A 122,476-nucleotide genomic window follows, 5' to 3' on the forward strand; every position below is an offset into this window, starting at 1 on the left:
GACGTGGCATACACCCGTATGGGAGGTAACTCCCGGTGTACTGGCCCATTACCAAAGCTACTTTCACTTTCGTTTTGGTGATGGGGTTGCTTCCCTTTAAATTCTTTAGCCGGGTAAGCGTTTTTCAGTGATAAGCATCTCAGGTGACTCAATGCTAATGTGATTCGGGTAAGTATATTAATTAAATGATAATTTATTTAGGAAATTTTCCAATAAAGAAAGACAGAAGTTCTTACACTAATTTCATAATTAACCATAAGTTATAACAATACTGTTATGTTTGCAGACCTCCCGAAAAAATTGGCATTACATGCATCACGCAGCTCCCATAATTTGAAAGCGTCTGCCTAAACACGGATATGCTGGAGACGGCATATTACCAGTACCGGGAGGAGCATGGGTTTTTACAGGCTCCTCTTAAGGAGTAAGTGACACACCTATCTTTCTTTACCAAGCATGTGCTTGTCACATCATCGTGATGTGTTGGCAGATACTTCTAGGTCTGTTCCACATGACAAATGTACCCCGTACACCCATCCATTCACACACCTGAAGAAGAAGGTGACAGACGATTTTTTTTAATTTGCAGGTTTAAAGCAATCCTTGTTTTTCATGTCTTAAAAACTTTTTCTTCTCACAAAGTTGAAAGTTGGTCCATTAAAAAAAACCATTAAATTAAAAGATAAGACATACAAGTGCACACATAGTATTTCCTCTTCTTGTCGATCACGCGTCTATATTGTGATGTGTTTGACATGGTATGATGCATATAATATATTATATACAAACCAGTAAATATTATTTTGTTATCCTCGGATCTCTCCACACTGAAGTCCAGAAGTGAATAATAGATTCATAGTTTATACACTTTGTGTGAAACAAGATTAACATAATGCTGGAAAGAAACACATTTTGGTAAGTACATTTTAAACATAAATAACTAGGTAAAATGAAAGATTTACATGGATCTTGTCATACTGTCACACACACGCACACACACGCACACACACACACACACACACACACAGCCAGCCAGCCATGAAACAAGCCATTCTATCAATTCACGAAAAATAAGTGTTCTTCCCCCCACTTTCCACACCTTTTGTAGGAACACCCTGCCGGACTATGCAACACACACTTATGTCACAGATTTTGTGATTATTTTTCAGGAAGTACCGCTACATAGGATTCTGACAGCTTGTGAGGTGGTGCCATGGTGTGCTAGGGAGGAAAATCAGGATACCTTTACCTTCATGTGGAGTACGGGCCATCAGATATGCATTTCCGTCTGATGTACTACAGAGGTTTTGAGTGGTCTGAGCTTGAATGAAAATGGTAACATGAAAATGTATTTATAATCTAATGCATCACTTATGAAATAAAAGAGTAAAATCTGTAATTCCTTGCAAGTGCATTTTGTTCAGTATTGTCGTTGGTGTCGACATCAGCGGGGAAAAGTGGGATCAGTTTGGTTATCTTGTACTGTATGGTGCTGCAGCTTCTTATCGGTATGGGGGGGGGGGGGGGGGGGGGGGTGATATGCAGCGGCCCAAAAGTCAGGTTTGTCACAAAATTCCTCTGGGAAGGAAGCTTCAAAGGCACCTGGATCCTTTGTCAGCTTCTCAAACAGACGTTGAAGCAATCTTGACACGTGACCTGTAAATGTAACAGTGGATAGCTCAGGATGAGATAGTCGTGAAAAGGCATTATTAGCACGGAACCAAGTACAGCTTTTATGCTTGCAAAAATGCATTTTAGGAAGAATGCTGCAGTTCTAGCGAATACCGAACTGAACAAAATTAAATGTAATATTTCTCTCTCTGTCTTTTCCCTCTTCAGTTGTGTGTGTGAGTGTGTGTTTGGGTAAATTGCCAGAATTCTGGAGTATAAGAAAAGAAGAGGATTTTCATTTGTGTGTGTGTCTGCTAAAAACCAGCAGTCAGTAATTACCCTGCATGTAACTTACCATAAGCTCGTGGCCCTTTGCACTTCCTCACACTGTACTCTCCTTTCTTTCCTTTTGGGAATGTGATGGACAACGTCGGATTTCCTTCTTCATCAAGCGCATCACCCCTGTCCCCATTTTCATTGTAATGCAGAGTGGCAAGGAACAGCCTGAAAACAGGATACAAATTTAAATGCACTGAATTAATGACTCTCACTCTCAGTCATAATTCCACGCTTTACTAAATATTAGACAGATACCTCATTCAAAATCACTCTGCACACCCCCCCCCCCCCTCCATGTGTATTTATTGTATAATTCTCATTAATAGATCTTATCCCAAAAAAAGCATAACTGAATGTGTAAATTGTACTATTGTTTGTTCATCTATTAGTTGCCTCCCTTCAAATTTATTTTTGAACAATTCCGAGAATACAATTTTAACTATAACTCAATGTCATACATAAAACAAGGAAGATAAATTGTGTAGAGATCTCAATTCCTTATTTTCAATTTTTTTTTTTAAAGGATATCACTATGCAATGTCATTAACAATTGCATCAAAATTATCTCCCTTGATCTCTCTTGCACAAGACATTTGTTTCAACTACATGTACATTTATTTGTTTGTTAGATTTGGGAGATTTTACAGGAATGAATCTAACAATCAATGGCCTAGATATTTCTACATTGTAAAAACAAATCTGCTGGAGGTATGATGTGTGTTTATGTGTGTTTTGAGTGTGATTGTGTGTGTGTGTATATGTGAATGTGACTGCGTGTGAATGTGTGTGTGTGTGTGTGTCCGTCCGTCTATGTGTCAATCTGGATCAAAGTGTATGTGCATGTCTATGCGTATGTGTGGTGTATGTGTCTGTCCGTCTGTCTCTGTGGTTCTGGATCAAAGAAAGTGTATATGCATGTCTATGGGTGTGGTTGTGTGTGTCTGTGTCTGTTTGTGTGTTTGTGTGTGTCTTTCTGTGTGTATCTCTTCGTTATTATTCTATTGGCAAGACAGAGAGAGAAATCAGAAATCAGAATTTTTGAGAGTCTCAGTCTCCCTCCTACACATATTCACACGGACACACATACCTTACATAAACGATGGAGATGCAACGCACTACGTCTGCCGTTAAATTTAATCATGCACCGCCAACAGAAACATAACGATCACTTGCCTTTATCACTTTTCTTTTCCGTCGACTTTGAGTCTTTCTCCGGTTCGACACTTCTTCGTCAGCCGTCTCAACTGTCTTTTATGCAGCATTCAAATTCTTCTTCACATTGATAAACGTTAGAGGAATCCCTGACGGGACAGAATCCTCCAACTGACAATCTCCGACTCGGACGATAACCGAGTTCGGATTCGAACAAGGGAGCTGTGAACTGTTCTGCAAATGCATCATCTGCAAAATGGTGTCCACTCGTTGGTTGTGAATAAACCGTTTCCACAAAGTCAATCCAAGCTTTCCTTCTGTGAAAGACTTGAGGGAACCCGTGAGTAAGCTTACTTATTCCCGGCATGTTTGCATGGATAGTATTGCAACCGTAAACGACGCAGAAACGATCTACTCATGCTGACTCGTGTTTGCAGAAAGTTAGATCTAGATCCATGGAGAGGGCGCTGCTTCCGCTCCCACTCCCATTCCCATCTCTACGTCATCTGCCGACGTTTCTATTTTTAGCATCATCGTCTTGTTTCAGCTGAAGGCTGGCAGGTGCGAGCTTTTACGGACTTTTCCCACTCGCTGCGTCTGCTCCTCGCATCTTCGGGCCTTTGAAGGGGTGGGAATGGAATGCATCTGGGTGTATGTTTGCGTTGGTAATAAGGGTTTTGGGTTGAAAAATGGGGTTTAGATACACTTTAACATAGCTGAATGTAAACGACAAACAAGTCGCGTAAGGCGAAATTACTACATTTAGTCAAGCTGTGGAACTCACAGAATGAAACTGAACGTAGTCCGCCGCTAGTGGCAGTGAAAGTGACGAGCCTGTTTGGCGCGGTAGCGGTTGCGCTGTGCTTCATAGCACGCTTTACTGTACCTCTCTTCGTTTTAACTTTCTGAGCGTGTTTTTAATCCAAACATATCATATCTATATGTTTTTGGAATCAGGAACCGACAAGGAATAAGATGAAATAGTTTTTAAAACGATTTCGGACATTTAATTTTAATCATAATTTTTATATTTCTAATTTTCAGAGCTTGTTTTTAATACGAATATAACATATTTATATGTTTTTGGAATCAGAACATGATGAAGAATAAAATAAAAGTAATTTTGGATCATTTTATAAAAACATAATTTTAATTACAATTTTCAGATTTTTAAGCCTCCATGGTGAAATGCAATACCGAAGTCCGGCCTTCGTCGAAGATTGCTTGGCCAAAATTTCAATCAATTTGATTGAAAATTGAGGGTGTGACAGTGCCGCCTCAACTTTTACAAAAAGCCGGATATGACGTCATGAAATACATTTATCGAAAAAATAAAAAAAAACGTCTGGGGATATCATACCCAGAAACTCATGTAAAATTTCATAAAGATCGGTGATGGTCCAGTAGTTAACTCTGAATCGCTCTACACACACACGCACAGACACTCCCACACACACACACACATACACCACGACCCTCGTCTGGATTCCCCCTCTATGTTAAAGGTGGTCGTCTACATTTTTGCTTTTTTTCAATAATCTTATGGTTAGATTTCGATACAATATTATGTCAAATGATGAATGAACCGTGGGAAAAAAAGTTATAGAAAAAAAAATATGTAAAAAAATATTTTATTTTTGGGTAGCGTGACTCACGCTTCCAATATTTTGTTTTCTGTTTGCTGAGAACATGTGCTTTGCCTAAAAATACTGACCAATCAAATTCATGTCACTATGCTTATAGCCACGCCCAAACAAGTGCAGCAACAGTTTGACACTGGAGCGCTGACGCACGAAATGCACGGGATTTGAGAGGAGTTTTGCGCTTGGCATTTTCCAAATAAGGATATCCTACTATGAGTACTACTCTGGAATACTACATACAATGAATTTTCAAACGGCTACACTAGCGGGCTTCGTCTTTCCTGGTCAAATGGTGATTTCGGTAAAAAAAATGTAGACAAGGACCTTTAAAACATTTAGTCAAGTTTTAGACATTTAGACTAACAAACAAATGGAAAAAAAGATAGGATGGGGCCCAGGAGTAGCGTTTGACGAGGCAGGGTGTCTGGGATAGCTCAGCGAAAACAAGAACATACACGGGACGTAACTCTGAAGGCTCGCGACTAAAGATGGCGTCATCAGCTGAGCGGCATAGCAGACGACACGCACATGATGGAAGATTGTGAGCGATGTCACCTGAGACAAAGAAGAAATTGACGTATGCCATATTGGGAATCGTCTACTTTGCTGGCGGCATTGAATATGGTACGATTACTTGTTTGATCATCGTGTCCGCCAAGCGGTCATGTTAAATAGTTGTGCGCCGTCATTTTCTATTTCGAAATTTAAAGTTGTTGATGTGTGACTGTGAACTAGCGTGAAGATGGAATTCACGTTCACTTTGTAATTGAAAATGTTTTTCATACACTTGAACTGATTTACGCACGCAATGTTAAGACGACTTAGAGTATCAATTCTCTTTGTCAATGTCGATCGCTATTTTTGTCTTAAAGATCAGTTTTTCTTTTTCGGAATCAGGCGGGACAGGGGTAGGTGTGGAGGATTGTGCCCTTTGTGGGAACGAAATGAAAGAGAGAAGGGAGGCGGATGAGGAAGAGGCAAGATGGTCAGATGCAGTGTTCTGTAACGACCCCTCTGTTTTAGAACTTGAAATAATCTGAGGAAGTAAGTTTGAAAAGATCCATGAAATGGGTATGAATTGATAGGTCTGGCAAAGAAAAAATATGAATAAATTGTACTTGTATCTTAAATGATAGCGAGTTTGCAATCTGACACACAGAGATTTCAGCATATGAAGCCGAACACAGGTTAGTTTTAACTGAGTGCATGTGTAAACCGCCAGAAGTTACACTTGCAGTTGCACACTTTAGCGAAGGCTGTTCCATGGTTTCACGTGATCAACATAGCTAAGTGGCCTCAGGCTATAGACATCCTCAAATTATTAATACAACAAGCAACTTAGTTAATGCATGTGATGTTACACTACAGGAAGGAAATTAAGTTATTTTTAGCTGTGCATCATTTTGTGAAATAAAAACAAGAACACTTCATTGTGTGACTCGACTTTGCCCTCATCATCTCACATGGATCACATGCAGTTATGTTTCTTCAAGTGTTTATACAATAACCTGCTTGCATGCATAGAAAGAAAAAGAATCCCAGAAACTGGTATGTGGTTAGCATTATACCAGGTCTCTGTTAATGTTTTTATGTACAGTGGAACCCCCCTTTTAAGACCTCCACAAATCTGAGAAAATATCAGGTCTTAAAAAGGAGGGAGTCTTAAAATGGGGGTAGATTTACAGAGGTTGTGAACAGAAAGTCTGAGAAAACAGGGTCTTAAAAGGGAGGGAGTCTTACATTGCGGGTCTTAAAAGGGAGGTTCCACTGTATGTGCTCAGCATTATACCATGGGTTAATGTTAATGTTTTCATGTACAACTTTTCTTGGATTTTTTTTATATTTGTAATGACATTGTTTTTGTTTGTTCGTTCATGGGCTGAAACTCCCATGGCTTTTACGTGTATGACCGTTTTTACCCCGCCATTTAGGCAGCCATATGCCGCTTTCGGAGGAAGCATGCTGGGTATTTTCGTGTTTCTATAACCCACCGAACTCTGACATGGATTACAGGATCTTTTTCGTGCGCACTTGGTCTTGTGCTTGCGTGTACACACGGGGGGTGTTCGGACACCGAGGAGAGTCTGCACACAAAGTTGACTGAGAAATAAATCTCTCGCCGAACGTGGGGACAAACTCACGCTGACAGCGGCCAACTGGATACAAATCCAGCGCGCTACCGACTGAGCTACATCCCCGCCCTTGTAATGACATATATATATAATGTATATACATGTACAGGAATTTAAAAAAAAAAAGATAATGAACAGCAATTCACCAATCATGCCTTCAGACAGTAATTGTTTCCTTGGTTTCTTATGGGCACATGAAACATTTATCTCCCCCTTCTTACCCTTTTAGATAATTAAAACCACAGACACTGAGATCTCCCGCAGTGGGGCACTGCGGTTATGAAATTAAAGGCCCCTCCTGTTTTTGGAACCGCAGGAGCTTTCTAGTTTGCTGTTAGGTAGATTTTTGGTTCCTCTTTCCTGTCATGCTCTCTTTTTCTTCATGAATTCTTTTCTTTTTTCTGCCTTCTTGCTCATTCACCTGTATTTTTTCCAAAAATCTCTTCTCTTGCCGCTTGTCTCGCGATTCATGTATAGTTTAATCTGTTAGTGTTCTGATGTAAGTCCAGCAGTAGATAGGTTAAGCCTATTTTAACATACTGGAAACTGGTAATCTTCCAGTAGGTATTAATTTAGTTTTACTAAAGCCTGCTGGGACACAAGTAATGGGTTAGTGCATTTGTAAACAGGAATCGCTTGACAAGTGGCCCCCTTCATCCCCCCCTTCCTCGTCCTGATATGGCTCTGCGTAGTCGGCTGGACGTTAAGCAACAAATAAACAAACAAACAAACACTGAGATCCCATGGTTTGGCATTGGGGTGGGGGTAAGGGTCTCCTGAGCCTTATTACTGTGTATAAGATGTGATAAGGATTAGAAGATCCCATCCCGACTCCTAACAAGTGTTCTTTGTCTGAAATTGAAACTTACCAAGTCATAAGATGAACCTTCAGATTTAACACATAAAGTTGCTTTATATTCACGGATATTCTTTTCAGGGGTGAGTGTACCGAGAGGCTGGTTGCACTGGCGAAAGCGAGATCAAACGCCAGATCATGTGGTGGGATTGGTTGTTGCTGCTTACAGCCTTGCCACTTTTTTTGTGGCACCTTTCATGGGCAGGTGAGTTAAATGTATGGGGTGATGCGCATGCATGCGCGCACACAGGTAGAACAAGAAATCCATGCTTATGCATGCAGAAATGCAAGTGTATGTTTTCTCCTTCTCAGAATTCTACTCAATCGATATCTGTCTGTCTGTCTGTCTGTCTGTCTGTCCACCTCTTTGTGTGTATGCATCTCCGTCTCTTATAATATCTACACAGAATGTGTGAATGAGTCTTCCCATGCCAAAAGCTGCAGGGAGCCGGAGGTTCAGACAAATACATTCACACATGCGTGGAAAAAAAAAAAAGAGTACATTTTAAGGGGCTTATTGTCCGTCAGGTCTTAATTGCCTATATTGGACATGAATTGGTTTATACGATTCGAGTTTTTACGCCCTCACGGCTTTTGATGTATGCGTGTTTAGGTGGTATCAGCCATCTGCACTTATGGTAGAATGACCAAGATCTTTAACGTGCCATTGTGGTGACACGGGGGTGGGAGATGGATACCGTCTCTGGGTCTGCGCATAAAGTTGACCCGTGTCCGTCCCGGCCCGGATTCGAACCAGCGACCTTTCGATCACAAGTCCAGTGCTCTACCACCTGAGCTACCCGGATGCACACACAGATGTATGCATGCGCACACACACTCTGCCTCCTTCCTGGTTACACTACACACAAGATTTAAGGCGCCTGGCGGCCCTTAATAGAGCTTCGGGATTGCAAAGTCTTTTTACTGAAAACTCACTGCTAAAGCTTTGTGCAGCCATCTTCGCGAAGTATACTTCGCGTAGTCAACTTCGCCCAGTTAAGCACAGACTTTAGGACCTTATTTTCCTCTTTTTCCCCATACAACTAGACAACAACAACCAGCTTACCTAAAATATATCTCCCTCTGCTTTGTTTACAACTTACATTTTGTTTGTGGGTTTTTTTGTGGTCATTATATTTTGTATATATAAGTTAGATTAAAATGGCAGGGACATCTGATGGCAGCTTGTCTTGCACCTCATGTTACAGATGGGTTGACCGTCCAGGCAGAAGCAAGTCAGTGCTGGTCATTGGAACCTTGCTGCACATAGTGGGGGCTGTTCTGGAATTCTTCCTCACTCAGCAGTGGACAAACATTGTGGCCAGGTTCCTGTCAGGTGGGTTTGTGTCCAAATGTTGGTTTGTGTCCAAATGTTACATTAATTGTCCTTTTTTTTCTTTGATAACTTTGAGTTGATCATTGCATTTGAAAAAAACTTGATGTCAACCTTGATACTAACGGTTTTCCTTGTTGTAAATGTAGTTTGTTTGTTATGAAAATAATAGAAAATTAAAATCAGGACTTTCTGTAGTTATCGCTGTGTCCCCACTTCCAGTTACCCATTTCAGATGTCAGCTAGCTGTCAAAAAAATGTGTTTCCACCGTATAGAATTAATGATGAGTTTGTTTTAAAAACAAATTGCAGGTCTTGGGGGCGGTATTGATGCAGTTGTTCTGTCAGAAACATCTCGCTACACATCACGTTCTAGGAGAACTTCAGCCATGGCATTACTTGTTGGCGTCAGGTTTTTCGGCCATTTGATAGGTGAGTCTACAGAAAATGTTTAAACAGATGTGTAATAATGTAAGCAGTTTTTTTTTTCACTAACAAATTGAAAACAGAGGGTATGTGTGCAGTACATATACAGTGGAAGTCCCATTTCAAGACCTTGAACAATCTGAAAAAATAAGGTCTTAAATAGGAGGTAAATTTACAGAGGTTGTAAACAGAAAATCTGAACATGTAAGGTGTGACAAGTGGTAAAGTCTTTAAACAGGTGGTTGGGAGTCTTAAGGCCAAAACAAAAAAATATAGGTGTGGTTAAGGTAACATAGCCACAAAAAAAGTAGGGTAGGAAGGTAGGCAATCACTTTTATTTTTTTTACTTTTTTTTCTAATGTGTACAAATTAAACCTACTTGACAGACAGGGAAATAAGTGTGCGACTCGAGCGCTGTCGCTTTCATTGCGTTTTCTGCACTCGTTTTTTGTGTGTTTTTTTGTTTTTTTTTTTTTGACAAATGTAATAAAAAGTTATAAGGTCGGCCCCTAAAAATAGGGTAGGTCGGGTTACCGTAACCACACCCTTTTTTTTTTTTAGGCCTGGCTTGTTTCTCTCTTTTAGTTAACCCTGTGGTTACTCGTTACTCAGCGTTGGCTGAACATTTTTCCAGAGATCCAGCCTTCTGGTTTAATGTCGTTAGATTGGCCAAAGCATTCTTTTATAGACCCAAGTAGCCCAATATGATTGCACATACTGTAAGTATGCTTTTTAAAATTAGATTGAAAAAAAAAACATCTTAAAAATTAAGAGAAACATGTCCAAATTATGAATTGAGAAGGCATACATCTGAGTATTTAGATTTGTGTGTGTTTATGCTTTCCAAAAATAGTTGCATAATTAAGATTATGTGAAAAATAGATTGAAGTGTTTGATATATATTTCTATTGTTCATTTTCAGTGCCAGGTTTAGATGCCTTGCTATGGAAGGAGGTGCTGGAATATATACCGCTACCACAAAGAAGAACAGCTGCTTCAGGGGTGAGAGCCAACCCGTATCATTGTATCGTACAAATGTATGGCACGACGCTGGCACATACACGTTTTTCTAGCATATTTGACACATTCTTGCTGACATCACACACATGTTTAAAAGACTGCCATGTATGACATACACAAAAGAGCAGGGTTTGGCGCCATGTCAATAATGGACCATAGATGCACATAGGACTTTGGTCGCTGTGTTGAATCAGACAAGAAAGGTTTCTTGTGCAATGTTCTGAATTTATACTGTACATGTATATGGAAAACAGCCATAAGTAGTTTTCTTCTCCTCCCTAGTTTGAGTTTGATTACCCCTTTCTCCTCCCACCATCACCACCACCTCCTGCACCCACTTGAGGTCAGAATCCTCCTTGGTTTTGTGTATGTTAAATTCTTTTTGTTTGTTTCTTGCAGATGTTCCTGTTGATTCTGTGGGCGCTAGTGCTGCTCCTGATAATTCTATTTTACACAGAGCTGTGTCGTCTGCAGCCTATCGCCTCTAGTCCTACCTCTCCCAACATTGTATACAGCCAGAAGTACTCAGACCCTCAGCGGCCAAACGCCTATGTCACCGGAACGGTTAGTTCCGCCCTGGGTGAGAGCTATGATATCGTCAGCGACGGGGTTAGCTACTCGTCCAGTCAACCTGTGTCCATTCCAGCATCCTTGACCAGCTCACAGTGCTCGGAACACGAGCAGATGCTCGCAAGGTCTTCAGAAATGATTGAAGAAGCGGAGAAGTACATTCAGAAAGCCGCTGCCGAGCAGGCTTCTCCTGTGAGCGCGACCAAGCCTTTTGTGATAGAACCGACACGGGAGAGTTATCAGCATCAGCTTTCATGGGAGCAGAGTGAAATTACGAGTGATCAAATGTCCACGTCATTTAATGTTGACGATGATGGGAGGAAACGTTCCGAGTTGAAAAGAGGGGCTGGTGTGGAAGAAGGGGATGTTTCAATAACGCTTTCGTCTGGGACGTTTGATCAGAACAGTTATGTTCAGCGGTATGGTACATTGCCTCGGAGGCTTCATGTACATCTGGAATCCATCTTCTACTCCATGTTTGAAGGTTGGTGTCACCTTGTTTTTTTCTGTCTGTGAGAGGAAGAGGGGGAGGGAGGGATTGTGTGTGTGTGTCTGTATGTGTTCGTGTGTGTGTGTGTACGTGTGTCTGTGTGTGTGGTTAGTAGCCTGAAAGAAATTTCACTAAGACTCAAACAATTTTAAAGCCATGTTTGTCTTCTTTCCATTTCAGGGTAAACTTAAGATTCAGTCAGCACACAGACATTGAGAAACGTTGAAAATGAGTACATCTACATTGCGAATACTTATGGTAGCATGAAACTGAAGGTTTACATTTCAAATAAGTTTTCTGTGGCCATTCTCCAAGTACACATTGATGCATTTTATTACCTGAAGATGGTTCATCTTCTTTCTTTCAGACGTGAAGACATTTGGACAGCTTGTAGCATTGGTTTGGCTCATATTTGTGCAAGTCTGTTGGCATGGAGAATTAAACTGAGTCTTGGAGGGGAGATAATTATGTGTTCCACTTTAGGCCAAACAAAAAAATAGGTGTGGTTACGGTAACATAGCCAAAAAAAATAGGGTAGGAAGGTAGGCAATCATTTTTTTTTTTTTTAAACTTTTTTTTCTAATGTGTACACCTACTTGACAGGGAAATAAGTGTGCGACTCGGACGCTTTCGCTTTCATTGCGTTTTCTGCACTCGTTTTCTTGTTTTTTTCTTTCTTTTTTTTTACAAATGTAATAAAAAGTTATAGGGTCGGCCCCTAAAAATAGGGTAGGTCGGGTTACCGTAACCACACCTATTTTTTTTTTAGGCCTTATCATAAGGAATTTTCAATGGATTTTTTGTGTTCACAAACTGTCTAATGTGTCACTTTTCTTTTCAACCAGAATTCATCCGTGATGATATTGTGGCACTGCTTGCTATTTTGATGTCCGGCACTTTCTCACACCTGTGTTTTCAGGTAAGTCAACAGTGCGAGAATGCAGGTTTTTCAGAATCATGCTTTGACTATTTTTTTTTCTCCTGGGACAGGAATGTTGTCTTGTAACATGAAGGGTGAAAAAGGAATTGGATTGCTTCACTATTTTTTGTGGCTATTTTGTTTTAAGAAAAAATTTGCAGTTTAGGCTGCTTTGATAGAATAAAAACCTGGTGCATGTAATTGGAAACGTAATTGAACAGCATTTGATATTAATAGACAATTTTTTTAAATAACTCTGTCGGGTTTGGAGGGGCAAATCACTAGCGAGGGTTGTGAAGGACAACACATGCATGTTTCCATGTACCCCCCGCGGGTTAGGGGGAAGAATTTACCGGATGCTCCCCAGCATGTCGTAAGAGGCGACTAACGGATTCTGTTTTTCTTTTTACCCTTGTTAAGTGTTTCTTGTATAGAATATAGTCAATGTTTGTAAAGATTTTAGTCAAGCAGTATGTAAGAAATGTTAAGTCCTTTTGTACTGGAAACTTGCATTCTCCCAGTAGGGTCATATATATATTGTACTACGTTGCAAGCCCCTGGAGCAATTTTTTGATTAGTCCTTTTGGGAACAAGAAACAATTAACAAGTGGCTCTATCCCATCCCCCCCCTTTCCCCGTCGCGATATAACCTTGAACGGTTGAAAACGACGTTAAACACCAAATAAAGAAAGAAAGATGTTTCCATGTGTTTCCGACAGACCCCTCGCTAGTGATTGGCCCCTTTATTGTTTGTACAAAGTTTTGCAAGAAAAGGTCACTCTCCACAACCCATACAAACCCGACACAGGTGTTTTTGGAATTTGTCTATTGGTAGAGATATCAAGTAACACTATACATTTGGTGACCCTCCACCACGAAATGAGTCACATGTCACCTCGCGGGGTTCTGCGCTAGGCTTAATAAAAGTCCGGGGAGTGTCTGGTAACAGTGTGAGGGTCACCTTAGTCACAGGCTTATAACTCAAACAGTTTTCGCTCTTTTCTAAAACGGGTTTCACCACTGGATAGAGCATAAAAAAACTCTTTAGAAAAATGTAAAAATATGAAAATCATGCAAAGGTGACATGTGACTCATTCCGTGGTGGAGGGTCACATTTTGTGTTTGGTGTTGCAGATGTTGATAACGCCAGTGACAGAGCAGTTCCTTGATGGCATGGATCTGTATGTGGTCATCATCTTTTGTGTTGCTGTCATCCTGGTGAGCAAACATTTTTAGGGGAAAAAAATGTGCGGGTGCCTTAAGATACATTTGTAAGTTTTGAACTTTTGTGTAGCATTGATGGTCACAGCTCCTTCTTCGTGTGCTTTTGAAAGGTTATTTGTGACAGCGGCATACGTTTAGATCTTGATTGCCTTATACTGTCTTTCTTCGTGCCTTAACCAGAACCTTCATATCTTGTTTCTTCTATATATTTGTGACTGAAACGGAAGTATTAATGCCTGGGAGCTGTTTTGTGAAAACTTAAAATATAACATGTCAATAACTGATTTAGTTGTAGTTTTTCCTTGTGTATACAGTGGAACTCCCTTTTGAAAGTCCCCCCTAAGCTAAGATTTCTCACCCCACCCACCCTTTTAAAGTCCCCCCTAAGCTAAGATTTCTCACCCCACCCACCCTTTTAAAGTCCCCCCTAAGCTAAGACTTCTCACCCCACCCACCTTTTTAAAGTCCCCCCTAAGCTAAGACTTCTCACGCCACCCACCCTTTTAAAGTCCCCCCTAAGCTAAGACTTCTCACCCCACCCACCCTTTTAAAGTTCCCCCTAAGCTAAGACTTCTCACCCCACCCACCCTTTTAAAGTTCCCCCTAAGCTAAGACTTCTCACCCCACCCACCCTTTTAAAATCCCCCCTAAGCTAAGACTTCTCACGCCACCCACCCTTTTAAAGTCCCCCCTAAGCTAAGACTTCTCACCCCACCCACCCTTTTAAAGTCCATCCTAAGCTAAGACTTCTCACCCCACCCACCCTTTTAAAGTTCCCCCTAAGCTAAGACTTCTCACGCCACCCACCCTTTTAAAGTTCCCCCTAAGCTAAGACTTCTCACCCCACCCACCCTTTTAAAGTCCATCCTAAGCTAAGACTTCTCACCCCACCCACCCTTTTAAAGTCCATCCTAAGCTAAGACTTCTCACCCCACCCACCCTTTTAAAGTTCCCCCTAAGCTAAGACTTCTCACCCCACCCACCCTTTTAAGATCGTAAATTTACCTCCATTCCCAGACTCCCTCCTTGTTAAGTCTTAAACCCCGCTGTTTTTGCAGAAATCTTTCAAGCAAAATGATCTTTTTGTGTTAAATGCTTTTTTTTTTTTTTTAGCTTGTGACGGTGTGTCTACTGGTGTGGGGGTTCAACCCACAAAGGCAAAGTCTTCGTATTTTGATGGTCGGAGCCTGCGTTCTCATCGGTGCCAACATTGTCTTCATGACTCTCTTGTCTCATATGGATTCAAGCGACGGTGAGAAATTCGCTTTTGCTTTTCGTTTCCCTTTGTGTTTATTTGTTTGTTAGTCCTGAAGAAGCTTCTGTGAGCGAAATTTTGATTTAGTATTGTATTGTGCTGTCCTTGTATTGGTGAGAACAGAATTCTTTTGTTTTTTAACTTCAGTCTGTCAAAGTTGAAATGGAATTGTTAGTTGGGTGTTGTTTTGTCAGTTCTTTGTAATAATAATAATAATAATAATGGACATTTGCTATAGCGCATAATCATATATATGCTCAATGCGCTTTACAATAACTAGAATTAACATAACTAATAATAAAACCATACACAATGAACAAGATCCACAATCTACATAACATAGCATACTCAGCATACTCCATGCAAGCAAACACAAAAGCTTAACACACTCCAAGCACGCAAGACCAAGCAAACAGGGTAAAGACAAAACAAAGTCATACAAGCAAAGCCATACAAGCAAAATTAATACCGAACTCCATGCAAACAATACTCAAAACTCAAAAAAACATGACAAAGCAACGGAATGAGAAAAAGCCATATATATGTTACAGTAAATTCATCAAACCAGTAAATTTGTAAATTTACTGAAATTTTCAGTAAATTTGTAAATTTCCTGGGTGTCAAACTCAGTAAATTTGTAAATTTCCTGAATTTTTCAGTAAATTGGTAAATTTACGGAGTGAATTTACAAATTGACTGGTTTGATGAATTTACTGTAACATACATACAAATTCAACAACATGGATACACGTGAAAACAGCGTTCAAGCAGCAGCTTATGTCAGTCCTTCTCCTGGTCTGTCTGCCTGTTTGTGTGTCTGACTTCTCTTCTTTATTTTCTTGTCTTCCCCCATCTATGACTATCTGTATAGCTTTCTTTTCGGTCATTTTATTTTTTATTTACTTTTTTGTTGGGGTTCCTGTGTATTTTTTTTAAAGTTTTTGTTCGGGCTTCATTGTTATGATCTTGTCGCTTTGCCAGTTTACATGGATAAACAGTCATGAAATGAAAAACATAGCTGTGAATTGTATAAGTGAGGTTTATATTTTCAATATTATGTTTGCAACATCTGCATGGTTTTTCTTTTACTTTTAACCAGAGAATGCGCAGAAGAATTGTATCCAGATTGGTGTGAGTGTTGCCTTGTACGTGATGGGACTACCGCTTCTCACTATTTGTGCCACCTCTCTCTACACCCAGTTGTCAAGACAGCAAAACCATGGTGTGTACTGCAGAGTATTTACACATTTCTTAACATACAGTGGAATCCCCCTTTTAAGACCTGAAACAGGGCGGGGATGTAGCTCAGTCGGTAGCGCGCTGGATTTGTATCCAGTTGGCCGCTGTCAGCGTGAGTTCGTCCCCACGTTCGGCGAGAGATTTATTTCTCAGAGTCAACTTTGTGTGCAGACTCTCCTCGGTGTCCGAACACCCCCGTGTGTACACGCAAGCACAAGACCAAGTGCGCACGAAAAAGATCCTGTAATCCATGTCAGAGTTCGGTGGGTTATAGAAACACGAAAATACCCAGCATGCTTCCTCCGAAAACGGCGTATGGCTGCCTAAATGGCGGGGTAAAAAACGGTCATACACGTAAAATTCCACTCATGCAAAAAACCCACGAGTGTACGTGGGAGTTTCAGCCCACGAACGCAGAAGAAGAAGAAGAAGAAGACCTGAAACCATCTGAGACAAGAGGCGAAGCCTTCAAGGCTCACGTAAGAAATCAACAAACAGTAACGCAAACTCAATCACTCCGTCACACATACACACACACACAGTAAGCATAGGTGACACGGTGCAAGAGTGCGAGACACTAGATCTAGATCTGTCTGTCTAAGTGTAGCCTACTTACGGGGACACGACTGCCAGATGGCCAGATCGACACTGCGCTTTCGACAGCGCTTCCTCGCGCAGACACTGGAAACACGCTGTGCAGATTAACCTGTAGGAAATCTCCTTTGGTATCTTCTTTATCTATTTTTCTGGAGCTACGAAACCGAAAAATGTGAAATCGTCTTCTCCGAATCGGCGAACAGCAGCTCGGTGATAACTGTATCTAAACCACAATCCTTCACGCGATCTGACCTAACCTTGACCCCTGACCTGGTCTACATACCACACACGACACAAACCAGTCAGTCAAAACCCCCCCACCCACCCGTTGTCTTTGGATACACACTTTAACTACATACGTGCCGACGAAATGTTGATCATTGCTTCAATACTTTGAAGCTGTTGCTTGAATAATAACCAGGTAAAATTAGTTTTTCGGTGTTCAGTCAAATGTAAAAAGTTTCTACCACAGACATACATACATACGCACGCACGCACGCACAGACAAAAGTTAGCATCGCATAGGCTACACTTACGTGAGCCAAAAAGCAGGTCAATTTACAGAGGTTATGAGCAGAAATATTGTAAGCAAGGTCCTAAAGGGGCTCCTCTGTGCATAGTTTACATCTCAGCACTGGAACACAATCACCAGTAAATGCAGTTGCACAAACCGACTGTCAGACAGAGACAGTCTCTGAGACAGAAATGACTAGACAGACAGATACTGAGATAGACAGGAAAGCAGGCAGAATGCAAATGCACATATGAACGTAGGAAGATATTAAAACATCAGGGGGGGGGGGGGGGGGGGGGTGGGGGGGTGGTGTCATGCTTTCAGGCTTTTTTGACTATTTCCTGATGTCATTCCTGACCACAGAAAGGCACAGAATGATCAGCTTTTGTAGATTTAAAACGACCTCTCCCCTTTCCCTCAGAGCTTTTTGCAGAACGTCTAGTGTTTTTTTGAGTCACTTGAGAAAAAGTGACTCTATGTAATCGGTCAGTGTTAGTCTGTCCAGCCGGCCGGCCGTCCGTAGACACCACCTTAACGTTGGACTTTTCTCGGAAACTATCAAAGCGATCGGGCTCATATTTTGTTTAGTCGTGACCTCCAATGACCTCTACACTTTAACGATGGTTTCGTTGACCTTTGACCTTTTTCAAGGTCACAGGTCAGCGTCAAAGGAAAAATTAGACATTTTATATCTTTGACAAAGTTCATCGGATGTGATTGAAACTTTGTAGGATTATTCTTTACATCAAAGTATTTACATCTGTAGCCTTTTACGAACGTTATCAGAAAAACAAGGGAGATAACTAGCCTTTTCTGTTCGGCAACACACAACTTAACGTTGGGCTTTTCTCGGAAACTATAAAAGTGACCGGGCTCAAATTTTATGTGAACGTGACTCATTGTGTTGTGAATAGCAATTTCTTCCTGTCCATCTGATGCCTCATATAATATTCAGAACTGCGAAAGTGACTCGATCGAGCGTTTGCTCTTCTTGTGTTGTTGTTGCTGTTGTTGAACGATCATTCCCCTTTTTGTGCAGGTCTACGCCAGGGGGTGTACCACAGCATTCTCTCCTTATCAGCAATCCTGGCTCCACTGTGGATTGAGGGAACTCTGATGCGGCCGTATCTGCACCATAGTGTCATCATTGGATTACTTCTCTTTTCCCTGGTGTGTGGGTCATTTCTTGTGTATTGAGAACCAAATTATAAAAACATAAATAAATAATGTAAATATAGTGTAAAAACAAAATACAGAATGTGTGAATGAGTTGTCCCATGCCAAAAGCTACATGGAGGTTCACACAGATACATTCATTTGCCACAAATGCACACACAGATATGCATGCGCACACACACTCTACCTCCTTCCTGGTTACACTGCATGCAAGATCTAAGGCGGCCCTTAATTAAGCCCGGGAAGTCTTTTTACCCAAAACTCAGTGCTTATAAATGGGTTGTTCATAACCTCTCTTAGTATTGTACCCACCGGACAGGCGCAGTGGCGTAGTGGATAAGACATCGGCCTCCTAATGGGAAGGTCATGAGTTCAAATCCCGGCAGCGCCCGCCTGGTGTGATAGGGATGGAGATTTTTTTTTATCTCCCAGGTCAATTAACTTATGTGCAGACCTGCTAGTGCCTAATGCCCCTTCGTGTGTACACACAAGCACAAGACTAAGTGCGCACGGAAAAGATCCTGTAATCCATGTCGGAGTTTGGTGGGTTATAGAAACACGAAAATACCCAGCATGCTTCCCTTGATATCGGCGTATGCTGCCTGAATGGCGGGGTGAAAACGGTCATACTTGTATAAATCCACTTGTGCAAAAAAACATGAGTGAATGTGGGAGTTTCAGCTCATGAACGAAGAAGAAGATGAAGAAGTACCCACTGTTTTAAGACATGATTCACTGTGCCATTTTATTATTTTCTTTTGCATTTCAGACTTTGGTTTTCTGCTCTCGCAAGAGGATAGCCCTGCTTTGTGTCTCGTCAAGAAAGAACACGACAGGCCGACAGAACTCCGTGCGAAACAGAACTTCTAACACGGAACAGAACCCAGAACAACAGCCATTACTCTCGTGATATTTCTGTGTTATTTAATTTTGTCTTTTTTCTCGTCTTTTCTTCCTTATTTTTTTTAAACTGACGGTAAGTATTATGTTTTCAAGACTTATTATCAGTGTTTTGACTGTATTTGGATTTTGTATGTAGCTGGTAATCATTGATGCCAGAAATTGTTATACACTGTACACAGAAAAGAACAAACAGGAAAGAGAACAATCTATACATGAGAGCAATGTTTGAGGGCCCAACTAGGCCACAGGAACAACTGTTTTTGAGAACCAAGAGTAATTCTTTTTGTGTGATTTGGATTTTTCCTTATGTGTTTTGGACTCTCATATCAGGACATTTAAATATTGTCATACTAGAGATTGTGGATTCAGTCTATCAAAAAGGGGAAGTCACGCCTAACTTCACCTTAGTCTGTTTGAAGTGTAGGTTGGTCAACTTCAGCTCCAGGGATCAATTTTACCTTTCAAGTACAGTGGAACCCCCTTTACAGACCTCCAAAAATCCCACAAAATCAGGTCTTTAACACTCTCTACCCCACCTATGTTGACCAAGTTCTTTTTAGCCGTGACCAGCTGTGCTGCAGCAGGTCACTGAGAATTGTAGTAACTGTGTATCAACACGCTGGAATGCAGGCGTTAGATCGACGTTACAGGAAGCGACTGAAGTGACTGTGTGTGTGTGTACGGATATATCCGTACTAAGTCAGATAGAGCCATATGAGTGGGTACGGATATATCCGTACCTGGGAGACAATGAGTTAAAGGTGGTTGTCTACATTTTTGCTTTTTTTCAATAATCTTATGGTTAGATTTCGCTGAAAAGTTATGTCAGATGATGAATGAACCATGGGGAAAAAGTTATAGAAAAAAAAAATATGTAAAAAAGATTTTATTTTTGGGTAGCATGACTCACGCTTCCAATATTTTGTTTTCTGTTTGCTGAGAACATGTGCTTTGCCTAAAAATACTGACCAATCAAATTCATGTCACTATGCTTATAGCCACGCCCAAACAAGTGCAGCAACAGTTTGACACTGGAGCGCTGTCCACGCTTTTTTTTTAAACGCACGAAATGCACGGGATTTGAGAGGAGTTTTGCGCTTGGCATTTTACTACAATGAATTTTCAAACAGCTACACTGGCTTTGTCTTTCCTGATCGAAAGGGGGTGTATTGATAATTGTAGATAATAGACTCTGCATTTTAATGGTCAAATGGCGATTTCGGTATAAAAATGTAGACAAGGACCTTTAAAAGGTGGGAGTCTTAAAATGGGGGTAAAATTGACAGAGGTCATGAGCCAAAAGTCTGAGAAAAACAGGGTCTTAAAAGGGAGGAAGTGTTATATTGGGGTTCCACTGTTATGTTATATGAAGTCTTATATCGCGCGCGTATCTCCAGACTCGGACTCAAGGCACAGGGATCTATTTATGCCGTGTGAGATGGAATTTTTTTTACACAATACATCACGCATTCACATCAACCAGCAGATCGCAGCCATTTCGGCGCATATCCTACTTTTCACGGCCTATTATTCCAAGTCACACGGGTATTTTGGTGGACATTTTTTACCTATGCCTATACAATTTTTGCCAGGAAAGACCCTTTTGTCAATCGTGGGATCTTTAACGTGCACACCCCAATGTAGTGTACACGAAGGGACCTCGGTTTTTCGTCTCATCCGAAAGATTAGCACTTGAACCCATCACCTAGGTTAGGAAAGGGGGGAGAAAATTGCTAACGCCCTGACCCAGGGTCGAACTCGCAACCTCTCGCTTCCGAGCGCAAGTGCGTTACCACTCGGCCACCCAGTCGCACTGTGTATGTACATTCATCATGCTGCCACAATATATAGAAATCAGGGATTTTTCTGCGTGGAATCGGATTCTTGACATTTGCAGTATTTTTGTCTTGTGTTGGGCTGTTGTATTTTGATTCCTGTTTGTGTTCATATTTGTTAAGTAGCTCAGTTGGTAGAGCACTGGACTTGTGATTGGAAGGTCGCAGGTTCGAATTCGGGCCGGGGCGGACACGGGTCAACTTTATGTGCAGACCCAGAATCCACGTCCCACCCCCGTGTCACCACAATGGCACGTTAAAGACCTTGGTCATTCTGCCATAAGTGCAGGTGGCTGAATACACCTAAACACGCAGACACCTGGATAGCGCGACTCCGTTGCTGCTAGCTTTCCACTGTGAGGAAGCGACCCAAATTTCCCAGCGATGGGACAATAAAGTAATGAAAATGAGAAAAAATGAAAAAATTAACATCTGATTTTTCTTTGGTGATTGTGTCTTTGGCTGTTTCCAGTTCTCTAACTTGTTGACTGGTATTCCATCTAGTCTTGTTGTTATTGATGATATTGTTTCATACAACTTTACACATGAAGTGATGACAGGTATGGTTGAGGTTGCACATTCATGTTGTTGTTGATGTTGTTGTCCTCATATCATCATTATTGTTGTTTTGCTGGCTATGACTTTGACAATCATTTTTTTTATTTTTAGAAATTTATATTTATGAATTTACATAAATTAATTTATGTTCTAAATATTTTTTGGAGAAAGACCAGAGCACAGCTAATTAAACAGCCCTAGCCACTCGCATTAACACAAATCATATGCACAACTTGCACGCATCATGCACACACCTTGTTCTCATCACCTGTTCAATACACATTCATGGGTGTTACTCTTCCGGCTTTTGCCGGATTTCCGGTTTTTGAAAAAATCTGAAGCCGGAAATTCTGGTTTTCCGGGTTTTCAAAAAAAAAAAAAAGAAAAAGCTTCGTTTCGCTAAGTTGAAATAACGAGCAGCGGTTCCGATCCGACTTTTGACACCGGTTTGCGTGCTTTCTCGGTTCGCTCCCTTGGATTTGCCGCCATCTTGCTTATTATGATTTGGTTTCGTCGGTGTCCAGAAACTTTCTTTCAAACTTGAGCATTTTGGACCCCTGCCTTTCAGGTTTTTTGATTTTTCCCAGTAACACCCATGCACATTCATAACACTTCAACATTGATGTTTTTGTCGCTGAAATTTATTTTCAGCGACTACTGATTTTGATAAAGCAAAAGCTCTACCACAGTAAAATCATGCAGAGATGACAGATGTTCAGGTTGCACATTTCCATTGTCACTGATATTGTTGTCCTTGTTTTTGGGGATGTTGCTGTTGTTTTTGTCATTGTTGTTTTTGTTGTAACTGGCCACGACTGACCAAGATTTTTTGGACAGTGTTACATATGCAGAGATAAGAGATGTTGTAGAGGTTAAAGATTTCCCTTCTTGTTATTATTGCTGATGTTGCTATCAGAGTCATTGTTGTTTAACTGGCAAATATGAATGGGATTTTTGGGTACACATTTACTCAGGCAGAAATGACAAACACTGCACATTTTCTTTCTCTCGTCTTTTTATTTTAAATATTTTTTCTTTTGTTTTGTTCTTTTTTTTAAAGGTACAGTCCTTCTTGTGTAAACAATTTGGCTCATAATCTCACACCTGTTCAGGTTTTCACTACAGATAAGAACATTCTTCCACTGAGACACATAGTAAAATTGAACTGCCTGACTGTTTCCAGTAAAGAACGGTAATTTTCTTAGGAATTACTTTTGCGAATTGACACCAGTGTCACTTACAAAATGAATTCATCACAAAAGTTTTCACCCGGCACAGAAAGCAGCTGCACAGTTGAGTTTTGTTATATGCCCTAGTAACGGGACCGGGATGGTCTTATCCCAAGTCAAAGCCTAAACAGATCTAAGATTGTGACCGTACCCAAATCGTTTTAACATGAAGGACTAGACTGAGCCTGTAATTTTTAAACTTGGTCCAAATGACTAGCCAAGCCACTTCAGCAGCATGACAAATTTTGACCGGCCATGACATCTTCTGTGACATTGTCTCTGAAGCTGAGAAATACTCATGGAGATTTGCTCATAAAGGTATTCTTTGACTTGGTTTGCATCTAAAAAACAACATAGTTTGCATATATCTAAGAAACACCTTAGTTTGCATAGATCTAAGAAACACCTTAGTTTGCATCTAAGAAACACCTTAGTTTGCCATCTAAGAAACAACTTAGTTTGCATATATGATCTAAGAAACTACTTAGTTATCATCTAAGGAACATTTTAGTTTGGGTTTGGATCTAATAAACAACTTAGTTTGCATAGATCTAAGAAACAGCTTAGTTTGCATCTAAGAAACAGCTTAGTTTGCCATTTAAGAAACAACTTAGTTTGCATCTAAGAGATATCTTGTTGGATCTTAGAAACAACTTAGTTTGCATCTAAGAGATATCTTGTTGGATCTTAGAAACAACTTAGTTTGCATAGATCTAAGAAAGACCTTAGTTTGCATCAAAGAAACAAAGGGACATAAGCGCTCCTAACATAGAGGACAAGGCTGTAGAACTAAAGTAAGTGAGGGTGCAGAACAATCTCGGCATTATTGAAATGAACAAGCGACTTTCATCCTCATCTTAAAAAAAATAAGTATTTTAGTTTGCATCTATTTTGTTAAGCAGCGACTTAAGTGTATGTATGTGTGTGTCTTAAGTAAACTACTGGAATAATTTTTTTTTAAAGACAATCATAAAACCAGTCATGCATTGTTGGTGTTGTTACTTACAGAATACAGAATCTTTAATTGCCCAAGGTTGGGAATTTGTGATGACATTGCGGTTAAGAAACATTTCAAGCTTACTTAAGCTTGCATACATATTGATATGATTTTTGTTTAAGAAAATGTTTTAATGCTGCAGTATTCTGTGCATGAAGCATCCATGTCACTTTTCTAGTCATGATAAGAAAATGATCAAAATTCTGAATGATTTTACAAGCAGCAGGTTTCTTTCATGGATATGTTTTTGCTGGTTTAATATTACTTTTTTTCCAACCCAGTACAAGACAGAAACTCTGTGTTCTTGCACACCTGAAGTGATATTGATTTGCCAAACGTTTGACTACTATGTTAGATTGTTTGTGAACATTTTGTTTTCATTGTAAAAGTATTGTTGCAAGTGCCTTGATTTTTTTTCAATTTCACCTCTTCGCTACTTTTTTCTCATGTTGTGTGTAAATAAATAATATATGGTGCCATCTAAAATCAAATGCTTCTGCAGTACATGTATCTGATTTAACCCTTAGGCTGGTTGTCGCGACATATGTTGCGCTACTTTACGTATACTGTCACCTGGTTGTCATGTCACCTGGTTGTCACAACATATGTCGCGCTACTGGCTCAGTCTGTTTGGTCGGTTCCGATTACCTCCCATGGCTGCGAAAACCTATATGACCGTTTTTTGTTATTTTTCTCTATGTTATTGTTAATTCACCAGTGGCTATGTAACATGTGTTACAGAATTGCACCAGTGTAAGGGTTAATCAAGTTTTTGTGTATACAGTTTTGTGGAGGGTAATCAGTTTGGCCCTAGTCTTTTGACCCATGCTTCTCAAGATTCTAGTTTTAGACAGTTATGGTCATACATTTTTACTACAATTACAAACCGCAACACGGTGGCCCAGTGGTAAGGCATCCGCCCAGTGAGCGGGAGGTCGTGGGTTCGAACCCCGGCCGGGTCATACCTAAGACTTTAAAATTGGCAATCTAGTGGCTGCTCCGCCTGGCCTCTGGCATTATGGGGTTAGTGCTAGGACTGGTTGGTCCGGTGTCAGAATAATGTGACTGGGTGAGACATGAAGCCTGTGCTGCGACTTCTGTCTTGTGTGTGGCGCACGTTAAATGTCAAAGCAGCACCGCCCTGATATGACCCTTCGTGGTCAGCTGGGCGTTAAGCAAATAAAATTAAAAAAAATAAAAAAAACTACAATGACATCAACAGCCCAGATTCTATGAGGCTGTATTATTGTTTTCAGTTTGATATTATAAATTACAGTATTTGTCATTTTTTTGCTGACCTGTCCCCTGTTTCTTTAACGCAAGAACAAGCGAGTGAAGCGAGGAAGCGGCGTTTCTTGGGCAAATCTCGCCGCGAGGAAAGCTAGAATTTGGCAAGAGGAAGCGAGAATGCCTTGGAAATGGCCGCCGCACTGCTGCATTTCCGATTGGCTGTTCATGGCCGTTTACCGACCAGTGCAGACGACCTTTTCGATGTCAACCAATGGTGTTTCATTCTTGTGTAGCTAGCCATTAAACTGTTTCATATTCACTCTGGCTGTCTTGCTTAGCGAGAGGCTAGCTGCAAGCCATTCTCGCGGCAAAGAAACGGATGACTGTTTCATCTTAAACAGGGCACATTAATAGTCATGTACAGGATTACCTAAGTGCCTGAGTGTATGTATGTGTGCACTGCATGTTTATAGCTGCATGTTGGTGTGTGTGTGTATATGAGAGATTGCAAGTGTGTGTGTGTATTTATATGGAAGAAACATGATTTTATGGAACAACACACTATATTCAGCTTAATATTGCATTCCAGCTTAAGAAACCATGTCTTGTTCTGGAATGTGGAAGGGTGAACCTTGGGGCAATGGAGGTACCCATGCCATATTACCACCATTGTATTCCAACAACAAAATCCATGCTGAAATTCACCGGCACAGTTGGCCTAGTGGTAAGGCGTCCGCCCCGTGATCGGGAGGTCGTGGGTTCGAACCCCGGCCGGGTCATACCTAAGACTTTAAAATTGGCAATCTAGTGGCTGCTCCGCCTGGCGTCTGGCATTATGGGGTTAGTGCTAGGACTGGCTGGTCCGGTGTCAGAATAATGTGACTGGGTGAGACATGAAGCCTGTGCTGTGACTTCTGTCTTGTGTGTGGCGCACGTTATATGTCAAAGCAGCACCGCCCTGATATGGCCCTTCGTGGTCGGCTGGGCGTTAAGCAAAAACAAACAATGCTGAAATTCACAAGTGTGTTGTTTGTCATATTAGCACAGCATTTGTTGTCTGCTGTTTATTGTCTCGAACCTGTGATTCCAAATCTTTCTATCAGGATCTTTTACAATATTGTGTATATACAGAGTGCTTGAATAAACTTTGATTCCAAGTAAAAAGTGTTTCTGTTACACGACACTTGAGATTGCCACAAGTTCTCAAACGTCGTATAGTTGTGTTCTTTTATTCTACGTCGCCCGTCTTCGCAGCAACAGAAAACAACTCGTCAAATTGAGTTTGAGGATTTATTCAGCATTCAATACATACAACTGCACAACGTAGCAGAACTCAAATAGAAGCTTTTTTTACATACAAATCGCGCTGGCATATATAGTAAATACTCAATCTCGAGAATATTCCAGACCGAACATGATACAACTACATTATACGAGCCGTGCATGGACTAAACTAGCGACATTCTCTATGACGTACATCAAAAGCGCCGACGCACTTAATCCGAACGAACGCCACGAACTCACGACTCACGTGGTAAACAACTTGTTTTGACAGGACTAGAAAGTTCACCTGCATTCTCGTCCAAGCATAAATATTGTGTTTACAAAATATAATTATATCGGTACTTTCCCACAAAGTACAAATAAGTCAACTACATGTATGCAACACACAAAACTGAACCAAAGCTCAGCAACGGTAGCGTTTCATAACAGTTTCCCTTGCACTTTTTTTTCTGATGCCGTCTGCTTCAACCCATTTGTGTTGATACTAACTTTATTTTGTGAATACATGTACCTCATTTCATCCTGAAACTGTCCTTTCTCAGTCTTTCCTCATGTTCTGAGTTTTTGTTTGCGTCCCACCTCTCCCCTCCTTTAATCAAAATTCAAATTATTCTATCTTTGCACTTGTGTTCTTTTAATGTTGTTTGTTTGAATGCGTTTTCATTGTGAATTATTCGGTCAAAGATACTGAAGAAAAGCATCACAATTATATGTGAACAGCTCAGATCATGGGTAATTTTAACACCTTCACATTTAAATGCTTATTTTATAGCCATCCATTGAATTGAGAAGAAAACAAAGCATACTAAACTGCTAAGCATGAATCAAACAATAAGAAAATAAAAAGAACCAACAGCATCGTTTTGTATGTGTGGGTAGTAAACACGTTTTATTTACAAAACACGGCGGAAAATGGCGACAAATTTGTTGCACAGCGACAGGTCACTTTCTTCAACCAAGGCCAGTACTTTCATACATGACAAAGAAAAGCAAATATGGCCTGAATAATAAAGTTATAGTGTTCCTTTGCGTGTCTTTTAACACCTTCACATTTAAATGCTTATTTTATAGCCATCCATTGAATTGAGAAGACTGAAACCAGAGACATACATATGTCTCTGCTGAAACAAAGCATACTAAACTGCTAAGCATGAATCAAACAATAAGAAAATAGAAATAACCAGGTCACTTTCTTCAACCAAGGCCAGTACTTTCATACATGACAAAGGAAAGCAAATATGGCCTGAATAATAAAGTTATAGTGTTCCTTTGCGTGTCTGAGTGATAAACTGTTTTAACCAACTATCTTCTGAAACGTAATTGCACTCAGCAGATTTGTCTTCCGCTCATAACTTTCGTGTCACACGGTCTTTGCGACAAACAGATAGATCGCATTCTCGCAGAAAATCATTGACAACACAGACCAGTCATTTTTAGCATTGCATTTGGGAAGGGCTACTATCATAGTGTGTTTTAAGAAAGAAAAACATTACAGTATCGGCAGAACACGACCAAATGAGTTTTCGTGTCACAGCGTTATGGGCGTGAGATTGTTTAGACTTTTTGTTCTCACACTGTAGCAAAATCATTGACAACACAGACAAGTCAGTTTTAGCATAGACATTGGGAAAGGCTACTATTATAGTGTGTTTTAGGAAAGAAAAACATTATAGTATCGGCAGAACACGACCAAATCATGACAAATGAGTTTGCGTTTTGGGCGTTATGGGCGTTTTTTCACACTGCAGATCATATCTCAAAAACTACGGAGTGGATCTTTATGAAATTTGATATGGATATTTTTCACTGGATTTTCTCATAGAAGGTTTTTCCGTTTATTGATAGGACAGTTTGATGACGTCATATTTTACCGTTTGCCAAAAGGTCGAGGCAGCACTTTCACAGTTACAGTTTTTCATCAATTTGATCGAATTTCTTATCACACAATCTCAGATCTAGGCCGGATTATGGGATTGCATTTCAGTTTGGTCACTTAAAGTTTTGTTATTGAAATGTTTGTTCGAAATATGTCATTTTTTCAAATTTTTAAAAACTATTATTTGAAAAAAAAAATTTATATTGGTGTATTTCCTATTGCGTCCTGTATCTAAAACTATATAGTTTTGTTGTTTTGTATTGATAATTATGCTTAAAAATGAAGAAAACCGATAAATAACCACTATCTTTATTTATGAAAAAAGACACTTAAAAACAACTTCCATCTATTCCTTACCATTTTCTGATTCCAAATATATATAGTTTCATGGTGTTTGACGTTGAAAATAGGCTAAAACTTAACAAACTCGGATCGTTGAATGGAATATACTTCCAAGCTCCGTGCAGCTGACAACATGATAAAAACACGTCATTTCAAGTGTGGAACACGCTCATGACGTCATACTGAAAGGTGATGAATTATGGCTTCACCTTGCGATGTTTCATTTCAAACATGGTAACATTTTTAAAGGGGTTTCTTTCTCAGATTTCTGTTTGCCCTCTGTCTGTCTCTCTATGTCTCCGTCTGTCTGACTGATTCAATTAAATGTGTAATTACTTAGTTTTGCAAAAGTCAAACTAAGTAGGATATACCTAATTGATTCAGGTCTCTAAATTCTTATTGTAAAATTGTGAGTTTTATTCAAAACAAATTTAATTTAACTCAATAATGGGGCATGCTGTGATGAGTAGAAGAATCATGGTGTGCTTACGAGCAGAAAAACCCCATCAAAGTCAAGAATCGTGTTTTTCTTTTTCTATTTTCACCTTGTAGCTTCATACAGACACCGACTAAGCAACAGTGTAGTTCCACTTCCAGTGCAATATCTTGTACTTTAATTTTGACCATCTGTGTAACACTTTATTGACCCATGATCTGAGCTGTTCACATATGTTATAGATCGATGTAATAAGAAACAAGAGAGTGAGAACGAGAGTCACATACAAACGCACACAGAAAGTCACATACGTACAAACACAAACGCACGCGCGCATGCACACACCACTCACACATACGAGCGTACACACATACACATGCCTACACACCGCGCACACACCGCGCACACACACACACACACACACACACACACACACACACACACACACACAGAGAAAGTAACTTTTACAGATCAGGCGATTACAAGCTCTTTGATCTTACAGAACCTAGTTAATCAACACCTACCAATCGATTAGAAAGCTAACCTTTCACAACAACTTCTTCTGTTTTATAACGTGTGCTGCTGCGCTGGTCTTTGTTTCTTCCTTGTAAGAATGAAGACGCTGTCAGCAGCCTCCTTTTCTAAGAGATTCCTTGTAAGAATGAAGACGCTGTCAGCAGCCTCCTTTTCTAAGATATTCTCCAGTTTCTGAGCCATCGCCTCGGAGTCCAAAAGTGTCTCTCTGTCCTCGGCGTAGAACGGCTGAATATCATTGCGCTAACGTCTTGCTTCTCCTTTTCATTGCCTTGAAGTTTTCTCGCCATTTGCTAGGTTTCCTTGCAACTTGCCCGCTTGGGGCAACCTCGGTGCACAAATCGTCAGTTCCTCTGAGGTCTGTGGCCCCACATTTCACTGCAGCCTCTAGCAGGAACAGAAGCCCTAGCTGCAATATGGTTGCAGGAATCTGACATTCCAGCAGCACAGATGTGCCATCTCGATTTCACCACAGAGCTTTGATTCTTCTCCGAAATCATCACCAATAACCTGTAGGGTTGTTCCTGATACGTACTCACAGGTTGGCAGGTATGATTATGTACAACATACAAAATTGCAACCGAATTTTTCTTATCCCGAGGTTTTTTTTAAAGAAAAAGAATGCCTTAAGGGTGGAAAATGTTTGTTCTTATAAACGATGTTCCTTATATCCGACTTTCTTATAAGTCGGTTTACTGCATTTTTTAGTCTTCTCTCTTTCTGTATGCGCGATGCGTGGGTGCACTTGGGTACATGTATATAACTTTGTCTCACTTTGTAACACACACACACACACACGTGCGCATGTACATATGAGCACACAAACACAACGTTTGATACAAGAAATTTAATGAAGAGAAATCGACATGAAAAAACTGACGAGGAAGCTGAGCAGAGAGAGGGAGAGAGAGAGAGAGAGAGAGGGAGAGAGAGAGAGAGAGAGAGAGAGAGAGAGAGAGAGAGAGAGAGAGAGAGAGAGAGAGAGAGAGACGGCTTCTTGGCGAATACAAGATCAAGCTGACTGTTGACGGTGAAGCTTATCCGGATCATGCAGTGTTCGACGATGGGTGGCTGTCTGAAGAGACTGGCAGGTTTTCCTGGCCCAGCTTGTGCTTCAGCGACATTTCAGATTATTTGCTAGAGGAAGTAGATAGTTTGGTCCGGAAAATATGTAATGCAAATGGTGGCCGTTATTATTATTTTCTGACGTCTCTTGACGGGAAGACGTAGGCCTCCTCACCCATATAGACTGTTACTGCAGCACATAAGGGAACTTATGCGATGCAAATTTTCAAGCTGGGAGCATTTAGTTGCACAAATTATGTACCCACATGGATACAATTAATTACTACCTGCTTTCATGAGTTATTCTCAACATTTTCACCTCGTTATAATACTGAAATTGCGGCCTGGTATCAAAAGAAAGCTTGATAACTAGAAATGCAACGCCGGTATCAAAATCAAGAAAACTCAGTGGTCGAGGAACGAAGCCACACGAAGCATTTGAAAACGAATATGTAAAAATGGCTGGTTCCTGCATGTGTGAGAAAGGAAACAAAATGTAATCGGTCCCGAATAGCCAAATTGGTGGAAGGGAAATATCACATGAACAACATCAACCTTTTTCAGTGAAGAGGTGTCTGGTTGGTTATTATTTTTAATTTTTAATTCTTATGAGGATAGTGTGTTTCAGTGTATGTGAAGTCCAGCATCTTGAGACGTGATGCGCCAGGTACTGACAGACAGGTTGGCAGACCAAGTATGATCATTTATAACAGACTTTCTTGCAACCGAATTTTTCTTATCCGGAGATTTTTTAAGGAAAAAGATCGCCTTCAGCATGGACAATGTTCTTTCTTATGAACGATGTTCATTACATCCGACTTTCTTAGAAGTGTTTATTACCAATTCAGTGCCCCATATGGCTTTTTGACCAATCAGGACGGATTCTATGTGACCCTCTAAATGTTATAACGTTCGGGCAGGGACCCTTTTTGTTTATCACGCTAAAAATTAACAAGACAAAGTAAAAATGTAATTCAACAATATCAGCGTGATTTATTCTAAAGAATGACACTTCAAATGCTGTCAGGTAATACTCTCTTTATCTAAAAAAAATACCGAAAAGCGAGTTTTGTCGGTGGGTGCGTAACGGAACAGCAAGGCACCGCCCATCGTATGTGTGCAATGCCGACCGCTCACTTGAAATCTAAATGATCAAAGTTCGGAAAAATCAAGTGAAATTGCGCCACTCGCTTCACATCATAGTCAAATGTATCTTTACGTCATTTCCCATCCGTCTGGAGTCGGTTCTAAATCTGTCGCTCTCTGTTCAACGAGAAAAAGCGAAGCAACCGAAACGCATGTTCAACATGGTTTATCTTGTGAGATTGTTGTGTGTCAAAGGCATTTGACCTGTGAATATTCATCACGTCAGGTGTGTTACTCTGATTGGCTGACTCAGGCCACGAGAATTCTTTGACTGACAGGCATAATCAGGTAGAAGCGCTCAAGTTCCCATTGCGGCTGTTCTGTCTAATTCGTGGGGTTGCTTCGAAATTTCTTTTGGTCGAATTAAACGGTAATAAAACCGTTATTTCTAATATGCTGACTGTTAGCAAATGATAACAGACATGTCTCACAAACGATATCAGCATTCGCCTATTCTTCCTCCGAAAACGGCGTATGGCTGCCTAAATGGCGGGGTAAAAAACGGTCATACACGTAAAATTCCACTCGTGCAAAAAACACGAGTGTACGTGGGAGTTTCAGCCCACGAACGCAGAAGAAGCATTCGCATAAAAGGCTCATGCTTGATATCTTTTTTCTCGACATGTTTTGTTTTCCAGTCCATCAGTAGGCTACATGTAGTGTATTTGTTGTTTTAGTGATAATGTGATAATGTATATAAACATCTAGGGCTGTTTTCAGTATTGTTGATAACATATGTTCTGTTTGATTAAGGGTATTCAGCTGGTATTTCCTTGTTTTCACCACCTATTTTATTCATGTTTTTATTACTTAGTTAGTGGAAGAATCTTTTGTAATGTATGTTTGATGGTGTATGCTTTTAATTAAGCGTTGCTGACTATGAATGTAGATGTAAATGCTTGTATAACTGTGTTTTAATTTTAAATGTGTCAAGCGCAAAGAGCATAATTGTAAAGTTATGATGCTGCGCTATATAAATGCTCATTTATTATTATTTATTATGTCTTGTTATCATTTGCTAACAGTCAGCATGTTAGAAATAACTCATAATAACACTTTTCGTCTTCTCTCTTTCTGCATGCGCGGGTACACTTGCGTATATAGTAACTTTGTCTCAGTTTAGAACACGCACGCACACACACACACACGCGCGCATGTACATACGCTCACAAACACAAAGTTTGATACAAGAAGTTTAATGAACAGAAATCGATGTCATGAGAAAATAAAATCTTATGTTAACTCAAATGTTAGATAGATTTCAAGTTGAATCATGTCAGAACTAATATTCGTAGAAGAAAATAATGCTACGACAGACAGATTTTCTTTCGATAATTTGGTTAAAAAAAATAATAGCTTGACTTACTTGGAGAACCGGTGTCACGAACTGATACCTCTGCTGAACAATCCTTCTCATTGCGGTCAATGCGCATGCGCCAATCATTGGACTTAAAAAATGCGACCCTTTGACCGAACGGCGAACCATGGGTTAGGGTTAGGGTTAGGATTAGGGTAAGGGTTAGGGTAAAGGTTAGGGTTAGGTTGTTCACGACCTGATTAATCTCCCCATGTTAGCGCATGCGCATTGAGAAGGATTGTTCAGGCAGAGTTTTCAGTTCGTGACACCGGGGAAAGGAAAGTTACAACCCAGGGCCTGAATCTTATTGCATGCCCTAATTCCGAGAAAGTATCATAAATTTCTCAAAGCTTTTCGAAAAGAGTGTTATTTCAATATTTTCTTAAACTTTACCTTAATTTAGAAATTCTGTATCCGTTGATGTTATACATTTTAGTTTTTTAGGTCGCTGGTCAAATATTGTTGTAGCGAAACCAAAATTCACGTAAAATAATCATACTTTACTTCTTGTAATTCATTCAACTACAACTAAAAACAAAAACGAACAAAAAAATCCCCCAAACAAGAAGATGAAAAAAGAAACACAGGCCACCAAACCTATTGTTTGTATGTGGTTTGGGCACAATCTGCAAAGGACGCGTACTGCCGTTTGTCCAAGGGTGTATCTAAATACAATCCCAGTTTCTTTTAGTGCATTCTTTGTTTTAACCATCACTGAATACAACCAATCAACCTTTGTGTTATCTATCACTGAATCAATCCAATCAATCAATGAGGCTTATATCGCGCATATTCCGTGGGTACAGTTCTAGGCGCTCAGCAGTGATGCCGTGTGAGATAAAATTTTATACGGCCAGTAATTGCAGCCATTTCGGCGCATATTTACCTTTCACGGCCTATTATTCCAAGTCACACGGGTATAGGTAGACAATTATTAACTGTGCCAAAGCAATTTTGCCAGGAAAGACCCTTTTGTCAATCGTGGGATCTTTAACGTGCACACCCAATGTAGTGTACACGGGGGGGAGTTCGGACACCGAAGAGAGTCTGCACACAAAGTTGACTCTGAAATAAATTTCCGCCGAACCTGGGATCGAACTCACGCTGACAGCGGCCAACTGAATACAAATCCAGCGCGCTACCAACTGAGCTATATCCCCGCCCCATTGAATACAACCAATCAACCTTTGTGTTATCTATCAATGAATACACGCATCCCAAATCAAACAAAACTAATTCAGCAAGCGATATGAGTAATAAATGACTTTATATTTTAAAATAGCCACCACCAGAACTAACAAAGTAAACATGATGAAAATATATAAAAAGTAACACTTAGATGCACACTCCTTCCAAGGTAGACAGTTATACTCACCGTACCAGATTAGGCCAGGCTTGTACACGGAAAAAGAAAATTCGTCCATTTGGTCACATACCAAAAATGAAGTCTGGGTGCTCTCTGTTTTCTTTTCTTTATTTGGTGTTTAACGTCGTTTTCAACCGTTCAAGGTTATATCGCGACGGAGGGAAGGGGGGAGATGGGATAGAGCCACTTGTCAATTGTTTCTTGTTCACAAAAGCACTAATAAAAAATTTGCTCCAGGGGCTTCCAACGTAGTACAATGTATTACCTTACTGGGAGAATGCAAGTTTCCAGTACAAAGGACTTAACATTTCTTACATAATGCTTGACTAAAATCTTTACAAACATTGACTATATTCTATACAAGAGAAAATGTAAGTTTTACGCCCTCCCAGCAAAGCCATTAGGGGCATGTTACACGAGAAAACCCGGCTTTGTATGAAAATAAAAAATAAAAATGCGGGGGGGGGATGTAGACAGCTAGCTGCCGGCTGCTAGAGGAGACCTGAAGTGGGCTAGGGACCGGGTTGGGTCGTCTTTCTATACAAGAAACACTCAACAAGGGTAAAAAGAGAAACAGAATCCGTTAGTCGCCTCTTACGACATGCTGGGGAGCATGGGGTAAATTCTTCCCCCTAACCCGCGGGGGGTGGTGCTCTCTGTGTAGAGTGACATTTTGTTTTTGTTTTTTTTGATGAATGAAATTCGTAAAAGCACAGAAAGCAGTCAGGGTGTTTGTGATTGGTGTGTGTCCATGTGGAGGGCGGTCTTACTTCTCGCATAGACCTATATCATAGGTCCCTGCTCCTTGTAAATACTTGGCCACATTTCAGACAGTTCTTCTTCTTCTTTGTTCATGGGCTTAGACTCCCACGTACACTCGTGTTTTTGCACGAGTGGAATTTTACGTGTATGACCGTTTTTACCCCGCCATTTAGGCAGCCATACGCCGCTTTCGGAGGAATTTCAGACAGTGAGCCCAACTGTTTTCACGAAAAGGAGCGTGACTTTAACATATATACATGTGGCTTTTAGGTACGAAAATAGGACATGAACACTGGGAAACGGGGAAGGGGAGGAGGGCGTGTGACACTGGGTGTTCACGTGAGGGGGAAGGGGGCAGAAGCTCTACTCTCTTCCACTTATACTCCTGTAGTAGTATCAGGCCGGAGAGCACACCTACCCACAGGCCCCGCCCACCTCGTGTCAATCAAGTGCCAGTGGGGCGGAGGGACGAGGAGGGAGTGGTTGCAAGGGAATGTACTCCCATTGACGCTGATCACATGATATGCACATGACTTCTTGTCACATGTGGTACTGATCAGCGGTTACATCTACTCCATATTTCTCAAGACTGACGTCAGATAAACAGACTTCTTCGAAGATGGACTGCTATGAGCGACCGTTTTGAACTGTCAATGCACGCTCCTCAAGGCTCATTGGTCCAGGGACAGGCATACTGGCCTTGATCTATGCACACAGTTTCTTGCCACATGGTACAAGAATCGACCCAAGGATCTAAAGGTAAGTCAGTGAATGTTTCTCAAGACTCGGTATATACTGACCGTGACCACAGGATGTGCACAATCATGGCTTCTTGCCACGTGTGGTACATGGGTCAGCGGTCACATCCACTCAATATTTCTTGAGACAGAAGTCAGACAAACGGACCCATGCGTTTTTCGAAGATGGGGTACTATGAGCCACCATCTTCAGCATGAGATGTCAATGTATGACCCGCAAAGCTCACTGATCCAAAGCAATGCAAACGGACCGCGATCCGAATGATGTGCACACAGCTTCTCGCCGTAATGAGTGCTTGGACCAGAAGTTATACCTGTTCCTTGCTCGAAATAGATGAACCGTGTCTTGAACGACCCCAGCCTTTGTCAAAGAAGAGACCAGCACTGACGACGGTCTAGAGCCACAAACACATGTTCATCAAGACGCAGCTCGGTTATGCTGACCCAGATAACGTAGCGTGCGCAAGGGTTTTTCCCACATGTGGTATTAGGATCAGAGGTCAAATGTACTCTTTTTTCTCGAGACAGATGTCAAATAAATAGAACCGATCGTTTTCCGAAAACGGTTTAATATAGACGACAATCTTGAATCGAAAATACATTTAGCGCTAGGCCGGCTCACGGGTCCAAATAGATAAAAGGAATGCATATGAAAAGCTTCTTGCTACATGTGGAACGTGGGTCACCAGTCACTTCTACTCCACATTTCTTTTGTCCCATTACAGACGCAAGCGTTTTCGGAAGATGGATCTAATTCAGAGCGACCATCTTGAAATGTTATCGTGTGACCCTCAAAGAGGAATGCATAATGACTGGGATCTCATGAAGTGCTCAAGGCTCCCTGCCACATGTGGTACTTAGGCAAGAATCATATTCAATCTTTATTCCAGAGAGAATAACTTATTTAATGATGCATGATCTGTATGCATGAGCATATTGAGGCATAAATTCATATTCCTCAAGGCTCAGTATATATTTGACAGTGATCAGACGAGCTAGCCGCATCTGCTGTTGTTGTTTTTTACAACTTTTTTTTCCGAGACAGAGGTCGGGCGAACTATCCTGAAGCGTTAATGCAAGTTCTCACCTGATCCCGTTGCGCATATGCCTTACCGGCCCTGCAACGTAACCATCCAGATCCAGATGATGTGTACATGGCCTCATACCACATGTGGCCCTTGGTTTGGATCAGACTGAGAGTAACACCAACCAGCGCTCTCCAAATATGGACTTTGATCGAAATTGCATTTACTGGTCTTTGTCTTTTTTTTCTTGAGACAAATGTTAGATAAGCAAACTCAGAGCGACCCGTCCGGAGGCATCAATGCAAGTTTCCACATACTCATGTTGACACATTTTTTTTTTTTTTGCCTGCTGTCAATCTCATCTGAAATTCGCGGAGCATTCATTATTCTTCTTCCAAGATGAAAGAATACAGACTTGCGTCAGAAAGAAGCATAATTATGGCCAGAATGGTCTGTGATGCTACTGATTACAAGTATACCAAAAGGCCCTTGGATAATTGTTTCCTTCATCTTCTTTTCCAATTTTTCTTTTCGCAATCTTTAACAAAAAAATCTGTTTCCTCTTTTGCCTGTTAGATTCGGTGAGCTGACGCTCGCATCAGACCTTACAGTCTCTCACACGATCATCTTTCGGCTGCCATGTACTCCACTGACACTGCTCGGGGGAAACGGATCCACTGACCCTGGAAGATACATACCCGGCTAAGATCGGTTGCCTTATCTGCATAAGTAAGCTGGGACACCACACTAGGCAGTTCCAGGGGACAGGTAACCTTGCTCAGAACGAAAGAGCATTGGCAGCAGGGGAAAGATGATCTTGTTCGAGTTACCAACCAAGATATCTAGGACTGAAATCAAGGAAGGCAGACACAGAGAAAATAATTCAGGACACATTGAGCCAGCATTACGACTGTGTCGGCCATGTAAATTCGAAATAAATCACGCAAACAAACAACAAGATGGAAAAAGACAATGCAATAACCATTATCAAAATAATTACAATGAATTACAAGTTCTTGGACTCAAAATCCAACTCATCTTTTGACGAGTAGACACTCCAGTCACCATGGACTTCCTTGGCTGAATTTTATAGTGACCGAGAGAGAAAAAGATCCATGGGGATCCTGTCCACAAAAAACCGAAAAGGATCGCTGTCATTATCCACCAGACAGAGTCACGTGCGAACCGGGTTTTCCTTTTTCTTCGATTTTTGTTTTGTTGTTTGTTTTGAAATGTGTTTTTGAGGTGAGTTGATGAGCTGAAGGGAGGGAGGGAGTGTGTGTGTGTGTGTGTGTGTGTGTGTGTGTGTGTGTGTGTGTGTGTGTGTGTGTGTGTGTGTGTGTGTGCAAGCAATTGTTTCCATTTATTGTTTGTCAGAACTCCAGCGAAGGGCCAAAAACTTCCAGAGAATCAGAAGTCCAGCAGACAGCTAGAAACTGCCAGAGAATCAGAAGTCCAATTGACAGATATAAACTGCCAGATAATCCAAGTCCCGCTGACAGCCAGAAACTGCCAGAGAATCAGGGCACCAGCTGAGGGCCAGAAAGAGCTGAAGAATCAGTATTCCAGCTTACAGCAGGAGACAATCCCAGCACAACTCTATAAGTTAGCTTACTATGGAACATCCTTCGTTTCACTTGCTGAGGCAGTTCTGCCTTCATTCGAAGAACAAGAGTCTTTATAATGTGCATGGACTCATACCGTGAGAGACTTGCGCCGTCAAATTAAAAAAAAAATCAGCCAAATCAAATAAGTTATTCAGTCATTTGTGGTATCAACCACATATATATCATTCATGTACAAATACATTACGCTGATGAAGTTGATCCATCAGTGAATCGTTAACTGTATTGTAGTATCATCAATGTATTCGTGACTGCTTCTAAGATTTGTTAGCACAGTAAATATGTACAAATTAACCCAAAAATATCAAGCTCAACACCAGAACGACTTGAATGCCTCACAACAAAATCAAGAGCATTATTGTATAATGGGTAGCTCCTCCCTGAACATCTAAAAGACAACAACAAAATTACAGATCATGGTATCTCTTAAATTCCGAAGAAGCTTTAAAAATGATCCACAAACTGAAATCTTTAAACATCATTACACACTACACTGTGTACAGAATTCCTTCCCAATAGTTCAACCATCTGCACAGACAGTCGAACGCCTGACAAATGGCCAAGGCTAATACCAGACGAAGAGAAAACAATATACATGTGACTCGTCTGCTGATTGAGAGTTTTCAAGAAACTGAAAAAAAGACAGCCAACAAGACAGCTGACAGTTTCAAGAAAGAAAAGCCTCTCTAGGATATCAGACATTTGTCATTATCTGATTTCTTTGCGGAAGAAGACTTCGTCTTATCTGGAGAGGCCCTTGCCTGGCTTTTTGGCACAGCACCTGCAACACCTGTAGCACTATGGGCGTAAGGGTTTGAGTACTGCAACCCAGCATCTTGAGTTGTGTACTGCACCCCCCTAGGCAGGGGCCTTGCCGAAGGCCGAGGAGCAGGGACTGGCTTTTGGGCGGCAGACCCAGGGGTTATTCCAGACCGGGACGAGCCTAGCGGATCTTGTCCAGAGAAACCCGAACCTGATCCCAAAACGGCCGCGGGACCGACCCCTGGCGACTGCTGTTGCCCGAGAGGAGATTCTATCCTCGCATCCTCGAACTGAATGAGGTACTCGGGGTAGCTCTGAGCCAGATCGAAGATGACGAAGATAGTGGGCGCAGACTCATCGTCCACGCACGAATCGTACAATTTGAGCCCCTCCCTGACCGGAGGGGAGGTGTACGACTGTTCGCCTCGTGTGTACTTCCCCACGAGGACTTTAGCGAGGAACATGTAGCGGTCTGGACCGCGAGTGAAATTTTTGCTGTACATGGCATGGGTGGAGAAATAAGCCCCTCTGCCGTAGCGCGAGCCGGCATACTCTCCTGACCGACGGAAATCTATGTTGTTGGCGCAAATCCCGCGAGCTGCTTGCAGCGTTGGGGTGCCATGGTACAGCTTCTTTTCGGCCACATCTTGCACGTTTCCATCTCGTGGTGTCATCGACCTTCTTGTGCTGTGACAGAAAATAACAAGATCTGAGTGAAAGCAATCTTGAGTGTTATATCTCTTGTCGCTGGGTCAAAACAGAGCAGAAAGAAACGATGGATTAACACATTTTCATAGGGAGGCTTTGAGAACAAGGAATTCTACAAATACTTGTAGGTCGTTCTGGCACAGGTCATGAATGATTAATGTCCCAGCTGAAAGGTTATATTTCAATATGCACTACACCCTCACGCAGCTATTGTTTTGTATCAACACCAGCCTCTGCCTCTTCCCAAACATCCATTGCAATGTTTAAGGCGCAGCTCAACACATAAGTTAACTATTATCTCTCATAGATTAAAGGCATATGTACGCGCTCCCGTGTTTACAAAGTGTAGTTTGCCCACAATCGATGTCAAATGCATCATAAGGCCATATAATGACGATATGTCGCAATGCGCGGACCATATACATGCATTACAGCTTGTTCTAGCCTCTGAAAAAGTGAGGATGTCAACAAAGACGCGGAGTTATTTCCCTTGCGTCAACGTTCCCTCTGTTGGCAAATCTATAAATAGGACGATCTAGATCAAAATAAAAATTCAAATATCTCAACATTTAAGGGGTCCTAGACCACAATATTTTGCAGGGAACTTAATTTAGCATGTCTCCAGCTGTTGGTAAAGCAATTAGCGTGTATATTCATCGAGTTAATATGCCTTTAAGGATGCACACCATTGACAAACGGCAGTAAAATTTGAACAACCATCAAAGAGCTTACCAGACATTCTCAGAGGTATTTCACATTCAAATCACAAAAATCAAAGTCCACGAGGACGTCATACTAATCCAACATTTGGACCTACATAGATGAGCAATAGAAGACTCACCTGCAATATTTGTCCCACAGGCCCGGGTTTTGAACCCTGAACACACGCAGAATGGTGTCGGATTCACGGGTGACAGTTGTGTGGAAGGATCTGGCAACGTCCAGGTACTCTGTCCCCGAGCTGTCCAATTCCACCATCTCAAAGTCCTGGTAGTGGTCAATGCTGCTCCAGTGGGTCGGCAGGTTGGCATGGCGGCAGTGTGGCGGTTCGCTCAGCAGGAAAGTAGACCTGCAAACGATGATAAAGTGAACTGTATCAATGTGCTTTTTGTTGATGTTTTGTTTTTGTTTGTTGTTTGTTGTTCTAGGTTGTTTATTGTTGTTTCTTGTCTCAAGAACTCAGGGGGTCATGTGAAACAGATTCAGCATCAATCTTATTCTCCGTTTTGTTCTCGGCCTACTCTTTTAAAAACTATTCACATTTATGTGAACCACAGTAAAAGGTAGAAGGTTTTTTGAGTCACTTGAGAAAAAGTGACTCTATGTAATCGGTCAGTGTTAGTCTGTCCGGCCGGCCGTCCGGCCGGCCGTCCGTAGACACCACCTTAACGTTGGACTTTTCTCGGAAACTATCAAAGCGATCGGGCTCATATTTTGTTTAGTCGTGACCTCCAATGACCTCTACACTTTAACGATGGTTTCGTTGACCTTTGACCTTTTTCAAGGTCACAGGTCAGCGTCAAAGGAAAAATTAGACATTTTATATCTTTGACAAAGTTCATCGGATGTGATTGAAACTTTGTAGGATTATTCTTTACATCAAAGTATTTACATCTGTAGCCTTTTACGAACGTTATCAGAAAAACAAGGGAGATAACTAGCCTTTTCTGTTCGGCAACACACAACTTAACGTTGGGCTTTTCTCGGAAACTATAAAAGTGACCGGGCTCAAATTTTATGTGAACGTGACTCATTGTGTTGTGAATAGCAATTTCTTCCTGTCCATCTGATGCCTCATATAATATTCAGAACTGCGAAAGTGACTCGATCGAGCGTTTGCTCTTCTTGTTTAAAGTTCAGTTGTTGTTTTGTACAGTTGGAACGTTAAATCCTGTTAAACATCTTAATCTAGCTACTATAATTATTATCATTGATTTTAGGATGTTACTATAAGCAGCCTATATATATATGTTTTCGAATTTCAGTCAAGCCTGACTTACATATCAGGAAAAGATGAGACTGGACGACGCATGACGTTAGAACTGCTTCCCTGAGTCAGATTGATCAGGACCATCTCCTGCAGCAGAAGTAAGAAGCGCTCTTCCCCAGCCTCAAAGAAATACTTCTGTTGACCCCGGTTGGACTTCTCCTCCAGTGTGTACTGAAGCGTTCCCTGTGGCCAAAAGACACAAAAAGATAATACATAAAATGGCGGGAATTTTCTTTTTGTTTTTCTGCGTTCGCGGGCTGCAGCTCCCATGTGCACTCGTTTTGGTTTTTGTTGTTATTTTGTGTGTGTTCAGGAGAAGGCATTTACGTGACCGTACGTCCCTCCCCCTTGCTCTATTTACGCAGTCATACTTTGATTTTGGGGTGAAATAATAGGAATTGAAATGTGTAATTAGCCAATGAAAGTAATTTGAAAGCATTTGACAAAGCTATGCAAGCAAGGAAGCTAACAAGAGATAATACTCTTGTTCCTTCAGTGCAAAATTAATGACTATATTGGTGGATCCATATTTGTTATCTGTACTTCGGTGATGACTTTGACTTGTACTTGTTGTAACCCTTTAATTTATTTTTATTTGTATATGATTGTATCATAGATGCAGGAGTGTATGAACGATTGGTTCCACACCAGGATAAATACCAATGGCTTTTATGCTATATGGCGAATTAAATTCTTGTTCTTGTTTTTCTATCTTACCGGAATAAAAGGCTGCATCTTCCCCTGGTCGCCCATCTGGTACCAGCACCACTGAGTGTAGTAGTTTAGGGGCGTGTTACCCTCGGTTTCCACGTAGGAAGGCGTGGACCATCTCCGCAGTTTGAGCAGCAGGCCCGGAGACATGGCGGAGTCTGCCCCATAGTTGTTGAGCACCTTTGCCGTCATGGCGTTGAAATCCAGGGACAGCTTTACACCTCCAATGTTGTCCAGAACAGCCTGCAGAGATTACGAGCACGCATTGACCTAACTTTACTAGACTTCTCGTCTTCTCCATCCCCATTGGAACACAAGGCCATCGCTACAAGATTCCAACACACAAGACCATCGCTACAAGATTCCAACACAAGGCCATCGCTACAAGATTCCAACACAAGACCATCGCCACCAGATTCCAACACAAGACCATCGCTACCAGATTCCAACACAAGGCCATCGATACAAGATTCCAACACAAGGCCATCACTACAAGATTCCAACACAAGGCCATCGCTACAAGATTCCACTACAAGTTGCATACGAGAACGCATTGACTTGACTTCATGTCCTCTATCTCCAGTCCCTTTGGAACACAAGGCCCTCACTACTTGTTTCCGATACAAAAGTCACGATGAAATGAAAAATTAACTAGTTACCTCAAGAGACATACAATGACATACTCTCCATGTCTTTGGTTTGCACAAAAGACCCTCATGGGATTGGGAGGCCAAGAAGGCCAAAACATAATAAAGCGCTTTTCTGTGTCGAAAATGAAGTATTTACATCAAAAACTCGACAAGACAGCAACACACAGAAAAGCTTAGAACCACATGTCGAAAATGTATTAGCTACGTTAGAGCATTGAAATAACAGAGGGAAGCATTTCCTCTGATTAAGACCTAAGCAGTCTCCTGACACATAAGACAAGAAGAAGCATATTGAACGAGCATGCAGACTTCCATCCCGTGTAAAAGATTCGGCTCACCTTCACAGATATGCCCAGAATTTTACATGAGGTAAAGTCAACCCCCCACACAAACCAAACAAGAGGCGAAGCCTTCAAGGCTCACGTAAGAAATCGACAAACAGTAACACAAACTCAATCACTCCGTCACACATACACACACACACACACACACACACACACACACACACACACACACACACACACCACACACACACACACACAGTAAGCATAGGTGAAACTGTGCAAGAAAGCGAGACCCTGGATCTGCCAAGTAGTCTCGGCCCGCTCACAATAACAATGACCGAGACGTTCAGTAATTCCTTTGCGTGACGTCTAACCCTCTTACGTCATAATGTGACGTCTTCAAATAGTTTCTATCACACACGTCAAACACTTTTGACCGAGACTGACGTAATCCATAGACTCGGAAATGTTAAAGTTTCTATCACACACACACACACACACGCACGCACGCACGCACGCACGCACGCACGCACGCACAGACAGACAAAGTTTATCATCGCATAGGCTACACTTACGTGAGCCAAAAATCAATATATTGGCTGCTTCATGTGCAGAGGTGGACATTTTGGATTAACTAATTCCGCAGATAGACACTTTAGTGTTTGCTAAAACATCGATTCATCATAAAGTTCGAAGTCTGTACATAAAGCTGAGGGTGTTGATCTTTGGTATGTGTCCAAGTTGACGGATGGCCTTATGGGCGCTTAAAGGCCTGACCAGATAAAAGACGGTGAGCGAATTTTTGTTTGCACTGGAAAGACTGTGACAATATCTTACATTCGTATGTATACATCATTCCTCGGGCATAAGCCTCGCGACGGCTACAATATTAGACCTGTGTGCAAGACGCTTTTAACTGCGCTCATCGGCAAAAAGCGGTCGTTCAGGGAGAAGTCATTACTTGCCCACTGCTGTCCAGTTACTACCGTTGCCCAGTTAGCACCTGTACATACGTAAGTGAAATACTTACCTCAAAGACCTCGTGCGACGCCAGAGCACAGAAGTGCTGCTCGATGTCGAAGTTGTCAGTGGTGGAAAAGTCCTGCCACTCCATAGAGACGTGTACCTGCCAGACGTGAGGCGGCTTATCCCTATGGTGATACCTGGGACACAGGTAGTTTCTGCTGCACTTGCCAGTCCAAGAGAACTGCTCGCACAGATGAGTGTAGTGGCTGGCAGGCCACGGCCTCTGGTTGTCTCCACCTGAAAATGTTTTTTTGTTTACTGGCTGTTCGAAGGTTTCTTTGTTGGTTTGTTACAGTTAAATAGCTGGGTTTTTTTGTATCTAGAGAAACCAGGGCTGAGATGCACGAACCGAAAGTGGGTGCCACCCAAAGGGGAGAGAACATGTAACAAACCACGTGTTCGGATTCGTTGAAATCACAACACATCTCAGTTTCAACCAATCCAACTCTGTGGGTGGCTCCCGTTTGGGAGGTACCTTTGTCGTGCACCTCAGCCCTGGGGGTCATGCGAGACCGGTTCAGCAATGATTGCCTGTTCAAAGGTACTCTGCTTCCCGTGTAAACTGCTGTGTCAACCACCACAGATCTGTTTGTTTATTTGTTTGCTTAACGCCCAGCCGACCACGAAGGGCCATATCAGGGCGGTGCTGCTTTGACATATAACGTGCACCACACACAAGACAGAAGTCGCAGCACAGGCTTCATATGTCTCACCCAGTCACATTATTCTGACACCGGACCAACCAGTCCTAGCACTAACCCCATAATGCCAGACGCCAGGCGGAGCAGCCACTAGATTGCCAATTTTAAAGTCTTAGGTATGACCCGGCCGGGGTTCGAACCCACGACCTCCCGATCACGGGGCGGACGCCTCACCACTAGGCCAACCGCGTACCGTGCCGGTCAACCACCACAGATCTGTTTGGGCTTTTACATGTAATGAAAACATCCTTCCACACAAACACATGCCAAACGTGTACACACTGGCTGGTTTTCGTGCACAGTGGGACATTTGTTGATGGATTGCATGACATTGTGTAACTGATACCACTGTCAACCTGCAGAACTAATGCAGCAAACACAGGACGGAGCCTGTTTTTACATATATACATGTGCCCAAGTGGAGGGATGCTCTTAAACTATGTACCAACAAGAGAAAGATCTTCAATTCTTTGTCAAAAGGGAAAGTATATTCAATGTCAGAAAATGTTACGGAGGGGACTATTGACTCTATTTGTTCCATTAATGATACAAATCGCCAAGTATACACACCAAACATGCGCACCCATATATATTTAGGTCTTTGCGTAGCATGCGTTTGTGTTAAGCATGTCCATGTTAGATTCTACTCTGTGGCTGCTCACATGCTAAGTATGATTACAGCTAGTTAGCTAGCTTGAGACTTCCTTACTCACACGTTTTCAGCAGATCACGGAGTCATCTTAGAACACCAGTTTGTTGAATGTCTTAGCCACTTAGTTTGACTCTGCAGTGAGATTTGTCAGTGTATGTCTGTATCAATTGATCGACATTGCAGCAGATATACATAACACTACAACATTTCTTCTACTGTAAATAACCCGTTCATTACTTACCCTCCTTCGAAGCAGCCCTGTTCGGCGAGAGCGGCCTTGGGCGTTGCGATGGCTTTGGAGGTGACTGTTGAGGACTTAAAGATCGCACCATCTGCTCTTTGCCATGCCAGTTTTGCTCTTCATCACGCCCATTCTCGTCTTGATCACGCCCACTTTGTTGTTTGCCACGCCTACGAACGCGCTTTTCTTGTACTGGAAAAGTTGTGGGGAGCAACATCTCTAACTTTTGGAACAAAGCCTCCTGACTGCGCCCCTTCTGCAGATTTTGCCCTTTTGTGGCAGGCGTCTCTGAGTTGTCCAGAAGTCTGTCCTTGCTTTGCGCTTTTTTCATACCAGGTGCAGGCTTCTTGAACTTTTCGGCAGGGTCGGGTGGTACCTGCTTTGCTTGGGCATCGAGTGCAGAAAGGTCAGTATCAGGTGCGATGACCATCTTACGCAAGGTTTGCTCTGGGATTCCCTGCATGTGGTAGGTCGTCAGCACCCAGTTGTTGTGCTCAGGCCCCTTGACCAAGTGACCAAAGTTGCAGGCTTCGTCGTTGCATTCATCTCTCAGGAACTGGGGACAGATGTGAATATCTGGGCAGTCTAATTCTTGACAGGCACCCTTGCCGAACTTCATGCAAACCACTGGTGAGCTACGGAACGAAATAATTCGGATCTCTTCATCAGTAAAGGCCTGCAGCCCAGCTTCAACACACACCTTGGCGTTGCTCTTGGTGTGGAAGCTGTGGTTGAAGTGACAACTGGAGTCCCAAGGGCAGCAGCCGGCGATAAAGTCCCTGCAGATGTGGAACCAAGGGCAGGTTTCGTTCACGCATCTGTCTGTGTTGTGCTTCTTGTACTTGAAGCAGGAGCGGGCTTCTTTGTAGCTGACGGAGACGTACTTCACCACGCCGTTCTTCTCGAAAGTCAAGAAGCGGTTGGAGTGCTTTAGCCACTCTGCAGCGTCTTCATGGCTGAATCCCTTGAAGAGGTTTCCTTTCTGGGACAAGAGCGTTCCCAGTTTCGTCCGCCCCTGGAACTGCCTGAGTAGTAGGTTGAAGATCTTGATCCATTCGTCAGGACCGAGCTCTGGGATGTTGCTAGGCTTGGCAGCCTCGCCGTCCTCCTGTTTCTGTCCGGCCTTGCGAGCCTTGTCTTGATTCCCAGTGTTTTCCCTTTGCTCGGATTCGTTCCTCTTCGACTTTGGTCCTTTTTTCGTGTGTTGGTCTTGCTGCTTTTGTTTGCCCTCTCCTCCCTTTTCTGCAGCCGGTCTCTGGTTCAGATTCTGACGACTCCCTCTCTCTGATCCTGCAGATTGCCCTGGCTCCGAACGGCTCTGTTGTTGGTGCTTCTGATAACCTGTGTTATAATTCTGCTCGGGTTGGGGTTGTCGATAAGGGGTCTGACTGGGTGAAGTGTACAGAGGAGGCTGATTCAGAAGGGGTGGTCTAGAGCCTGGGAGTGGGCCCGCTTGGCTGAAGGTCGCGTGGGCGGGAAAGGGCTGCCCGTAGGTAGGAGGGTAGGCTGGCTGGTAGCCTGGTTGAGACGGGTATGAGGTTGGAGGTTGTTGGGGGTAGCTCGGGTAGCTGGGAGGAGGAGGAGGAGGGCCAGGGTAAGGCTGGTGGTAATTCCCAGAAGGAGGGGGGTACGTCCCACCTTGAGGGGGTGGAGGGGGTGTCTCGTTAGGCCCGTGAGAGTAGTAGTGGTGAATGTGGACTTCCTTCGGCTGTCCCTCTGTGTGATGCGTAGCTTCTTTACCTCCCCTCTGTTCGTACCCCTGGTTGCCTCCCCTTCCTCTTCCGCCATGATCTCTTCCGCCGTGGCCTCTTCCTCGATCTCCTCCTCTTCGGCCTCCTCGTCCTTGACCTTCGCTGGTCACGCTGCTTCCTCCGTCGCTGTCACCACCATCATCTTCATCGTATTCCCCTTCTTCGTCCTCTTTGTTCCCCTCGCCTGCAGCACGATTGCCTCCTCGTCCCCGTCCTCTGTATCCTCTTCCTGCTCGTCTTCGTCCCCCGCGACCTCTCCCCCTTCCTCTGGACTGGTCACGATCGCCTGGCTCCGTTTTGCCTGACTGGTCTTTGTGCTGTTCCGCCCTTTGCCCTCCTCTGTGCCGGCCTCCTCTTGACCCACCGCCTCTGTCTGGTGCGTTGGACTGGCTGCCGAAATTCACTTCGAACGACATGTTGCTGTGCTAGTTGCTGTGAAGAAACGCTTTGGTGCGTGGTTTTCCGTTGTGTCAGAGGACCAAACTATATCGTGCGGTTTGCTGCTGTTTCTCACTAAAGATCAAGAGACGGAGTAGTAATTGTGTTGGTGTTGGTGCTGTTTTTAAAAAAAAGGGAAAAAAGTAAGTATTTTTGATGTTCCTTGTGTCACAAGATCAAAATTCCTGAGTGGTACTGCTTTTTCAGTTTTTAATTTAAGTTAGTCAAAGGCCCATTTCCAGGCTGCTAGGCTCGCTGACGCTTTTATTTTCTTTCATCCATCCATGAGTTTTCCTTGCAGAAACTGTTCCCTGCAGAGACAAGAAAAGGGATACATGTACAAGAAATCTCCCCAAAGTTAGCGGAAGGGACCCAAACACGGACTGGCTCCTAATATGGACCCCCTCTTATGCTGGGGGCGCCTAAATCACAAGACCCTTAGGATTTGTTTACGTATAAGCATGAAACACAAAATGGTCCATATTCGAGGCAGCAGCAGAAAGCTTTTTGACTCACCTGAGTAATCAGGAGAGTCTTAGTAATGGGCAGTGTTTAGGCCGCCCCGAAGGCCGTGCGTGAATAAAAAACAAAAAAAAACCCATCAAACAACAACAACAAACAACGTAACGTTGAGGTTTTCTCGGATGTTTTTCAAGATAGAACCTTCACATTTCACACATTTGTAGAAGCAGATCAGTTTCTTACCTTGCTTTTGTTCTATTCATAAATAAACTGATATTGTCATAAAAAAGGGCAGATACAGGTAAGCGCACATCTTTGCGGTGATCAGAGAGTTTAATGTAAAACCAGTTATATCAGTGGAAAGGCCACCCATTTCCCCTGCCATGTTCAGCAAACAGATTGGTTTTGCATGAGGCAGTGTCTGCACAATGGAACCTACAATACAGACACCATCCAAAATGAAATTTACAAAATCAAGATTCCTTCTTTAAAATCGACAACAAATCAGAACTGCTAAAAGAGAAAAAGTTTTGCATGTCATTGGGAAAAAAAAAATCGAATTTGTATCCAAAAACAGTCAGTTTTGATCACTTATAATATCTTGTCTAACAATGACGTTATGGCATGTCGACCGGTGTAGGAATCATTTTACTTAGAAGCCATTCATCTCCTAGAACCGTCGCGATATAACCTTGAACGGTTGAAAAGGACGTTAAACACCAAATAAAGAAAGAAAGAAAGAAAGAATCTCCTAGAACGATGGCAGCAAGTAGTGATCATGCGACTACGAACTGGTCACTGTCGCCTCAACGCCCACATGTTCAGGAAGCTGAAGCTGACCCCATCACCAACCTGTCCCTGTGGTCTGGAAGACCAGACTCCAGAACATGCCTTAATGACATGCCCCCAACTCAAACCAATCAGAGACAAAGTGTGGCCAGCATCAGTCCCTCTCCGCACCAAACTATGGGAGCAGACAAGACCTGGAAGCCACGATCGACGTCATTCGTCTCGCAGACTAAACTGATGGTGTGACGGCGAACGCAAGAAGAAGAAGAAGCCATTAATGTGGGTTTTCAAGCCGGTCATGATGAAAAATCAACGTGTTTGCAGAATATGGTATGGTGATGAATGGCCTTTCCAGTCATATAACGGGTTCTAGGGGAAAGGCTCCTAATATGGACCACTTTTTATTTCATGCTAATAACTAGCTTGTTTTCTTGCGAAGAAGTTTCATTTTGTGTTTGGTAGTCCTTCTCTCTTAGGTTAACCCTTAGGCCTAATTAGAGTGAAATAGCTTTGATAGACATTCAGCAAAAATTAAATACAGAAAAAAATCACAAATGGTCCATATTAGGAGCCTGGGCGCCTAATATGGACCAGTGAAGCGGCCTTCACGAATCACTGTAAAAAGCCCCATATACTTCAAAATAGCATGATACAACATTGTGTACAAGTCAGACTAATTCAAATATGCTTTAGATTGATCTGTTTCGGGTTGATGAGAGCATTATTTGAAGCACACCAGGAAACTAAAGAAGCTTATCAAAAACAGAGTGAAAATAATAAAATTATCAACTTCCACGAAAAGAAGACTTTTTGTTATATTTTTTTTAAATCTCGAGAGCTAGTAATAGGTTATTTCCAGCAAGCTTCTTAATGAATAAATGAAAAAAGCCTTTAGCTTCTTTTTCTTCGATTTGTTGAAGGTGGTCCATATTAGGGGACTCGCACATACTTTGAGATTTTGCTATTATTTTTTGTTTGCAGTAGAAACTCGGGGTCAACACTGCTAAAATGTAACAAATGCGGTCTTAGCTGTCATATATAGCAATTTTTGTGTGATAAAAGCTTTGGCTGTGGACAGAAACGAGTCCGTTTTACGCGGCAAATTTAGAGTGAACGCTGCCAAAAGCGAAAAAAGAGAAAAAGCCAAACGGTTTTGAGATTTCTGTTTCTGCAACTGTTTTGACATGTGCAAGTTATCCAGAGAGGGTGAATACAGCGAATAAAACTTTTTTGAGCGCTCTAGCGCCGTTAGTTTGTCAAAACAGGAGGTGGTCCATATTAGGAGCCGGTCCATATTGGGAGCCCAGAATCCCCTACAACAAAAGGCCTCATCACAAAGATCTGCACTCATACGCATCTGCCTAGTTTTTTTTTTAATGACGGGTAGTATAATGAAGTAAGGAGGATCAACATTTTGTCAGAAGTAGAATACATTGTAATCGAAGGTTTCATTATTTTGGAGCTCGACAAATATGTTAGTATAAAAGTTCATAACTCAACTGTTAATTGAAATATAAAAAGAGAAGCATAGATAAAAACAACCTATGTGTATGTAAAGGTGTAGCATACCAATTTTTTGTTATTGAACTTTTTGAAATAAAGGAAATAGGATTACAAATAAAATACACACACAAAGGAAACGTCAAGTTTACTACAACAATGCACTTTTTTAAGACTGTGGAGTAGGAAATTTGGATCGACTGGCCCGGTCACGCAATTTGATACAAGCTCATGTGGTATCTATTCATGCTATTGGACACCAGGTTACCCAGCGGTGACCAACATTTTCGTATTGTCTTCGCAAATAAAACAACTGCATACACACACAGCAAACAGAAATTCAGTGTTCAGAATATGCTGCCTGCTGGTGAATATAAAAAACAAAGAAAGGCTTGCCAAGACTACATAATGATTAAACATTGCACGTGAGAGCTACATGGTGACATCTATATAAATTATGGTCCGGGGTAAGTTGTAACATAGACACTTGTGTTACAACCTTCCCAGCCTTTTTTTTCGGCTTTTTAATTTTACAGTATGACGCCGTAGCTCCGCATGTATTTTAGCTTTGGATATAAAGGAACCCAATCTGCTTAAAGGGGAGAGATGTATCATCATACCGATATAAGGAGAGTCTTGTCATATATATAAATTATATAGTAAAGTGAGAGCAAGAGAATGGTTAGAGTAAAAAGAGTTACAATTTACCCTGCTCTCCCCCAACATACGAGACATAGCCAGGGGCGGACCTAGGGGGGGGTTCCTGGGTGCCCGGAACCCCCCCCTCCCCCATCCGTTTTTTTTTTATTTTTATTTTTTTTTAGTAAAAAAAATAAAGCGCTTGTGCTTTCCTTCCTTCCAAATGCAACATGCTTGAAACTGACGAGAAACTCAAAGGCTAACCCCCCTCCGAATTATTTTTGAAATGATTAGTTATATTGAAATAGTAGTTTATATAAAATAGCACATTGCCTTCTCAAAGTCAAAGGCGCACATATTTGTACACGCATATTTACTGAATAGATACCTTGTTATCTTCCAGGAGAGGCCTCCGATTGACCTAAAAAAATAAAATTCCTTCAGCATTTGGGGGGCTTCACCCCCCAGACCCCCCACCAGGGCTTTGCCCCTGGACCCCACCGGGGCCTGAGCGGCCACTGGACCCCTGCTCCAATTTGGAACCCCCCCCTTATTCACAACTAGGTCCGCCCCTGATAGCACATGCATACAAGCCCCTAGTGAAATCACATAAATAACTATTAAAATATACGCAGGTTGGCATTCAGTTCCTAACTTGATACTTAAAAACAACTCGAAAGAGAAAACAAATGAATATTTTGACAAATTCCTCCATAAAAACAATTAATAAATTACAGATTTTGTTACTGAATAAAATTTAGTTTAACCCTAAAACGGTGAAAAAAGACATGACCGATACTTGTTAAAAAAAATAGATAAAACTAGTCTGACTTTAACTTCACCAAGGGGGGAAATTGTTTGTGTGTTGATGCGTGTACAGGGTTGAATGTTGGCATCATATCACTGATCAATGCTTTAAAATCAACTATATCCGATCATTTGGGCTGGAAGTTGATCAACTGACCCATTGAATTCTGACATGTCTGTCAAGAGTAGAAAATATTGGCCTATGAGACAGTAACATACGTCTGAAATTTGATCACGCAAAAAAATGTCTAGTCTAGAATTGGTGTGAAAGCTGACAATTTTTTTGTTTCAATATATTTTGCAAACACAAAACATACCATAAAGCTAAAACGTTAATCCTCACACAGCTGCCCAGCACTGGCTGAAGTTGCGTCGCATGAGGCACATTCTTCAAACACATGAAAACTGGAGGATTTTCCCTTCCACAGAAACCACACATTAAGTTACACTTCTTGTGATCTTCAACCCGATTTGACAAGCAATTTTAAACATTTGTGACCCTCCACCACGAAATAAGTCGCATGTCACCTCGCGCGGTTCTGAGCTAGGCTTAATATAAGTCCGGGGAGTGTCTGGTAACAGTGTGAGGGTCACCATAGTCACAGACTTATAACTCAAACAGTTTTCGCTCTTTTCTAAAACAGTTTTCACCACTGGATAGAGCATAAAAAAACTCTATAGGAAAATGTAAAAATATGAAAATCATGCAAAGGTGACATGCGACTCATTTCGTGGTGGAGGGTCACATTTGTGATACGGACATGAAAACGTCACCTTTTTGTCACTGGCACTCGACACGAGATAGGTGGGGCTTATGACTTGGATGTCAAACAATTGGTTAGGGTGATGGACGGTCATTTGTAATACAGTTTCTATAGTACCGTAACAGGGGCGGACGAGGGGGGGGGGGGGGGGGCACAGGGGGCACGTGCCCCACCTCCCCCCGAAAAAAACACAAAAAAACAAGCCGCGTTAGGCGAAAATACATTTAGTCAAGTAGCTGTCGAACTCACAGAATGAAACTGAACGCAATGCAACGCAGCAAGACCGTATACTCGTAGCATCGTCAGTCCACCGCTCACGGCATAGGCAGTGAAATTGACAAGAAGAGCGGGGTAGTAGTTGCGCTGGGAAGGATAGCACGCTTTTCTGTACCTCTCTTCGTTTTAACTTTCTGAGCGTATTTTTAATCCAAACATATCATATATATATATGTTTTTGGAATCAGGAACCGACAAGGAATAAAATGAAAATGTTTTTAAATTGATTTGGAAAATTTAATTTTGATAATAATTTTTATATATTTAATTTTCAGAGCTTGTTTTTAATCCGAATATAACATATTTATATGTTTTTGGAATCAGCAAATGATGGAAAATAAGATAAACGTAAATTTGGATCGTTTTATAAAAAACATATTTTTTTTACAATTTTCAGATTTTTAATGACCAAAGTCATTAATTAATTTTTAAGCCACCACGCTGAAATGCAATACCGAAGTCCGGGCTGCGAAATTTTTTTTCACACGTCAGTTGCGGGCTTTCAATCCCGAAGGCTGGTTCCGAGTACTACTACGAACGTAATCGGAAGTTCCGATGTTTACCAAGTCAAAGAGCCGAGTCGAACTATCCTTGCCGTCATCCAGGGAGATACTGTACAGATCTCTGCGTCATCTTTGACTTTGCAAGCAGCTTCGGAGATTTCAAAACAACGTTTTTGCCCCTAAAAAGATTGTGTGCTCTTTTTTTTTTCCTCCTCAAGTTATTTTGGACGTTGAGCGTGGTTTGTCAGACCTATAGCGTTTCGGTTTTTAGTCAAGTTACAAAATGGCAGTCCAAGGCAAGGAGCGAAGGTGATCAATTCGGAAAGAATCTCCAATGATGTTTGCTAATGCGAGAGAATTGGGACGGGCGAACCATTGCATATTAACCAGAGGTAAGTTTCCATGTTTCGTTTTATACTTGAGTGGGTCTTTGCGAGTATGTGTTGCAACATGTGTCACTCCGCTCACTGTCACTGACAGTCACTGAGTGTCAGTCTCTGACAACAACATTGGATGCATGTACATGTACGTGTATGTATGTATCCTTGCCTTACGTCAGGTACGAAGATAGTTGCCCTGTACAGGGATTTCCTCATTAATGTGGAGAAGAAGAAGAGTACCACTGCCATGTTTTTGCAACCTCTTTTTGACCCAATTCGAGATGCATGAGTCATAATATTTTAAAAATCCTTTTTTTTTAAGATTGAATCCAACTTCCAAGACAGTGAATAAAAAAATCAAAGCTAGTGCTGGTCAAATGTTTTAATGCTAGAATTAAAAATAGATAATCTTCTCGGAATATAATTGCAAGCAGGTTGGAGGCTAGTTCAAGAATCAAATTGCTGACTTACCCAGGCTGGCTGGTTACAGTGCGTTTCTTTGAAACTGAAAGGCAATCAATGGTTCTACTGCTCTGCTAGTACTCACCATTTTGAAAGTGATGTTCCCATGATTGGTACTTCATCTATTATTTTATTGCAGGTCTCCTCTCAGCTGAAAAAGCCAACCGATTGCTGCATGGCCAGCGACGAATCAGGTAAAAGGTTTTATTATGTACAACTGTCAGTGTCAGTGTTATGACATACAGTGTGTTTTTTCCTTCCCCTCTCTCTCATTCTCAAGTTCTGGTCAGAATAACTCATGTGGAGGTGTGCGTGTGTGACTGTGAGCAAGACTGAGAGAGTGGTGGTTTTTTTTTATAATTCAGGTTCAGGGATAATAATAAAATAATGAACACCTACTGACTTAGACTCCAAACCGCAAGCTCTTATCCTTATTTCACCAGTATGGTGATCACTTCCTCCCGTATTGGAACCATTACTAATATACTAGAAGCGCATGACTTTCAGTGTGTATGTTTGATTAAAAAAAAATGCATTGCAGTAAACACTGTCACTGTCAGGATATAATTATCTCAATGAAACTGTGTGTCAAGTTCTATTATTATTTTCCTTTTTTGAGTATGTATAACATGTATATTATGCATGTGTGTAGAGCACAGAGAGCGTAAAACTTTAAAAGGAAAATAATAATAGAACTTGACACACATGATTCCTATGATAATGTAGGACAGTGGCATTGATATCTTTCTAGAATAATATGTCGTTTTACATTCAGTGAAATTTTGACTGAATTAGTGAACTGAATGTATTCAAATATGGTGACAGACATGTATACAATGTAGACAAGTTAAAGTTGTATGTGTGTACATCACTACATGTTCTGTAGCTTACAAGTTACATTGAAAACAGCCTTGACTATAATGGAAATCCACTTAATCACTGTCTTTGGGGTTCCAACAAAAATCAGACGCAGTAGGGGGGGGGGGGGGGGGGGGGGAGTCGGGGGATTTTATTTGAACTTGTCTACCAGGGAAAAAGAATGTTTAAGCTCTTGGCATTTATGTGGGTTTAGTGTGTGTATGTGTGTCAGTTACAAACAGTACACAACTTATTCCTTTATACTCATACTTAGACTTGTTCTTGTCGTTGTGTTTAAGATCCGTTCCTTTTTCATTCATTTGTCAGTAGTGACTGAAGATGACGAAGACCTGGCAAGTGAATGTGGATGAAAAGCAGTGCTATCCAAGTCCAGCTATGATCGATGGGGAAACTACAGCAACAGCCGCAGAGGATCATCGGACAAAAAGAACTGTTTCCTAGTATTGTAAATGTCCACTCAGTATTGGTTGTATTGAGCATTACAACTTGTTGCTATTGTACATTTTTGTCAATGTTTTAAAGGCCCGCTACGCCTCACAGGGCCGGACTAGGCTAAGAGGAGGGGTGGGGGGGGGGTTGCCAGTGGTGGTCCAGGGGGATGTTCCCCTGGGCTGGGTCAAGGGGCAGAGCCCCTATATTGTGGGGGTCAGGGGGCGAAGCCCCCTGAAGCTGATGGGTAGGTCATATTCTGAGATAGGAAAATGGTCGCTCCTTGCATGAAACGGCATAAAATAAACAATCATAAAAAATGTTTTAAATAAGTGAGGTACATGTTTAGGCTAGGGGGGGGGGGGGGTTGCGCAACCCCCATAACCCCCCCCTGGTAGTCCGGCCCTGCCTCATTTAAAAAGTTGTCCTATCGTTTTGAACTGAGCGCTGTCATTGTCCCATAAGAACTCCATTCCTTTGGACGGTGCAATATTCTATATTTTTCTCTCAAGATACACATTTTCAAAAAGAGACCGAGCGCTGAACTGAAGTTGTGCAGTGCGGATCTTGCGTTTTTGGGAATTCCAAACCGTTTGTGATATGAGCTGTTTGGGTACACCTGTATGCAGCACATTCAAGTTAGGAGTACGGGAGACAACTCCAACTGACCATAAGTCTTGCGTCTGCTTTTGTTTTCAGTTCAAGACATTTTGACGAAGCGCATTGAATTATTATGCCACCGAAATAAAACTAAGGCCTGTCCACTTACAAAAACTGCTGGGTCAAAGTTCAGTAAATCTTACATTTTCTTAAAGGTACTATACTGAACTTGTCAAATCCAGGTGCACAGAGCCCCTGGGGCTTTTAGTCATACCTCAGGCAGCTATCCGTTAGAAGAACTACCAAGTTTCATTGACCTGCACCCAAAGAGTCAAGAACTGCGATTTTTTTACGAATTAATTTCGTACTCAGACCCGGCTGGTCTTGACCTATTTTTGGATCTAAATTTAGATCAGGTAGATCACCACATCATGCACAAAAAGACACGTCACTAGCAAACTATGTCAGACGTCATCATGAGTTTGTGTAAAACAAAATGGATGCCGGAATCACTCAGTTGAATCGAACTCCGACCAAACACCACGTAATAACTAGGTTAATTTATGCACTCGCGTGAACAAGAAACTGTCGAGCTTCACAGATGTCGTCGTTGGGTAGTTTTGGGTTTGTTTTACTACCATAGGAGGATTTTTGAACTGTAAATGCACTCAGCTGCAACAAAAACGCAAAACGAAGGCTGTGAGCTGCACTGTGCCTTTAAGGAAATGTGCGGCAGTAAAATTGAATTCGGAAAATACATGGAATAACCTGGTTTTCTGCATAAAAATAAATAAAACAATTGTGAATACTTCTTCTGCGTTCGTGTGCTGAAACTCCCATGTACACTCGTGTTTTTGCACGAGTGGATTTTTACGTGTATGATCCTTTTTACCCCGCCATTTAGGCAGCCATACGCCGCTTTCGGAGAATTGTGAATACTGATCGATGTAGAGTGCCGTTGGAAACAGTCGTTACATTGGATTTCTAGGAAACTGTTTAACAGCGACATCATACATCAGAAATTCCTAATATTTGGCACAAAGATACACATGTATCAATCTACAATCATATAGAACGATTTTTGACAACAGACTACAGTTGAATTTTGATATCTTTTGTCATGAGGATGAACAAATTTCTTACTGCATATTCATTACAATAATTTAAATTCAACTGTAGTTTTTAACAAAAAACACGTTCTTTATGATTGTAGATATAATACATGTGTATCCTTAAATATTATGAATTTTTGATGTATGATGTTGCTGTAAAACTGTTTTCTAGAAATCCCATATGGTGCTGTTAATGCTAGATTCCACAGCAACAGCAGTCTATATCCATCCACAATGTTTTCATTCATTTTAATAAGTCACTTCAAGAATTAACCAGAAAACCAAGTTATTCCTATTCTAGACTATTCTTCAAGTTTAAAGGCACAATGCAGCTCACAGCCTTAGTTTTGCGTTTTTGTTGCAGCTGAGTGCATTTACAGTTCAAAAATCCCCTTATGGTAGTAAAACAAACCCAAAACTACCCAACGACGACATCTGTGAAGCTCGACAGTTTCTTGTTCACGCGAGTGCATAAATTAACCTAGTTATTACGTGGTGTTTGGTCTGAGTTCGATTCAAATGAGTGATTCCGGCCTCCATTTTGTTTTACACAAACTCATGATGATGTCTCACATTGTTTGCAGTGACGTACGTGTCTTTTTGTGCATGATGTGGTGATCTACCTGATCTAAATTTAGATCCAAAAATAGGTCAAGACCAGCCGGGACAGAGTCCGAAATTAATTCGTAAAAAAATCGCAGTTCTTGACTCTTTGGGTGCAAGTCAATGAAACTTGGTAGTTCTTCTAACGGATAGCTGCCTGAGGTATGACTAAAAGCCCCAGGGGATCCGTGCACCTGGATTTGACAAGTTCAGTACCTTTAAGTTTGGTCATTTTACTGCCGCACATTGCCTTAAGTCATAAATAAAGGGTTCCAGTAACATACCATTCTTCTTTATTTTGATTATGAACTTTGGAAGGTTAGATTTTGGAATCAGTTTTTTTTTAAATATTTCCTTGATGTGTTGTAATAAGATCAACCGTCTGCTTGGACATATACTAAAGATCCACTACCTGGCTGCTGTCTGCGGAAAATCGATTAATTCATAGACAAATATGCCTTAGGCCTAAAAAAAAAAAAATAGGTGTGGTTACGGTAACCCGACCTACCCTATTTTTAGGGGCCGATCCTATAACTTTTTATTACATTTGTAAAAAAAAAAAAAAAAAACCGAGTACAAAAAACGCAATGAAAGCAAAAGCGCCCGTGTCGCACACTTATTTCCCTGTCAATTAGGTTTAATTTGTACACATTAGAAACTTGAAAAAAAAGTTTAAAAAAAAAAAAGTGATTGCCTACCTACCTACCCTATTTTTTTTGGCTATGTTACCGTAACCACACCTATTTTTTTTTGTTGGCCTTACAGGGAAGCAGCTAGCCAGTTGACTGTACGTGTGTTTGTGTAGAGGTGTTCTTATTGCATGTTCAAGCCAGGACAGATGGTGACCTGAAACATTTACACATTACACATGTATGCAGGACTGCTACTTTAAGCTTAGGTGCAAGTGTGATGATATAATTATTTGTTTGACTGATTATGGGCATTAAAATAAAACTGCAAAAAGAATACTTACACTTGAGATCTGATTTTGTGCGTGTCTGTGTGTATGTGCGCATGAGGGTGAGTGTGGGCCATTTGACATACTTGCAGAAGAAACCAACAGAGGTAACTGATAAACTGCATTTATTAACACAAAGAGGTAAACAAAGTGAGTTCACACATTTCACAAAAGTAAGAAAAGGCAGTCTCACATGTGTGATAGTCTAGGAATACCAATGCATTCACAATATTTAGTACTCACATGAATGGCCCAAGAAAACTATAGGCTGAGAATGCAAGTTCTAATTTGGCACATTTGTACATGTAGCTGCATCCACTAGACATATATCCATCTTACAATAAAAAAAACTAGTGGTTAGGATATGGGCCTGAAAATCTCAAGGTCCTAGGTTCGAATCTCTGCAGAGGCATTTACTTTTTCCCCTTAGTTAAAATAAAAATGCTCAATCGAGAGAGAGCAACCGTAAAGTTACCAGCGTAAAAGTAAAGTGTTGAATGCAGCTGTAAAGGTCATGCCAGCAGTGTGGGTCAGTTCTGGTAGCTCTGTCAGCACAGAATGGACTGAATCTGATCATCATCCTCAGCAAAGCCAGGCACCACTCTGCAAGCTGCCTGCACGTCATATCTCGGCACCCCACTTCCTGGAAAATAAAGAAAATGTATTACATACTGAGCACATTCAGACTTTGCTGTGCGCTGATGGGGATATGTTTTTGGTATTGAGAAGAGGGTGTGTGGTGGGGGTGCCGGAAGGTAGGTAGGAAGTAATACATGTACTTGTTCTTCACACAATCAGTGGGATGGAGAATGGTGTGGGTGATACTGACAGTGACAACTATTAACTAAACTGTAAACATTGTTCTGTAATATTACAGGTGCCATCATTCCTTCCTGTGAAAACCATTTATTTATATACTTTCATCATTAAAATTAAAAAGAATCTTTCATCATTAAAATTAAAAAGACTTCCTCACAAGAACCTTTCTAACGACATGATATCTTGTTATGCTGCTGATGTGAGCGGTTTTTCTGGAATGTGATGGAAATTTACTATTTTTTTAATTGACAGCATGAGCCCTCATCCCACACACATTCCCTATTTAGCGTTGACACCTTACAGTTTTGTTGAGAAATGTGATGTGAAGTCATTCAGAAAATTCTAACACTGCGCAGGGGCAGTCAGGGTGTTGATACGTTTTACTATATTATATAACTCTTATTCCATGTAAAAAATTTAAAAAAACTATAAAAAAAACTGGCCAGATCTGTGATTGTGAGCCAAGGAAAGGACTGACTGTATTTAAAATAATTTGAGTAATGAGTAAATCTTTCATTCTAGCTATTTCATGTTTTACTTTCTTGCATCACAATAGTTCAAATCAATGTTCATGAATACAAACAGCATAATGCACTTTATGAGTATAGGGTTGCAACAAACTTTAAGATGAGAAGGAGAGAGAAAATAAAGATATTTGTACCATTATGTATACAAAGTACATCATACCAATTAGTGAATTACCATGCACAGTATTACTATGCATCTTCAAATGTATGAATAATTTCATCTACAAAGTACTTGTAAATGTAATACAATTTACAAAGAACAAAAGACTGCTGAATGATCTACATCAGTACATGCATGTTTATAGCTACAGACTACCATCACCAATACCTTATAAATGTGTAACTTACTCTTCAGGGGTAGTCTGTAATGTAAAGCACCACGCCAAGTCATCCTGATACCTCTCCAGTACATGTATCCATGTTTAAAGGTAAACTGTTGGAACTGAAAGACAGGAGCTGTATGAATGATGCACATCACCTCTGGTTTCTCGGGAGGCCTGAAAAAAACCATAACAATATTAACATAACTATTAACATGTCTTGAAAATGAAATAAGTACTATTTCAACTTCACTATCAGAGCCAAATCACTCACTAATTACAACCATAGTTCATACACTGATACAGCAACATTTGATTCTGTGCATATAGATTAAAGATCAAGCATTTTCTAAACTTGAGTAAAAAAAATAAGAACACAACAAGCACACACTCTGTGACTCACAGTCACACCCAGTTACTCAGTAACACACACATGACATACACAACAGATGAATCTTGCTCAGTTCTACAAAGGCCACGTTTGCAATGGTCATGTCTTGGATTTTAAAAACAATAACTTACCTGCTGGTTGATCCAAACCGATGATTGACAATCAGTGAGAGGAAAATGTCCGAGGCTGAGGATACTGCCTGTGGTGGGAGGGCGTTCCATTCGCCAATGGTGCGAGGAAAGAAAGACTGACTGCTGTCTGTATGATGTTCTGCAGGCTGGGAGTTTATGAGCCTCAGCATGGATCTTCTTCTTCTTCTTAGGGATAGGTAGCCAACATCAGCGAGCGAGTGCTGAGTGCATTCTTTTCGCTCTATCCTATTAATTCACACATTGACCCTGCAGCAGTGACGATCATTTCTAGATTGCAATCGGCAAAGTTCGTAGCTCGGATTGCACTCATTCCAGCGCTACCGTGTACTGGGTCAGCGAGACACGAACGACAACTCAAATCGATAAGCATCCGAACACATCGGAACTTCCGTTTACGTTCGTAGCTACTCGGAAATCCTCGGAAATAGCCTTCGGGATTGAAAGCCCGCAACTGACGTGTGAAAAAAAATTTCGCGTCCGGGCTTCGTCGAACATTACCTGACCAAAATTTCAACCAATTTGGTTGAAAAATGAGGGCGTGGCAGTGCCGCCTCCACTTTCACGAAAAGCCGGATATGACGTCATCAAAGACATTTATCAAAACAATGAAGAAAATGTTCGGGGATTTCATACCCAGGAACTCTCATGTCAAATTTCATAAAGATCGGTCCAGTAGTTTAGTCTGAATCGCTCTACACACACACACACACACAGACAGGTCTACACACACACACACGCACATACACCACGACCCTCGTCTCGATTCCCCCCTCTACGTTAAAACATTTAGTCAAAACTTGACTAAATGTAAAAAGAAGAAGAAAAAAAAAGATTTTTCTATGCTGATTCTATGACCATTTCTGAGTTCAAATGGCACCAGATGGCACCATTTTCAGTTGCTTCTTTGGGCAAATTATTTTTCCGGGGGGGCATGCCCCCGGACCCCCCTAGCAAATTCGGGCGCTTCGCGCCCATCACATTCACTTTCGATTCAAAGTGCCCCCCCCTTACAAAGCAACTGATCCGCCCCTGCGTAAACTACCTTGTACACGCCCTCGAGACGAGTGCCTGTGCGTTTTGTCAATAGTGATTCGTGTCTCCCATGATCATGACACAGTGACTTCGTGTCGTGTCGTGTGCTAACTGGCCTAGTTAATCCTGCAGTGTGAAAAAGCAAGACCACATTGCAGTGATAACAGTGCGAGAATCACTGACTCGATGATTTGTGCTGAGTACTGTGTAATTCAGTGATGGCGCTAGTATTTGTTCAAGGCGGTACGCAAACTTTTAAGATGTAAACAGTCCGGCAGAAAAAACTATAGGCTGGTCATTGGAACCAGTTAGAGTCCAACTCAAGAGTACTGGTTGTATTGTTCTACCAGCAAAAAACAACAACCGGTAGTTCTAAAAAAACCACCGGTAGGTCAACCCGGCAGCCAATTTTGTTCCGGTAATTTCTCGTTTCAACCGGTAAAATACTGTTAATTACCGGTTAACGCCAATACTGTGTATGTATTGTCGATCAGAAAAAAATATGTGTCAGAGAAGGATTTTTGCTATCTACAGACACAATGTAAATTAATGATACAAACAGACACTCGAAAATGACTCCCTCATTGACATGCAGTATGACAGAAATTAACGCTATGTCATTGTGTTAATCTCCTATATAATTCAAGCTGAGACTCTAGCAAAATATTTTGTCAGGGACAAGTCAAAAATTACATGTATGCGACCTTTGGAATCAGGGCTAACAATGATAATCTTGAGTTTTAAACCTGGGCCCTACAGATTGTGAAAATCTGGAGTCAGTTTTAATGCACTACAAATTCCCACCAACCAAGAAAAAGTTGATAGAATAGGCCACGGTCAAAAGATCGTGTAGGTTACCTAGCTCAAAGTTAGGCTGGGATAGCAACTGATCAAAATATCAGACAAAGGCTCAACAGCCTCAGTACCAGTCTGTCAACATATCATATCATATCATCATAACATACCGAGTTCCCGGGTTGATAATTGTGAGTTTTACCAGATAGTGTAGCTAGTGTACTCTACAGTCTCTGGTTTTACAAAGCTCACTATTGGGGTTGATTTTAGTCAGTCACTGTGTTTACGCGTTTAGAGATTCTGAACATTCATACGGTAACCGGGCCCGGTTGGCCTGTCGATTTTTTGACATTGAGCTCAAAGAAATCCAATGACAGGCAAGTGCCGACACCAAAAGCAAGAGCGAATACACTGGTGAAAGCAGCATCTCACTCAAACATTGTGTAACGTGTAAGACACACACAAGATTCAACAGCAACAACGTACGCGTCGGTTTTGGCAAGTGGCAGAAAGTCAGTGCGGCTGATCGTTTACAAAGAACATGTCGGTGGCTGCACCGGTTATGCTAACAGTACACAACACGGCTGCTCTGGTGCCCTACTTTTTTGTTTGTTTGCCACCACACACCGCGATTTAAAAAGATCGTTCTTGGTAAATATATATATATAGGCTAAGGTTTAACTCACCATGATTGAGACAATATCATCGAAACTGCTGTTGTCTCAACCTCGAAACGAATGGTTTTCCTATAACCACAACTGGGACAACGTCCCACTCAGCGATATGTAGAAAACTTTACACTTCTCGCTGTGCAATCGTTCAACAAATGGCGAGACTCAGACTTGTTTCTTGGAAGAGAGCAAACCGAAAGCACATCCCGAGGCGCTGGTGGGAAGTAAGATAACATATTTAATACAATCGTGACGTTCAGCTGTTACGTCTTTTCCGGAATGACAAGCGTTTTCCGGTTCGTTTCGAACTGAAAGATGTCAGTGACTCTCAGTGCGTGCTTGAGAAAGAGAGAGAGAGAAAGACTCGGAGAGAGAAAGAGACTCAGAGAGAGCGAGAGAGACAATGACAATGACAATGACAATTCTTTATTTTACGAGGGTAACAGAATAAGCATTGGTATACTTTTTTGCATCTGGCCCTCGCCCTAAAGAGGGACTAAATCTACTATAAAAACTACTACTACTACTACTACAATACTTACATAATTAGTAAAACAGGATAAGTTTATGTACATACGTGCATTATATGAAACATTGTAGTTTATACATTTTACCTCCGAAATCTCTGTGGCGATTTTGAGCGGGTGGCCGTCCACAAACTTTTAGTCTAAATGAGGATGCCCTGAAAACTTCCCCACCAACTGATTTTTATCCAGATTCTATAGCTGTCAAGGAGTTGTTCTGTTTAATTTGTTTCTCCATTCAATCATTTTTTTAACCTGTTACAAATTCGTCACAAAGACCCATAAAAGCCCAGAAGGCATTTTTGTTACATTTATAACCAGTGACATTGGTCATGGATGTGAATCAGTTGTTATCTTGTTATGGTTTTTTTTATGTTGTATTTTATTTTGTTGTATTTTATTTTGTTGTTTTTATGTTCTTCTTGTGTTGTTGTTGTTGTTGATTTTATCCATTAAACTGATTTTATGTTTAACTCCATTAATAATCTGTTTTGTTTGTCTATTCAGTCATTTTAGCCTGTTATAAATTTGTCATAACTGAAGAGCCATAATAGCCCAGGAAGGCATTTTTTTGTACAATTAGAACCAGAGGCATTGGTCGTGGGTGTGACTCAGTTTTTTTTTATGTTGTTGTTGTTGTTGTTGTTGTTGTTGTTGTTGTTGTTTTAATCCATTAAACTGGTTTTAAGTTTAACTCACTTTTTTGTATTCAGTGCGCGCGCGTGTGTGTGTGTGTTATAAATGTGTGCGTTTTGGAGAGAGAGAGAGAGAGGGAGAGAGAGAGAGAACTCAGAAAATGTTATTTGCTACGCCAACCGGGTCATTACAAAGCTTCCACGACCAAAAACATTGTCAAAAGCGCAAAAGGGTTGTGGAGGGAACACACACAACTTGATACAGTTGAGCCACACACAAACACACACACACACACACGTGCGCGCGAGCGCACACACACACACACGCAGAGGGACGGGGGGGGGGGGGGGGGGGGGGGCGGACAGTGCACGGCCTTATCAGTGCAAAGCAGAACAGTTCCTTACACAAACAGTTGCTCTTTCTATCAGTTGTCCTGACTGTGTCCGTGTATGTAAGTACATGGGCTTTTCCACTTGTTATTCACAACCCTTTTCTTCTAACAAGGATATGTATCAAAACATTTAAACATAAAAAACAAATAAATACAAAAATGATATGAAAAAACCCCTACTTGTATCAAGTAACAGACGCGTGGCCGGATGTATGAAAGTCAATCCACAATATTTTCATACATCCGGTTAACCGGATTTAGTAAAGACCGGATGTATGAACCAAGCTGAAATGCAATACCGAAGTCCGGGCTTTGTCGAACATTACTTGACCAAAATTTCAACCAATTTGGTTAAAAAATGAGGGCGTGACAGTGCCGCCTCAACTTTCACGAAAAGCCGGATATGACGTCATCAAAGACATTTATCAAAAAAATGAAAAAAACGTATGAGGATATCATACCCAGGAACTCTCATGTCAAATTTCATAAAGATCGGTCCAGTAGTTTGGTCTGAATCGCTCTACACGCACGCACGCACGCACACACACACACACACACACACACACACACACACACACACACACATACACACACACACATACACCACGACCCTCGTCTCGATTCCCCCCTCTATGTTAAAACATTTAGTCATAACTTGACTAAATGTAACAAGTCGCGTAAGGCGAAAATACAATATTTAGTCAAGTAGCTGTCGAACTCACAGAATGAAACTGAACGCAATGCAATTTTTCAGCAAGACCGTATACTCATAGCATCGTCAGTCCACCGTTCAGGCAGTGAAATTGACAAGAAGAGCGGTTTAGTAGTTGCGCTGAGAAGGATAGCACGCTTTTCTATACCTCTCTTCGTTTTAACTTTCTGAGCGTGTTTTTAATCCAAACATATCATATCTATATGTTTTTGGAATCAGGAACCGACAAGGAATAAGATGAAAGTGTTTTTAAATTGATTTGGAAAATTCAATTTTGATAATAATTTTTATATTTTTAATTTTCAGAGCTTGTTTTTAATTCAAATATAACATATTTATATGTTTTTGGAATCAGAAAATAATGGAGAATAAGATAAACGTAAATTTGGATCGTTTTATAATTTTTTATTTTTTTTTACAATTTTCAGATTTTTAATGACCAAAGTCATTAATTAATTTTTAAGCCATCACGCTGAAATGCAATATCGAAGTCCGGGCTTCGTCGAACATTACTTGACCAAAATTTCAACCAATTTGGTTGAAAAATGAGAGCGTGACAGTGCCGCCTCAACTTTCACGAAAAGCCGGATATGACGTCATCAAAGACATTTATCGAAAAAAGGAGAAAAATGTTCGGGGATATCATACCCAGGAACTCTCATGTAAAATTTCATAAAGATCGGCCCAGTAGTTTGGTCTGAATCGCTCTACACGCACGCACGCACGCACGCACGCACGCACACACACACACACACACACACATACACCACGACCCTCGTTTCGATTCCCCCTCGATGTTAAAATATTTAGTCAAAACTTGACTAAATATAAAAAGAGAAAAAGCCTAACGGTTTTGAGGTTTGTGTTTCTGCAACTGTTTTGACATGTGCAAGTTATCCAGAGATGGTGAATACAGCGAATACAACTTTTTTGAGCGCTCCAAGTGCCGTTAGTTCAGTTGTCAGGGCAGGAGGTGGTCCATATCAGGAGCCAGGTCCATATCAGGAGCCCTTCCCCTACCTCCCAAACGCATTTTTTTTTTGGTGGGGGAGGGAGGTGGGGGGGGGGGGGATGCATCTGGATCATCATGAAATTCGAGTAGAAATCGCACCTCTCACCCCCTCATCTCTTCATTGCCAAAACAGCTTGCTGTCGAATTTACCTTTTTCGTTCAAGGAGTGGCTGCCTTTCCCTCCAGAAACATCAAACAAGTCGCGTAAGGCGAAATTACCACATTTAGTCAAGCTGTGGAACTCACAGAATGAAATTGAACGTAGTCCGTCGCTAGTGCAAAAGGCAGTGAAAGTGACGAGTCTGTGTGGCGCGGTAGCGGTTGCGCTGTGCTTCATAGCACGCTTTACTGTACCTCTCTTCGTTTTAACTTTCTGAGCGTGTTTTTAATCCAAACATATCATATCTATATGTTTTTTGAATCAGGAACCGACAAGGAATAAGATGAAAGTGTTTTTAAATTGATTTCGAAAATGTAATTTTGATCATAATTTTTAATTTTTTCAATTTTCAGAGCTTGTTTTTAATCCAAATATAACATATTTATATGTTTTTTGAATCAGAAAATGATGAAGAATAAGATGAGCGCAAATTTGGATCGTTTTATAAAAATTTTTTTTTTTTACAATTTTAAGATTTTTAATGACCAAAGTCATTAATCAATTTTTAAGCCACCAAGCTGAAATGCAATACCGAAGTCCGGCCTTCGTCGAAGATTGCTTGGCCAAAATGTCAATCAATTTGATTGAAAAATGAGGGTGTGACAGTGCCGCCTCAACTTTTACAAAAAGCCGGATATGACGTCATCAAAGACATTTATCGAAAAAATTCAAAAAAATTCCGGGGATATCATACCCAGGAACTCTCATGTCAAATTTCATAAAGATCGGTCCAGTAGTTTACTCTGAATCGCTCTACACACACACACGCACACACACACAAACACACACACAGACACCACGACCCTCGTCTCGATTCCCCCTCTATGTTAAAACCTTTAGTCAAAACTTGACTAAATGTAAAAACGCGAAGCCCCCTTGCAACCCCCACCAAGGGGGCTTTGCCCCCTGGACCCCCATCTGTAACCCCCCCCCCCCCCCCCCCCCCAGTACTTACCTAGTCCGGCCCTGATCAGTCTTGTATTCACATACTGGGAGTGTTAAAACGGAACAACTTGTGTGCCTGAAATTTTGTTTTATCTAAACAAACAAAACAAGTAGTCGCGTAAGTCGAAAATACATTTAGTCAAGCTCAGTCTAACTCACAGAATGAAACTGAACGCATTGCATTTTTTCCGCAACTGAGACCATACACTCGTAGCATCGTCTGTCCACCGCTCGTGGCAAAGGCAGTGAAATTAACAATCCAGAAAAGCGCGGTAGCGGTTGCGCTGAGGAGGATAGCACGCTTTTCTATATCTCTATTCTTTTTAACTTTCTGAACGTGTTTTTAATCCAAACATATCATATCTATATGTTTTTGGAATCAGGAACAGACAAGGAATAAGATGAAATTGTTTTTAAATCGATTTCGGAAATTTTATTTTAATCATAATTTTTATATTTTTAATTTTGAGAGGTTGTTTTTAATCCGAATAGAACATATTTATATGTTTTTGGAATCAGAAAATGATAAAGAATACGATAAACGTAAATTTGGATCGTTTTATAAACAAATAATTTTAATTACATTTTTCAGATATTTAATGACCAAAGTCATTAATTAATTTTTAAGCCTCCAAGCTGAAATGCAATACCAAAGTCCGGCCTTCGTCGAAGATTGCTTGGCCAAAATTTCAATCGTTGATTCGTTGATGACACAACCATTTGTCGAGGATAGCGTAGGCACCCGGTCTGCTCCCCGCCTAAAAAAGGCCAGTGCCGTTCCGTCTTCGAGGGACTGCGTGGGTTTCATTTCGGAGTTTTCCTTCTCCTAGACGAGTTTCCTTCCATGGATGATGAGCCTCCTCTACCCTCGTTTTGAATTCAGAGTGGTCTTCTCTTAGGATAGCTGCCTGCCAGGGTTGACGAGCCTATCCTGCCCGGCTATTTGACCCATAGCTGGAGGTTGGTTCGTGGGCACCTGGGCGTTTCCACACACCGGTGGGCCCGCATGCCGCACGTCTAGGGGCCAACCTCCTCCGAGTCCTTGTAGTCTAGCCTGGGGCCTTGCGGTACCCAGTTTACGCCTGTCGCCGCGATGGAGGCACTACATAGGGCTTGTTGTGGAGAGGTTATTGTACTGGCAGGAGAGACTGACGCATTCTGCTCTCTTTTCGCATTGTCCTAAAAAGGACAGACGGTGCTAGCCAGCGGTGAGGGCTGAAAGCGAGAAGTGACAAGCACAAGACACTTCGCCAACACACTAGACACGTCACACAACCGTTTGGCAGGCAAAAATTTCAATCAATTTTATTGAAAAATGAGGGTGTAACAGTGCCGCCTCAACTTTTACAAAATGCGGGATATGACGTCATCAAAGACATTTATCGAAAAAATGAAAAAATCCTCTGGGGATATCATACCCAGGAACTCTCATAAAAAATTTCATAAAAATCGGTCTAGTAGTTTACTCTGAATCGCTCTACACACACACACAGACATACACCACGACCCTCGTCTCGATTCACCCTCAATGTTAAACCATTTAGTCAAAACTTGACTAAATGTAACAAGTCGCGTAAGGCGAAAATACAACATTTAGTCAAGTAGCTGTCGAACTCACAGAATGAAACTGAACGCAATGGCATTTTTCAGCAAGACCGTATACTCGTAGCATCGTCAGTCCACCGCTCATGGCAAAGGCAGTGAAATTGACAAGAAGAGCGGGGTAGTAGTTGCGCTAAGAAGGATAGCACGCTTTTCTGTACCTCTCTTTGTTTTAACTTTCTGAGCGTGTTTTCAATCCAAACATATCATATCTATATGTTTTTGGAATCAGGAACCGACAAGGAATAAGATGAAAGTGTTTTTAAATTGATTTGGACAATTTAATTTTGATAATAATTTTTATATATTTAATTTTCAGAGCTTGTTTTTAATCCAAATATAACATATTTATATGTTTTTAGAATCAGAAAATGATGAAGAATATGATGAACGTAAATTTGGATCGTTTTATAAAAAAATAATTTTAATTACAATTTTCAGATTTTTAATGACCAAAGTCATTAATTATTTTTTAAGCCACCAAGCTGAAATGCAATACGGAAGTCCAGGCTTCGTCGAAGATTGCTTGACCAAAATTTCAATCAATTTGGTTGAAAAATGAGGGCGTGACAGTGCCGCCTCAACTTTCACGAAAAGCAGGATATAACGTCATCAAAGACATTTATCAAAAAAATGAAAAAATGTTCGGGGATTTCATACCCAGGAACTCTCATGTCAAATTTCATAAAGATCGGTCCAGTAGTTTAGTCTGAATCGCTCTACACACACACACACACACACAGACATACACCACGACCCTCGTCTCGATTCCCCCCTCAATGTTAAAACATTTAGTCAAAACTTGACTAAATGTAAAAAGAGGATGAAAGTCGCTTGTTCGTTTCAATGCTTGTTCTTCTCTCAGGTGCCAGGAGGTTGGTTCCGTATAGCTCTCGCTTGCTCCATTGCACATGCATGCATTTAGAGCGCTTACTTCCCTTTGGTTATTTGATTTTGTTTTATCCGTTTCAATCCATCCCCTGCTTTGTGTGCGGGATTGAGGCCTCAACATAAAAGCATTTGTCAGTCTGTCTCACTCTCCAACACACAAACACACACACATACTTCCGAACGATCAAATGATTTCATTTAAAGCCATATTTTATTTGTGTCCATCACTGCACAGTACATGTCATGAAATATGGCCTCGGTTCCCCTACCCTTGAGAGGTACATTCCTTCTTGTGTCAGTGATCATGTCCACTGCTACAGGTCGTTGAGACAATTACAGTGATGGCGCTAGTATTTTTTCAAACCGGTACACAAACTTTTATGATGCAAACAGTCCAGAAAAAAACCGGTAGGCTGGTCATTGGAACCAGTAAGAGTCCAACTCAGAGGACTGGTTTTGTTTGTTTTACCAGCGAAAAAAAAACCGGTAGTTCTAAAAATCAACCGGTCGGTCATACCGGCAGCCAATTTTGTTCCGGTATTTTCTTGTTTCTATCGGTAAAATACCGGTAATTACCGGTCAACGCCAATACTGAATTACCCTGGTTAAAGAGCGTCTTCAACTTATACACACGCCAACAATCAGCTGTCCGACTGCTTCGAGTGCAGAGTGGGAATGTTCTTCTTCTTCTTCAGCGGCGTTCCAGAATTTTCTGGTTACGTGTGAGCTCGTTTGCCCATTTGGGTTCCCCACACTATACTCCGAGAGCATAGTCAGCTCACTCCGCTTTCGTTGAGTAGGCATGCTGGGTATTTTTGTGTTTCCATAACTCACCGAACTCTGACATGAATTACAGGATCTTTTCCGTGCGCACTTGGTCTTGTGCTTGCGTGTACACACGAAGGGGGTTAAGTCACTAGCAGGTCTGCACATAAGTTGACCTGGGAGATCGGAAAAATCTCCACTCTTAACCCACCAGGCAGCAGCGACCGGGACGACATCTAAGGCAATCTGCTAAAATAATTTTTAAAAAAAACCCACACACACACACAGAAGAAAGAAAAATCCAACTCTGCACAGAATGCAGTCTAGCATTTGATTTATAGTATGTGTCCAAGTGTGTCCAGGTGAAAGGATGCTCCTATTCCACGTGAGAGCATGGACACATCTGGAGCAGAGAGCATGGACACATCTGGAGCAGAGAGCATGGACACATCTGGAGCAGAGAGCATGGACACATCTGGAGCAGAGAGCATGGCCACATCTGGAGCAGTGAACATGATCTTGCACGTAGGAAGGACCATACCTTAAATTGTGATACATTTGAGTTGTTCTCTTCAGCATCTTCTGCTCTTCCCCATGAATATTTACATCATTATTACATCAACAGCAATGAATGGAAAATCGATTCGGGTGCCAGACACAGACGCTCGGACTACAGGGAAATGTAGAGCTTCTTTCCCAAAACATGTTCGTATCAGTGCAAGCAGATTTTGTCATCAGTTCTTATGGTTGTTTCTTTTTCAGTTACATAACACACACACACACATGTACGCATGTGCACGCACACACACACAAAATGAACATAGAGAAAAGCTCTCACCTCAATGCTGTGGTCATAGCCTACGTCCTTCTACACCATTGATTTTTGTATGTGGCAGAGAATCAGAAAACAAAAATGAAGCAAAATGATGCAGCTTTCCCATCATTGTGACAAGTTTCCATCTCTCCGTTTATGAATTGAAGTTAACCAGTCCTAAATTCTCAATTCCGTCATTAATAGCGATTAAGCTGATGAAGCAAAACATTAATAAAATAGAGAGAGAGAGAGAAACACACAGAGACAGAGACAGAGACAGAGACAGAGAGACACAGACAGAGATCAGGGCCGAGGTGCACGAAGCGAAAATGGGTGCCACCCAAACTGGTAAGAACGAACGGCGGGGTCTGATTTGTTGAAATCACAACAAATCTCAATTTCAACCAATCTTCTTCTTCTGCTGCGTTCGTGGGCTGAAACTCCCACGTACACTCGTGTTTTTTGCACGAGTGGAATTTTACGTGTATGACCGTTTTTTACCCCGCCATTTAGGCAGCCATACGCCGTTTTTGGAGGAAGCATGCTGGGTATTTTCGTGTTTCTATAACCCACAAAACTCTGACATGGATTACAGGATCTTTTTCGTGCGCACTTGGTCTTGTGCTTGCGTGTACACACGGGGGGGGGGGGGGGGGGGGGGGGGTGTTCGGACACCGAGGAGAGTCTGCACACAAAGTTGACTCAAAGAAATAAATCTCTCGCCGAACGTGGGGACGAACTCACGCTGACAGCGGCCAACTGGATACAAATCCAGCGCGCTACCGACTGAGCTACATCCCCGCCCGATCAACCAATCCAACACTGTGGCTTTCTTTATTTGGTGTTTTACGTCGTTTTCAACCACGAAGGTTATATCACGACGGGGAAAGGGGGGAGAGGGGATAGAGCCACTTGTCAATTGTTTCTTGTTCACAAAAGCACTAATCAAAAATTTGCTCCAGGGGCTTGCAACGTCGTACAATGTATTACCTTACTGGGAGAATGCAAGTTTCCAGTACAAAGGACTTAACATTTCTTACATACTGCTTGACTAAAATCTTTACAAAAATTGACTATATTCTATACAAGAAACACTAACAAGGGTAAAAGGAGAAACAGAATCCGTTAGGGGGTTCCACTGTACCAGTAACAGTAACACATAACGTTATTCAAGTACACAAAATTTCAATTTGACGCATCACATTGGGGGGTCATTGCTAGTCACTAGCCTTTAAAGTTTAATCTTACACTGCAAGTCCTCTGCCAAAATGAGTTTAACACTGATAAATGACTTGACCATGGACCAAACAGTGAAATGCCAACTACATGTACTTCCATCTCCCAATACCACATTCTTGTGCACTTTCGTGGAGTCCCCCTTTCAAAAAAAAAAAAAGAAAGATCTTTGCAAGCGGGGTAGGTTCCACTATAACCGAATTGTAGCCTTTTGATATATATGCAGCCTTGCAAACAGAAATTCACTTGGTCGCATTTAACTGACCAGTTTTTAATCATATATAATGCAGATTCTTCACTAAAAAAAGATCCCCTCACTTTGCAGGAACTTGGACTTGAACAACAATGGCATAAAAAAAGCAAAATAGTATATACTGTACTTGAACTATGGAACATAAATAGCATGCTATTGCTAGGGCAATGCCCCCCCCCCCCCCCCTCCCAAAAGAAAAAGAATATAAGAAGCTAAATGATGAATACAAAACAACTTAATTTCTCTTATCAGATTCCTAATCTAAATTTACAAAAACATAACAAGGAACTGTGGATCTTGAACAACTAAAAACAATGTGGAAGTAATCAAACTTTTAACTAAATATCTTCCCTTTTGCATTAAACACACACACACACACACACACACACACACACACACACACACACACAAATAAAACTGCCCTCTTCCAGAAATGTTGTGGTTTTACTGGGCATTTAGGTACATGTACATGTAAAGTAATACACATAATTTAGTTACTAAAACTACTATCACATTCCACTTTCTGAAAAGACCCGCAATTGCAAATGAAGAAAAACAAGTCGCGTAAGGCGAAATTACTACATTTTGTCAAGCTGTGGAACTCACAGAATGAAACTGAACGCACTGCATTTTTTCAACAAGACCGCATACTCGTGGTTTCGTCAGTCCACCGCTCGTGGCAAAGGCAGTTTGTTTGTTTGTTTGTTTGTTTCTTTCTTTCTTTATTTGGTGTTTAACGTCGTTTTCAACCACGAAGGTTATATCGCGACGGGGAAAGGAGGGAGATGGGATAGAGCCACTTGTCAATTGTTTCTTGTTCACAAAAGCACTTATCAAAAATTTGCTCCAGGGGCTTGCAACGTAGTACAACTGGGAGAATGCAAGTTTCCAGTACAAAGGACTTAACATTTCTTACATACTGCTTGACTAAAATCTTTACAAAAATTGACTATATTCTATACAAAAAACACTTAACAAGGGTAAAAGGAGAAACAGAATCCGTTAGTCGCCTCTTACGACATGCTGGGGAGCATCGGGTAAATTCTTCCCCCTAACCCGCGGGGGGGGGGGGGGGGGGGGGGGGGGGTTTGTTTGTTTGCTTAACGCCCAGCCGACCACGAGGGGCCATATCAGGGCGGTGCTGCTTTGACATATAACGTGCGCCACACACAAGACAGACTGAGTCGCAGCACAGGCTTCATGTCTCACCCAGTTACATTATTCTGACACCGGACCAACCAGTTCTAGCACTAACCCCATAATGCCAGACGCCAGGCGGAGCAGCCACTAGATTGCCAATTTTAAAGTCTTAGGTATGACCCGGCCGGGGTTCGAACCCACGACCTCCCGATCACGGGGCGGACGCCTTACCACTAAGCCAAGGCAAAGGCAGTGAAATCGACAAGCCAGAATAGTGCGGTAATGGTCGCGCTGTGCTGCATAGCACGCTTTTCTGTACCTCTCTTTGTTTTAACTTTATGAGCGTGTTTTTATTCCAAACATATCATATCTATATGTTTTTGGAATCAGGAACCGACAAGGAATAAGATAAAATTGTTTTTAAATCGATTTCGGAAATTTTATTTTAATCATAATTTTTATATTTTTAATTTTCAGACCTTGTTTTTAATCCGCATAACATATTTATATGTTTTTGGAATCAGAAAATGATGAAGAATAAGAGGAACGTAATTTTGGATCGTTTTATAACAAAAACATTTTAATTACAATTTTCAGATTTTTAATGACCAAAGTCATTTTTTGTTTGTTTATTTGTTGCTTAACGTCCAGCCGACTACGCAGAGCCATATCAGGACGAGGAGGGGGGGGATGAAGGGGGCCACTTGTCAAGCGATTCCTGTTTACAAATGCACTAACCCATTACTTGTGTCCCAACAGGCTTTAGTAAAACTAAATTAATACCTACTGGAAGATTACCAGTTTCCAGTATGTTAAAATAGGCTTAACCTATCTACTGCTGGACTTACATCAGAACACTAACAGATTAAACTATATATGAATCGCAAGACAAGCGGCAAGAGAAGAGATTTTTGGAAAAAATACAGGTGAATGAGCAAGAAGGCAGAAAAAAGAAAAGAATTCATGAAGAAAAAGAGAGCATGACAGGAAAGAGGAACCAAAAATCTACCTAACAGCAAACTAGAAAGCTCCTGCGGTTCCAAAAACAGGAGGGGCCTTTAATTTCATAACCGCAGTGCCCCACTGCGGGAGCCAAAGTCATTAATTAATTTTTAAGCCTCCAAGCTGAAATGCAATACCAAAGTGTGGCCTTCGTCGAAGATTCCTTGGCCAAAATTTCAATCAATTTTATGGAAAAATGAGAGTGTGACAGTGCCGCCTCAACTTTCACAAAAAGCCGGATATGACGTCATCAAAGACATTTATCGAAAAACTGAAAAAACCGTCTGGGGATATCAAACCCAGGAACTCTCATGTCAAATTTCATAAAGATCGGTCCAGTAGTTTAGTCTGAATCGCTCTACACACACACACACATACACCACGACCCTCGTCTCGATTCCCCCTCTATGTTAAAACATTTAGTCAAAACTTGACTAAATGTAACAAGTCGCGTAAGGCAAAATTACTACATTTAGTCAAGCTGTCGAACTCACGGGATGAAACTGAACGCACTGTATTTATTCACAAAGACAGTACAGCTCCGTCAATCCCCGCGTGAAGGAAATCGCTCACCTTCCACGTGCAAAACGTAGTGATATTGACACGCCAGATTAGCGCTGTAGCGTATTGTGCTAAGCAGGAAAGCGCGCTTTTCTGAATTCTTGTTAACTTTCTGAGCTTGTTTTGAATACAACCTATCATATCTATATGTTTTTGGAATCAGGAAATGATCACGAATAAGATGACATCATTTTTGGATCGATTTCTTACATTTTAATCCTAAGACTAATTATTCTATTTTCGTTAATTGTGATCACATTTTAAGAGTAAACATGACATATGTATATATTTTTAGATTCAGAATGTGATGAAGAATACAATGCAATCAATTTTAAATCTGTTTGCGAAAAATCGATTTTAATGACAACTTTAATGAGCAAACTCATTAATTAAATTTTAAGCCTCCAAGCTGAAATGCAATACCAAAGTCCGGCCTTCGTCGAAGATTACTTGACCAAAATTTCAACCAATTTGGTTGAAAAATAAGAGCGTGACAGTGCCGCCTAAACTTTCACGAAAAGCCGGATATGACGTCATCAAAGACATTTATCAAAAAAATGAAAAAAACGTCTGGGGATATCATACCCAGGAACTCTCATGTAAAATTTCATAAAGATCGGTCCAGCAGTTTACTCTGAATCGCTCTACACACACACACACCACGACCCTCGTCTCGATTCCCCCCTCTACGTTAAAACATTTAGTCAAAACTTGACTAAATGTAAAAAGGGAACCTGATTTACAATACAGGTGTGCAGTGTAGGTATAACCATGGCGATTCCCAGAATGATTCAGAGTGACCAGATGCTGTTATTAGAGAGTAACATAAATGCAAGATTGATGGTACAATTTTCTTCAGCCCAGCCCATCCCATCCCCCCCCCCCCCATCCCCCCCCCCCATCCCATCCCCCCCCCCCCCCCCCAGGAAACTAAATAAGAGAGAGAGAGAGATAGAGAGAGAGAACAAAATAATGGATGATGGACGACTGGGAAGAAATTAAACTGCTCAATATTTTTGTGTGGAAAAACTCCAAACTTCCGCAAAGTTTCCACTTCTGGCTACACTTTTCTTTCTTTATTTGGTGTTTAACGTCGTTTTCAACCGTTCAAGGTTATATCGCGACGGGGAAAGGGGGGGGGGGGGGGGGGGGGTATGGGATAGAGCCACTTGTTAATTGTTTCTTGTTCACAAAAGCACTAATCAAAAAATTGCTCCAGGGGCTTGCAACGTAGTACAATATATTACCTTACTGGGAGAATGCAAGTTTCCAGTACAAAGGACTTAACATTTCTTACATACTGCTTGACTAAAATCTTTACAAACATTGACTATATTCTATACAAGAAACACTTAACAAGGGTAAAAGGAGAAACAGAATCCGTTAGTGGCCTCTTACGACATGCTGGGGAGCATCGGGTAAATTCTTCCCCCTAACCCGCGGGGGGCTTTCTTCTATACACTTTATCAAACAAAAACAAAAAACCTGAAATAAACAGAAAGAAACACCTAAACAATAGACAAAAGAAGAAGAAACTACATGTATATATTTATTTCTCATATCTTACAACAAATCATTTCTCATTCAACAGTTCTGGGAAGGAATATACAATAATGTACAATGACCTTGTCTAAATGAGTTTCTTTAAATATGAAAGACGATCACACTCATACACACCCTTGTGTACAACTCGAAGCAGTCCAGACAACAAGCATAAAAACTAAAACAAAGAAAAACATTTCAAGAACATATATAAACATACACACGCATTGACACACAAGCAAATATACACAACGATGTAGGTAAAAGGTCAGGGAAAGAAAAGCATTTTTCCTTCACATTCCACAGATTCATTCAACCCGACACCCAGTCAAAAAAAAAAAAAAGGCTGAAAAGAAGCTATTCTTGGAAAGACAACAGTTTTACAGTCCTCAATTCCACAAGCACATTCTTAACGCCAGTCTCTCTATCAATCGACGACATTCCTCAAAACATACTTCACTGTGAACGCGAACGCTGCAAAACCCAAGATCACAAAAATGTTTGTGAGTGCACTTCCCAAAAGGCCTTGGTTTCGTGGCAAAGCCGCAGGGCCTTGATCTGTCCTATTGGAGGAACTACTTTCTGACGACGCCGACTGGGTTACAGCTGAGCTCGCGGCCTGTTTCAATTCCAGTTCTCGTTGCTGAATCTCTTTACGAATATCCTGCAGTGAAAAAAAGAATGATAAAAGCAAACGTTGATGCAACTGAAAGCACAAACAGACTAATTTTGGTAAAAATCAACAAAATTTCACTATAAAAAAAATTCAACAACAAAAGCTAACTAGTAACCACACAGCCTCTCTCTCTTGGAGACGGGAAAATGCTGGCATGACCATTGACAGACAACATCAAGGCATTCAATTGAATTTTAGAGAATGTAAATACATGTACTGATGAAATATTATGCACAGGCATTCAAAACCAAACACTGGATAAGATACCTTACAAACAGTTACATTTAGCAAGGCCATGTATGTCTGTGAAACTTTTCATGATGTACACAGACTCTGACATTCCACTCCATTTTCAACCCATATCCCAAACTATCAACCTTATCAGCATGTTTTGCCTCATGAAGTGTCCCCTTCATATCACAATTAACTTACAAAGTGAGAGAGAATAAAACATTCCTGTCTCTCTCTCTTGAACAGAGGCACACAGAGGTTTAATGAAAAGAACACATACCTCAGCCACTTCAGCAAATAATTCTGTGAAGATTTTGTTGTTCAGGTTGAAAGCACCACTCTGTGCTGCAAGCTGGCGTTTCTGAAGACAGAAAGCAAATACAGTATAAGCAAAACAACCACAGAAATGTCCTCCTCCCTCTCCCCCAATTCCACTTTGCTCAATTCATACAGTTTTTCTTAACTTTGTGAAAAGTGGAAAGAATCCTTTGATGATTCTGGTAGTCCCATAACCATTTTAGGTCATACGGGAGCAAGATGTCATAGATCTCAACGTTTCTAGACAAACTTTATGAAGGCAGTGCCTATCTACAACTCCCTGTCTTCACTTTCTCTAGCACTGAATAGGGTCAGGATCCCATATCCAGCTGGGTCGACTGAAAAGTCCTCGGAAAAGTTGCTTATTTGTATATATATGTCTGTTGTGGGGGTCGAATCGGTCCACCAGCATGAGAGACAAACACTCTTAAGTTCTGTGACCCCAGGCAAATATAAACCTACATAATTTTCTTAGTCTTGCAAAACAAACTTGCCTTTCTGAGAGGCAAATCAAAGTTATCTGCCCTTTCTGCAGATAAAGAAGGCAAAGAAACAAACTTACAGTGTAGACTGATGTCTCAATGCTGCCTAGGGTGGGACTGGACTCTAACTGAAAAAAACGAAGAAAACAAAACATGTTTTAAACGTGGAATATGTAAATGCAGGACAATGGAACCTCCTACATTAAAAAAATCTGAGAAAATCAAGTCTTAAAAGCGAGGAAGTCTTTTTGGAGATTTACAGACATTATCAACAGCAACTCCGAACAAGAAGTCTTAAAAGCAAGGAAGTCTTTTTGGAGATTTACAGACGTTATCAACAGCAACTCCGAACAAGAAGTCTTAAAAGCGAGATAGTCTTGAAGGGGGGGTTCCACTGTATCTATACCATTATCAGCTAAATCTATGAGATAAGATCCATGCACAGAAATCTTGAAGATGGGGGCTGTGGTTTGTTTGTGTAAAAGATATCCCAAAGTGTTGTACTTAAATTTGAACAAAGTTGGATGTCTGTTTTCCAAATGTCATTACATCAACGGTGAATGCAGAAAGAAACAAAGGCGTCTGGCATTTTGTTTGTTTGTTTTATCTGTCAGTGTCCAGAAACTAACATTCAAGATATCTTCTGATGTTTATTTTCTTCTTCTTCTTCGTTCATGGGCTGAAACTCCTACGTTCACTCATGTTTTTGCACGAGTGGATTTTTATGTGTATGATCGTTTTTACCCAACCATTCAGCCAGCATACACCAATTTCAGGGGGAGCATGCTGGGTATTTTCGTGTTTCTATAACCCACCAAACACTGACATGGGTTACAGAATATTTTCCGTGCGCACTTGGTCTTGTGCTTTCGTGTACACACTAAGGGGGATAAGGCACTAGCAGGGCTGCACATAAGTTGACCTGGGAGATCGGAAAAATCTCAACCCTTAACCCACCAGGCGGCCGCGGCCGGGATTTGAACTCATGACCTTCCGATTAGAAGGCTTATGTCATATCCACTGTGCCCGTCCTTCTGATGCTATAATATTACAACTTATGAAGCAAGCATTACTGGACACTACAGACAGAGACCGATGGACAACAGCACATAGAGAGGCACACAGATGTAAACTGACCATAAAGCTGAGAAGTCCTGTGAGAATAGTGGACACTGACCAGGCTGGGTTCCAGGTGTCGGGGTGAAAGTCACTGATGGAAAGGCACAACCTGGAAGAGCCATCAAGTCAAACTTTGCATGACACAACGTTTTGCAAGGGGGATAATTTGTGCAGTTTTTTTTTTAAAGCAAAGCTGACATGGTTATATATGTCAATCATTCACAAAAAGCATTTCCTTACAGCTTTTACGTTATGTACAATTTTTTTTTTTCTGTTTTGTTTTTGAAGATAATGCTGCTCCAAAAGTATGTATTTAACATTTTATTAATTAAAAACCAACTGCAGGTTTATTAATCAATCAATTGTGTATGATGAACTGAGCTAATCATCTTTTTCCTGCTTCACTTTAGGTAATAAAGTCATATAAACACTTTGTGAATCAAATGTAACTGATAATCACCATCTGTCCGATGAAAACAAGTGTTTTTTTTAACCTGTCATCAACCACTACATGAAATTCCAATAATACATCTAACTGTCAGTCAACTGTGTGTCTTCTAAAAGAAATAGCAACAAGTAACGGTCAAGCTCACTCACCTGGTATTGCATTTAAACCTGCCATTTGGTGTGATCATGTATATACTGGGTGGTTTGAACGGGAACTCTCGTGGAAAAATCAGCTTGCCGTGATATATGCCCCCTGTACAAAAACACAACAAAGAAGTTGATTTGTTTGTGAAATCTTGACAATTCCTGCCTCAGATAATAAATGCAAAATGAAAAGAACAATTACCAAAACAACAGCAATGAAGAAAAAAAAAAGAGGAAAAATAAAGAACTTGCAAACTCCAAACCATAATTTCTTAATAAGTGACTGCAGAATTATTTTGCATTACAGTAATTAGTTTTGACAAACACCGTCTCATGCAAAATGGTGGAACAAAAATAAATATTTTGTTGCTTCACATCTACAGCCAGGTACAAAATCAAGGAAAATCTAAGATACTTCTTTCTTTCTTTCTTTATTTGGTGTTTAACGTCGTTTTCAACCGTTCAAGGTTATATCGCGACGGGGAAAGTGGGGAGATGGGATAGAGCCACTTGTTAATTGTTTCTTGTTCACAAAAGCACCAATAAAAAAATTGCTCCAGGGGCTTGCAACGTAGTACAATATATGACCTTACTGGGAGAATGCAAGTTTCCAGTACAAAGGACTTAACATTTCTTACATACTGCTTGACTAAAATCTTTACAAACATTGACTATATTCTATACAAGAAACACTTAACAAGGGTAAAAGGAGAAACAGAATCCGTTAGTGGCCTCTTACGACATGCTGGGGAGCATCGGGTAAATTCTTCCCCCTAACCCGCGGGGGGTATCTAAGATAGTAATGGGAAGCTCTGGTACAAAGGAAAGTTCACTACATGTATTGACATTTTGCTGCTTTAGATCCCCATGTGACATCACAGTTTTCTGTGTATTATGCAACCACTTTTGAGTACAGTGGACCCCCCTTTTAACTCATTGTCTCAAACAAGGTTTTGACAAACACCACCAAAAAAAGAAGAAAAAAAGAAACAAGTCGCGTAAGGCGAAATTACTACATTTAGCCAAGCTGTCGAACTCAGGGGATGAAACTGAACGCACTGTATTTATTCACCAAGACAGTACAGCTTCGTCAATCCCCGCGTGAAGGAAATCGCTCACCTCCCACGTGCAAAACATGTGATATTGACACGCCAGATTAGCGCGGTAGCGTATTGTGCTAAGCAGGAAAGCGCGCTTTTCTGTAACCTTGTTAACTTTCTGAGCTTGTTTTCTTCTTCTTCTGCGTTCGTGGGCTGAAACTCCCACGTGTTTTTGCACGAGTGGAATTTTACGTGTATGACCGTTTTTAACCCGCCATTTAGGCAGCCATACGCCGCTTTTGGAGAAAGCATGCTGGGTATTTTCGTGTTTCTATAACCCACCGAACTCTGACATGGATTACAGGATCTTTTACGTGCGCACTTGGTCTTGTGCTTGCGTGTACACACTAAGGGGGATAAGCCACTAGCAGGTCTGCACATAAGTTGACCTGGGAGATCTGAAAAATCTCCACACTTAACCCACCAGGCGGCCGCGGCGGGGGTTCGAACCCTCGACCTTCCGATTAAGAGGCAGACGTCTTACCACCCCGCCCGTCTGAGCTTGTTTTGAATACAACCATCATATCTATATGTTTTTGGAATCAGGAAATAATAAAGAATAAGATGAAATCATTTTTGAATCGATTTCTTAAATTTTAATCGTAAGACTAATTAATCTATTTTTGTTAATTATTGTGATCACATTTTGAGAGTAAACAGAACATATGTAATCTAAACAACGAAGTGACTGTGGTAAGATGACTGTGGTAAGATGAACAAAGTTAAAAAACAAATATGTATATATTTTTAGATTCAGAATGTGATGAAGAATACGATGCAATCAATTTTAAATCTGTTTGCGAAAAATCGATTTTAATGACAACTTTAATGAGCAAACTCATTAATTAATTTTTAAGCCTCCAAGCTGAAATGCAATACCAAAGTCCGGGCTTTGTCGAAGATTACTTGACCAAAATTTCAACCAATTTGGTTGAAAAATGAGAGCGTGACAGTGCCGCCTCAACTTTCATGAAAAGCCGGATATGACGCCATCAAAGACATTTATCAAAAAATTGAAAAAACCGTCTGGAGATACCATACTCAGGATCTCTCATGTCAAGTTTCATGAAGATCGGTCCAGAAGTTTTCTCTGAATCGCTCTACACACACACACATACCACGACCCTCGTCTCGATTCCCCCCTCTGCGTTAAAACATTTAGTCAAAACTTGACTAAATGTAAAAAAGGAGGGAGTCTTAAAGGCCAACATCCACAAGAATTTTTCTCCTGGAGCGACCTAAACTTGAACCCGAGGCAGTTCGCCAAAAAGAACCGCCGATCACGAGAAAAGCATGCGTATCGCATGCGAGACGATTTGCAAGCCAGCCAGCGCAGCAGCGGGTGGGGATTTGGTCTCGGCAAAGAAACAAACAATGCAGTGTTTGATCTCAGTGAGACTGAAAGAGAGACAGAGAGCACGAGAGAGAGCGACAGGGACACAGTGATTCAAGGCGCACAACTCTAGTAAAGTTGTCGTAGCACGTCCGCCTATGGCCAAAGTGATCCGGGTTCGATTCCCGGCATGTGTGGTCTATGTTTTTTTAATTTTTTTTTTAATTCTTGTTTACTATTGTTTATTATGAACGTTTTAATGTTTTATTTTACTCTAATAATTTTTTTAATTGTGTAAAATAAATAATTTTTTTTTTTAAATCCACGTGCACAAGACAAAAACTTTCATACTGGGGGAGCGAGCCAGTCTGAAGAGTACTCGGGTCCAGTGCCAGCGTTTTTACATTTAGTCAAGTTTTGACTAAATGTTTTAACGTAGAGGGGGGAATCGAGACGAGGGTCGTGGTGTATGTGTGTGTGTGTGTGTGTGTGTGTCTGTGCGTGTGTGTGTGTGTAGAGCGATTCAGACTAAACTACTGGACCGATCTTTATGAAATTTGACATGAGAGTTCCTGGGTATGATATTCCCATCCTTTTTTTCATTTTTTTGATAAATGTCTTTGGTGACGTCATATCCGGCTTTTCGTGAAAGTTGAGGCGGCACTGTCACGCTCTCATTTTTCAACCAAATTGGTTGAAATTTTGGCCAAGCAATCGTCGACGAAGGCCGGGGTTTGGTATTGCATTTCAGCTTGGTGGCTTAAAAATTAATTAAGGACTTTGGTCACTAAAAATCTGAAAATTGTTAAAAAAAATCATTTTTTTCTAAAACTATCCACATTTACGTTCATCTTATTCTCAATCATTTGCTGATTCCAAAAACATATAAATATGTTATATTTGGATTAAAAACAAGCTCTGAAAATTAAATATATAAAGATCATTATCAAAATTAAATTTTCGAAATTAATTTAAAAGCACTTTCATCTTATTCCTTGTCGGTTCCTGATTCCAAAAACATATAGATATGATATGTTTGGATTAAAAACACGCTCAGAAAGTTAAAACAAAGAGAGGTACAGAAAAGCGTGCTATCCTTCTGAGCGCAACTGCTACCCCGCTCTTCTTGTCAATTTCACTGTCTTTGCCGTGAGCGGGTGACTGACGATGCTACGAGTATACGGTCTTGCTGCGTTGCATTGCGTTCAGTTTCATTCTGTGAGTTCGACAGCTACTTGACTAAATGTTGTATTTTCGCCTTACGCGACTTGTTTATAATTTCGCTTCACGCGACTTGTTATTTATGTATCCAAAACATCATAGAACGTGGTACAATGCATGAAAACAACGCCGACAGTAAACAAGATGTTATCTGGGCAGTACATTGGGTTGAACTAAAAGAATTCTGCTGAGAATGTACAAAAGAACAAGTCGCGTAAGGCGAAAATAGCTTCATTCAGTTTCAGCGTGGTGGCTTAAAAATTAATTAATATTTTATAAAACGATTCAAATTTACGTTCATCTTATTCTCCATCATTTTCTGATTCCAAAAACATATAAATATGTTATATTTGGATTAAAAACAAGCTCTGAAAATTAAATATATAAAAATTATTATCAAAATTAAATTGTCGAAATCAATTTAAAAACAGTTTCATCTTATTCCTTGTCGGTTCCTGATTCGTGAAAGCGAAATTACAACATTTAGTCAATCTGTCGAACCCACAGAATAAAACTGCACGCACTGCAGTGTTTTCAGTCATGAGAATAAAACAGCTTCGTCAATCCACGCGGCAAGGAAGTCGCTCAATTTTTGCGTGCAACACGAAGTAAACAGACAAGCAAGAATAGCGACGGGTTCAAGTTTAGGTCGCTCCAGGAGAAAAATTCTTGTGGATGTTGGCCTTTAAAAGGGGAGTTCCACTGTTCAGCCACAAACCAGCATCTAGCAGTTGTAGTAATTTACATGGTTTTTTTTTTTCCCAGGTAAGTGTTGTTCTTGTGTGCTTACCTTCATATGGTGTATTTTCTGGACCCAGCACAATGTAATGCCTGAAAAATATAGCAAAAAAAGTGATTTTTGTTTATCACTAAAAATACAGGAGGGGGAACTCTGAATCTGATTGCATTCCTTCAACAACAGGAGATGAAAGAGATGGAGAGAGAAAAAGCTTTCTGACTGTATTAATTCATTGAAGAACATTCTGAACAAGAAGGGCAAAGCCCATACGACTCACATGCTTTACACATTTTTCCTACCAAAATACATGTGACCTTGACCCAAGGTCAAGGTCATCCAAGGTCATGCAACACAAAGCTGTTAATTCAAGACATAGGAAGTACAATGGTGCTTATTGGCTCTTTCTACCATGAGATATGGTCACTTTTAGTGGTTCACTACCTTATTTTGGTCGCATTTCATAAGGGTCAAAGTGACCTTGACCTTGATCATATGTGACCAAATGTGTCTCATGATGAAAGCATAACATGTGCCCCACATAATTTTTAAGTTTGAAACAGTTATCTTCCATAGTTCAGGGTCAAGGTCACTTCAAAATATGTATACAATCCAACTTTGAAGAGCTCCTGTGACCTTGACCTTGAAGCAAGGTAAACCAAACTGGTATCAAAAGATGGGGCTTACTTTGCCCTATATATCATATATAGGTGAGGTATTGAATCTCAAAAACTTTAGAGAAAATGGGAAAAATGTGAAAAATAGCTGTTTTTTAGGCAACATTTATGGCCCCTGCGACCTTGACCTTGAAGCAAGGTCAAGATGCTATGTATGTTTTTTGGGGCCTTGTCATCATACACCATCTTGCCAAATTTGGTACTGATAGACTGAATAGTGTCCAAGAAATATCCAACGTTAAAGTTTTCCGGACGGACGACTCGGGTGAGTACATAGACTCACTTTTGCTTCGCATGTGAGTCAAAAAAATGTGATAGCATTATATAAATGATTGGATTGGATAAGATTTACAGTCCAGTGAGGTTACCCTCATGGAAATTCGGGCTGCTTTCTCCCCGGGGAAAGCGAGCTGGCATACATACGGCGCTACCCATATTTTTTTTATTTTTTTTTCCTGCATGCGTGTATTCATGTTTCCTGAGACTTAATGCCGTGTGAGATGGAATTTTTTTACTTTATTCCAAGTCCCACGGGTATTTGATGGACATTTTTGGCTCACGTAAGTGTAGCCTATGCGATCGTAACTTTGTCTGTCTGTGCGTGCGTGCGTTTGTGCGTGTGTGTGTATGTCTGTGGTAGAAACTTTAACATTTCCGAGTCTATGTGTGAGTGGTTATCCAAGACTATGGATAAAGCTCGCATAAGATTACGTCACGGTCAAAAGTGTTTGACGTCAATTAATGCATCATGACGGCATGCCTCCCTGTAGTCTTTCTCTCTCGCGTGGTGTGTGTGGTCTCGGTCATTGTTATTTTGAGCGGGCCGAGACTATTTGGCAGTCGTGTCCCTGTAAGTAGGCTACATGCAGACACAGACAGATCTAGATCTAGTGTCTCTCTTTCTTGCACAGTCGTCACCTAAGCTTACTGTGTGTGTGGGTGTGTATGTGTGACGGAGTGATTGAGTTTGTGTTACTGTTTGTCTATTTCTTACGTGAGCCTTGAAGGCTTCGCCTCTTGTTATCTATGCCTATACAATTTTGCCAGGAAAGACCCTTTTGTCAATCGTGGGATCTTTAACGTGCACACCCCAATGTAGTGTACACGAAGGGACCTCAGTTTTTCGTCTCATCCGAAAGACTAGCACTTGAACCCACCATCTAGGTTAGGAAAGGGGGGAGAAAATTGCGGCCTGACCCAGGCCTGAACACGCAACCTCTCGCTTCCGAGCGCAAGTGCGTTACCACTCGGCCATATTAGAAAGACAAACACTTTAATTGGAAAGCCTAACTGTCATGAGAATGGTAGGACTGTTGTTGATGTTCACCGATTTGGTGCAAGCAGTCTAACATCCGTCTCAGAAAGACTGAACCTTTGCTTTCAACTTTTGTCAATTTATGCATCCTTTTCTAATTGTGTTAAACTCAACATAACAGACATGTTTTTGATTAGCAACACATCAAAGTTAGATGAGAGGTGCAGTTCATCTTTCTTTCTTTATTTGGTGTTTAACGTCGTTTTCAACCACGAAGGTTATATCGCGACGAGGTGCAGTTCATGCCAAACCTGTAAGTTAAACTGGCTTTCACTGCAACCTGCCAAAACAAAAGATTTTTTCCCTCAAAATGGCGGCGCTGTTTTCTCGCAGGATTAGATAGAATATCACTTTCATGTGCCCGCAAATATTTCCTTAGGAAACGGTCAAATGGAAGTCACTGCCGTTTTGTTCTTTTAATCGAGCAGAAGTCACTTGTGGTTTATTGCAGATTAGATCTGAAATGGTATGATTTGTGAGCAATTGCGAAACGTGGAAAGTATATGGGTAGTGGTCTAAAGGAGTTGTGTACCGGTAGTTTGTAAAACTGAGTGGAAGTTGCATTTCAAAGTTTTGAAGGAAATTTCGAGTTGGCAAGAGAAAAGATCGCAAGAAAAGTTGACGGCCTTGTGGACACATGGAAAGTCAATCTTATGGATGAAAAAGTTTGTTTGTTTGCTTAACGCCCAGCCGACCACGAAGGGCCATATCAGGGCAGTGCTGCTTTGACATATAATGTGCGCCACACACAAGACAGAAGTCGCAGCACAGGCTTCATGTCTCACCCAGTCACATTATTCTGACACCGGACCAACCAGTCCTAGCACTAACCCCATAATGCCAGACGCCAGGCGGAGCAGCCACTAGATTGCCAATTTTAAAGTCTTAGGTATGACCCGGCAGGGGTTCGAACCCACGACCTCCCGATCACGGGGCGGATGCCTTACCACTAGGCCAATCGTGCCGATCAGGATGAAAAAGTGCGTTATTGTCAAAAACTTGAGAGCAATCTTCATTCTATGGGTTACAGACAACTGTTGTAAGAGAAAGCGAAATTGTGTGTGATGTCTACAGAAAACCTCTAAAATCAGGCGTAGATCTAAATAAATCATTCTGGACTTTTGATAACCTGTGGAAGAATAGATAAAAGATAAAAATTTGATCAATTTGAGTTGGGGAGAGAAAATGACTTTCTAGACGAAGGCATCAGAAGCGCAGAGAGCAGTGGATATCGGCCGCGTTCCCCAGCCTACAGACTGAAAATCGTGGTCTGTGATTGTTTATCGTGTGATGGGTTGTGATCGCTAGCCGTTTTGGAAGAAAAAAAGAACTCTCTGAAGTATGCTGAAACATTTTAACAGCAGTTCCAACCTTCTGTTTGTTGATATTTGTGGTGGGCAACATTGGACACTACCAAAAGACAGAAAATCTGTTGTAATAAGTTCAAAAGTCTGTATGAGACACCACACAATTTGTATTTTACCGTGGCCCGCTCAGTCACCAGACCTTAGTCGCATTGAAAATCTGTGGTCAGTGCTCAAGAACACGGCGAAAAACGCATGTTTCGGACTAGCATAAAAAAGACCTAGAGGAACAGCTGCTGGTTGCATGTTTTGAACTGCCACTGTGTTACATAAAACAACTCTTTGATTTCATTCCACAGTGTGTGAGTGGATAATGTCGAGTCAGAAGAACCACCTGTCACGATATCAAAGATGCTGACAAGTGACAATGAATTAAAGGGTAAGTGTAAAACTAAAAGTACTAATACTTGATTTTATTTGAACATTGAACTGAGCACACCTCTCGATGCCATCTTGAAAAAAATGTCCTTTAGTCTGGCACGGGTTAGTAGCTGCCTTGAAACTTTCATCAAGGGACCACACTACAGCTGGATTAAGTTGATTAACAATCACTGACAGCTGTGAAGTGTAATCATTATTTTCATTCAAGAAACTGAGGTGTGTGAAAAACTAATATATATATACATATGCACTTATGAAACCTTTGCCCCATCTGCACACAAGCGCAAATGGCTGCATCAATGTTCTTTCTTTCTTTCTTTATTTGGTGTTTAACGTCGTTTTCAACCATTCAAGGTTATATCGTGACAGGGAAAGTGGGGAGATGGGATAGAGCCACTTGTTAATTGTTTCTTGTTCACAAAAGCACTAATCAAAAAATTGCTCCAGGGGCTTGCAACGTAGTACAATATATGACCTTACAGGGAGAATGCAAGTTTCCAGTACAAAGGACTTTAACATTTCTTACATACTGCTTGACTAAAATCTTTACAAACATTGACTATATTCTATACAAGAAACACTTAACAAGGGTAAAAGGAGAAACAGAATCCGTTAGTCGCCTCTTACGACATGCTGGGCAGCATCGGGTAAATTCTTCCGGGTTCCCCCTAACCCGCGGGGGGCCTGCATCAATGCATGCATGCACAAACACAGGATTATCAGCTGCGACAAAAATGACTTGATCCTACATACATGAGATATCACTCATGAGATAAAAATATCGTTCAAACCACAGTTCATGTGAATGAGGTCATGTCAAACCAGTCTGACATCCAGGGACCTGATTTTACACTGCTCATGATGCTGAGTCACCAAGACAATCATTCTGGGAATACTTTTACACTCGTTGTTTAGCCTGGATGAATTGTGAGAACGTACACTTCATGCTATACTTTCTAGAGTGACGTATCTTTGCTTGACGTCAAAGATGACATGAGTTCAATATTTAAAAAAGCAACTCGTGTAAATCTGGTACGACACAGCAAGCCATGTAGTATTCTCTATGTTCATAATTACAAAATATTTACACAAAAAGTAAATTACATCGTTAGGCAAAAAAAAACCACACACAAAAAGTTTCGGATTCCCAGATCAACCAAATTTTTTCCCTCCTGATCCTAGATCTGTTTTTTTTTTAGAATTTTACCCTTAAATTAGTTAAAAATAAAAACACACATCTGAAAACAAAATCGGTATTGGAGACTTTACAAGAAAATTCACTCTACATCCACATCCAGAGGACACAGCTCACATGAATTCTGGCAAATAGAAAGACACATGGACCTGTGCTATGTTTATAAAAAATAAATGTCAATAAAAATTTAATAAAAAAAGGAACTGACCCTAATATTCAGGGCGTTGTCATTGGAAACAACCTTTGTGTGTGAGTGTGTGCATTATACAATACCATTCAAGTATATTGGAAGGAAGCGGCACTGCCTGCACATATGGCACAGGATCCTTGATTATTCTCATGTAGTCTTGTTTTAGCCGTGCTGTCGCTGTGGTGTTGACTGATTTCTTCATTGCCATTGGTGCTTCTGTTCAAACCATACACAGACATGAAATACTGCACCAGTCACATAGGCAACACATTTATCAGCATTGTAACATAATAATCACTGAATAACAAGGTGAAGTTTACATCATGCCTTGTTGTTTTCATGAGCCTGTGAAGATAGACTGCGCAGATACTGCAACCCAGCATAATCTGAACAGCAAAAAAACAACTTTCGAACAAACGCCTATGGTTGCTAATGAATGTTCTTATTTATGAACACAAACGTATTTAAAGGAAAACACGAACCAAAAGCAAAATGACTGCGAAGTTGCACTTGCAGACAGCCACAGAAACAAGTGTCAAGTAGTTCGCTTGGAATATTATATCACGAAACAAGTCATATACAACCCAAAAGAAACAAAAATGTACGCACCTGACACTGATTTGAGAAGAATAAGTGAGTATTAAGTGATTATTTCTGTTGTGTGAAACTTCGGAAAAGGATGGCTACGACACTATTCTCTATTTTTGATGTGTAGATTCATGAGATAGTCATTGACTGTGCCAATTTGTACCGGAAGCATTTTTGTGTGTGTTGAAGAATTGCATTGTGGTAATGTTTTGGATGTTTGAGGGTGTCACTAAAAGTCGAAAAGACGCGAAAAGACGCAAAAAGACGCGAAAAGACACGAAAAGACACGAAAAGTCCTGGTACATGTAACTGGTTTTAGTCGAGATTGGTGATTTAATATAAACAATCATCAAAACATGCACACTCTCTCTCTCTCTCTCGCATGTGTGTGTGTGTGTGTGTGTGTGTGTGTGTAAGTGTGTATGAGCTTGTGTGTGCGTGTGTGTGTATACGAGGGTGTGTGTGTGGATGTGTGTGTGTGTGTGTGTGTGTGTGTGTGTGTGTGTGTGTGTGTGTGTGTGTGTGTGTATGTGCGCAGTCTTTGCTTTCGTTTACAATATTCTCTGTAGTATGTTCCAATGACAGGTTGGAAGATTAGGCTAAGCCTAAAACCTTTATCCTTATGTAATAAAGTTCTGAGTTCTGAGTTCTCTCTCTCTCTCTCTCTTCCTCTCTCTCTCTCTCTCTCTCTCTCTCTCTCTCTCTCTCTCTCTCTCTCTCTCGCATGTGTGTGTGTGTGTGTCACGTGTGTGTCAGTGTGTGTGTGTGTGTGTGTGTTGTGTGTGTGTGTGTGTGTGTAAGTGTGTATGAGTGTGTGTGTGCGTGTGTGTGTATACGAGGAAGTCCTTATCTGTTTGAAGTGGGCGGTCATTTGTGAAAGGCTCGCCGGCCAAAACTGACGGATCGCTTGGGTGGTCGTAATGAAATGTGCCGCCGCACTGAGCTTGACTGGGTATGTTGGGAGAATCGGCGTTTTGTCAAGTAGATGTTAATTCCTTTGTCGGATCGGATGGATAGAATACCAGCTCAGCTGGCGTGTGGTGAGTTGCGTAACTTTTATGAGTTACCCGGGGTAGCCGCTGATAACACGTTCGTGTGCATGGGAATGTTTGATGCGGCGCTCAGATCAAAGCCTCATTTAAGAGATAGCGAATTCCGTTGCAACCCCTGGAGCAAATTGTTGACTGGTGCTTTTGTGAACAAGAAACAATTGACAAGTGGCTCTATCCCATCTCCCCCCTTTCCCCGTCGCGATATAACCTTGAATGGTTGAAAACGACGTTAAACACCAAATAAAGAAAAGAAAAGTGAGGAGGTGATTGTTACAAGGTGTGAATGCACTGTGTGAGTGTCAATGGTGAAAGGGTTAAAGGTGTGTTTTCGTGTATTTGTGCGTCTTTTCGTATCTATTTGTTGTCTTTTCGTGTCTTTTCGCGTCTTTTCGACTTTTAGTGACACCGGACCAATAATGGCACACAGAAAAATATGAGGTGGGGTATTCCTTGACGTCATTTAACCAATCACACACGTGGAAATGAAAATAAAGGGACACAACTGGAGCATTTCCGTTGCAACGAAATCGAGGTCAATGATAAACATCAGACATGGCGGACAGAAAGAAAAACCGAAGAAGGTTTGATGAGGTAACATGATTAGAAATGATCCTTTACATTTAGAAAAATTTCCATGAATGAAAATTGTAACCTGCTTCAGCTGTGAGGGTATGTGCTATCATTCATCTCAAAGTTGCTCACATGTATTGCACAGTTTTGCAACTTCTGTCAGATTTTGACGTTTGTGAAATTTTCTTCCAGCTGCAGATTGCTAAATCGGTGTATGACTCTGAGATTGAGTCTGGCACTGCAGACACAGCAGTTCAAAAGGTTTTAACGTTTTGAAAATAATCTTTTGTTTGTGGACACTCAGGGTTTTTATGATCAAGTGTTCTGTTCGATGAAGGGGTTGCTTTTCCTTTCTGTCTGAAACGAACTCGTTGGCATCGTCATTCATTTCATGACGTGTACAAGTTCTACAACCACAACGAAAGTGTAATACTAGACAGCCTCGCTGACGTTCCCCCAACCTCAGTTCCACGCCCGTTTAAGAATTTTTTTTATTTATTTTTGTAAATTTTTTTTACATTGGTTAGTTTATGGAATGTTTAATTATAGACAGAATTAAACTAAAAGATTCACAAAGGACACATTCTTCAATACTGGTTACATAAAGGTTGAATGACGGCCGGAAATCAGAATTCACATTAGACTCAGAGCATGTTTTTATGCTTACTGAATCAGTGATTGAGTGAGTGATTCAAACAGAGCAAAATTAAAACAGGTTTACAAAACGCACTGGCTACACACACTCCGAGTGTATGCAAGATTCTGCCCACTGTGTACACTCCGACGTTATTTTCGAGTCGCGAAGCAAATTTGCCATTTGACGCCACTTTACGATAGGAACGCAGAGCAGTTGATTATCAGAGAGTGCAAAAAACAAAAACAATCTGATGCCGCACAGCCTTTACTGTAACGTAGATTACATTCTCAGAGTGTACATAAAAGATCAGAGAACCGCATCAACTCAGAGTGTCATTCGACGCCATTTTGCGAATGAACGCTTCACTTTCGATTCATAGTATCAAATTATGCTATAGGGACAAACAAACACACACACACACAAACTGATGCTACACAGCCTTTTATTGTCGGAGTTTGGAACACCTAGAAGTGGTTGAATACTATGTAAGTGCAGGGATGTCGTTAGGCGTCGGACATCGGACATCGGACATAGGCCGATTAAAAGGCTCAAATGTCCGATTCACTTAGCCGCATGGCGGTCAGATGTCCTATCGTTTTCAACTGAGTGCGGTCATTGTCCGATAAGAACTCCATTCCTTCGGACAGCGCGTTATTTGATAATTTTCCTTTCATGATAAAAATCTTCAAAAAGTGACCGAGCGCTGAAGTTGTGCAGTGCAGATCTTGCGTTTTCCGAACCGTTTGCGATATGAGCCGTTTGCGTACATCCGTCAACAGCACACTAAAGTTAGGGGTATGGGAGACAACTCTAACTGACCAAGGCTCGCGTCTGCTTTAATTTGCTTTCGGTTAGAGTTGAAGCGCACGGCACTGAATTATGCCACCGTAAAAAGCTAAAGCCTGCCAAACAACAACAAAAGCTGAACACGTTTGGCGTTTCAACGCCATCGTGTGCTACATTAGGGCCAATAACATGGAAAAACACGGCTAGCAATAGCATCATTCTGGAAAATGACAGCGCCAATGACAGTGTCGCCGCTGAAATCTCCACAATCACGGAAAGTAAAGTTTCGTGACTTGAAGATGGTGTCGGTACAACAGGAAATTCGCACAGACGGTCTTTTAATAAGGTTAACTATTCATGGCTGACCCTGTTTAGTACTAGTTGGTTAGAATTTGACAGCAAAGAGACCATCTAAACATAGGTAAACTGTTTTGTCGAATATGTCAAGAAAAAGCTCTGTCAGGAAATAATGCAGTTTATGTGCCAATCAAAGTAAGAGTGCTGGAGTTTTTGGTTGCTTTTTAGTTTGTTTGTTTCTTTTTTGTGTGTGTCCTGTTTGAAACAAAAGTAATAAAACAATGTACGCACACAATGTTGGTGCATATAGTGATATACTGATATGTGTGTGCACATGATTTTGTGTTTTGCACAAAATTATAATGTCCTATTAAAATGTCTGAAAGCAGTCAAATGTCCTATTGATGCCGAAGAGCTGAGGACATTTGTCCTATAGGTATGAATTTGTGGCAACATCCCTGTAAGTGTACTGTAAGTGTACATTATTGAACTCCGAAAAAGAGATGGCGGAAGCAGACCTGTTTACCCTTACTATTTCGGAGTAATTTATTACTATTTTTTTGGATTTTTGGGAAAAAATACTCCATTTGAGACTGGACTACGATTTTTGTGTTGCTAATGTTGGTGTTAGTAACCACTGGGTTACTATTTTTGAGTCACTTGAGAAAAAGTGACTCTATGTAATCGGTCAGTGTTAGTCTGTCCGGCCGGCCGTCTGGCCGGCCGGCCGTCCGTAGACACCACCTTAACGTTGGACTTTTCTCGGAAACTATCAAAGCGATCGGGCTCATATTTTGTTTAGTCGTGACCTCCAATGACCTCTACACTTTAACGATGGTTTCGTTGACCTTTGACCTTTTTCAAGGTCACAGGTCAGCGTCAAAGGAAAAATTAGACATTTTATATCTTTGACAAAGTTCATCGGATGTGATTGAAACTTTGTAGGATTATTCTTTACATCAAAGTATTTACATCTGTAGCCTTTTACGAACGTTATCAGAAAAACAAGGGAGATAACTAGCCTTTTCTGTTTGGCAACACACAACTTAACGTTGGGCTTTTCTCGGAAACTATAAAAGTGACCGGGCTCAAATTTTATGTGAACGTGACTCATTGTGTTGTGAATAGCAATTTCTTCCTGTCCATCTGATGCCTCATATAATATTCAGAACTGCGAAAGTGACTCGATCGAGCGTTTGCTCTTCTTGTTGTCAACAGATTACTATTTTTGTCAACAGATTACTATTGTTGACTACTATTTTTGTCAACAGATTACTATTTTTGTCAACAGACTATTTTTGTCAACAGATTACTATTTTTGTCAACAGATTACTATTTTTGTCAACAGATTACTATTTTTTTACTTGACCATTACTCTTATCAAGCTGTGGAGGTAAACAGGTCTGCGGAAGTCAATAGATCAGATTGATTTTCAATCACTACTTCCTAACGACTTGTAAGGGCGCATTTAATTGGCTTAGAGTTGTAACAGAGCTTTTCAATGTCGGCGTGTATTATATCTAGACCTATCAATCCTGTATACACTCAGAGTGCCTGTAACCTTTGACTTTACAAAAAGCAGTACCATAAGTGACTTTTGCAAGTATCAAGCTACAAAAGTGACCGAACCCAAATTGTCACAAGTTTTGAAGAATGAGTCAAATACTACCTGATGGTGTGTTTTTACATTTAGTCAAGTTTTGACTAAATATTTTAACATAGAGGGGGAATCGAGACGAGGGTCGTGGTGTATGTGTGTGTGTGTGTGTGTGTGTGTGTGTGTGTGTGTGTGTGTGTGTCTGTCTGTCTGTCTGTCTGTGCGTGTGTGTGTGTAGAGCGATTCAGAGTAAACTACTGGACCGATCTTTATGACATTTTACATGAGAGTTCCTGGGTATGAACTATGATATCCCCAGAAGTTTTTTTTTCATTTTTTGGATAAATGTCTTTGATGACGTCATATCCCGCTTTTTGTAAAAGTTGGTTTAAACAGTGTTTATTCAACAATTCATATGTATTTGAACATGATACATGTTACAGATCAACAACAAGCTCAAGCTTATGGTGGTGACCCTAACGGGAGAATTTAACATATTGATTACGATAACTTGCGACGAGACTTCGACAAGTACTTAAACCAAAACAAACGAGAAACAAACAAAATGTGCAAACATTATATATATATAATACATATTTGACAAAAAGCAAAGGCATAATGGAGACAGGACACGACAATAGAATGAACAAAGAATATAAAAGGGAAAGAGAGGAAAGGAGAGGGAGAGAGAGAGAGAGAAAGAGAGAGAGAGAGAGAGAGCTAGTACATATACTTATACATCACAATTGCATATATACCAATGACAATAGCTATAACTTCTTAATTAAATTTAGACTTAAATTATCTATAATGAATGGGGCATATACTGCACTCAAATTCGTTGTAAAAGTTGAGGCGGCACTGTCACACCCTGATTTTTCAATCAAATTGATTGAAATTTTGGCTAAGCAATCTTCGACAAAGGCCGGACTTTGGCATTGGATTTCAGCTTGGAGGCTTAAAAATTAATTGATGACTTTGGTCATTAAAAATAAAAAAATTAATTTTTTATAAAACGATCCAAATTTACGTTCATCTTAATCTTCATCATTTTCTGATTCCAAAAACATATGAATATGTTATATTTGGATTAAAAACAAGCTCTGAAAATTAAAAATATAAAAATGATGATTAAAATAAAATTTCTGAAATCGATTTAAAAACAATTTCATCTTATTCCTTGTCGGTTCCTGATTCCAAAAACATAGATATGATATGTTTGGATTAAAAACACGCTCAGAAAGTTAAAACGAAGAGAGGTACAGAAAAGCGTGCTATGCAGCACAGCGCAACTACTACCCCGCTCTTCTTGTCAATTTCACTGCCTTTGCCACGAGCGGGGGACTGGCGATGCTACGAGTATACGGTCTTGCTGAAAAATTGCATTGCGTTCCGTTTCATTCTGTGAGTTCGACAGCTACTTGACTAAATGTTGTATTTTCGCCTTACACGACTTGTTTTTATTGTGATGGACAGACTTACAAATAATAAACGAGACAAATTTAGCTCAGTATAAGGCGTTGAGTTTTTAATTGTCTTTTTATTATTTGTAAGCCTGTCCACTACAGAGGCTGATGGACTTGTGATTGTGAATGTTGTGTTATGTCTATTATTAAACATTCCATCAATGAAACTTTCCATGAGACTGGGAAGGGTTGTGAGAGGCCTCCCACAAGGTACAAAGTTGTATGGGATTGGGAATGTCTTCAGAACTGCTTCTTTTTTATTTTTTTTATTTCTTAAATAAACTTTGACCAATGAATGATGGAGGCTGTTTTCTTGGAAATTAAAGTGCCTTGCAGTGCTTGGGAAAAGGATTTGTTTTTCATTCCTTGTCCTATATGATATGGTTGAAAGAAGGCTACTTGGCTAATTGTGTGGACAAATAATTGCTTTTGAATTTCATGATCAAAGGAAAGCATGTTCTGCCTGAAATCTTCCCTTTTCAGTCAAACTTTGGGAATCAGGGTTGTTTTTCCTTCTTCTTTCTTTCTCACATTCTTCTTGATCTTGTTCTTTCTGGTCATGAATTATCCAAAAACTTTGTGCATGTGGGTATTTGTTTCGTTACATGGATGACTTTTGTTGTTGAAAATTAACTGTAAACGGTCATTAGAGTGTATTTCGGACAGTGTGCACACACCGTGCCATTCTTTAAATTAAAAAAACATTCTTACTAAATTAGGAGAGAATCAGTGTCATTACATCTTAATAATTGTTGCACAATCAATACCCCTAATCAAAGTATTGTACTTGTAGAGAGACCCGATCGAGTGACAGGGAAAGCTAGTCATCGCAATTTAAAACAAGTCGCGTAAGGCGAAAATACAACATTTAGTCAAGTAGCTGTCGAACTCACAGAATGAAACGGAACGCAATGCAATTTTTCAGCAAGACCGTATACTCGTAGCATTGTCAGTCCACCGCTCATGGCAAAGGCAGTGAAATTGACAAGAAGAGCGGTTTAGTAGTTGCGCTGAGAAGGTTAGCACGCTTTTCTGTACCTCTCTTCGTTTTTACTTCCTGAGCGTGTTTTTAATCCAAACATATCATATCTATATGTTTTTGGAATCAGGAACCGACAAGGAATAAGATGAAAGTTTTTAAATTGATTTCGACAATTTAATTTTGATCATAATTTTTATATTTTTAATTTTCAGAGCTTGTTTTTAATCTAAATATAACATATTTATATGTTTTGGGAATCAGAAAATGATGGAGGATAAGATAATCGTAAATTTGAATCGTTTTATAAAAAATTTTTTTTTTTTACAATTTTCCGATTTTTAATGACCAAAGTCATTAATTAATTTTTAAGCCACCAAGCTGAAATGCAATACCGAAGTCCGGCCTTCGTCGAAGACTACTTGACGAAAATTTCAACTAATTTGGTTGAAAAATGAGAGCGTGACAGTGCCGCCTCAACTTTCACGAAAAACCGGATATGACGTCATCAAAGACATTTATAAAAAAAAACGAAAAAAACGTTCGGGGATATCAATCCCAGGAACTCTCATGGAAAATTTCATGAAGATCGGTCCAGTAGTTTGGTCTGAATCGCTCTACACACGCACGCACGCACACACACACATACACCACGACCCTCGTTTCGATTCCCCCTCTATGTTAAAACATTTAGTCAAAACTTGACTAAATGTAAAAAGAGTTTATGGAGGGTATGGTTAAACTTGTTCCACACATGCAACTTCAGATGTATTAACATTTCCAATAACCGATATCCGAAGATAACTGAAAATATCTAGGACTAGAATAGTTCACTTTTAGTTCTCACTAAATTAAATATTGTTTTGAATACTTGTGACTGTGAGGGTCACTTTTATTTTTAAGTTTTTTGTAACAGCACAAATATCTTGAACACACTTATGAGTGCATATAATTTGTAGTTGCTATCAATTATCATACTTTTATTTTATTACATTATGAGTGTGTGCTGAGAAGCCAGGGTGTGTGTGTGTGTGTGCATGTGTGTTCACATGTGAATTCTTTTTAGTTCACAATGCACAGAATTACTGAAGGGGGACTTTTTGAGTTTAAATTGTCTGTTTGGGTAGATGAATTTACATGCATGTACCTACAAAGTTAGTACATTTAGTGTTACTGTCTAATATTTTTTTGCTGAGTTTGGCTAACATTTATCTTGTTCATTCTAATCTAATTTACCAATCAGGATGAGCCGCCAACCAAGGAGGATTATGCCATCGCCAAATACCTGCGCTTCAATGCGCCAACAAAGGAGGGAAAACTGCACAGCATGGAAGTACGCTGTTTCTACGGTGAGGCTTTTGCTGTTATATGGACATGTTTAAAAAAAAAAGGGATCAGTTTAGTTCAATTTTGGTCAATAAGTGTCCATATCTTTTTGGGGGCATTCTCTAAAACATGAGTCTGTGACCTTTCCCAGAACTTCTTTGCACTAGATTTGCGGGTATGTATCACCAAAGTACAGGCATAAAATAATGTTCCTTCTTTAGATGTTCACCGGTATCTCTTTCTCGTCATTTTATCCTGGTCCTGAACGTTCCTTTTTAATTTAAGTTCAAAATAGAGTAGCTTATTCACTCAGTAATGAGTAAGACTGTAGCTTTAAGTTGAATGGTGTGCTGTATACTTCTGGCAGATGCAACCAAGATCTAAGCATCCCAACTCCTGTTTTTATTTTTTATAATGTTTTATGCAGACTGATTCACTGAAAATCTAAGACGGTGTACAAAGCAGTCCTTTGCACTGCAGCACACCAACCGTCGCGTATAACTGAAGTCAGCTCCTGTGATGTAAACCCACGACTGACACCTAGTGCGATTATTTGACAAATTGCGAGAAGGTTTTCTGAATTGTGAGAAGTTGTTGAAAAGAATCCTAACATTGTTTTCTTCAATTGCAGCATCTGCCGCCGTGGACGCTTTGCTAAAGTCCAAATGGTCTTCCTCCAAAAATTCAAAAGACCCCATATTCTTCAACAGGAGCTCCTGTGTCAACTACTGTCACAGGTATTTGGTGTGTGTGTGTGTGTGTGTGTGTGTGTGTGTGTGTGTGTGTGTGACAGAGTGCACATGTGAGTCATTTTATGTGTGTGTGTATATCACTGTAGATATGTGTATCGCAGTATGTTTGTGTGTTTAGGTGGGTGTACATACATATGTGGTGTAAATTATGTATAGTGTGTAGCTTTGGAGTTAGGATTGTTTGTTATAATGTACAAAAAACTAAAATGTATAGCTTGCGTTTATGGTAGCAAGGACAGCAAGAGTTTGACATTCAATATCCTTAAAACTAAATGCAAGCGAAGAAAAAGTGTATTTACTCTCTCAAGTTGAATTATTTCTTGTGCTTTGAACTTTTGTTTGTTTTTTTGTTTGTTAATAGACAAGATAAGCCAGTGAATGATGTTAGCAAGATACATAGGTACCTGTCATGAGAAGACACCCTTTGACCAGCTAAAGGTGTCCCTAGACAGTGTTGTTCCCAGGCCTTGATCTTCGGTCATTGATGCAATTTTTGTAATTTCACGTACTGGTCTAACGCCGGGCCGGTAGACTGTCCGATAGTTTTGACATGTAGGAGTTCTTCAGACTGAAGATTTTTTTTCGTAGCTAAGATATTGGGATCTACAGATACATGAACAATTTTTATCAGTCTAGGTCCAACTGACCTATTGTTCTCTTGGTCTGGGAACAACGCTAAAGATGTTCTTTAGTTGGAGGTTCCTTCTAAGCAGAGGGGCCTTGCACTCAAGGTTCTGGGGGCCCAGTAGCTCAGGTGGTAGAGCACTGGACTTGTGATCGAAAGGTCGCTGGTTCGAATCCAGGCCGGGACGGACACGGGTCAACTTTATGTGCAGACCCAGAGACGGTATTCATCTGCCTCCCCCGTGTCACCACTGTGGCATGTAAAAGACCTCAGTCATTCTGCCATAAGTGCAGATGGCTGATACCACCTAAATACGCATACACTTGTGTATTTCATCTAAAGTCAGGTTAAAACCCGGGAACATGCCCCTAATGGCTTTGCCGTGAGGGCGTAAAACTTGAATTTCTCTCACTCAAGGTTCTGCTGGAGATAAAACAGTGCAAACAGAATCATCCAATCAATGTTTTGGTCTATTTCAGGTTACTGGTGAAAGGCATGTTTCACCGTGCAGAGAAAGTCCAGCGCAAAAAGGAAAAGGGCGAAAAAACAAAGAAGAAGAAGGGCAAGGAAGTGACGGAGAAAGAAGAAGTTGGGACTGGAGATGAACTGAGGGTATGAAGAGGGAGAAGAGTGCTGGAAATTCTGGGTATTTTACTGGCTGAAATAAGAAATATATACAAGTACTGGAAGTGAAATGGTCAACCAGTCAGTGCTACCTAATAAACGTTTTCAAGAAATAACTCTGTCAGGAATTTTAAGCAGTGTGGTAGTGTGAGAGTCCGTTTTACGGGGACAAGCTTTAACAAGTCGCGTAAGGCGAAAATACAACATTTAGTCAAGTAGCTGTTGAACTCACAGAATGAAACTGAACGCAATGCAACGCAGCAAGACCGTATTAACTCGTAGCATCGTCAGTCCACCGCTCACGGCATAGGCAGTGAAATTGACAAGAAGAGCGGGGTAGTAGTTGCGCTGGGAAGGATAGCACGCTTTTCTGTACCTCTCTTCGTTTTAACTTTCTGAGCGTGTTTTGAATCCAAACATATCATATCTATATGTTTTTGGAATCAGGAACCGACAAGGAATAAGATGAAAGTGTTTTTAAATTGATTTGGAAAATTTAATTTTGATAATAATTTTTATATATTTAATTTTCAGAGCTTGTTTTTAATCCAAATATAACATATTTATATGTTTTTGGAATCAGCAAATGATGGAGAATAAGATAAACGTAAATTTGGATCGTTTTATAAAAAAATTTTTTTTTTTTTACAATTTTCAGATTTTTAATGACCAAAGTCATTAATTAATTTTTAAGCCACCACGCTGAAATGCAATACCGAAGTCTGGGCTTCGTCGAAGATTACTTGACCAAAATTTCAACCAATTTGGTTGAAAAATGAGGGCGTGACAGTGCCGCCTTAACTTTCATCGAAAACCCGGATATGACGTCATCAAGGACATTTATCAAAAAAATGAAAAAAACGTTCGGGGATTTCATACCCAGGAACTCTCATGTCAAATTTCATAAAGATCGGTCCAGTAGTTTAGTCTGAATCGCTCTACACACACACACACAGACAGACACACACACACACACACACACACACACGCACATACACCACGACCCTCGTCTCGATTCCCCCCTCTACGTTAAAACATTTAGTCAAAACTTGATTAAATGTAAAAATGAAGCGAAGCAAGTACATGTACCTCGCTGCAGCTGGCTTTAACCTGCGATCGTGACAAACAAATAACTCTGATGGGTATGTTTTTCAGCGTGCGCTCTTACTACAATTGGAATGGCATCAGAGCACCACTATGCTTTGTTTGATCTTTTGAGGGAGATAATTTTGATGAGCTTTGCTTTTAATGTTGATCACCAGTACTTTACTGATTAGTGTGGCAGTTAGTATTTTATTGCTGTTCTACATGCCAACATGTAAGTAAGTTAGTACATTTATATTGTAATTAGGCTGCTTGTCATGTTCTTATTTCAGGTCCTTGTGGGGTGTTGAAAATGAAGTGTTTTTATGTGCTGTTGAAGGAGAGGAAAGGAAAGAAAGACAAGAAGGGAAAGAAGGAGAAAGAGGAAGCCGTTCCTGAGAAGGAAGGAGAGGAGAAGAAGGAAGAGAAGGAGGAGAAAAAAGAAGAGAAGAAGGTATGTCGGAAATCTGATTCACGTTTCTGCTAGACCCACAAACTTCCTTTTCCCCCCATTCCCACCTCTCCCCCTTCGGTAAGCCTTTACTAGCTTCCTCTTCATCTTAATTTCTCATTTAAAGTCTCATTCTTTTTGTGAACTATGGAAACAATTGAAAGACAATAACAATGATCTGTTTTGTTTGGCTCACTAGATAGGTGTTTGAAAAAAATATTCGAGGCTGCATAGTTGACGTAACTTTCTTGTCTCATCAGATTAATATTTACAGTGTCTTCACAGTGGAATCCCCCTTTTAAGATCCCCCAATTTAAGATTCCCTCCCTGTTTTCTCAGATTTTCTGTTCTTAACCTCTGTAAGATTACCCCCATTTTTAGACTTCCTCTCATGTTAAGACCCAATTTTCTGATCTTAACCTCTGTAACATTACCCCCATTTTTAGACTTCCTCTCATGTTAAGACCCAATTTTCTGATCTTAACCTCTGTAACATTACCCTCATTTTTAGACTTCCTCTTATGTTAAGACCCAATTTTCTGATCTTAACCTCTGTAACATTACCCCCATTTTTAGACTTCTTCTTATGTTAAGACCCAATTTTCTGATCTTAACCTCTGTAACATTACCCCCATTTTTAGACTTCTTCTTATGTTAAGACCCAATTTTCTGATCTTAACCTCTGTAACATTACCCCCATTTTTAGACTTCCTCTCATGTTAAGACCCAATTTTCTGATTTTTGGAGGTCTTCCAAGTAAAAGGGGTGTTCCACTGTATTAGATACAATGGAACCTGCCTTGGTGGCCACCTACTTATTACACCTGTCTATAACGACCACAATTGGTCGGTCCCTTGGGTGGGCATTATAGACAGGTTGGCAGTACGTATGTAATCTTGTGCAAATGTGCGGTTATTCAGTGTTGTTGTACATTCATATCCCTGTAAAGATGAACTTCTTCTTCTTCTTCAGCGTTCGACGATGGCTGTGTCTAGATTCTTTGGCCCGTGGTGTTGACAAAGTGGGCTGTGTAAAGATGAACGTTTTGTGCATTCTTTTTTTCCATACAGGATGACGGGAAGAAGAAGAAGGAGAAGAGGCTGAAACTAGTCATGACAGACGATCAGAGGTTTTTGGATGGTGAAGACGTAAGTAGTTTGAGACGATGTGATGAAGTGGATAGACTCAAGGGAATAAAGGGAGTGAAATGCTGGTAACAGATTTGAAACTGGAGGCAATAAAGGAGGTTGGATGCTAGTTGTAGATTTGAAACGCAAAGGGATAAAGGGGGTGCAACACTGGTAGTAGATTTGAGACTGGAGAGGATAAAAGGAGTGCAACACTGGTACATGTAGATTTGAAACTGGAGGGGATAAAGGAAGTGGGGATGCCACTTGTAGATTTAACAAATCTGCCAGAGCTCAACTGACCATTGAATGGTAAACACAGGGAAGATGAAAACATCCGTTGCATTTGAAGAGGTAGTTATCTTTTTTTGACTGTTGAATGTTGACTCAGGAAAATACCCTGAGATTTATAAAGCTCAAAGTGCATTGAATTGATTATAGTTAAATGGGTTATTATGCCTTCTTTTAAAACTTGTTTTACTCTTAGAGTTTGTATTACATCTATAAATAGTTCACCTTCTTCATTTGCAGAATGTGTACGTCTGGATATATGATCCAGTGAATGCCAAAACTCTCTTGATTGGATCTCTTATTGGTGAGTTGCTATCAGCAGATTTTTTCATCATACAGAAAATTTTGAAAATTTTCAAGATCACTATATGGTATGAACATGTTTGGAATTACATTTTGTGATTGGTTTGAAAGTGAAGGTTCAGGTGTCAGCATATTTACTATTAAAAAACCTAAACCAAAGAAAGGTATGTTATTGGAACGCTGAATCATAGACTAAAAGAAACATTTACAAGTATGTCAACCTAGTGGTCTGTGTGGAGGAAGGATGTACAAATAGTAATGAGACAATGAACAGAAAAACAGTCAAATGTTGACCCCTCAACATAGAAACAGGACTGACATTAGCTGTATTATGATACTAGGTGTCACAGCTTGAGATTTTATCTCTCAAATGTGAATAAAGACAGGAAGGTGAAATAACGATCAGCCGCTATCAGTAGCAGCAACTCTTGTCATTCCATAATGATTAAGTGGGTGCACTGTGGAGAATATTTGTTTATTTGTTTAACTGGGGGGGGGGGGGGGGGGGGGTAAGATTTTTTCTCTACTACATTGGACTCCTCGATTAAAGACGGTGTTTGTATTTGAATACCCTGCTTTTTTCAGATGATCTGTACATGACATCTGTAAATCACTTCCATTGTGATAGGACTCACTCCTTTTTAAGACCTGGTTTCTCAGATTTTTACAGTTCGTTAAATGCGAGTTCCACTGTACTAATGCAAAACAGGGAAGTAGACACAGATGAAGATTTTTTATTTTTTTTTGTCCCCACTGTACTATAGCAAAACAGGAAAATAGAAACAGATCAAGATCTCTCAAAATAGGATATATACTCTACTTAGATGTTGACATGTCTTCTTGCAGTGCTTGGTGCTATCGCATTGTGCTTGTTCCCCTTGTGGCCCGAGGTTGTGCGTATCGGTGTCTACTACGTCAGTCTGGCTGCAGCAGGCTTTGTGGGCTTCATTCTCTCCCTTGTCGTTCGTGAGTTGAGAGATTGTCTCCCTTGGAATATCAGACTGTGCTTTTCACTTTGGCAGGAAACGGTGGAATTTGGAAAGAGAGGGTGTTGGCGTTTTTCCATGTGTGTGTGTGTGCGTGTGCGTGCATATGTATATGCTTGCGTGCGTGCATGCGTGCGTGCGTGTGTGTGTGTGTGTGAGTGAGTTGTTGCATGTAATGTATAGTTACGTTTTCTTTGGCACATAGACTTACTCAGTGATTGCTCTGACCATTTTCAGAACCAGTAATTCTTAACAAATACAAATCCTGGCTCTCGCACAAACATGTCATTTTGTTATGCCAACTAGTCAGACCCAGTGTTGAACACTATGATTGTCAAGAAGAAACTGATTGGACAAAATATAGATCAGTATGTATAAATAACTTGTTGCCGATGTAATTTCTGTTTTACATTTTTTTTTAATAGAATTAAAAAAAAGATATTTACAAGTAAAATACTGCACCTTTTGGGGTTAACGCAGCCAGAGCTTTGCTACACTATAAGTATTGAAATGTTTTCAAAAATCCTTGCTGAGAGCTAAACCGCCATGTTTTCATTTTCTCCAGTTCGACTCATCCTGTTTTGCCTCATCTGGGTCATCACGATTGGTCGGCATCACTTCTGGCTCCTGCCAAACCTCACGGAAGACGTCGGCTTCTTCGAGTCCTTCCGCCCCCTGTACAAACACGACAACATGTCAAAAGACTCATCCTCCACAGAAGCCTCCAAAGACAAGGATAAATCCAAGTCCATCAAAAAGGCAGACGCCAAATCCAAGAAGAAAGAAAAGTCCAGCGACAAAGAGGATACAGGCAGTGAGCAAGAGGAATTTGAAATGATCGACAAAGGGGATGTGGATGAGGAAGAGGAGGGAGGAGAGGAAGGGGGGGATAGGATGGAAGGCGAGGAAGACACGGAGGATAACGGCGAGGGTAATGAAGAGGAATACGGACAGGATGAGGAGGAATATGATGAAAATAACCAGAACGGAGCAGCAGACGAGGAAGAAGAAGAAGAAGAAGAAGAAGAGGAGGAGGAGGAAGAGGAGGAGGAAGAAGATTCACAGTCGCGAAAAGACAAATGAGCTGTGCGAAGAGAAAAAGAACTTTAAAAACTTTTATAGATTGTCAGAACACCGCATGGTTTTAGCTGTTGCTTCTGCTCACGGATCTACACACATATGATCGTGTTTATATGATCTTGTTCTCAGACTTATCAATAAAGCGTGGAGAAAAATACTATGCCAGTGACTACCTTTTTGGTTGGCATATATTTAAGTTGAAATTACGCAGAGCATAAAAAGTCAAGGGGGTTTGTGTCGTGGTGTGCAAATGTTCTTATTGCAGTCTCCCGTTGACTTGTCTGACTTATTTTTGTGGGGGGGGGGGGGGGGGGGGGGGAGGGGGGGGGTGTTTGTGTGGCAAAGGAAGGGGTGCTGATATGTGTTTCCTGGGGGTGGGTGGGTGGGGGGGGGGGGGGTGATGTCTGGACAACATTATGAATCAGAACTTGGGCAGGAAAAGTCAGTTGAAGAGATAAGTAACAAGTCGCGTAAGGCGAAAATACAACATTCAGTCAAGCTGTCGAACTCACAGAATGAAACTGAACGCACTGCAATTTTTCAGCAAGACCGTATACTCATAGCATCGTCAGTCCACCGCTCGTGGCAAAGGCAGTGAAATTGACAAGAAGAGCGGGGTAGTAGTTGCGCTGAGAAGGATAGCACGCTTTTCTGTACCTCTCTTCGTTTTAACTTTCTGAGCGTGTTTTTAATCCAAACATATCATATCTATATGTTTTTGGAATCAGGAACCGACAAGGAATAAGATGAAAGTGTTTTTAAATTGATTTCAATAATTCAATTTTGATCATAATTTTTATATTTTTAATTTTCAGAGCTTGTTTTTAATCCAAATAATTATAACATATTTATATGTTTTTGGAATCAGGAAATGATGAAGAATAAGGTGAACGTAAATTTGGATCGTTTTATAATTTTTTTATTTTTTTTACAATTCAGATTTTGAATGACCAAAGTCATTAATGAATTTTTAAGCCACCAAGCTGAAATGCAATACCGAAGTCAGGCCTTCGTCGAAGATTGCTTGGCCAAAATTTCAATCAATTTGATTGAAAAATGAGGGTGTGACAGTGCCGCCTCAACTTTTACAAAAAGCCGGATATGACGTCATGAAAGACATTTATCGAAAAAATGAAAAAAACGTCCGGGGATATCATTCCCAGGAACTCTCATGTAAAATTTCATAAAGATCGGTCCAGTAGTTTAGTCTGAATCGCTCTACACACACACGCACAGACAGACACACACACACACACACACACATACACCAAGACCTTTGTCTCGATTCCCCCTCTATGTTAAAACATTTAATCAAAACTTGACTAAATGTAAAAATGAACTTGAGGAAATTTCTTTTTCTAAAAAGGTTCTCCTTGCTGACTCACTTTTTACCCAGTTGTCTCTCATTTTGTCAAGCATTTTCTTGATGAAAAGTGTGCATGTATTTTCAGCAGACCTTTTACCAAAAATATTCTGTCTTCTGCAAACTCATTTTGCAATTAGATTGAATCTCGGAACAGGATATTATTTGGGTAATTCATGGTGTCATTTGTAAGATTAACCTAGTCAACTTACTAGAATACTTACAGAAAGAGTATTGGTGGTAAGCAAAATGTTTTAAAGTAATTTGTGAACTTACATTGTCTTTAACCTTCACGGGATCACACTTTGAACTACACAGTCTGGATGATGTGGGTCGTGTACAACCCACACTTTAAAATGAGGATTCAACGTAAAAACTATTTGAATAGGGGTCAACTTTTCCGCCTCTTTGCAGAGTATCGGTGGCACACGACCCACGCTGTTGGAATACGTGTAGGCATAAACATTGTAAATTCCTTCTATAATTCCATAGTTTAAATTACATCGTTGTTTATTTGTTTGTTTATAAAGATAATCCTTCAGAAAGCGGTCAAGGGGAGGTGCCATTGGTGTTTGAGAATTACTTGAAGTCTTGATCAAAAACTCCCAATAGTTTTAGAGATCATACAGACACTGTGAGTCTCTGGGTCGTTATTGACCCAGGAAGCATGGTGATGGTTAATATGTACTTCAGCTGCTTAACTACAGCAATTGGTACAAGATTTTCCGGTGTGCAAATTTTTTTGAAAGCCAAGAACTATTTAGTATATTTAATAAGAAATATTTAATACATGATTAAGCCAGATAAGATTCAAAGGTAAGTTTATTTGTGACACGAATTGAGCATCGTGCTTTTAACTTTTTCTGGGCATTTTTTGTTATTATTTGTTGTTGTCAATTTATCTTATTGTTTGTGCTTTGTTTCAGTAAATTTTTTTTCAAGTTATTATTTGTGCAAATAAAATGTCTTTATTCATTGGTTTAAGGGTACAAGGGGCCTTACGCTTTCAGAATTTGTTTTGTAATTATTGTTCTGTCAGAAAGCTGCTGGTTGTTTTAATTATAAATATCAAAGCAGAATCATGGGGAGCCTGTTTTTCACAGTAATTTAAGAGACGGGAAAGGCAAAAGTTATTGGTTGCTTATCTTTAGCAAGGTTGGTAAGACAATTTTAACAAGAAATATTGCTAATTTTTTGGAAAGGGGGGGGGGGGGGATTTTCCCTGTAGTTGTGTTGGTCCTGTCGAATTGTTCGCTTATTGACCAAAGTGTAGGGTGGCAAATAATGTTGTTTCTAGCCACTGTTAATTGCAATGGATTTTGTACTTGTTTTTTCTGTATATTTTGTGTCTGGCTACGACAACGTAAGTTGTTTATAAAGACAGAAATGTGTTTCTTTCTTTTCTTCAGTGTTTTGTTGTTGTTGGAAAGGCTGTGTTATACAATGATACTTTATGGCTAGGAAAAATAAGGGGAAATAATATGATGGATATTATAAATATTTTCTTCAAAGTTTTATTACTTTAAAAAAACAAACATTTTTAGTGTGGGAAAGTTCACTGAATCTCTTCCTGTTTTGTAAGGCTTCATGGAAAGGAAGGTTTCTAAGGTTTGCATTGAGTAGACCATTTTTTTTAAAGGTGGTAGCTGCATTCTTTCAGGTGTTTCTTTTTCACTTAATAAATTCAAAAAGGATATCGGAAAAGTGTCTGGGACCTAAACTTGCCTTTGTTTGTAAAGCTGTTTAAAGAAGAAACAAATGTTAATGTACATGATAATTGATATGGATATTTATGTACATAGATTACCATTCAAATAAAATGATACGATCTACTGTTGGTTACTGTTTGTTATTGAAATGCATGCAGTTTTGTTGTGTTGATTTTCATTCTGACTGAGTAACAGCCTGTCTTGTTGGTAAGTTTCTCTCTTTCTCTCTCTCTCTTTCTCTCTCTCTTTTTCTCTCTCTCTCTTTCTCTTTCTTTCTCTCTCTCTCTCTCTCTCTCTCTCTTTCTCTCTCTCTCTCTCTCTCTTTCTTTCTCTCTCTTTCTCTCTCTCTCTTTCTCTCTCTTTCTCTCTTTGTCTCTTGAGCCTGAGCAACGTGCGCGCGCAGGTGCAAGGGTTATATGTCTGCGTGTGACCAAATGTCTCAAAGCTTCTTTTAAAAGCGGGCTATGACGTCATCGAATAAATTTATTGAAAAAAAAAGAGATAAACGCCTGGGGATAAGATCAGGAGGAATTCGCATGTAAAGTTTCATGAAGATCTTTCTCTTCGTTTTCTGAGAATCGCTCTAGAAACAATCATGCGCGCGCGCACACACACACACACACGTGCGTAATCTCTATCACCCTCGTCTCTATTCCCAGTCTTTCTGAAACGACTAAAGGCACAGTGCGCCTCCCGTAAACCATCACAGATACTGTCAGGCTTTTACACACAGTACAAACACCCTTCCATTTGAACGCTCACCAAACAGGAACATCCTAGGTGCCCTATGTAAAGAGCGAGCAATTTTCAAAGAATTAATTTTGCGGATTTTAAAATCTAAATAATAAATTGACAGCTTGTTACACAAACATTCTTAAATCATAAAAGAATTCTTTTTTCACCAAGACAAGATCGAGTACAATTCGAAGTTTTGAAAGTTTGAAAAAAGAAACGCCCGGAAGCAGGGTCACGCGAGGTCGTGGTTCTCGTAGCAGATGACGGTTTATGCCTATCGCCAGTTCCTCTGAACAGTCAAAAGCCATCCCGAGAGCTCTTGTGAACCACAGCCGTATGTTTCGTGCATAGTCAGAGGTACATAATAACGTGCTATTGCAGATAAGCTCACAGCGAGTCGCATTCAAATTACTAACTGACGACTGCATTGTGAAAAAGGGAAACTGGATCACACGGGTTCACGATGGCTCAGGGGTAAGATAAACTACGCAAAAATAAATTCTGTGAACATTGCTCGCTCTTTACGGAGGGCACCTAGGATGTTCTCAAGCGGCGGTGAGTGTTTAAATGGAAGGGTGTTTGTACTGTGTGTAAAAGCCTGACAGTATCTGTGATGGTTTACGGTAGGCTTACTGTGCCTTTAAGTAAAAACTTCAATTAAAGTAAATAAAAACTCACATACACACACGCGCACACACACAGTCACACACATACACGCACGCACACACACACGCACGCATACACACACACGCAAACACACACATACACCGACACTCAGCTGTACTGTCTTTAAAAACGTCAAATAGAAAACGTTTCTCCATTTAGTATTCATTTGGCTTTCAACGTATCCGTAGGTTTATAAAGTCACTGCTGAAACAGCAATATCACTGAGTGGCTGGCGAGTCCAACTGAAATCGCATGCATCTCTCATCAATTATAATAAGTCGCGCACGGGCCGCTTACGCATTAGCTGCATGTATGAAGGGAGTAGGTCTAAAGTGTTGACCAGTCCTGTATACTAATTTCCTGTCGAGGAAGCGAAGACGTATTACTGCACTTGTTGCTATCTATCATATATCGCTCAGAAGGCTCGTCACAGGAACTAACAAGTCGCATAAGGCAAAATTACTACATTTAGTCAAGCTGTGAAACTCACAGAATGAAACTGAACGTAGTCCGCCGCTAGTGCAAAAGGCAGTGAAAGTGACGAGCCTGTTTGGCGCGGTAGCGGTTGCGCTGTGCTTCATAGAACGCTTTACTGTACCTCTCTTCGTTTTAACTTTCTGAGCGTGTTTTTAATCCAAACATATCATATCTATATGTTTTTGGAATCAGGAACCGACAAGGAATAAGATGAAAGTGTTTTTAAATTGATTTCGAAAATTTAATTTTGATCATAATTTTTATATTTTTAATTTTCAGAGCTTGTTTTTAATCCAAATATAACATATTTATATTTTTTTGGAATCAGGAAATGATGAAGAATAAGATGAACGTAAATTTGGATCGTTTTATATATATATTTTTTTTTTACAATTTTCAGATTTTTAATTGACCAAAGTCATTAATGAATTTTTAAGCCACCAAGCTGAAATGCAATACCGAAGTCCGGCCTTCGTCGAAGATTGCTTGGCCAACATTTCAATCAATTTTATTGTAAAATGAGGGTGTGCCTCAACTTTTACAAAAAAACCCGGATATGACGTCATCAAAGACATTTATCGAAAAAAAGAAAAAAAATGTCCGGGGATATCATTCCCAGGAACTCTCATGTAAAATTTCATAAAGATCGGTCCAGTAGTTTAGTCTGAATCGCTCTACACACACACACGCACAGACAGACAGACAGACAGACAGACACACACACACACACACACACACACACACACACATACACCACGACTCTCGTCTCGATTCCCCCTCTACGTTAAAACATTTAGTCAAAACTTGACTAAATGTAAAAGTTACGCCTCTTTCAACTGGCGTCAGTCAATCAAAGCTAATACTTTGGCAATGGAAAGAGAGAATGCTTTATGTCCTACAGGCTAAATATTTTGCCGGCTTTTGACGAGATACACAAGTTTGTCATCATTTTCACGAGTTTTTATTCACAAACACCTGGTAAATAAATCTCATGTTCCCCATGCAATAACTCGAGGTGGTGAATGGGTTTGAGCTTTCAGGTGAAACGTGGATTGTCAAAGTAAAAGCCAATCAGGCTGATTGTTTGATGTGTGGAACCATCGCGGCTTTGGATTTGTGTTTCCGAGGACAACGATTGTAAGCATTCACCCTCAAAGACCCAATCAATGTTGATAATTACCGCGGCGACTCATGGTCAATTTGCAACTTATCTCTGTAATCGCAAAAGCCACAACGAAAAGTCATAAACATTTAAAAGAAAAGAAATATACTCAACACTTACTGAATTCACAGGTATGATCGTAGCTCTGTACATTTTCAGACTGGAAGAAAAGCGTCAACAAGCTACGTTTGACGTCACATACAAGTTTGACGTGTTATCTCGTGCTACTGTGACGATGCTTTGTGGCCCGGAGTTGGATTCTAAAAATTCGTCTCCCTGTGGGTTATTGTGCATTTTGCTGCACAACCAAAATGATGACAAAAACGATGTTTGGTAGCTTGTTGTCAGACCAGCACTTTGTTGTTGGTCCTCGGGGAGCATATATCGCCTTTTGTCTCATATTTATCAACCGCGGCCTTCGGCCTTGGTAGATAAAGATGAAACAAAAGACGATATGGTCCCCTTGGACCAACACAAAAGCTGCTCTGTCAACAAGCCACCAAACATCTTATATTGTCATCATTTTCACGAGTTTTCATTCACAAACACCTGGGAAATAAATCTCATGTTTCCCATGCAATAACTCGAGGTGGTGAATGGGTTTGAGCTTTCAGGTGAAACGTGGATTGTCAAAGTAAAAGCCAATCAGTCTGATTGTTTGATGTGTGGAACCATCGCGGCTTTGGATTTGTGTTTCCGAGGACAACGATTGTAAGCATTCACCCTCAAAGACCCAATCAATGTTGATAATTACCGCGGCGACTCATGGTCAATTTGCAACGTATCTCTGTAATCGCAAAATCCAAAACGAAAAGTCATAAACACTTAAAAGAAAAGAAATATGCTCAACACTTACTGAACTCACAGGTATGATCGCAGCTCTGTACATTTTCAGACTGGAAGAAAAGCGTCAACAAGCTACGTTTGACGTCACATACAAGTTTGACGTGTTATCTCGTGCTACTGTGACGATGCTTTGTGGCCCGGAGTTGCATTCTAAAATTTCGTCTCCCTGTGGGTTAATGTGCATTTTGTTGCACAACCAAAATGATGACAAAAACGATGTTTGGTGGCTTGTTGTCAGACCAGCATTTTGTTGTTGGTCCTCGGGGAGCATATCGCCTTTTGTCTCATATTTATCAACCGCGGCCTTCGGCCTTGCCCTTGGTCGATAAAGATGAAACAAAAGACCATAATGGTCCCCTTGGACCAACAAAAAAGCTGCTCTGTCAACAAGCCACCAAACATCTTATAGTATGCGTGTTTAGGTGCCAGTATATGGCAGAATGACCGAGATCTTTTACGTGCCATTGTGGTGACACAGGGGTGGGACATGGCTTCCGTCTCTGGGTCTGTCCCGGCCCGAATTCGAACCTGCGACCTTCCGATCACAACTGAGTCAGTCAAGTGCTCTACCAACTGAGCTACCGGGCCCCCCCACTTTGGCAATACAGTGTAACCAATTTAAGAGTTCCCCCGTTTTAAGACCTTGTGTTTTCAGACTTTCTGTTCATAAAATCTGTCACTTTGCCTCCATGTTAAGACATGGTTTGCTCATAATTTTGGAGATCTTAAAAGGGGGGGTTCTATTGTACATGTATGCAAGTCAATGCAAGTTCTAAACTGAGGTCTTCTCCCTCCCCGCTTCTCTGGCACTGTGTGTGTGTGAGTGTGTGTGTGTGTGTGTGTGTGTGTGTGTGTGTGTGTGAGTATGTGTCAGTGTGTGTGTGTATACATGTGTGTGTGTGTGTGTGTGTGTGTGTGTGAGTATGTGTCAGTGTGTGTGTATACATGTGTGTGTGTATATATCACACGGGGAGTTGTGTGTGTGTGGGTGTGTATTTCCGACTACGCTATATTTTGAGGTAGCCTTTTTCAAAGCTTTAAAGGATCGACCAACACAAGTGAAGTCCGGCGTGTTATGGTAAACTTTATTATATTCAACTGAATTATATTCAACACATTAATTTATCGTTTAAGATAATACAGTTTTCTATGTCTCTGTATAAACAGTTTTGTGTAGAATAAGCCTTCCGTCATGGGACTTTCCCCTTCAATTTGGGCAGCACAAACACATACATATAACTCTCGAAGGTGAAGGGATTGGTCAACCTATACGCAATTATGTCGGACAAGGAAGATGCAGTCACCTGTCAAACCCTAGACCAATGAAGAGCGGAATGTCTTGAGTAGATTGGTGATATGAGATTTGACTTGTCAGCACGTCCGAGTCTGTTGCTAAAATTGGACAGGTTACATAGAGGTTCTCCATGTGCATTAACATTGGGAAGATGCTTTAGACTGAGAGAGAGAGAGAGAGAGAGAGAGAGAGAGAGAGAGAGAGAGAGAGAGAGAGAGAGAGAGAGAGACAGAGAGAGAGAGACAGAGACAGAGAGAGACAGAGACAGACAGACAGACAGACAGACAGAGACCGAGACAAATGGAGAGACAGAGTTTGTGTGTGTGTGTTATGTTTATTGAATTATGCATCTGGTGAGCACTACACAATTTTGTTTAGGGTTTAGTGATAATGATTGCATGACTGAATTGGAATGGAGACACGAACTGTAGCCCGTGGCTACGCACGTTCGCCGGCACTCACGTACGCAAGCACGCACGTACACACACACACACACACACACACACACACAGACCGACACACACACACACACATACACACGCACACACACGCACACGCACACATATAGGGCCTACAGACACAGACGCACACACAGACGTACTCACACCCTTCCATTATACCGTGGCCCTCTCCACCAAGCATCTCTGTCCCTTACAATAACCGAACAAATGACCCCCCCCCCCCCCAGCTGACACTTCTGCTATTTCCTTGCTCTTTTTCATCACTCTAGCAACGAACATCGCGTGCATCAGCTAGTGTATGCAACTCACTCGCACACAGGAGGAATTGATCTGTGCACTTTTATTTTTAATGAAGATTCTGCCGTGACGAGAGTTGTAATAGAAAGGATCAAGACCTTGTTTAAATGCAGTCGAATCTGTCGCCGATAACGACCACCCGAAACCGAATCGACGAAAAGGGGTCGTTATATAGACAGGAGGTTGATACGAAAAGGCGAATGATAATATTAATATGTGAACAAGAAACTGTCGAGCTTCACAGATGTCGTCGTTGGGTAGTTTTGGGTTTGTTTTACTACCATATGAGGATTTTGAACTGTAAATGCACTCAGCTGTAACAAAAACGCAAAACGAAGGCTGTGAGCTGCACTGTGACGGTGCCTTTAAGTTAATTAAAAAACAAGAGGCGAAGCCTTCAAGGCTCACGTAAGAAATCGACAAACAGTAACACAAACTCAATCACTCCGTCACACATACACACACACACACACACACACACACACACACACCCACACACACACACACACACACACACACACACACACACACACAAACACACACACACACAGTAAGCATAGGTGAAACTATGCAAGAAAGCGCGACCCTGGATCTGCCAAGAAGTCTCGGCCTGCTCACAATAACAATGACCGAGACTTTCAGTAATTCCTTTGCGTGACGTCTAACCCTCTTACGTCATAATGTGACGTCTTCAAATAGTTTCTATCACACACGTCGAACACTTTTGACCGAGACTGACGTAATCCATAGACTCGGAAATGTTAAAGTTTCTACCACAGACATACACACATACATACGCACGCACGCACGCACGCACAGACAGACAAAGTTTATCATCGCATAGGCTACACTTACGTGAGCCAACAAGTCATGATTTCTATTCATCACCAACAAATGAAGTTAAAAAAACAAAGGATTACTGTACTCACCGATACAAAGACGACACTAACAGCTATTGTGTTTTCAGCGTAGCAATAGGGCCCGATATTTAGACGAGACAAGTATAATGCCGACGAGTCGAAGACGAGTCGCATTATACTTGTTCGAGTCTAAATATCGGACCCTATTGCTACGATGAAAACACAATAGCGTTTATATAGCTATTCTGACATTAAATTCTGTGTTAAAATCATGTTTTTGTCAGCAACAAGGACCAGAATGGTCCATGTCGTTGATTGCAGACGACGGTTCCCTTTCTGCATGAAGCCACGGAAATAACCGAACATTGAAAAACCCACGGACATGTATTACGGAGAAAACTCAAGATAACCGGATGCTTAGCATTACGTCAATATCTTAGGAATCATATGACGTTATGACGTATCATGCTTGCCTACGTAGAGTTGTATGTTCGAAAGTCTGACTTCTGTTGGGAATTCGCGTGGTGAAGACTGCGGTAAATCTGTAGATGATAAGAGAACAAGGATTGTCTCAAAAGAAACGACGAAATGTTTCAGACCGGTAACTTCATTTCAACATTGCACTACACAATGGACGTTCTATGTGACAGGAGAGTTTGCTGATTTTGTGTTAAACATTGGTGATTGGAGAGATCGTCTGCAAAAATCAGAGATAGGTCGCTTCAGATTGCAGCTTCTGGAAATTTGCAAGGTTTGCTGCCAGTTAAAGAACTGGATTTTACACGTAATGTATGTCATGTACAGTAAGCAACAACAAAAACACACACAAAGCAAATTGCATCGTCTGTCGACTAGCCACAGACACAAGCCTGGCGAGGTATGCGTGTACTTTATACACGTGGAAGAAACCGGAACCATGCGTCTTTGTTATTGCCGATATCGTTTGGATATCGGCAAAAATGGCCAACTTTCGTAGCGTTATGCTTTGATGATCGGAAAAGGGATGTGTGAGACCATCCAATCACAGCCCCCGAATCCCCCCACGTGTCCATCAGAATAGCTATATAAGACGATAACGAATTTTCGCTTCTGGAAGCTTCATCAGGAAAAACAAGAACACAAAAGACAACAAAAAGCAGACGCAACACAGAACGAACAAGGTTTGAAAGAAAATGGAGGGGAAACACGCAAAAAGGGGAAGGAACTCTAGGAACGGAAATGAATGAAAGGGGAAAGAAGTGGTTGGATGATGTCAAGGGCACAGGCATACAGACTAAAAGTAATACAAATTCATAAAGGGGGGGGGGGGGGAAGGGGGAAAACACACGCACGCACGCACGCACGCACGCACGCACGCACGCACCAACAAATGAACTAAAACTACCTTTAGAATCCTCATACCATCGAGCGTAGACTTACGAAGAATCTCGCTCGTCACCAAATACAAACCTCCTTTGCTGTCACCTGTGAGCCACACCTTTAGATGTGTCCACTGAAGCAGACGACAGACTGTATCCCATTAAGACCAAAATGTCGGATCAGTATTTCGACAGCAGAAATTTAACTCGCCCTCGTCAGCGAACGCAGCTATTTCAACACAGTCGATAATTTCGCTATTACGAAATTAAACATTGATTGTTTTTGACTGGACAAGTGAAAGAGCAAGGGCCGGAGTATTGGTAAACTCGCGCGACCTTTTCGCTGTTAAGGTTGTGTTCAGTTTGGAGTTTGAAGTTAAGATTTGTGAAGGGGTTTCTTATTTATTCGCAGAAGGCTGATTTTACTGTGCTGACAAAAGTGTTCGAAAATTTTCTTGTGTGTTGTTTATTTCTTGAAAAGAATCTTCAGAACGAAGGATTTTTCTGTGGCGAGGAATTGAATAATACGCATGGCCAACCCTGACTCAGGTAAGGTTGAAATTTATGGTTAATTACCTTCTGGCACGGATGTTTTTTTCTTGTGTTTTTGTGTGTGGTGTTTTTGTTGTTTGCATGTGTCAGTGATTCGTAAAGTTTGTTTGCTTGTTTATTTTTTGTTTATTTTCTTTTATTTTTGTTGTTGACCTCAGTTGCATGCTTCAACCCTGAGTTGTTTTGCCTTTGTTTCTTCCTTTTTTTACAAAATCTTTCTTTTTAAATTTTTTTTAAAGTTTGCTTGTTTATGATATCTGCACAGGTAGATTCTAAAAATATGACAAAATTAGAAAAAGGCAATTGTTTGTCAGTTCTTCCTTTTTACATTTAGTCAAGTTTTGACTAAATGTTTTAACATAGAGGAGGAATCGAGACGAGGGTCTTGGTGTATGTATGTGTGTGTGTGTGTGTGTGTGTGTGTGTGTGTGTGTGTGTGTGTGTGTGTGTGTGTGTGTGTGTGTGCGTGTGTGTGTGTAGAGCGATTCAGACCAAACTACTGGACCTATCTTTATGAAATTTTACATGAGAGTTCCTTCGTCGAAGATTGCTTGGCCAAAATTTCAATCAATTTGATTGAAACTTGAAATGAGGGTGTGTAACAGTTCCGCCTCAACTTTTACAAAAAGCCGGATATGACGTCATCAAAGGTATTTATTGAAAAAAATAAAATAAAAATTTAAAACGTGCTATATGCAGCACAGCGAAACTACTACCGCGCTGAACAGGCTCGTCAGTTTCACTCCGTTATGCACAAGCGGCGAACTACGGTCATTGTGAAAAAATGCAGTGCGTTCAGTTTCATTCTGTGAGTTCCACAGCTTGACTAAATGTAGTAATTTCGCCTTACGCCACTTGTTTTTCTCTTGTAAATTTGAAATAATAATATTACACGCACAGGTCCGTTCTCTTAGCGGCGATAGCATTTCGGCGTTCACTCACTCACTCACTCACTAACTTACTAACTTACTCGCTCACTCAATCGCTCGCTCACTCAATCACTCACTCACTCACTCGCTCGCTCGCTCACTCACTCACTCAATCTTATATATGCGTGCGTGCGTTCTTAGGTGTGTGTGTGTGTGTGTGTGTGTGTGTGTGTGTGTGTGTGTGTGTGTGTGATCATATCATATCATATCATAATTATTATCATATCATATCATATCATATCATATCGTATCATATCATATCATATCATATCATATCATATCATATCATATCATATCTTCTATATATCCTGGACAATCTTGAATCAGAGGATGATTTGGCAAGACTGGATTTGCCTCAGCCAGCTTCCAGAGCTGCATTATCAGTTGTTGCAGACAACTCTACAGCTGACGCAAACTTGACTTCAGCTGAACCGTCTGCCTCTCCTGACGCCACCCTGACTTCAGCTGAACCGTCTGCCTTGTCAACTGACACCACCCTGACTTCAGCTGAACCGTGTGCCTCTGCTGACGCCACCCTGACTTCAGCTGAACCGTCTGCCTTGTCAACTGACACCACCCTGACTTCAGCTGAACCGTGTGCCTCTGCTGACGCCACCCTGACTTCAGCTGAACCGTCTGCCTTGTCAACTGACACCACCCTGACTTCAGCTGAACCGTGTGCCTCTGCTGACGCCACCCTGACTTCAGCTGAACCGTGTGCCTCTGCTGACGCCACCCTTATTTCAGCTGACCCAACCACCACAACAGCTGATCCACTTCAAACCTCCGATGCATCTAAATGTTGACTGCGCATGTTGAGAGGGTTACAAGGGCTCGAAAAGAAGCATTCTCCGGCCAGTTATCTCAGGCAGAGAGAATGGTAAAAAGAAGTAGAGTGGACTTCAAATGCGGTGAAGTGGGAGACAATGTGGCAGTGCCCGTGCCGATGGTCGATCGTGGCAGAGGTGATGCCAGAAATATTTTAGGTGTCATTTTAAACAGAGACATTTCAACTGACATTTATACTGTAGCAGTGAAGGCCGGGGTTTTAAAAGTACGGTATTCACGAAACCACCCTCAAAGACTGCTCTCCATGAGAGATGTGAATCTTGACAAACACGTATCTCTTCGCTCTGCTATTATAGCAGAGTCAGCATCGGGGGGCCAAGGTTTTACCAAATGCAATTGTGCTGGTGGGCCAAGAAAGTGCCAAACGAACAAATGTTCCTGCTACAAAGCAAAACTAAAATGCAATTCAAAATGCCATGGAAGCCTCACTTGCCGCAACAAATGATTTTTTTTATGGAATGAGTGTGCCGATGGTCTGTTCTTTTAATTCAATACAATGATGTTTTGTGAATAAATTCTTCTCTCCCGTCAAAAAATGTGTGTGTGTGTGTTTGTGTGTGTGTGTGTGTGTGTGT

General features: G+C 40.8%; 6 protein-coding genes and 2 long non-coding RNA genes across 10 annotated transcripts in view; 5 read left to right on the top strand and 3 right to left on the bottom strand.

Moving 5' to 3' along the window:
* Positions 1-215: 215 nt before the first annotated feature.
* On the top strand, positions 216-1,399 carry LOC138978287 (uncharacterized). Its single transcript, XR_011459635.1, has 2 exons — positions 216-424; positions 1,170-1,399. It is a non-coding gene; the product is annotated as an uncharacterized lncRNA (long non-coding RNA).
* A 3,827-nt stretch (positions 1,400-5,226) lies between these two features.
* On the top strand, positions 5,227-27,356 carry LOC138978282 (uncharacterized). Its single transcript, XM_070350960.1, has 12 exons — positions 5,227-5,369; positions 7,815-7,938; positions 8,942-9,069; positions 9,379-9,498; positions 10,415-10,494; positions 10,912-11,566; positions 12,418-12,491; positions 13,626-13,709; positions 14,829-14,967; positions 16,070-16,192; positions 18,360-18,490; positions 19,266-27,356. The coding sequence occupies exons 1-12, from the start codon at positions 5,294-5,296 to the stop codon at positions 19,404-19,406; spliced, it is 1,875 nt and encodes a 624-aa protein (XP_070207061.1). The 5' UTR covers positions 5,227-5,293; the 3' UTR covers positions 19,407-27,356.
* Positions 27,357-33,111: 5,755 nt separating this feature from the next.
* LOC138978273 (uncharacterized) lies at positions 33,112-65,762 on the bottom strand. 2 transcript variants are annotated; one of them, XR_011459627.1, is made up of 8 exons: positions 64,624-65,762; positions 46,550-49,049; positions 44,960-45,192; positions 43,002-43,238; positions 42,295-42,467; positions 41,136-41,363; positions 34,474-40,273; positions 33,112-34,021 (listed from the first exon to the last, which is right to left on the bottom strand). XR_011459627.1 is itself a non-coding variant. In XM_070350944.1 (7 exons), the coding sequence occupies exons 2-7, from the start codon at positions 48,714-48,716 to the stop codon at positions 39,511-39,513; spliced, it is 3,801 nt and encodes a 1,266-aa protein (XP_070207045.1). In that variant the 5' UTR covers positions 48,717-49,049; positions 64,624-65,762; the 3' UTR covers positions 33,112-39,510. The 2 variants fall into 2 exon arrangements, 1 of the variants encoding a protein (XP_070207045.1); XM_070350944.1 differs by having other exon boundaries at positions 33,112-40,273.
* LOC138979207 (uncharacterized) lies at positions 53,907-56,755 on the top strand. Its single transcript, XR_011459934.1, has 3 exons — positions 53,907-54,870; positions 55,460-55,514; positions 56,506-56,755. It is a non-coding gene; the product is annotated as an uncharacterized lncRNA (long non-coding RNA).
* Positions 60,010-63,008, bottom strand: LOC138978274 (uncharacterized). Its single transcript, XM_070350945.1, has 3 exons — positions 62,090-63,008; positions 61,596-61,744; positions 60,010-60,544 (listed from the first exon to the last, which is right to left on the bottom strand). Exons 1-3 carry the CDS (start codon positions 62,257-62,259, stop codon positions 60,450-60,452), a joined length of 414 nt encoding a protein of 137 aa, XP_070207046.1. The 5' UTR covers positions 62,260-63,008; the 3' UTR covers positions 60,010-60,449.
* Positions 65,763-78,699: 12,937 nt separating the features above from the next.
* Positions 78,700-92,497, bottom strand: LOC138978285 (ubiquitin-conjugating enzyme E2 J2-like). Its single transcript, XM_070350963.1, has 8 exons — positions 92,333-92,497; positions 91,807-91,939; positions 86,656-86,696; positions 82,218-82,320; positions 81,639-81,729; positions 80,582-80,629; positions 79,982-80,062; positions 78,700-79,458 (listed from the first exon to the last, which is right to left on the bottom strand). The coding sequence occupies exons 2-8, from the start codon at positions 91,929-91,931 to the stop codon at positions 79,222-79,224; spliced, it is 726 nt and encodes a 241-aa protein (XP_070207064.1). The 5' UTR covers positions 91,932-91,939; positions 92,333-92,497; the 3' UTR covers positions 78,700-79,221.
* A 1,322-nt stretch (positions 92,498-93,819) lies between these two features.
* Positions 93,820-108,500, top strand: LOC138978284 (translocation protein SEC62-like). 2 transcript variants are annotated; one of them, XM_070350961.1, is made up of 10 exons: positions 93,885-93,954; positions 94,126-94,194; positions 100,939-101,044; positions 101,653-101,758; positions 102,878-103,010; positions 104,446-104,559; positions 105,627-105,704; positions 106,215-106,278; positions 107,124-107,243; positions 107,829-108,500. In XM_070350961.1, the coding sequence occupies exons 1-10, from the start codon at positions 93,916-93,918 to the stop codon at positions 108,344-108,346; spliced, it is 1,347 nt and encodes a 448-aa protein (XP_070207062.1). In that variant the 5' UTR covers positions 93,885-93,915; the 3' UTR covers positions 108,347-108,500. The 2 variants fall into 2 exon arrangements, with proteins under 2 accessions (XP_070207063.1, XP_070207062.1); XM_070350962.1 differs by lacking the exon at positions 94,126-94,194 and having other exon boundaries at positions 93,820-93,954.
* Positions 108,501-119,612: 11,112 nt separating this feature from the next.
* LOC138978281 (uncharacterized) overlaps positions 119,613-122,476 on the top strand; it is a 140,803-nt gene continuing 137,939 nt past the window's right edge. The window contains exon 1 of the mRNA XM_070350959.1: positions 119,613-120,120. The gene's annotated coding sequence lies outside the window, so the exon portion shown is untranslated. The remainder of the gene's footprint in view (positions 120,121-122,476) is intronic.

The sequence above is a fragment of the Littorina saxatilis genome, linkage group LG10 (assembly GCF_037325665.1).
Source record: "Littorina saxatilis isolate snail1 linkage group LG10, US_GU_Lsax_2.0, whole genome shotgun sequence".
NCBI classification, from domain to species: Eukaryota; Metazoa; Mollusca; class Gastropoda; order Littorinimorpha; family Littorinidae; genus Littorina; species Littorina saxatilis.

Bases quoted from the DNA above. Each gene is read 5' to 3' on its own strand.
- LOC138978282 (XM_070350960.1), top strand. From the start codon at position 5,294: ATGTCACCTGAGACAAAGAAGAAATTGACGTATGCCATATTGGGAATC. The intron at 11,567-12,417 runs GTTGGTGTCACC...CTTTTCAACCAG, and splicing joins CTTCTACTCCATGTTTGAAG to AATTCATCCGTGATGATATT. The intron at 18,491-19,265 runs GTGTGTGGGTCA...TTTGCATTTCAG, and splicing joins GATTACTTCTCTTTTCCCTG to ACTTTGGTTTTCTGCTCTCG.
- LOC138978273 (XM_070350944.1), bottom strand. From the start codon at position 48,716: ATGTCGTTCGAAGTGAATTTCGGCAGCCAGTCCAACGCACCAGACAGA. The intron at 45,193-46,549 runs GTAAGTAATGAA...AAACATTTTCAG, and splicing joins CAGGGCTGCTTCGAAGGAGG to GTGGAGACAACCAGAGGCCG. The intron at 41,364-42,294 runs GTAAGTCAGGCT...CATCGTTTGCAG, and splicing joins GTCTCATCTTTTCCTGATAT to GTCTACTTTCCTGCTGAGCG.
- LOC138978274 (XM_070350945.1), bottom strand. From the start codon at position 62,259: ATGCTGAGGCTCATAAACTCCCAGCCTGCAGAACATCATACAGACAGC. The intron at 61,745-62,089 runs GTAAGTTATTGT...GGTTTTTTTCAG, and splicing joins CGGTTTGGATCAACCAGCAG to GCCTCCCGAGAAACCAGAGG. The intron at 60,545-61,595 runs GTAAGTTACACA...TTTATTTTCCAG, and splicing joins TTACAGACTACCCCTGAAGA to GAAGTGGGGTGCCGAGATAT.
- LOC138978285 (XM_070350963.1), bottom strand. From the start codon at position 91,931: ATGGCAATGAAGAAATCAGTCAACACCACAGCGACAGCACGGCTAAAA. The intron at 80,630-81,638 runs GTCAGTTTACAT...CGTTTTTTTCAG, and splicing joins CAGGACTTCTCAGCTTTATG to TTAGAGTCCAGTCCCACCCT. The intron at 80,063-80,581 runs GTAAGTTTGTTT...TTCTGTCTTCAG, and splicing joins TTGAGACATCAGTCTACACT to AAACGCCAGCTTGCAGCACA.
- LOC138978284 (XM_070350961.1), top strand. From the start codon at position 93,916: ATGGCGGACAGAAAGAAAAACCGAAGAAGGTTTGATGAG. The intron at 101,759-102,877 runs GTATTTGGTGTG...GGTCTATTTCAG, and splicing joins TGTGTCAACTACTGTCACAG to GTTACTGGTGAAAGGCATGT. The intron at 107,244-107,828 runs GTGAGTTGAGAG...CATTTTCTCCAG, and splicing joins CATTCTCTCCCTTGTCGTTC to TTCGACTCATCCTGTTTTGC.